At 42.9% G+C, this 123,464-nt stretch overlaps 2 protein-coding genes across 2 annotated transcripts; one reads left to right on the forward strand and one right to left on the reverse strand.

Moving 5' to 3' along the window:
• The first annotated feature begins 6,923 nt into the window (after window positions 1-6,923).
• Window positions 6,924-80,144, forward strand: EEPD1 (endonuclease/exonuclease/phosphatase family domain containing 1). Its single transcript, XM_068935890.1, has 8 exons — window positions 6,924-6,947; window positions 7,181-8,168; window positions 45,965-46,016; window positions 68,423-68,533; window positions 72,302-72,436; window positions 73,699-73,831; window positions 79,228-79,422; window positions 79,644-80,144. Exons 2-8 carry the CDS (start codon window positions 7,315-7,317, stop codon window positions 79,841-79,843), a joined length of 1,680 nt encoding a protein of 559 aa, XP_068791991.1. The 5' UTR covers window positions 6,924-6,947; window positions 7,181-7,314; the 3' UTR covers window positions 79,844-80,144.
• A 7,555-nt stretch (window positions 80,145-87,699) lies between these two features.
• On the reverse strand, window positions 87,700-121,332 carry MATCAP2 (microtubule associated tyrosine carboxypeptidase 2). Its single transcript, XM_068935891.1, has 7 exons — window positions 121,155-121,332; window positions 110,874-111,556; window positions 99,029-99,172; window positions 96,734-96,866; window positions 95,284-95,589; window positions 94,771-94,868; window positions 87,700-90,646 (listed from the first exon to the last, which is right to left on the reverse strand). The coding sequence occupies exons 1-7, from the start codon at window positions 121,177-121,179 to the stop codon at window positions 90,485-90,487; spliced, it is 1,551 nt and encodes a 516-aa protein (XP_068791992.1). The 5' UTR covers window positions 121,180-121,332; the 3' UTR covers window positions 87,700-90,484.
• Between the last annotated feature and the right edge of the window lie 2,132 nt (window positions 121,333-123,464).

Genomic DNA, 123,464 nt, shown 5'->3' on the forward strand with positions numbered 1-123,464 from the left:
TTAACTCTCAAGCCCCTTGCCCTGACAAAGGAAAAAAAAAAAAAGTTAGTTTGATAAAGCCATGCTAGTGTTTTTTGAACTTTTAATTATCTTCCAAGTACTTGCAGAATGATTATTTGTGCCAGGATCTTTCCAGGGATCAAAGCTAGGTTCAATGGTTCCCTCATTTTTTGTCCATCTCCAGGTCCTTAGGAACTTCTGTGTCCTCCAGGGGTTCAGCAATTGTTCAGACTAGCTCTACAGGTGCTCTCCTGCAAACTTCATCAGCTGATGATGATCTGAGCACATCTGTCTTCTCTAAGCAGTCTTTAAGCTATCCTATAGGAGCTGGTTCTCTAGGAAGGCCTCCATAGTGTTCTGCTTTCCTGTCTCCTTTATGTTTTCCTTTGAGCAAAAGCTGACTGTCACACACAGAACCATGCAAGTTAATTATATCAGCAGTGCAGGTCCATTTGCTCACATAAATCAGCGTAGCTCCATTTTGAATGAATAAAATCCATTTTGAATCTTCTGGGCATCCTTCCACAGGCTTTATGGCAATTAGACCAAATCTTTGGAGAAGGTGTTGTAATGACTACACAGCTAGGTGTCTCTTATCAGGGAGGTTCCCCACGTTCGTTTAAAGTCTCCTGGGAGCTGCTGAGGTCATGAAACAATTTATATGCTTGGTGCCAAACTTGAAATGTGGGAGACACAGGTTTTCTTAAGAGAGTAGTGGAGAGAATGAAGATGATTCTCATGTAAGCAAGATGCTCTGTTTTATGTGAAAAGTTTTAAACAAAACATTTATTGTTTCTTAAACTAATGACCTAAACATAAACATAAACAGAGCTATGAATTTATATTTTCTGATAATCTGTCTCCTAAAGATCTCTTTTGAGAATACGGGACTTGGATACCTGACCTCTCCTGACATATAAGAAAATAAGAAAAACTAAGAGTCCAAATTTCATTTCTGTGAATAATTTCAGGGCCTGAAGCACAATTATTCATGTGAATGAGAGATACAGACAGAGCTCTGAAGTTTTTATACCATGAAAGCCCAAAAGCAAAATGCCCAAATGGAAGAAGTTACAGATAATATGTAGGGTAGGACAGTCCTCCAACAACCACAGAATCACTTTGAGTTAAAAAGATGTGTGTATGGGTAAATTTAAAAGTTCATAAAACACTTTGAAAAGTCAGAAGTAAACATGAGATGTTCTAGAACTGTTCTTTAATTTGTTAACAAGAAAACTGATAGTTATTTTTTATCTCTTTCTTTAGTAGAAGGTAAACCAGTAACTACCAGTAAAGTGTAAATGATAAATAACATAAAAGTGTAGGGGGGATAATAACTTATTCAGAGAAACAACAGAATGAGCAGGAGATAAGCCTCACAATATTTATCATTATTTTTGGCATTAAACATTAACAAGTTATATTGCTTTTGAAATTCTAATGTTTAGAAAGGACTAAGGAATGCTTACACTGCCTGTAAAGTCCATGGTTCAGTGTAAATTAGTAAACTAATCTGCTTGCACTTTAAATCCCTATCTAGTGCTGAGGAGCATCACCTAAAGTCATTGGAAGGCTAAGAAGCCTATTTAATGAAAGGGAACTTTTGAGAGGCTTGTTCGACCGGGGATAAGCAAAGAGCTGTGTGAACTGAAGTGCTTAACACCTACTATATTGGATATCTATTTTCACAGTGTTGGCTTACCCTCCCTCTCAACTTGCTTGACTCTCAGGGTGCCTAAAACCTTGTTGCCCACTTTTTCTTTTTTCACAAAAATTCCTTTGACTCTGGCTTCTAGGTAGAATCGCCCAAACCTTGCCCAGGGTGAATACTTGTCTAACCTAGCTCATAATACGCAGGCGCTGACCATCTCCCCTTCAGTAGTGATTTATGGCCATTCTCACGAGAGGCCTGCCAAACTGGACCTCAGAGAAAATCTTAGGCCTGCTGTCTCCCACGTGTCTTGTTTGGGAAGGTTCAAGGAGATTCCATCACTGGTGGCCTCTAAGCGCATCTGCAAGTCTGACCTTGTTGATTCTGCCTGGGGTGAAGGAAGGACTAGGTTTTTAAATTCCTTTTTGGCCCTTTTTGGGATATCTGAGTGATTTAACTGTGTCACCTAGGAACCGTGTCATCTGGGGAAACCTGACACCACACCCCAAACTGTATGAGGATGTCCAGGTTTCTCTCATTTCCCTCCAGCATGAGCTGTTCCACCCTGCACTGATGAGAAAAAATGGTGGGCCAGTGGTTAGGACCTCAGGAGGGAGGGAGAGATCTGGGTTTCAGACCCAACGCTAACCAAAACTAAGTCTTACTCCAGGTGTAAGGATAAGTCACTTCTGCTTACCCTTGTGGCTGTAGTACATCTCTATAGGATGTGACACTTGCAACTTGGCAGCCCAGAACCAGTGACATCACTCAATCTTCTTGCCATAAGTTTGGCAGCCATCTAAAACGTCTTACAGGAAAAACAGCTCATGCCATTGGCATTGGATTCCTAAGATACGAAAACTCATGTGATTGTATTCTCTGCTGCCTGTCATTCCCTACCCAGGGACTTCTGGGTATGTGAGCTACTTTTAAGCAAACTTGATAGAGAGGTTAAACGTCTCAAAAATACCTAGTTCCTACAAGTGTCACAAAAATTGATGGCCAAGCAGAACAGAGACATCCAAATTGGTGACACTGCTGAGAGACTAAGGTATGCTCAATGATATTATTATACACCAGAAAATCAACACAGGAAAGAGCCATCGGAAATCAGACTTTGTAAGTTCCACTGCTCATGAAACTGCTAACTCCTCCTTGTTATCACTTGTCTTAATAAAAACACTCGCTGTCAGCTGCCTCAGGCATCTGTTACAAGTGTTACTGAAGATGTCCTCTCAGAAGGAGAACAATTATTTTAATAACTCCTTTTAATAAAAATACAAACATTCCGGTTAATCAGTTTCCTTTTCAAGTCTTTGCTATATTAAGAGCCCAGTGTAGTAGGTCTGAAAACATACCTGCAAACATACTCAGATTCATCTTCCTTGAAGTCACAAGGATTTTTGCCAGCGGCTGGATGGAGCCCAGCCTCTGTGGTATCCGCCTAGTCAGTGGGATTGTGTGATTTACAAGAATTCCAGCACAGGAGTTTGCAGCAGGAAAAAGTCCCCAGTTCCAACTGTCAGTCTTCTTGAGCACCTTATCTTTCACTGGAAAGGAAATCTATTAAAAAGGTGAGACACGCAAGCGATTTCTGCTTGGAACAGCCTAGCGACAACCGCCCGTATGCAAATCTCATTTGAGGCGTGTGAAGTATGACTGCTCTGCAGTGCCAAACCAGGAATTCCCAAAGGCCATGTAAGCACGAGCTGGAAAAAGCACTGCTATCACATGGCAGGCTGGCAGGAATTTCAGTCGGTGACTGAGGGCAAAGGCAAGACTTAACGCTGTGGTATTTTGTTGAGCAACACCTTCTGGCTCCCTCTAGCCCTCATCATGAAACAGAGAGTTTGTTTGTTTAGAGTCTCTGCGATGTACGTGCTGCATTTTGGAAAATTTGAAAATAGATTCATAGATTTTAAGCTCATCTTAAAATCTTGAAAAAAAATGCTTTAAAATGTAACGCCAGCTAGTCTGATTCTTTGCATGACTTAAGACAAAAGACAGTGCTCAGCAGTACCTGCATCCACTCCATCCTCCCGGATTAAGCAATTGCACACCTTTCTTAAACTTTCATTTAAAGACTTCAGGTGCTGGAGAACTACTTTCCAATGGAAAAAGCTTGGTTTTCCTTCATTCTGAATTGAACATGTCCTGCAGGGAAGAGGATTTTGGGAAATCCAGAGCCAGCAAGCAGGAGACGCTGCCATACCCCTGGGTCTCCCACGTGGCACACTGCCTATCCCTGTACCACTCAACTGCCTGGGAACCTCTTCTACCTCCGGGAGAGCCGCGGGGGGAGATGGTGCAGGCTGTTCAGCCTCAGCAGGCAGCAGGGCTCTAGACAGTGGCAAAGTGAGCCCAAGGTCAGCGCACGGCTGCTGGGCAGTGATAAAATAGCTGCTCCCTCGCTGCCTACTTTGCTATGCCGTAGAGTGACATATGAAAGCGCTGTATGTGTGACAAGTGATGGCAGCTACTGAGGGCCTTTTTTGAAGCATCCTTCCCCCTCCCCTCGCTGTGGAAGCCAGCCTGGACCTTCAAGGCTCTCCCTAGATCTACACCCTCAGAGTGGCAAAATTCAGTTTTGCCTACGCTGAGAAGTTTTTTAGCCAGCTCTGGCAGCCAGCCAGCTGCCTGGTAGGCAAGGAGCTGTGGATCCTGCTGAATAAGCCACCCACAAAGCCTTGGAGCCCTCTAACCTGTTTGGGCTGACGGAGATCCAGGAATCCCAGATTTGCGGCCTCTCGCCACGTTTCGTACTGGGCAGCCTCGGGAGCCTGCTTGCCAGCTAGGAGGTACTTGCACACCATGATCAGTCATTTCTCGGACAAATTTAAGTACACTGAGCTTGTGATTGGAGTGAAGCTAAAATGTAGCATCCACCTTCATTTCACAAGATTTATTTTTTGTTGCCTACGCTGGTTGTCAATAATTATGCCATTGTCTTTTCAATCATTTCAATCATTTACTGACTGTACCTCATTGTTAGCTTTCTCATGCTAATAGATTGCCTAAGAATGATGTCAGGCCAGTTAACTCATCCCTTTTTTTTTAACCTTTTTAAATATAGACCAAATCTGTATTTTTTCACATCGTTTGGCAGTGCTGAGAAATACCAAGATGTGTTAAAAGTTGACTCAGAGCTCAGTAAACTCCCCATACTCATTCTTTTCATAGTCTTGACCAAAAAATTAGTATACGGGGTTAATGAAGCGGCATTCTCTCTTCTCTCCTCCGCAGCCCACCATTAACATTGCTTAGCATGGCTCATATTCTGAATTAGGTGGTGGGACACTGACTGCCCCCCTCTGAGCTCTTCTTCCTCATGAACGCTGCAGCTGCGTCCAGCCTTGCAAGCTATCTTTGTCCTGCATTTAAAAATGTCGAGCAGTTGCTGACACCAGAAAGTGCTGGATGAGAGTGACATCTGTTTTTCCCTTTCTGGAGTTGCTCCTGCATTCTCTTTGAAATACAGACAACCTAGTTCTGCCTGCAGGCACAGAGGCACAGCTCAAATGGGTTTTTGTGCTTTTCAGCTTCAAAACTTATTTAATGAGCCTGAATCAATTCTAAACAACCTGTTGTGCAAAACAGAAGAGTATGTGCTGCATTGAGATAATAGCTTGTGGAGCTATTATTGTAATAATATTGCCTCGCAAAGAATACTCATTTGAGTGGTTAATTGTTTCCAGCTCTGTGCTAGTATCATCCCAGCAGAATTAGGCCCAGCACGACTTCTGCTGCATTGGCCACTGTTATCGCAGTGCACAGAGCACTTTCCAGTAGACGTGGAAGCATTTAATCACCTAAGTGAGCCCTTGCTCCGCTCCAGCAGGCAGCGAAGAGCCAACTGCCTAATGCCGAAGTACCCATTCCCATAATGACAATGCGCTAACTCTATTGCTCGGGCAAACAGAAGAGAAATATGTGATCCAGAGCAGAGCGTCTAGTGCCAATGGCAAAGCAGCGGTGCCCGTGCGCAGTCGGAAAGCCCGCCGCAGCCTGCGATCCCTTACACACATTACATTCTCTTTCCCCTCAGCCAAGAGGCTGAAGCTGAATAAATCCAGCCTTTTACTTTACATGAATCAAAACAATTTCCATTATCTAACCGTGGAAAATGCATGTATAAGCCATTATTGTAAAGCTGTTTGATTCTGATTAGAGGGCCAGTCAAGACTCTTGATGTTCAGAGTATACAGGTACTTGTAGCATATTCTGTCTGGATGAAAGAAGTACAGGTATCCTGTCAGCATCAGACAGCGTCAACGCGCGTAGCTGGCATCTGTAAGCGCACGTTGGCTCTTTCTTTCCGTTTTCCTCCCCCTCCCTTAACAGTTGCACCCCTCGGTTGCACTTAGGGTTCACTGCCATCGCAGCCGCGCTGCTGCGGGCGCAGCCCAGCTGGCACTAAACGCGCTCGCTTGGCTGCAGATCGCTCTGCAGGCAGCCGCGTGCGACTCAGTGCCGCAGCAGCGGCGGCGGCGGCGGCGGTGGCCAAGCGAGTCCTTTGGTGGCTTCGCTAGTCACCCCGACTGCGGCGCTGCCGTGGCTCTCCGGGCACCAGCTCACTACTTTGCGGCCCAGGGGTGTCACACGGCCACGACTGAGTACTATAGGCCCTACTAGGGGCATCCAGGGCGCCCGGAAGCGTGCTGCGGGGAGGCGGACTTCAGCCCGTCAAAGGCCCTCGCCGCGGTCAGCTTGAGGTGTGCCTACAACCGAAATGGAGGGGAGGGGGGAAAACAAAGTAGACTTTGCACCGACGTAGGACAGCACGATGCCCACAACAGCAAAAACAAAGAAAAAAACCAAAAAAACCCAAACAAACAAACCCCAACGGAGACGACTGACGAGGCTTTTCATTAGGTTTTTTTTTTTTGGGGGGGGGGCAAATAAAACCCGGCCCAAGCGGGCACACGACCCGCCGGCCAGCCGCCGCCCGAGCACGACGAAAGCCGGGGAGGCCCCGGGGAGGCCCCGCCGAGCCGCTCCCAGCCCCGCGGGCCGCCGCCATGTCGCGGCGGAGCACCCCCCCCCCCCCCCTCCGCCGCCGGCCGGCGGGCAGCGCGGCCCCGTCCTCCTGGCGGGAAGGGGCAGGGGCGCGGGCACCCAGCCGCGAAGCGGGGGCGGGGGCCGGGCGGCCCCTCGGTGCCGCCCTGGGAGGAGGCGGCGGCGGCGGCGGCGCCGGGCCCCGCCTCGCCCGGCTGAGGGGCGGGAGCTCCCGCCGAGCTACTACTAGCGCCGGCGGGGCGCGGGGCAGCGGCAGGAGCCGCGGCGCGGGGCCGGAGCGGTGCGGGGGCCGGGGCCGGGGCCGGGGGGCAGCGTGGCGGCGGGGCTGCCTGCCCTGCTGGCAGAGCCGCCGGGCGGGCGCGGAGGCGGCGGCGGCGGCGTCACCTCTCGCCGCTGTCCGGCGCGAAGTAAACAGGCGGCTGGGAAGCGCGGGGAGCCCTCGGAGGAGGAGGAGGGCGGGGAGGAAGGGCGCCCCTCTGTGGCGTCTGACGGCGCTTGTCCCTCCGTCCCCAGGGTACCTGTGGCCGCCCCTGCTGACGCAGCCCCGCGGCGTCCATGAGGCCCGGGCGCCGGGCCCCGAAGCCACCCCGCGCCCGGTGCTGGCCCAGCGCCCGCTCGGCGGCAGCGCAGCCCTGAGGTGAGGTGAGATGGGGGGCAACCTCGGCTGCCACCGCTCCATCCCCCGGGACCCCGCCGACCTGTGCCACAGCCGCAAGTTCAGCGCGGCCTGCAACTTCAGCAACATCCTCGTCAACCAGGAGCGGCTCAACATCAACACGGCCACGGAGGAGGAGCTGATGACCCTCCCCGGCGTCACCCGGATGGTGGCCCAGAACATCGTGGAGTATCGGGAGTACATCGGCGGCTTCAAGAAGGTGGAGGACTTGGCGCTGGTGAGTGGGGTGGGGGCGGCCAAGCTGGAGCAGGTGAAGTTCGAGATCTGCGTGAGCAGCAAGGGCAGCTCCGCGCAGCACTCGCCCAGCTCCCTGCGGAAGGACCCCACCTCCGAGCACCACCTCTCCGCCACCAAGATCAACATCAACACGGCCACTCCAGCCCAGCTCATGAGCATCCGCGGCATCACGGAGAAGATCGCCAACAGCATCGTAGACTACCGCAAAGAGCACGGGCCCTTCAAAAGTATCGAGGACCTGGTGAGGATGAACTGCATTAATTCCTCCTTTCTGGACAAAATCAGGCATCAGATTTTTGCAGAGCGGTCCCGACCCCCTTCAACGAACACCAATGGCGGCCTCAACTTCATGGCCAAGCCTCATCCCAGCCCCACGTCTTTGAGTCTCCAGAGCGAGGACTTGGATTTTCCACCTGGGGGCCCAACCCAGATCATATCCACTCGCCCCTCCGTGGAGATGTTTGGCGGCATGAGAGATGGCCGACCTGTGCTGAGGATCGCCACCTGGAACCTGCAGAGCTGCTCCGTCGAAAAAGCCAACAACCCAGGCGTGCGGGAAGTCGTGTGCATGACGCTGCTGGAGAACAGGTAAGAGGCGATACTTGACGTGTAGGCCCAGCTGAGTGAGGGGTCTTAGCTGTTTGAATCTTGTTGGTTTTTCTGTAGGATTTAGCACTGTAAAGTCCTGTTGTAGCCCTAGTACCTCGTGTGTCTAAAGTGGAGGTTTCAAGTCTCGTAATTCCTTCCGAGGATTATGCAGCGTTACCCACATCTTGCAGTGGTACCTTGGCCGAGCCTTAGCACCGGGGCTGTAATGACTGTCCCTGAATAAAGCCATTATCGTTCTTAAAAGGTGGTGGACCTCACGCAGAAGTACATACGCACTTATGCAACATCTGTGCTGGGAAGACTGAACTGTTACAGTCAGTCACGTTGTGCCTATTAATGGTTAGCAATTATTGCTGTGGTCAAGGATCAATTCTCTGTCAAGGCAAGAGCCTCTTAAACAAATCACAAACTACTTTCCTGCCAGAAGCTTGGGTGGCATAGCAGGAGAAGGATTGCTCTGTGTATGCCGTGTTTCTTACAGTGTTTCCCTAAGCATCTTATTGCTGCTCTCAGAGGCAGGATCCTGAGCTACGTTTACGTTTCTCAGAGCCAGTACAGCAGCTACTTATGTACTTATTGTCAAGTTGAGACCTTCCATTGTCTTTTCTCTGGAAAGTTTTGTTTGTCTGGTTATCTTCTTAACCTCAGTGTTAGGGCTGTCGTCCACTCTTTCCTTTGCCTCCTCCACTCGTGGGAAAAATGGGAAAAAAAAAAGGGGGGTGGGGAAGAAATCCCAAAAGCAACCCCCCACCAACCCCCAAGGAAAAAAAAGAAGTAAAAAAATGTGGACCTACCTCCCCCCGCCCCAACAAACTTCACAGCGTATTGAAAATGGTTTGTGCTGTTTAACAAGTGAGGAATGCCATAGCTCATCTGATGCGGCTGACACAAGCCCTGACAAACAGTCACCAGTGTTTGCTAAACTGGAGGAGCTGTTACCTGCAGGTGTGCCAGGTGTGGGGCAGCTACCTGGGAGACCTGGCTGGTCTCCGTGTCACCGCATCTCCTCTCTGTGCTGGTGGCAGGGCGTCCCTGGGGGAAAGCTGTGCCTCTAAAACCCAGCTCCGGGCAGTCAGCCAGCCCCTGATTTCAGCGAGTTTATGGGCACAGAGCAAGATCTGTTCGTCTGGTCAGTGACTGGACTGACCTTTAGTAATAAAGTGGGATGGTGCTTCTGTTGTTAGTGGGGGAAAAGCTGCGACCTATTTTTCATAAGGTGATAGTGCAACAGTGCTGGGAACTCTCTAAAACACTTGGTTGCTAAACTTCTTACTTTATACAGAAACATAAGAGTGCAATAAGGATTTAGAAATAACTTGTGCCCTTTCCTATCCACTCGTTCGTTCTGTCCCAGCTGATCTGTTTGTTGTTGTTGTTGTTTATGGCATTGAGAAGCTAACTCTTCTCCCTGTCTTCTCTTCAGACTTCCAGCTGGAAATTAATATAAGTAGGTGACCCTCAGACCTCTGAAAGTGGGATGTTTTAGGAAGAGGAAGTGCTGACAGCCTTCTGCCTTTGGTACCTCCTGCTGAGGGTTCTGTCCTTTGTCAGTGCTGTAATATCATGCTGAATAATAGTGATTAGAAAGATAGCAACAGTACTCTGGCATCCTGTGAAAACTCTATGCTGTTTTCCTCCTGTTTCGCTGTATATTGTTCAAGAAGCCTGATGCTTCAACACAGGAAAAATCTGCTGTCTTACGGCTGTGACTGTGTTCGATAGCCAAAATGCAGATGATAGCCCAACTTGGAGTATTCAGAAGTCATGCCGACTCTTTCAGCCTACTATCTTTCAGTATTCCTTGACTTGTTCCCCTTGTTTCAGATATCTTTATGCTTCCCTCTTCACCATGGTTATTCTTTCATTAAATAAAATCATAACTAGTTGCTGGAGTGGGTCTTAAGAGGAGGTCTTGCGGAGCTGGGCGTGGGCGAAGTCAGCAGCAGCTAGAATTGTTGAGGAAAGAAACATCTCTGATTCTCCTAAATCTCAGCATTATTAGATTCTGAAAGAAAAGCGACTATTGATTTTAGGACTCAATCTTGTAAAGTGCTAACTACCTACAACTTTTGCATCTTCATCATTTGGACAGAAGGCGTAGGGGGGAGAAAACAGGCTACCTATTAAAACCGATAGGCACATAAGATGATTTAGGCCTGCATTAGCCCACGTTGGCCACTGTATATGCAGAGCATGACCCTAACAGTTTATTTTTTTCTCTGCATGGTACTTTGTCTCTCTCCAACTTACCAAATAGGTACTCAGCTACACTGGGTAGTGTAAACAGTCTCTTTGAAACTTTGAAGTTTTAGGTAAGGCTGATATAAATACTTTTTCCTGTTCCATTTTTGTTGCACAAATGTGTGCTGTCACTCACGGAGGGACAGTACAGTGCAATTGCTTTCTGTGCTTGACCATATGTGTAGTAATGTGAGGAGCTGGAAAGAAATGAGAGAGTAACTCACATCGACAGACAAGTCTACAAAAGTTTCCTGGGAAAGTAAATGTGGGAACAGAAAGATCAACACAATGCAGGAAAAAAGTATACGTTGGGAAAAGTCTTACTCGGCACCTCAGGGAGCGGTGGAAAGGAATTTCCTCTTGCTTGCGCTAGTATTGCTGAAGTCGGTGGAGTTTTGCAGCTATAAAATGAACTTAGCTGAGGTCAGAATCTAGTTTTTTTGTGTGTGTGAAATGTACAGGCTCCCTCCCTCCCTTTTCCAGTCATGCACTCTAGAAACTGATTAAAATGATTTGCAAACTAATGCTTGCTCAAGTAAATTAACTTCCGTTGATAGTCAGTTGGAGAAATCCAACTTTTGCTTCTTCAGTCAAGACTATACCACCACACAGGTGCTTCCCCGCACTTCAGCCTAAGAAAGTCAGCAAGGTGCAACAGGTGAATCTTTAAGGTGCTCTGCATGCTCAATGGATGGCCCACATTTGTTGCTTAAATTTCCAAGCTATGAGCAAAGCTGTTGCCCAGTGGATTTGAAGGCTGTTTAGCCTCACCATCACGTAGCTTGTGAGACTGCATGCCTCCTGTGGATGCCTGAGAGCTAATTTATTTTGTGCGCAGCCATGTTCGCACAAAAAATCGTGTACAACAGTCCCTTGTAGTCCTATGTTGTCTCAGAAGCTGGAGAACACCAATTTGTCACAGAATTGTTCTTGTTTCAGGGCTTGCCTCGCACAGCTTTTTAAGCCCAGGAATAAAGCCAAGCTAAATCAAGAAGACAGAATTTGGAAAAGGGTAGAGAGCAGTAAAGAATCTTAATCTGTACTGGGATTTTCATGCCAGTGGAAAGGCAGCTTTTATCATGACCTGTCTGCATCAAATAGGGTTGAGACCACTTGGGCTTGTCCTTTCAGGCACTAACAACAGTGAAAATTGCTGTTCATTTCCAGGTGAGGCTGTAAGATGAAAGTGTTCCTTTCTTCAAGCCCTAGATAGCCTCTGCACTGAGAACAGCTGTGCAGGAAGGAAAAGGGACAGTGCCTTCATTTACAGAAAAAACAAGAAAAAGTCAAACTTCACATTACTTAGAGTAATCTGCAGAAAGAAAAAAAAATCCTCCGGGCTCGTTCCCAAAAGTGCTAAGGTTTCTTAAGAATAGCAGCAAAGGGAACGTACTCTGGTTGCTCTAGCATCCCTTATACTAAATCAGTAAGTATGACTGCTATTGCTAAGCTATTTTGAAATCCATCACTGCAGTACAAAAATAATAAAATACAGCAAGGTCCTCACTCTCTTTCTTACATTACAAAGATCTATGTTTATCACAGTGTTTGGAGTGTAAGAATGAGATATTTTCATTCACAGGATGAGAGAGTAATTTTAGAAGAGATTAACACGGTGAACATGGAGGTGAACGTGACATGGAATTGGATTAAAGATTCTAACGTGGAGTGAATTTGCCCAAACCTGCGACACTTCTGCAGACGGAGTTCAGCAAATCTGGGATTTGTTTAAAGCTTGTTAGAGCTGGCCTTCCTCTCGGAGTGCGGTTTGCCCCCTCCAGCTGCCCTCTACCCTCTATAAATGCTGGTAACCTAAAGCAGTTTGCTTGTGGCTTGAAAGATTTAAAGTGACAGCTTGTGGTTTTGAGACCCGACAGCATAGCTGATAAATTAGTTGGTGAGGGGGTAGTGCAACAGTTTCATGAAACAAAAAGCCAAGTGGTAGGCATGAAGCAGGGGGAGGACAAAATCAACAGTTTATTCTCACAAAAAATGTGGTGTTAGGGTGACACGACAAAAGGATTAGCAAGTTCAGATCAAATACAACAAACAGTTTTGGGGGCGAGGTGGGGAGGAGGAGAAGCTGAAACGGAGACATTTCCTCTGGCTGAGGTGGGCAGAGTTGCAGTGGTCCATCAGAATTTTCTCGTGCCCCACGTCATAGGGAAGGGTACTCTTCCCTCTCTTCATCCGTACCTGCCTAAAACCTGCCCCTCCTGGCCATGCACTGAGTTTCTGAGTTCCACTATAGCATGTGATTGCTCTCTCAATCTTTATTATGTGGCAGGAGCACATGCTTTATGATTGCATCAAGAAATGTGACATAGATACAGGCATGTGTAACACTGACTGATGCACAGAATATGCTAAAGATGCATCCTCTGGCTTAATTGCTTCCTCGGAAGTTTGCTAGTACCCAAGGGCAACAATTAGTTGTATGTGCTTCCCAGCAGATTTTGAGGGGGAGGTTTTCCAACTGTTTTTATTATTATTACTATTATTATTATGTATAATACTGACCAGTAACTTTGTGAAGACCTCATTTTTTTCTTTTTCTTATAAATATATTTTGTAATTGAGAAAATGAAAGCTGACACAGGGTCTGAAAGCCAAAACTCACACTCTCAAAAAGGAAGAGAAGTACCAAGGCTGCGGCTCAAGTTCCATGGAGCAGCGCTGTGACCGCGGACCGAGGGGGTCCTTCCGGCTGTCAGGCAACGCCGCCTGATCTTTCACTCTGCTTACTTTAGTCAGCTTCTTGGAGAACTTCTCTCTTTTAGATGCAAAAAGTATACGGAACAAAGCTTCAACACCTGTTGCAAAAACTTCTATAGAATAACAGAGACAAGTACCAATATAAGGTTTCTACTTGGCACTGATTTTATTCTATCCTTGGCTTAGTTTCTCTGAGAATAAGGCCGCTGTGTGAGTAATCTCTTTCAGAGCATGTCAGCCTCTCTTCCTCCCTCCAGCTTTGTAACTGGTTTACCGTTTCTGCTTAGGTTTGATAGAAGTCTCTCAAAGATACTAATTTCCTGTGCTTTGCCTCAATTTCTGTGGCTCAGAGACCCAAATCAGTGTTCCTGCTGAGGGAAAGATAGGTGGAATTCAGCCCCAAACTGCCTCCTGAGGCAACGGCTGGGCAGTCAGTCCCTATATAACACTCGCTGTGCCACCGTTCTTGCTGCCTCTTGCCCAGCAGACTGGGAGGGGAGTGCAGGAGGGACGGCAGATACTGGAGGAGAAGGGGCAGGGAAGAGGAGAAATCCACTGCTTCGCCTGACTGAAAATGTGCGTTTGTGGAAGCGCTATAGCAAGTGGCTTAGCCATGCTTGGGAAGGAGCTCTTTGTTGTGGAGGACGGTCATACCTCCTCCAGGGAGGTGTGCCCCAGTGAGCAGTCACCCTAAGTGCGTCCTCTCATCCTCTGAGAAAGACAGGCTCCCAAATCACCCTCTGGAGGAGCCTCTTTCTCTGCGCAAGAAGATGAGCTAAGCTGCCTTGTTCAGGTGCCTCAGTTAGATGTGGAAGACACCCGTCCTTCCCCTACATTAACCAGGGTGGGGTTTTTGTTTTTCTCTCAGATCTCTTACCCTGGACAGAGAGATGGCACAGTTATGCAAGGGGCAGTTGTTTGCTGCTCCAGTTTGCTGCTTTGTTTTTGGAAGGGGCGAGGTGTGGTACCTTGCAAGTTTGTGTGCCGCTCTGTAGTGGTGTTTCCCAGCAGAACAATGGAAGGGGGTTACACACCCCAGAATGGACTGTGTAGCTCTTTTCTCACGTTCCCCTCACTGGTGTTTAGTAGTAGCAGTAATAGTTGTACTTGTATGCTTCAGAGGCTCAGCACCAGGTTGTATTTGCTATTTCTGTTCCCTCACTGCAACTCGCGGTGACCCTGTGGTATGTCTGTTTTATGTCTCTCTTCTTTAACTGTCTGTTTGTTTTTTCTCAAACTAATAGTACATTGGAGCATTGCCAAGAATAATTCTCTTGCAATAAAAGATCAGGAAGGAGGCCTGGCCCGAGTAACTTGTCTGTGCTAATAAGTCTTAAACTGCAGAGGAACAAATACACCCTCTTCTCCTTATGTAATATTTAGGAAATCCTGCCTCCTGCGGCTTCAGGAAAAACTTGAGAGAAAAAAGGATTTTTTAGATTGCATCTTCTGTTTATGTGCACTTCATGAAAAGATTTTTTTTTTGAACAATATAAATACAGACACAAGTAAAACCATCATTACTGTGGGATTTTTTTTAATGTCTCTAGAGACAAAAAGGTTGGGGTGACTGAAGAACTATGTGTGGATTTGTTTCTTTCTTTTCTTTCTTTTTTTTTTTTTGTTTTGTCCCCTGCCTTTATGAGATCAAAAATATTTTACTTGCTGGGAGCCTGAAACTGCCTTCTGAATATTATCTGACGGGGGAGAGCAACAAGATATTCTTGGGTGAGACCCTGTGTTGCACTGTTTTCCAGTGAAATTCTACTGATTTATTCTAGTTCAGCATTTGGCCCATTCTTTTTATACGTCAAATCCTATGAAGGCTATAGAGGAGGTCAGTGCTACAAAGCAGAAATGTGGTATGACTTCCCTGCAGTACTGCTGCCGAATTGGGTAGGAATCACAGACCCTTTCAGAACTGGTTCCAGAAAGGTAGATGATGAGAAGTAATAATGTAGATTCCCCTTTCAAAACCCATGCATGCTTTGTATGGATGTGATACTGAGGCCCTCTATATGGCTCTATCACGGCTTCTTATGTGGGAAGTGGACCGCTTACTCAAGGTGCTGTGCAGCTCAAGTCTTTGCAGGGGAAGATTGAACAAGAGTGGGTGGACTTAGACTGAGATGGTGCAAGGCATACACCACCCCTTAGTCCAGCCTTGTGGCAAGGGCTGTTATCAGAGCAGGTCATCTGGGCCATGAGGTTGGGAAGTCTTAAGAGGAGGACGCACTGAGCTGTAGAGCTGTCTGAGCCTGCTGGTTGTCTGCTGATCTTGGTCAATCTGGCAGGTTTGATACAGGTCCCGCAACTTTTCTAACTGGGACGTAAATACCAAAATACAGGCCAGGCCTTGAAATCTCCCCCGAGTGACCTTTCTTGGGGATTTCCTCTCGTAAAAAGTGATCTTGGCATCTTGTTTACTTTAATGATCAACTGTATCAGTGTATCTTTTGAACAACTGAGAGGTGCTATTTAAGTAGCCATCTTAATCTGTGTATTGGCTTTAAAGGTGAGAACACTGCTCGAGAAACTGTTTAATAGTTAAAGGTCAATTTATCCATTATAAAATAACTTTTTTCTTTTTTTTCTTAATCTTACTCTATCACTGCTACTTGTGTCATAAAACCTGACTGAAATGAGACATCGATGGGGAAATCTTTTGTTCATATTTTTTCCGATCATGTATACTTGGTTCATCTGGCACTTACTGTCTGGATAGTTTCAGTCTGTACCTTGTGAACTCCTCCACGGGTTTATTTACTGCCACTGGATTCACCTTGCAGGTATTCTGGTAAAGTGGAGCTGCCAAATTACTTCTGCAGATTCGGCAGAGTTTGCTATCTTCTGCACAGCAAATATAAAATGGATTGGCTAAATTATGCTATAAATTGGCAAATTAGTAATCAATGTTTCACTGCCTGCTTCTGGATCATAAGCAAAGGCCACAAGGCTATAACCTCATCCTGCTAGACTTCTCAGAAAAACCTATGCCACACAATTGTAGAAAACAGACTACATAGGACTGCATCCTGTAAGAAGAATCTTTAACGCTCTGTGGTTCTTTTGCAGTTTTGGAGATCACAGTACAGGTACAGGAACAGCAGTTTTCTAGCTTTGGCTTAAAAACAGTAATCAGAACATCTAATCTTAAAGGCAAAAGATGCTGCTTTGTTCTTACCAGGAAGGGGGTGGGGGGGGGAGGAAAACCAAGGGACTGTATACATGAGAACTAAATTCTGCAATTTCTGAGCATGTGTGAGTGTAAACTCAGTCCCTCTTAGCTAAAGGAAAATACTGTCTCTGCAACCAAATGCTAATCTGGTTCACTGGTAACACTGACCTCCAGTCATTTAAAACGGGGACGTGTAAGAGAGAGTCTATTTTTACACATTTCACTGCACCCTTCTTACTGTGTAGGAATCTGGATTCCATGTTTTTCTTACAATTACATTGTAACTAGGGCCCTGATCCTTCAGTCTTCTTTTTTTTTTTTTGTGAAATCACTGGGAGTCTTGCCCTAATAATGACTTCAAGATTGGGCCAGATAAGCAGAGACAAGCTGATAGGACAGAGATTATAGCGTGCGTATAGCTTATTTTTAAATTGTATTGTTCTTCATTACGGTGCAGGTGTAAGCTCGCACACAGAGGCAGAATGTCCTTACTGAAATAATTACAACATGCTGCAGTAATTTCTCGACACTATTGTGTGGTGTGGTGATGGAGACAAGAACTGTGGCACGTTATTAACAACGGTGGCAAAAATAGGAATGCAGTAGCTTTTTCATTTTCAGATTTTTCTACCTCAGAGACTTTCCTTTGTTTGAATAAAAGCTAGCAATCTCTGCTGGTCTATTGGAAAAGAACGCTGTTATGAGTGCAGATGTTCGAGCGCTCGGTTGCTTTGCTGGCGTGAGGGTGACCTATAGCGTACCTCGTCTTACTCCAGTATTAAAAGTGGATATACTTTCCACTTTGCTTAAATCTTATCCTTTCCTTCCTTTCCCTCATCTTGGGCTTTGGTGATTCACAGCGGGAACTGAAGTACCATATGCGGCGCTGAGGACAACTTGGGCATTGTGTCAACAGCCCGTGAACAGTGAAGGGAATATGTAGCTGTGGTGAAAAAGATGTTGAGAAACTGTTTCCTTTCACCCTTGGCATTTGCAGCATATCCACTTCACGTTCAAGTCCTGTGTCATTTTCAAACGTTACAAGTAATTTAAACGGCTCAATCAGCAGCGAGGAAGATCAGCGCTGCTGACCTCATTTCCATGCTCACGTCTGGGAGGTTTTTAAAAGCAGGAGCCAAGGCTCAGCACTGAGCTGTTATTTGTCAGTGCCTGCGGTAAAATTATTAAGGGGCAGTGATTAAAGTGTTACTTGAGAAATACATTTACCCTGATTGTGCCCCATACACGTGCAGATGTTCCAGAAGTGGAACTGTATAAAAAAGGTTAATTCATATGGAAAAATACATTAGAGAATATATTGTCATATATGCTAACAGCGATTGGGAAGATTACCGTTACTAAACATGCTCCGTCTGCACTGGAATAATTCCAGTAGTCGGTCTCCCATGACCTATATGTTGATTTTTTAACATGTATTTATGTATACTGTATTTAGGTATTTTATGTATTTATGTATACTGTATTTCTTAATGAACCCTATTCTAGGGCTTGTCGGTTCTTTGAAGCGGGTGTCTATACGCCCTGAGACACCTGAGTTGTTCTGATGTGCAGAATTATTCAGAATGAAAGATGATGTCAGTGCTCTAGCCAAGCTAATTAACCTTATTTCCAAACACGGCTAATTAGCCTGGGAGCACAGTGCTAAGACATCTGGGCTGCTTCCAGTGTCCCAGCCAGCTTGTACAGAGGGAGCCTGTAGAGTTCCTCTCTCTGGCACTGTCTTACGCACCGTAGACATGTCTTGGTTGCGAGGGAAGTTCGCTGCTATACAGGCTGTCTCTTCTGTCTCTGTCTGAGGCTGGGAGTCTGCTGTCCTGGGGAGAAGTGCAGTAATGCCTCCCTGCTCTTATGGAGGAAAGACCCACAAGATAAAGCTATTGCTGGGAGCAGTTTTTGCCTTAGATTCATGAGGGTGGAGATGACGACGTGGAGAAGAATTGGAAATTTTCCTTTACCTTGTGCTTGCCTCTTTTTATATATATATATTTTTATTCCTCCTTTTTAACATTTGTTTCAGGTAAATTTCTCTAGCTGCTGTACGAATTTAGCTACAACAGCTATCCAAACTGTTCATAGCTGAACTAGTTTTTCATGGGTTAGTGAATAGCTAATTGATCAACAAGGATTTTGCTTTGAGGTGTTAGGGCAGGTTTCCTGCGCTAAATCCCTTATGCTTACAATACCTTATTAGTCATGCAAAAATAACATGATCCTTCTGTGCTTCTGTGCTTTTTTAAGAGAAAAAGTGTAAGCATCTCCTGGGTACAGTATAAATGGGTTTAAAATTTTGTTTTGGAGACGTCCTTTGACTCTTCTGTATTTATAGTTTAGTTTTTCCTCTTCTTCCTTGTTTTTCGATACATCATACGCCTGTGGTTGCAGAATGCACATGCGTTCTCTCTTGCTCTTCGTTTGATGGTTTATTCCAGCATTACTCACAGTAATTGCCGGTCAGTGACCTCTCTGCGGTTTGGATCACGTAAAGCTCAGTGAGTTTTCTGCTGAACTGGAAGTGGCATGCTGTTGTGTACACAGTAGATGCTAACTTAGAACTTCTGTTTGTTTTTTTTTTTTCATATATTTAATTTTTAGACCAAATACAACCAAGTTTATCTCTATCATAGTGCCATTGAATTTCAGGATATTATGCCAGAAATGATTCTAAATTGGTATTGAAAGATTAGCCGTAAAATCTTCAAGCTTGGTACTTTTCTGCATACAAATTCCACAGGTTTGCTATCAGACCTACTGGCTGTAGTGTATAAAATGACTACCTTATTTTTTTTCTCCTTTTCAGCAGATAAGAATGTGGAAAAACACAAACCCCTGCAAGGGGGAGAGTCTTAGCTGGGAAAGACACACATCATTTGGTTTAAAACAGTTTGCGTTTTAAACAGGGCAGCAATTTTCCGGTGGTGGCAGTGTCTGGAGCAGGGGTGGCGCTTCCACAGGGGGCAGTGATGGGGTCCATGTGCGCAAGGGTCACCTTGGTGAAGTCTTGAGATGTTTTCCTCTTGCGGTGCTTGGCTTGGTGCTGGCCTGTGCCTTACCCCCATCCACACTCACCACAGCACATGCAAGAAGTAGTACACTGTGCTTGCCTGCTGAGATCCCCACGATGGATAAAACATGAGAGCCACTTTGAATGTAAGCATGACAATAAATGTTATCAAAGAACAGGAAAATGCTGCAATGGTACCCGACTAGCTTTTGTAACCTTTATACTGACCAGCCCAAGTTTACCTATGATTTTGGCAGTAATGGTAGTGCTGTTTTTGACTATCTGCTTGTCTGTCTTCCTGCTATTGCTTTGTACAGCTCCTCCCTTATCTCTAGCTGCGTTTATATACCCATTTCATAATCAATCCCAACAGAGCTACAAGCATTAACAACTGTCCTCTGCACTGGCCTCCCTAAAGGAAAACATACTATTGAGCAATGAGCAGGATGGCATCATACCTTCATTTTCTGCAGGAACACAGGCTCAGTGAGGTTTAAGTGCAAGAACTGAAGGTCAGAGCAGTGTGGAAAGGCAGGGATCCAGCTAATGGAAATTTAGGGGTTAGACTAGAACTGTGACCTGGACAGGGGTGAATAGGTTGGTACTACTGACAGACAGCTCATCTTTAGTTCCAGTATGTTTCAGAGGGACCTCCTGATAAAGATATCTGTTGGTTAGCCAAAATAATTTGTTATTTTAATTATTTCTGATTTCTTTTATTCAAAGTAGCACCATGGAAAAGGAAAGCGCAGCTTAAAGGCCAAAACAGAAGTTCAGGGTTTGATCAGTAAGCAGTTCATGGATTTAATAGATACATGGACAGTTCCCTCACAGAGCACCTGACAGTAAAAATTCTGTCAACGTTGTGTAGGCAAAGGTTGTAATGCACAAGCAATAGCTACCCCCAAGTGTGTTTCCTGTCTCTTTTTTTGAACCAAGAGTATTTGAACTTTACTGTGGTTTGACTCACTTCACCTTCTGTTGCAAGAAGCTCCCAGTTCCATCTGGGATTTTTTTTGCTTAAAGTAAAGAGGCTTTTTTAAGCAGCTGTGTGCAGGAATGATGGTGGATCTTTAAATTACATATTTGTGCACCCAAATTCAGCAAAATGGAATTGAACAGAAGATGATGGGCTGTAACGTGCAGATTACTGTGTATTGGTTATCCATAAGTTGAAAGGAAATTATCTTGCCAAAAATCACCTCTATCTTGAACTGGAACTTGGAAGCTTGATCTTTTAAGCTGAATGTGACCCCTTTCCTCATCCTCTCTCCAGTCCTACTGAAGCAGAGTCTTTTCACTGGCTTCATGTGGCTTTTGAACAAGCTATCCTAGTTATTGGTCTTGCTGCACCTTTAGCATTTCCGATTATTAAAAGTGTGTTTCCATCAAGCTTTTGGTTTCAAGCCATTAGGGTTGAATTGTATCACTTCCCACCTTCCTACCAGGGCAAGGGCTTCAGTTTCCTTTGGTCATCCATGATCCTCTCTCCAAAAATCATCCTAACATTGTCTTTTGCTTCCAAGATGTGCTGCAGCATTTCTTTCTGCTCTGCTGAAGCCTCTGCCAGGCACTTTGAAAACCAGTCCCTTTTAAGATATCTCATGTTTCAGGCAAAATCTGCTTAAAGACGGCAGCTTTGCCTTTTAGTTCGGAGGGTGTAAAGGAGGCTCCTGTGCCACTGCTTTAGGAGAGCCTAAAGGAAAAATGTCCTTATATTTTTGATTTGTTTCTCAAATGTCCTTAAAGCTTCACAGAAAGATACAGTGTTAACTTCCTGATGTGTTGGACTTTGAACTTTTTTAACTTTCAAGAGTGGTTGTTTAAAAAGTATTTGTACGAACACTAGGAGTTTAGCAGTACTCAGCATTTTCTGCTTTCTTCAGTTGGGCCTCTATAGTTACGTTGTACTGGAGTACGCATGCTGGAGTGACAGTTTACAATTCCTGTTCCATGTAAATCTTATTTTCCTAAAGATAATATTTTGAGACATCATCTTTATGAGGAAAAATTGTTGAATTTATAACAAGAAAATTGTTTTATCTAGCAGTTCTGCAACATAGAATACTATTAAGAATATCTCTTCAAAAATAGAAAGTTCTGAACGAATATCAACTTTGCCATAGTGGTATGTTGTGCTTTTAGTATGCAGGCCAAATCCTGTTATTTGTAGGAGAAATCCTGAGTTGTCCATGCAACACTGTTTGTGCCCTGGTTTTAAAAACACTGAATGGTACGTTTTAGGGGACTGTTTGGCGTCTCTAGTCAGATTGGCACTAAATGTGAGTATTGTCTTAGTTGATATGCAAGAGTGATTTTTTTTTTTTTTTGTTAAGAATATGACAGTCTATGAGATTTTATTTCTTCTGGAGGAGAGATTTGCCAGAGGTTTTTATTATCATTCTGTTTTTTTAGGGGATATTTTTCATGCTCGTGAGATCTTCACGGGATCATTATAGTCTAAAGACTTGCTCAAGTGTTGTCCATAAACTTTGCGCATAAAGTTTAACTGCTGCCTGGCAATTTCATGTTACCCAAGAACACAGGGTTTTTTAGTGGCTTGAATCCACTCTGCAGAGAAAGCGTAGCGCTTTTTTGCTTGTTTTTATTATTCCCAGCGCGTGGCTAAAGTTGTACCTTCCAGATCTGCTCCTCAGAGCTGAGGTGCTCTTGGAAATGTTGCCAAATCCAGACGTCGCAGGACAGACGTACCTACTGAGGAAGTTTCACCGCATGCTTTGACATGTTAGTGCTCGTCCCTCATGTTCTACTGCTATAGGTTGTGAAATAAATATCACTTTGAGTAATTTGAAAACTTTCAAATAATGAAACTTGAGCCTGTTGCTAGCTGGGAGTCACGGTATTACAGTGAGGTGTATTAAGAAGTAGTTTGGGGTCTGTGAAGAGGCCAGCATAAAGCATGAGAATCACTTGTTTGCCAAGACATCTCTTTTCACTGGTTTAGTGTGCATTCCTCCTCCTATTTCATGTGCGACTTTCTTTGCCTTTCTCCATGCACTTATCCCCTTCTTTCTGTGCACACACTGAGCCTAGATGAATTTCTTTCCCTTAATCTTGGAGCTTGCAGAGGAGAGGGCTTTTTCACAGGCTTTGGTTGGAGTGATTTTTCTACCTTAAATCTTTTCTGACCCATTAAAATGCATTGCAAGACAAGACTTCCATGAGGCTGCATCAGTTCCTGAACTTGCTCCCACTAAGCTGGTAGTTAAACTCCTGTTGATGCCAAGCAAGACTAGATCCAGGGAATTTTTTCTTAAATCTTCCCTGAGTATATGCCATGCTCTTCTCTGGGGACATTGTTAGAGCTAGTAGATCTTTCTCAGCTGCTATAATTTTTTTGTCCCCTTCTGAGCTGAGCTATGCTGCTTTATGCCAGCTGAGACTCTGGCTTCCCTGCCTAGGTAAGGAGTGAGGATGGGAGGGAAATGGCTGGCCATATGCTTTCTCAGGCAGCTTAGAAAAGCATGGTCCGACCACTGCTGGCACTTTGAGGTCTCCTATCAAAGAGGCCAGGTCTGATGGCAGCAACCGTCCTTCACGGCCCCAAATAAAAATAATTTGCATCTAAGTGTATGTTGCTGGGCCTGAGTCCCATCAAGATTTCCAGTGAGGTCATGAATTAATAGAATAAAGCAAGAATCATGGAACCTTTCCTGCTGTTATTGCCACCTGAACTCCAGCAGAGAAATGCATTTAGATTTGGAAAGATACTGTTTAAAAGGCATCTTTGGACATGTTGCTTATTCCCTGTTTCCATCCTTCTGAGTGCTGCGTCCAGTCAATCATTTCTGCATATTTCCTTTTCCTTGTCGCCTTAATTTTACATCCAGTTTTCCATACAGTCATTTCTTCTTATAGATAAGAGGATATGCTTGGTATTTTACTACTGTTCTGTTGTCTCTAGGTATTAAATCATTAGTCTGATTGCTTTTACAGAATACTTTTATGGCTCAACTTTAGGAAGCAGTCATGCTACTAAAACTTGTACGAATCACACATCTTAAATGATCTGAAATGCTTTCCATAGAGCAATGATTAGATTATCCTCAGAATAGCCAAGAAATGGGAATGAGAACAGTGCTGTAAAAGGGTTATAATTTCTGCTTCATATACTTCATAGGGCTGCAGGTGCGTAAGTACCACTGAGAAGAATCACCAGAGCCTTGTTTGTATTGCTTTCTGCTACCAATATAGCTTGGAAGGTAGAGGAGTTAAAATCCAATATCGAATCTAATAAAATAGTTACCAGGACTTAGTATGCAATGTTCTCGGCTTGTGCTCATTAGGGGTGTCCGTGTGGCCTTGTTCACCATTTTGTCGCCTGTTTTTTTGTGGGGTTGTCACCTGTTCAGTCTGGAGAAGAATGTGATCTGGGGCACAGCTGAGCTGGGTCAGGCATGGTATCTCTGTGGCTGGCAGGAGAGCGGGTAAAGCTACAGGGGACATCTTCATAAGCATCCACGCGATTCTGTTTCGTCATGCACATAGTTTGCTAAGAGCTACTTTATCCGCTGTGGACCTCTTCACAAAACATGGAAAGCATGTACAAAACTGCATGAGGCATAATTTTGCACTGCTGTGCAGAGCACAGCACAGCTCATAAAACACTATATCCTCCTCTTGACCCTTTCTAAAATATGATTGCACTTCAGCTTTAATATTTGGAGAGCTCTGGTTCTGGCCAAGCAGGCTTTCTCATTCCCACAAAAGACCTGTGTTTCTAAGATGGTGTTATATTGAAGCCTCTGACCTAAATAAGGTTAAGAATCTGGATGACACAATTAGCTCTAAATGCCAGAAAAAAGCTAAGCTCAGGCCCCTGTTCTTTACATTCGCAGGGACTGTCTGTGTGCAGGGCACTGCACTACTCTTACATCCTTATGCTTTAAAAGCCAGTCTTATGTCCAGACATCTCCAAGCCTGGCACACAGGGGTACTGTTTGACTGGGAAGCTTTCAAAACTTCTTCCTGTGTGTCATTGTAAAGTTTGAAGCTGGGATTGCTTCCAGCTCACTGAAGACACTCTGACATTGTTTCTTCCTAATCCCTTCCCCCTTCCAGAATATGGTTTTTATGGAGGCTAGCGTGTTGTGTTGTTTGCTTTCTGTGCTGAAACACAAGCAGCAGTTCATGGGAATAATGTAACCCTGAATTAGCTATGAGCCAAGGCAGAGCGCGGTTTTATGGTGTGATGGTGGTATGAGTGGTTGGCTCTCGCATATTCCAGCAGTGAGGCTTAGCTACCAGGGCTGGCTCATGGCACTGCTCAATTTATCTCCTTGCTGGCCTACTATCAAGAAGCACAAATGTTTAGCTCTGCAGGCTTTCCGGGTTTCAGCATGGAGAAGTGACACTTCCCCCTTGACCCTGCTGTAATCACTTGTGGCTGATTTGCTGCTGGTTTGCTATTCCTTTTTGTCTATGTGTAGGTAGTCAGAGGAAATAAAGCAGGTTGCTAGAACGGGGAGAGGAGCGCTTGGTATTGAACCAACCCTTTCTTTCCCAAACCCAGGTGCAACGAGAGAGAAAGAACAAGGTAATAAATTTATATCCGTGCCAATGTCTTTAAACATACATTGTTTAGTGCAGGAGTTTGGCCTTGGAAGTTTGGAATATGTAATTTATAAGACAGTGGCCCTGAGATCAACCCACCCAAACCCAGAGATTGAAGGTACTGCGCAGAACAATTTGTACAGTTCTTGCAACGTTCACAGGCTTAAGGAGACAAAACAAACACAGGATGAAGAGGGAGTTTATCTTGGGTAAATTATTTCATCTTTTCCTGCCTTCAGCAGGTCATCAGGAACTGAGGTGAAGTTAAAATTTCTCCTAGTATGCCAGATGGTGCTTCTGCTCACTCTCTTTCCCGTGTTCCCCCTTCTGGTATTATTAGCTGTGGGTGTTTGCAGTGCTGAAAGAAGTGATTTGAGGAGAGAGAAGGTTGGGGTAGGGTTAAAGCTGTGGTCTGCAGTGCACAGAGAGGTGACAGAGGAGCTAATATGCACAGGTGGATAGTTTATCTCTTCTTCAGGGTATCCCCTTCTAATTACTAGAACCTATAAACAGCTTTACCCATGAATACTGACTGGCTTGAATGGGATTGCTGAGTAGGTGGCATATAGATGTAGAAGTCCTCTTTGCAGGGCCTAATTTTCAAGTATTGCCAGTTCTAAAAGTTCAAAAATCATTAAGGTAGACTCTAAAAATAACAGGACTAACTTAGAGATATGTTCAGAAGTCCTGCAGACTTCTGTGATCCATAAACAGAAATCTTTTGAGTTTATCCTTCATGGCCGTGCTCTCTGGAATGGAAAATGCTGCGTTCTGCCTGAAGTCAGGAAAGCCAAAATGGGTGCGTGTAGGATCTTTTGCAGCCAGAGCCTCTTAAGTTAATGGAAGATTTACCGTTGCCTGCCACGAGCTTTGGCCTGCACCCTGCTATGACTTCAAGGACGTGGCAGTCAGAGAGGTATGTTAGTGCACATCCTCTGGTTAACCCACAGGATGGGTGTTTCCCTCCTTGAAAGAGTGCTTCAGAGCATGATTTTGTCTTGGGATGGTGGGGGGAAGCAACCGCCCAACAACCTTGCTCTTTTTGCTTAGGAAGTCATACGGTTTGCATGTCACGTGAGAGATTTCCTCAGTGCAGAGCTGGCAGTGGTTGGTTGTGGCAATGTTGACTAATGCTTCGTAGCAGTGTTTTCCTGTATGTGGGGTTTTCATCCCAACAAAGTATTGATTCATCTCATGCTCACCTCATTGGCTCACCAAACTCCCGTTGCACATTGTCTTCAGAGTTGCACGCACACATCACCGCTGCTTACTCATTGTAAGAGTTGGTCTCCTCCGCTCTGACTTTCTTGCTGTGTGGCAGGACCCCGTGGATTTGAGTGCTTTATGACTGAGCACAAATTCCACCAAAACTGTGTATGCACGTGGATAATGGCTTCTTACAAGGCTGGAGACAAGCTGAGTTGTCTCTATTGTTCGCAAAGTACCTCTCGTATCAAATAACGCACGTTTCTCTGCATAGGCCGAAGGTATGCAATTTATCAACAACTCTGCGTGTGGGTCTGCTGTTCCTGCGTGGTCTGCCATACTTCGGTCGATGGGAGGGCAGGAGGTTTCGCAGTGGTTCTCATTGTGTTGTTTGGGGCTCTGGGGAAAGAGAGGACTGTGCCACCCGACCCAGAGCTGGCAGTTTGTAACAAAGGAAGAAGCATGCAGGCTGAGGATATGCTCCAATGACTGCTTATCCTCTTTTTCCTTGCATTGTTTCATCTGTTCATCCGGGCTATTAACTTGTGCTTCACTCCTAAAGTAAAAGTTTTTGCCTGACCTATTTTTGCTCTTCTCCTGTAAGAGCAAAAGGAAAATCTGAAATGCTCTTCTCTGAGGCATTTAACCCTGCTTTTATGGTAAGGCTGTCCTTAGCACTTTTCCATTGTGATTTTTGTTGTGAGTTGTCATGTATTTTGTCATCCTCATGTTCCCCTAAAAGAAGGGAACTACTGCCTCTTCTCTTGGTAGCCTTCCCTCCCAAAGTGTACTGCTTTCCTTGTTCTCCCATGGCACTACACATGCATTTGAATGAGCGACACTGTCTCGGGCCATACCGCTGAGGCTCACATGTGACTGAGGAGCTTACCTTCCTTGTCTCACTGTGAACCCTACAGACTAGATCATAGACTGGCTTTGCCCTCCGGTGGCATCCAGGAACCGATCATATCTCTGCACTCCTTCAGGACTCCCTCTTTCTTTTTTCTGAGCTCCTTTCCCTGAGGATGGTGCTGCTTTGCAGTGACCTTCTTCAGAATAAGATGTCAAATTGCAATCTTGCCCTCAGCTTTTTGCCTTCAGTGAGGTAACATGTGCTTGTGACCACTGGCATTTTTGCTTTTTTCAGGACCCCTGACACGGCTGGTCTTTTACCCGTTAATCTGGGGCTTGAGGCCTTTGAGGAGGGGAGGATGCACAGATGCCAGAGCAGTGTTGCCACTGGAAAACATTTAGTCATGTAAACTGGTGAAAGATTGGTGAGCGTCCAAATGGTCAGAGCCCAGTCTGTTGTACGACAGAGTTGTCACTGTATTCTCCAAGGACCATCCCCTTAGGCCTTCCCTCTCCTTCCTCCTCCTCACTTACAGCCTGCATCAAGGCACTGTTGCCACCATAAGGTCCCAGACACCTCGGCTCAGTGGTCACTGCACTTGGCCAGCCACCAGCCTAGCCTGAGCAAGGGTGCCACCTGAGACCCTGCTCTGGGGACTCATCCTCCCCAGGATAAGGCAGGGAGGTTTTGTTTCTCTCCGGATGTTCTGGTCGCAGAAGCAGTCCCATCACAATGCTCCTGCAGAGCTTAAGTGTAGCCACCCCTTTATGGTCTTCCATGGAGTAAAGCTGGATGTTGCCGATGTAAAGCCTAGGGCATTTTTTGGAAGGGCTCCAGGAGTCTGGAACTGGCTTTCCCAACAACTGGCTTTCCTGAAATAGCCCAGATGGGGAGCGACTGTGGAGCACCTGGAAAGGGATGCTCAATTCTGGAGATGGCTAAGACTGTGTTTTCAGCAATGGCGAAGAGGCAGAAGGCAGTTTAGGAAACCCTGTTAACATGCTTCATTTTAAAGCTGTGGAGACTTTTGTTGGTTTGTGGAATTAATGCGTTAGAGTGTCGGAAGGCTTCAGGCCCCTTACAAGCGCTGCACACCTGCATGAAAACCTTCTGCTTTGTCAAAGTCAATGGTGAGGAGCATTGTTAATTGGATCGTGGATTTGGAGGCAGAAGCCTTAAATTCAGGCATGAGGAATAAATAAGAAAGCAAACGAAATGCGTTTAATGCGAACAGGCTGTGGAAAAATGCTATACTGATCTCCCATTAGAAGTCCAGTAAACTCTGTCAACCTTTCTTACTGCTTGCATAATGTCAGGCAAGTGACATTTTTTTTCTTTTTTTTCCTCTCTTGCTTACTAGAGGTTGTATGGTGGGAGCTATTTTTGTCTCTTCTCTGTAAAGCTGAAAGACGTATATGCGTGTTTGCTTTTTTTTTTGCCTAACTGAAGGAGATAAGAGAACTTCCTCTTATTAAATCCTGTGGCAATGCAATCCTGACCACGTAATATCCTACTGAATTTAAGCATGCTGAGACATCTGCCTTTGGCAATTTTTATTTTTATTAAAAAGACACAGTATTTCTCTTCTTTAAACATGAATCCTAGTAACCCCTAAGATGTCTGGCTGGATCAGTGCCTGCTCGGGGTTACTTCAGTTCAGCAAGTTCACTGTGCCCAGAGTTCATGGCAGGCTGAATCCTCAGAGGCAAAGCCCCTTAAATATCTGTGATATGCAGCATGAGTAGTGCAAAGAGGAAGATGACAAGAATCTTGTATTTAATAAAAAATTTCCTTTTTATAGCTCTTTGAAGGGCTTTACAAAGATTTTTTTTCCCACCCCCCTTCCCCAAAGCTTTTTTAATTAGAGGGATTTTTGGCTTTGTTTTTAAGTTCAGCTGTCTCTGCTAAAAGAAAACCTTCGGTGACAGAGCTGGCATGGCACAATCATATTTTTCGTCCCTTATTACACTCCTGGTGAAGCAGAGATGATGAGTTCTCCTTGCTTTAGAGCCTGAACCATCCGCTAAAACTGGTTAAAGAAATTTCTCCCGTAGACACCTTCCTGCTTAATATCTGTAATGATCATTTTTATAATTCGTTCTGCAGGAACTGGTTAGGTACCTGTATGCTGAGACAGGACGCTGCATGAGTTTGCTCCCCTGTGACACTTCGCAGGCACCTTGTCTTGCTGAGAGGGAGACGTTTCCTGTTGCTTCCCTGGGCTTCTAACCCAGCTCTGTTTATCCATGTGCTGAATGTTACCCAAACCTATACGAGAAAATAAACCTGCTTCTGCTAGACTTACTTATTTTGCAAAGTAATGAACAACGATGGCTAGATCTGCAAAGGAAATTTAATTTTATCTCCGTTTCCCTTTTTCTAACAACTTTAAGTTTTCGGTTCCATATGCCCCATTTCTGAGTACTGATAAAGACACTGTAGGCTTCTGATTGATTGATTGATTGATTGATTTATTCCTCCCTGCCCCCACCATCCCAGGTAATCTTCCACCAGCCATCATTTGTATCCCCAAACTCTAATCAAAGTTATAGCTAGGAACTACTTGGCCATGTCAAAAAAGGCGGGGAGGGAAGGGGAGGGACTGTTATAAAAGTCAGAGCAATCAAATCCGAACAGGAAAAAGTAAATGCTAAAGCAATAAATAATGCATTAAGGTTTTCCTTAAATCTGAAGTGGGAGCCAGTTATGCTATAATTAGCACTTACATAATGCTTGTGCTTTCATGCACTGTAAAATCTTTAAATGAAGCATTAAAAAGGGAGGTGGTCTCAGAAGACGAGGCTTCGGCCTGGGATTGTAGCCGCCACGGCTCTGCCCCATCTCCGTCTCAAACGTGATATTGGATGAGTGACTTCCGTTCCCTGCAACTTCAGGCATATTTTCAGCATCGCTTAAGAACTAGATACTCCCTCTAGGTGTTTGTTACTCTGCCTCAGCACCCTGAGCTGATCCGGGTTAAGCTGGGTGCTTTGTGTCTATGAAGTGACTTGGCTTGGTTTAAGCAGCTGCTGCATGTGGTTTACGGAGTGGGAGTGGTGACAGCTTAAACCATTTTATTTACACTCGCAAGAGAAAGTCTGATTATGCCCTGGCTATCCATTTGTACACGTTAGGGAAAATACCGCTTGTCTTCTTTGTAAAGCACGTGGAGATCTACAAATGATAGTTAGGGCATTGTTATAACTATTAATATTGCCATGAAGACTCCAACTTTAAAACGTCCTGGTAGAAAAGCTGCTTCTGTGGCAGGAAAGTGGCTCAGGGAGAGGTCTGTGAGATGTCTGCCTTTGGTGTCTGATTCGGCCACTTTCTAATCTAATTCTTCTGCCTGCCTCGGGAGATGGATCTCTTGTCAGTGCGCTTATTCTAGGCGAGGGGAAGTCGACGGCAAGGTTGCGATCCTGGTTTTGGGAATCAGTTGTGCGGACAGTGTTGTGTTTCGTTCTGTTGCTAGGCTGCTCTGCCAAACTCTTCTGATAAAGTCCAGCCACGCTGCATGATTCCTTCTGCAGCGCGATAGCTTATCAGCTCAGATCACTTGGAGACTGACACTGTAAAGCATTTAGATTTTTATTACTGGGACAAATGTGGCGGTTGTGTTTGTCATAAAGAAGTGGGAAAGTCATGACTGATGCCCTTGAACTAGCGTAAATTGTTCTAGAAGCTACGTGCCAGTACTGGTTTCATTGCTCTTCTGGCCATTGCCCTCTAGGCTTAGGAGAAGTTGGTTTGATGGCAGTCTATTTGAACTTGGGTAGAGAACAACTTTTCATTTTGACTAAGGCAAAATGGTCAGTGAGGTGCTTTGCTCCTGTGTACGGTCCTCAGCAGCAGGAAAGCCTTTGCTACATGTGCTGTCACCTGTGGTGGTTTTTGCAGTTGTTGATGGAACGACATTTAATCACCTTGCATAATGGGACCCATTATTGCTATCTACCTAAACTGGTCATGGATCCATATGACACTTTTGAATGAAACTTATTATTCCACGTAAAAATATTGCACAATTTAAAACTGTCCATTATATCTTCCATGACATAAACTTTTGTTTTGGATCAGTACTGTAGAAGTGAGAAACAGATCTTTTTTAATGAGGTTCTTTAACTGAGGTGCATTCTGATTTCAAAGTCATAACCTACTAGAACATAAAAGACTGCTGTGATAAGTGAATGTGAATTAAGTTGACTGTGATATTTTTAAGTGTACGTTAGGACGAGGGAAAAAGCCTCCGTGGCGCCTGTTTCAAGAGAGAATTTTTAACATTGCACATTAATAAGCCCATATCACAAAATATCATACTGGTTAAGAGCTAAGCAGAAGGTCAGGTAAGGGATTACATCTCTTATTCCTGAAATGTGACTCATGTTACTGTGATTTCAGGGTATGTGAGACATCCTTTCTGTAGTATTTTCAGTCAAAAGTTTCACAAGGGTGCATAATCTTCCGTGGAAAACATTTTCAATCTTGGCAGCAGTTAGCAGTCCAGAAAGCTTGGGAACCACTAGGAGCAGTGGTAACATCCAGTTATGAGAGATGAGGGGCAAAAACGCAGAGAAGCTGCTTGACCCTTCCAACTATGTATCTCGCTTTGTCCTCCAAAGAATCTGGCACAGGCCATGAAATCATACATTACTTGACCCATCTCTCTGGTCAGATAAATCTATTTCTGTATTCAGCAAAGATCACTGTTGCAGTGTTTAATTGCTACACAGAGTAATATAAATTATCCTTTAAGGTGGATAATGCATTATTATGCATTGCTACACTAGTGTGTAATTTGGGGGAGCAGCTGCCGTGACGGATGGTAGCCCTTCAGGCCAGAGCAACGTGGAGAAACTTGGCTGGGCCAACGGGAGCCTCATAAAAGAAGTGCAGAGCTCTGCAGCGCAGGTGAAATAGCGCCATGCTTCAGTACAGGTGGGCAATCAGCTGGCTCGAGAGCTTCAGACCAGACAAGCGAAAAAACTGCTTTAGAAGTCAGTGTAGCGCTGGAATAGGTTATCTGGAGAGGCTTTATAGTCTCTCCACTTCTGGAAGTTGTCAAGAGTCAGCTAGGTAAAGCCACAGCTGACCTTATGATAGTCCCGTGTTGCATAAGCTGCTGGACTAGATCATTTCCAAAGGGCCCTTCTGACCAACGCTTCTGTGTTTGTGATTCTGTGGCACTCCTGAGCACCGATGGCCAGGATTCTGTTCGTAACGGCTTCTACCACGCGTAGTTTCTAGGAAATTCCTGGGATGCAGTAGAAAAAAAGTGAACGGCAGAACTCTCTGAAATCGGCCGCAGTCTGCCCTGCTGCACGTTTATGTTGCAAACTTTATTTTTAAGCAGCCCTCCCCTTCTGCTCAGTATAGCTCAGCTAGAAAATTCTGCCAACCTGGTGAGCAGGCTCGGCTTCTAAGATAGCAGTTGGCTGAGAGAGTGCCGATTCAGCCACTTTTCCTGACTATGAGAATTGAGGAAGGATTACATTCTCTGCTGGATTAGAGTTACAGATATGTGATGCATCCTCTGAAGGTTTAAATCAAAACCTTTGAATGTTATTCTGGTACTGAGAGCAAAGGCTATAGAAGGTTGTGACTTTTGGCTAACCTGAGGCTTCAGTTTCATGTAACCCCTATCACACTTCAAAGTCATTATTACAGTAAAAACAGCTGGATTGATAGCAAGACCATCTGTTTTACTACTTGGATTAATGTTATAAATGGCACTCCAAATGCCCGTAAGCTAAATTCCTTACTCTGACTAATGCAGTATCATGAGATGTTGTAGATAAAGCTGGTAGGATACTTTTGTAATTAAGTTTTGGGAAGAAAGCTTTCGGCTTTCACTCGTATGTGGTAGTTGGGTTTCTTATTTGATTTGAGTTTTCTGTAGGCTCTTGCAGACGTGACTTCAGCAGGAGCAGGCGATGCATGTTCAAGGAAGTATTGAGAGACTGATATTTATTTTCTGACTACAATATTGTTTGCGTTTCTGGTTACCTAAGAGTGTAGTATGTGGAGTGCAGTGTGTAAATAAACTTCTTGAGGACTTGATGCCAGCTCCACTTGTGGGTCATCTTATTAGTTGTCTTCAGTGGCATTTCTCAAACTGGAAGGCTTGGATGTATGCAAAAGGGAAGAGTGTCATATTTATTGACATGTGAAACTCATTTTTTCTGCCTTTGCTCACTCTGGCCGTCTTCTTTTTTCTTTTTTTTTTTTTATTTTAAATTTCTTTACTTCACACTTTGCAATGTGCAGCTGACCTCAATTTTAGGAGGTTGTGTCTGTTTGTATTTCTTCAAAGCCTGTGTACCAAATTATTTTGTTTTTTTTTTTTTTTAGTTTAAGGAAAAAAAAAGTGGCATAGCCAAGTGACAGTTTGAGGAAAGCTTTTATCTGTAGTGTCCTTTTTTCATCGTATGGTATAGATCTTATATAGAGAACAATCCAGTGTGTGATGCCTTATTTAGCAGTTGATCCTGCCACCGTTCTTGTTTGTTGTGCAATAGATAGATGTGCTGACTGATACATTCAGCCCCCTTAAAGTGGAAACTTTATATTGTTAGGCTAGGTCTGCACTGGAAACATTTGCCAGAGCAGTAATGCAGGAGAGTTACTTTGTCAGGAGACTCTGTAGAGCTATACTGCACATCTTTTTTCCAGTGGTAACAAGGCCTCAGTCAACTTGGCAAAGACTTTTCTTTATCCTTTTGCACGCATATGGTAGATATGTTACTGCCTGAGGCCGATAAGCATCAAGGAAGTATGTGCAGCTTGTGGCCCATGTGCGTTTGTATGCAAATGTGGCGAATTCTGCACCCTTGCCTCTGTTAGCCCAAGCTGTGTGAGGCAGTTTTAAGCTTGCACGAGTCAGATCCGTATGTATCTGCCTTAATCGAATCTGACATAAGTTATGAATGAGACCCTTACTGGTCAGATCTGTATCCTGTGTGGTTGGTGACTGTGCTGAAAACAGGAGCTATCACATTAATCAAGACTGAGAAATACTTCAATTTATATTTGTATTTCTTTTTTGTTTTAAATGTCTGCTAGATGCCAGCAGTAGCAAACGATAGTGGTCATCTTGCGATCTTCAGGCATATAGACACCCACATATTTTTTAGAGTACCTCCTGAATGAACACTTTTATTATCACTTATTCCTTTATCATATTGTTCTCTTCCTTAAAGTGTCTGAAGCAGCTAAAATGGCTTCCAGTGTAACATATACATTTGAGATGGAGGGAAAAAATTGCTGGGGTAGAGGAAGACTTCTGAGTCCTGGACACCTGCCCCTTGCTCTTGCAGGGCACTGCAGCACTGAGCTCTTCCTGAGCTCCATGCTAAATGGAGGCTGGCTTTTAGCCATCCAGTGGGAAGTCCTTAAAATGTACAGCCCATCTCCTAACACATTTTCCACTTTATTCTCTATCTGCTGTAGCGATTCACTTTATTTAGTCCTTTCTGTAGACATCTCTTTAGTGAATTGATAAGACAATAGAAGCTGCTCATGAAAAAGCAGTAAAGTACACTTGACCAAAGTGCTGCTCTTGATTTCTCTCCTGCTTCTTTACCCTTGTCGCAAAGCCTCTCCTCAACAATTTTGTAGCATCTCTCTGAGCACCTCTTGTGCGTGTTCTTCTGCTTTGAGCCCTCTGTTTGGCCTTCTCCACCATTTAAATAATTCTGCTTTGGCATAAAGTCTTGTGAATAAGATGCTCATATGAAACAGGCAGTTGCTGTGGAGTTCTGCCAGCCTCTTAAAGGTAAGAGCCAATTTTTGACGGTCAGTCTCTTTGTTAAAAGCATATAATAAAGGACCTTGAGGTTCTGTATTCAGATTCAACCAGACAACTTCAATACTCTTTTTACAACACCAGATTAATTTTTACTGGCATGCTGATACCACCAAACTACAGCATTGTACTTGGGTCCATATTTAACAAAAAGAACAGGCTTCTAGTGTATTCTCTTGTAAGATTTCAAGTGGACAGGCACCTTCCTCTGAGATGAGGACATGCATGTATGAGAAGGTAATGGTGCATTAAGTTTCTGAGAGTGAATAAGGAGACTAGTAGGAGTTTTAACATAGGTGTTTAAAGCATAGGGTTCACATACCTTGGGGAATAAGGGAAGCAAATTATGTTGATTCACATTTTATTGCTTCCCAAGTTTAAGTTTATTTTGCAAGGACACAAAGGTAAATTCTTCGAAGAGAGTCCATGTTAATTGCTTTGCCTCCCAAACCCCCGTAATTTTATTAATAGCTTTGTTCTTCATGGCAGAATGATAGTGTAGTGTTGTGCCCTTTTCTAAACATGCCAATTTGATTTAATTAAGGAGTAGTCAGTTCTTCCGTTGCTGCAGTAAGGCAGGATTGGATTGGAAAAGGTGCCAGTTCTGGAGCTATGAAGCACTACCCGAGCAGGGAATGATTCAGAAAATCCAGAAAAAGAGCCAAATGCCAGAAACCGCTTACAATGTAATATAATGCCTATATTTGGAAACTCTAAGACACCTTTGATTTTATGAGCTTCAAATTTTTTTCATCTAAATCTTGATCTTCTCGCTTGGTGGACAAATTTGAATAATTCAGTACCAGCTAAATAACTTGTGCATGTCCAATTTAAATGTCTCAGAAGAAATTAATGTTGCTGCAAATGCAACACCCTTTGTAAGCCTCCATCTTTCTGCAGAATTCTGTGGAAATGGACTTGTTTTGGAAAAAATAGAAAAAAAATCCTAGGACCATGAGCATTACACAGAGTATTTTCCCTAATTGCAAAACCATTGGGCCTGTGGTGAATCAGTTTGAAGGGAGATGCTGCTGTTCTTGGCTAAATATAATAAGTTCAATAAGAGGTAGGGAAATATCTTTTGTTGCAGTACAAACAAAACTAAAAGCCTCCCCCCCCCCACCGTTTTTAATGCAGGTGACTCGTTTGGTGGGTTGTCTGAGAAATGAGTTGGAAAAAAGGTTTTGAAACAACTTTTGAGTATTTTTTGTGAGTGAATGTGATTGTTATCAGTTCCTTCCGCTTGCAGTAGTATTATTTTATGCTACCTGAACTGTAGTGAACTCTTTGGCAAAAGAATAGTCAGTGAAGCAGCAGGTGGAAGCAATGCTGGAGAAGCTGGCTTCCTGGACTCTGCCCGTCCCAGAGTTTTGAATGATGTTGGAAGTTAACCTGCAATGTCAGTATCTGTATCTGATCCCTGCTAGAAGATGTATGTAGACAAGATTGCTGGATTCAGTATAATTTAATATATGTATTTGACTGCTTATTCTTTGTTTGTTAGGCTACTACTCTTTAGTCGTTATATTACCAGCAATCTTAGGCTTTCGGTGCTTTGATCTCATGCGTTTGTGAATTTGGGGCTGGCTAGTCTATTATAAACTCTATTTTAGAATTTAAAAAAATCAACAAAGAATGAGTTAAGACAGATTGATCCTCCTGAGCCATTTGTGTGATACCTTTCCATCTCGGGAATCAGTTTTGGTTCTGTTCAATCAAGCGCGATGGCTCTCAGCCCTTAATACCAGCAGTTCTTCGGAAGTCCTTGGAAGTCTGCCACAACATTTACTCACATAACAGGTGCTGTTGTCTTGGCGTCGCACCAGCTTGCAGAGGGAGAGAAAGAAGACGAAAAGAATAGGAGGCTGAGAAAAGAAAGGCCCATAGGATGGCCTATAACTTAGCAAACAAAAGTGTTTCTAGGAAGTGCTCTTAGCACTGGCCTCAGGTCTTCAGTGCTCTTCATCCCAAATTGAGGTGGGATAGCAAATCTGTGCAAACATGGTGATGAATGGAAGCAGAGATTTACATGCACGCACACACACGTGCGCACACTGCGTGCACCCAAAATGTCGCTCCTGCTGTAACTTCCTCTGATGTAAATGTTGAAGGAAATCTTCAGAAAGAGAGATCTTATGCAAGAGGAAATGAATAAAGGTTGTCCAGTCTCCTTCCCTATTTCCTGAAAAAGGAAATAATTATTTCTGAGACGTGATCCTGTATGTGGAGAAGGAGGTGGATATGACATTTCCTTGCTGCCATCTGATAGAAAAGCCCAGAGCTTATCTAAGTGCCCTGTGGAGCACCAATGCCTCACAACTCAGAAGATGCCTCTCTGAGTAGATGGACAGAAAACGAATCTTGTTCTTACAAAAATTAGCATTCTTTAAATCACGGGGAGCCTGGGAGTTCTGAGCAGCTCCTTTCTTAATTTCACCCTGAACTCTAGTGACGCACTTGCCTTTAAATCCTGTCTTTATTGTACATCACACTACAGGGAATCGTAATTTATTTTCTGTCCTCCATTGTTATCACTAGAAATAGAGTTGGACTTCTGGGCATACAAGTTCTTCTTTGGTAGCTTGGATCATGAATTGGCCATCCTACCGTGGTGTTAATGCACCTGGAGCTCCTTTTTCCTCTCCCTGTAAGGTGCGACATATTCTGCTTACTGGCCTAAGTGTCCATAGGCAGAGGAGCATGAATATTGCCCTCTGGAAAGAACTTGGGACATGCTCACAAGGGGAGGTAGAAGAAGACGTCTAAGTCCCTATTTGGGCATTCATGCTTTCTATCGGCTGTTGTGTTATAAGTCATTTTGTGAGCATGTCTAACCCCCTTCCAGAGTTCTTGGAAGGAATTTGCTGTACTCTCAACCTCACTTTTTGATTTCAGGCTCAGGCAGTGGGAATACGCACAGCTGACAGTTTATGAATCATCATTCTGCTACTGCAGTGATCTAGCTGTGCTGAAACCACAGCCTCAGTTAAGCATAAATGAGACCTGGATATCAAATTCCTAGGTCCTGCAAAATGAAGGTCCTCCTCTGCTTTACCACAGGTGTAGGAAAGAGCATTGCAAGGAGGGACCTGCATGCTGTGCCTCTTAGAAGGGAGGGAGGGTCGAGAGAGCAGCACTGGACCCAGTGAACCTCTGAAATAGAAAAAGAAAGAAGTAAACTATTTCGTTTGCCCCCTGTCTGTTAGCTTGGGTAATGTTGCTGTTTCCCCCTTTAACGCTCAGTACTAGCCATCTATAATTCATGTTTTTTCCCCTCTTAGTTCCATTACAGTTTCCTTTCTCTCCATAATGAATGCTCTTGTCACTCACATAATGTCATAGGATCCGTGAACGCAAACATCGAGGGAACAGTATTTGTCCAGCCTGTGTTACACCAGCAATTTGCTTTTTCAACTTCTCTGCATTTCCATTTACTCCTGGTTCAGTTCCCAGCTGCAGAGCCTTGATGTGTTTTTTGTCTTTAAACCTTTGTGTGTCCCAACACATCACTGATGACTAGACCCTGAAGAACAGCAGCTTTCATCCAAACGAAGAAACTGCAAAGAGTAGCTTTAAATAAACTGCAATATACTTTTTTCCCTTTAAGCAAACATGGTTCCCCTGTTTTATCCTAATTTCTACTTATTATAGATAGACTTTTCCTGAGAGTCTTCCAAATCGTTTTGTTGTGTCATTAACTGGCAGCTAATCTCAAAGCAATATGGCATGGTACTCCCTTCCAAGCCTGTTAGCTTATTTCCTAAGCTCTCTGGTGGATTCTAGCAGCAGTTAGATGTGGCGGCAGACACGTTTTTTCCCTTCCTTTTAAGGAGTGATTGAGAAGACACAGATGCTGTTAGTGGAAAAGGCAAAACTGATTTTATTTCCTTGTCAGACTTCATATGGGTAGATGCAGGCAAATTTAGGAGGATGAAAGTCATCGTAAGCATGCTTTTTTCTTTCTTCTGTCTGCTTTTGTTTCTGCTGTTTCTGACTGAACTGAATCTCGTGGAGGAAAAGAAAACTTTTTAAGTTGGACATGCTAGCAAAAATAATTAATAGAGGGTTTTTCACAGTGAGTGTATTGATGTACATGTTAATGGTAACTATTTTACCATAGTCTAGAAGCACCATGTTTAAGTTGGCTGTTGCCTAGATTGGCGTTGTCAGCCCTGAGGAAGGAGCGGCACGGATTCCTGAGGCCACAGCTGGAGCTGGTATTCAGATGCTTGTTCCTTGGTCGTCTCACTACAGTAAGCAAAACTGCTCTTTCTCATGCGCATTGTGGGTTCGGGCGGCAGCCCTCTCCTCAAGCCTGATTTCTCCCAAGCAGTATTTGCATCACAGTTCTTTCACTTGCCTTTGTGTATGATAACCATCACCAGAACAGCCAGAGCTGACGACTGAGCCTCAGATTTCAGTAGACATTAGCAGCAGGAGACAAGTCCAAATATGTTAGCAGCAGCTTTTAATAAAAAAAAAAAAAAAAGAAAGAAAGAAAGAAAAAAAAAAGGCTTAAGAAGCAGGATACATGTTTTTCTGTGTATGTCATTTCTCGGCTGTTATCTTTTCCCACCCTCCGTTTATTTACCAAAGAAGCTTGTGCCTGGTGCCTAAGTTTCTGTCTGCATTTCAAACAATTAAAAAACGGTTAATCACAGTTCTTCCCTCATACTGTCAACAGCTGGCTGCAGTGGGGGACGTGCCTTCGTTTTACAGCCCTTGCAGTAGACACGTAACTGTGACAGCCGCTTCTGCAGCCTGTAACCAGTGATCATCCTTAACATTATTCACCCTGACACGTGGCAAACACTGAAGAAAAAATTTGGGCTGTGGACTGTGCTCTGCATGGTGATGAAGCTGAGCTGTGCTGTTCAGCTGGGGAGCTGGGGACCGAAGTCAGGCCTAGGGACGGCAGGCAGGAGTGGGTCAGCTGAGCTGGAGTGCTTCAGGAGTCAGTGTCCTGGGGGTATGGAGGGCTGTGTTAGCACAGCTGAGCTGGATTTTTCACCTTTTTTTTTTTTTTTTTTAAACTCTGTAATGTTTCATGCGCATCTCTTAGAGCGGAACTGATGAATGAGTGAGGTCAGTTTGTGTAGATCTGTGAAAGCAACTTTACCATATGGATTTGAGCAAATGGATCTGAGCATATGGATTTGACAAAGACCCAAGAGGTCTTTGTCCTATTATTTAATGTTAATTAACCCCAACAGAAGTCTGTCATCAAACACTTCCATTATCAACACCTATAACCTACTCCTGGATATGTAAGTCATCCTTAAAACCTCACCATGGACCATAACATGATAATGGAATTTTATTTCATGAGCAGAGGGGAAAAGTTAATGGACCCCAAGGGAAGGAGGAGGGAATGCTTTAATAACCCTTAAAAGAAGTCTTTGTTTGTGGGCGAGTGCTTTTTGCCTGGGCTATTTATGATAACGTCTGTAATTCTAGATGGAGTGTGATTTGGTACAGCTGTATGCTGAGAAAGGAGCCAGAAAACGAAGAGAAATCAAATGAAATGGCGTTTCTTCGTGTTGTTAACTTCAGTCAGGCTTACGTACTGACTAATAAGAAGCCTGAAGTTTCTGGAAAAAGTCAGGCTCTGAGCAAAGGCTTATAAGCTTGCCAAGTGAATTGAGATCAATTCTTGGTTCACGTTGCTGCCGGATGACAAACTGAACGGGCTGGAGCTGAAAGCTGAAATGACTGCCCGTGATCATCGCTGGGTGCGAGCGGCGTGCTGTAATAGCTCCACAAACCGGAGGCAGTCAGCACTGGCTGCGCAGTAGGCGCTGCCGTTCCAAGCCGATTATGGAGGCTGGCGGCGGAAAAGGAAAAGCAAAGCAAAGCTGTAGTGAATCTGGCTGCACGGGCATGCCCGGAGACTCCCCACGCACTGACTGTGTGCGGTGCGGAGAGCTGAGGCCCGGGCCCCGGGAAGGGCATCTTCCTGCCAGCACCCTGCTGCTTTTCCTTCCCAGCCGCAGCCGTCCTGTGTCACAGCAGCCGGCTGCTTCTGCAGAGCCCTGCAGTGAGTGCAAGGGTTTGTTTAAACACTTCTCCGACTCCCTGCTCACCAAGCTTATCCTTCATGTTTTTCTCACTTTTTCCTGAAATTACTGGGTTTTGCACTGAGCTGGATCTTCAGCCTCTCTCTGCACTCAGCTCAGCGGATGCAGGTCACTGCTCGCAGTACAGGGCTCTGCTCTGGCGACTGGCTCCCTTCACAGTAGCAGCCCAATGATGTGTCTGTACTGGCTGCCGTTCCAGTGCCCTGCGGGGACGGTCCAGAAATTGGGCTGGAATCCTAAATCCTCAGTACTCCTACGCTAGAGCACTCTTCAAGCTGGTTCTGGGAGAAGCAGCTTCTCTTCCTCAGATGAAAGCCTAAAGTGTACTCTGCATTTCTGTGCTCTATGGACCTGCCTTGCTCCGCAGCTTCCATCTATCCTGTCTGCCTTGCTGCAGAGCCGTAGGTTCACTGTTTGGCAGGCAGAAGAGCCTGAGCCATCACCTTTTGCCAGAGTAAATGGGATTTGTAGGCAGCACAAACTTAAGCTAGGAAGTGAAGTTCAATGAGAATACCACAAAATGATGACTTGTGGTCCCCAACCAGCAAGGGGTCTAATCCTCAATCCGCAAGTTTGCGGTGTTGTGAAAGAAAGCTAAGAAGCCTTTAATTACTCCTGCAGTGGGATGTATGGGACCAGAGAGAGGAACCCAGTGTTACCTGCTCTTAAGTAGAAGATTTTTAGGAAGGATTGTAAAGCTAACCTAAGAAGTAGAAGTGGTCTGTAGCTGTAGCTCAGCACTGTGACTACTCTTCTGCAAACTCAAAGTGATTCCCTTGGAGAGAGAGCTCCATGCATCACCCACAGGCATGTATTTCCTTGGCAGCACTTCATGGTTGCATATTTTTACTGCTGTAGGAGAGTTCTTCATCCTAATCAATGCATACTTTAAATTATCTGGAGTGTGCTTAGGGTGGAAGGATATTAATTTCAGTAGCTTTGCTTAAATATACCAAGGAAGTGATGGAGTTGGTAAGTATTTTTAACATAGTTTCAGATACAACCAGGGTAGTTTTCACCATGCAGGCATGGTTACATGCAGTACAGGTTTATTAACAGCATACTTCAATGCTAGTGAATTAGCGCAGCGCAGGTGCTCCTGTAACCAGAAGGATTCTTCAGTAAATATTTTACTCCAACTTTATTCATGAGCTAGTGTTCGCATGCACCGGGGGAGGATAAAATAAAGGACAACAGGGTGTATAAACAGTGTACATAAACATAGTATTGTACAGACAACAAGAGTTTAGACTTCAGCTTAGGTTTTTGATAACTGTCCTTGAAGATCTCTGCTTTATCAGAGCTTTTTTCCTACCTCTCAGCTACCAAGTAACTATATTGCCTTCTATTCTGAAATCCTTGGCTTACATGTAAACCACAAACAGCATATGGAAAGGTATACGCTGCTTTAAGCGTGTTTGTAGACTTGCTGATGTAGCGCCTAAATAAACAGCCTGATTTCTTCAGTGTTAAACCCCAAAGCAGCAGCCTGGAAATAAGCTGCATTTCGAAGTCAACATTGCATAAAGTAGCACATATAAACTTTACTTGGAATTCCTAAAAGGCATAGCGGTAAAGGTCTGGCTATAAAGAAGAATTTTCTGAGTAGTGGATTGAAATCCAGTGAGCAGAGACAGGATGGTTGATAGTGCTTCAAGGAATGAAGCATCTTGTGGCTGGTTGTATGAAGACCATCATTTGCATTTGCCGATTCCTTTTGACACAGAAAGAATACCGGGTACCACCTGAGTGGAAAACAAAGAGGAGCCTTTAGTAAATACTAGGAATGCATAAGTCTAAAATAGTAGAGGGGAATCTTTTTCTTACTGAGTGTCAAATAAATGGACCACAAAAAATCTTGTTGCAAATTATATAACAGTGTTGAATTCAAATTTGCTTCTGGCCCTGCACAGGCAGTACCTTTGCAGAACCTAAACATTTTTTGTAGGTTCTTTACCTCTGAACAAGAGTTCAGCATCCATGTATAAAGAATGGGATAAAATAAAATTATTCCTGCTGCCTGTTTTGTTACCTTTTTTGGTCTAACTCAGTATGCTCAATTTTAAATAAAAGTATAGCAGTTGAAGGCATTTTTGTGAGCTTTATAGTGTACATGGGAACAAGGGCAGGTTTGTACAATAAGACGATGAGCTCTAATGAAAGCAAGATTTGCGTTATGGCAGTCTACTTCATCTTTCTTCTGCAGCTATTGAGGGTCGGATAATCCACAACTGATGTTCTAGAAATAAACCAGCAAATTGGCAGAAGCATCAGCAGCCTTAATTGTTACACTTTACCTTTTGATGATAAAGTGCTCTAAAAGTCTCAGGCAGCTACTGACTTCGAAAGGAGAACAGCAAAAGTAATTTACATAATAAATACCATATTATTGTGCAGCTTATGAAAGGGCATGGCAAAATGTTTGCTCTTGCTCGGTACAGTGTGGGCTTGAGGCTGGCTTTACAGAATCCGCCTGGGCTTGAGAGCATCCTGAACACCTCCACACGCGTATTGGTGTACCTCGCTCTCACCTGCCCTGCGTTTCTCCAAAGTGTGCTGCAATAGAGGCCGGCCATCCAAAACTGAAGAGGTGAGCCCTGAATTCAGAGATGGACCTTGATCATGGCTGTATTGCTACTTCCTACGTTGTTTGAAGGACTTCATTCTCTAAAGCGTATCAACTGGATTCTTTCTAAAGTTTAGGGTTGCGCACAGTGTCATGGTATTTTTAAATGGAGGTGTCTTCTTTGCTCAGTTCCAGCCCCCCTTCTTTTTATGTTTTGCTTTCTGAGGGAATTGCAAGCAAAACTCAAGCAAAATACCTTGTACTGGCATTGTACTTTCCCTAAGTACCTTCCAGTTCTGCTGGAATGCTTATCTGCAGTGTATTCACTGAATCATCGCCGAAGTCATGTGCCCCCTGCTACTGTAATGGTTGTACTTTGATGGAATACTTTTTTCTCCCTTGACTTCTCTGTCATTTTCTGATCCATCTCTGCCCTCTCCATCTGAACAATAGTAGGCCCTGTGGACTGAAAATGTATGGTGTGCAACTACTTTATAATTCGTTGGATATAGCGTTTTAATGATGTTTTGAAGGCATCTGAAAATTAGAAGTACATTAAAGTGAAAGCACATTAGTGTTTAGAGGTTAGGTTGGGAGTAGTCTTAATGGAGAGCATTGTAATGCAGTAGAAGGACATGACTAAAGCTATGTTTTGCCAGCTTCTGTTACAGGATGGACATGCATAATTAATGCGTAAGACATCAGTGGACATTCAAGAATTGTGCAACATTGCTCTGAGGTTTTGAAAGGCTAGTAAAACTTCTTGTAGTGCAAGGCAAATTTTATCCTTCAGCAGACTTCCACATCAGCTACTCATACGGTGTTGAACTTGAGTATCTTACTATACTGGCTCTTTGCTGTGTCTGTCTACAGTCGTCAGATTCATTTAAACAATATTTATGTGCATCATTTGATCCTCCACTGCAATGTAAATGTTTGTGTATCCCTGGGCAAAGGAAGTTATCTTCAGGAGTCCAGAGATAACATGTTAAGTGACTGGTTTTAAGACTAGCTAAGGAAGGTCGGCAATGTGAGTTGCAATATCAGTCTACTCCATGGGTAAAAAGCCATGTTGAAGCACCCTGTGGCACTGGGGTCCCGCTTTCTCTTTCCTTTGCCCATACAGCAAACCTAAACATGAGCTTCGATTAGGTACCGAAGTTGTAGAGAGCTAAAGCTGGGGTGAGCTGAGTGCTCGCTGTGCCAGCCTGCCGGAGCTGCTTGGCTCTGTAAGCAGGCTTGTGGACTCCCTGCGCTCTCCAGCCAAGGCAGCTGCGATGAGATATTGACTGCGAGTCCCCCAAGGGTGGGGAGCATGTGCAAACTGTGCTTTTCCACGGCTTCAGCAAAGGGCACATTCTTACTAAATAGTGTCTGTCAAGCCCTGTATGCAAAAAGCCAGCGTTGTTTTGTGGCTACAAAAGACTGAAGAGGTGAGTTTGGCATAGAATTGATTTGGCATAGAATAGATTTTGAAATCTGCAATAACAGAAGAAAAGAGGAGGAACTGGTACTAGGTTCCCCCCACTCTTACGCTTATGTTTTTAATTGGTAAAGGTCTGGAAATTGTTAGACCTTTGTCTCCATTCGGGCTTCTACCTGTCCTGTGAGAGCTGCAGTTTGGTGGGGACAGAGCAAGATCTTTCCCTGAAATGCCTTAGTGTGGAGAGCACTGGGCTTTGTGCTACATGTGCATACCAATAACTGAATGAAGTTACAAGAGAATGGACAACTTCTAATTTCTCAATAAACTGATTATGACAGCATAGATATGGTACAAGGTTCTCAGTGTGTATCTTGGCTAAGCAATGATTTTAGCCGAGTTACCTGTCTTACAAGGTCAAATCCTCCTTGGGCCTTATTGAAACTGAATGACATGCAGTGAGGAGGATTTAGCTCCTGGAGGTAAACTTAGAAAAGATTTAATAAGAAAACAGAACACATCTGTTTTTGATTAGAAAATGGCAGTACAAGAACAGTGTTTATTAGTGTTTCTTCACCCTACTTTCAAACAGTTATGCATATTGCTTTCTTATCTCCCTCAAACCTCTTGAGCTCTCTTGTGTCGTAGTTACTGTAACTCACCTACAATATTGTAAACAGTCGGGAATGACTATTGTGAAACTGATGAAAATCAGCTGGTATTGAAGAACAAAACTGACTTAAGAAATTATTTCAGGGATGAAAATATTTAGATTCTTTCTCTATGTTTGAGGGTCAGAAGATCTTTCAGTGCTAATCTAAGGTACGTAAACATAATGGTTGATGCAATTTCTCCTGTAAGGTGAGTTTGGATGTACTTGTAACTCAGAAACTACAAAATCTATTTAGGACAGCTATATCCAAGCAAATAAAGTAGCACTTGCTCTCTCTTGCTTTAGTTTATATCCTGAACACTTTTTGTATTGGTGTATCTATAGACTTTTTGTAAAGTGGGAAAATATACCGGAACTGAAGTTCTCTTTTTCTGCTTCTGTTTCTGAAATGCTTGCAATGGAATAATTCTTTTTTTTTTTTTTTGATGTGTTTTTTCTGACAGTATCAAGCTTTTGGCTGTGCAGGAGCTGGTCGATAGAGAAGCGCTGGAAAAGGTATTTAAAATATATATCTAATACAAAAGTGATAATATATTAAAGCTCTTAAAGTCCTCTGTGTCAGTAGGGCTTCCTAACTTTATGGGAAATCCTGTAACATAAAATGGGACCTCTTTTTAGCTTTATAGTGCATCAAGTCAGAGGCAATATTTTTTCCAAGCTGAATGCATACTCTTGGTGTTTTCTGATTTTATAATGGGTTTGGAATAAGCTATGTCTCCAGATGGTCCATATTAGCTTTCCCAAAATGCATCCGTTGATAGCAGCAAGGAGAAGTAGATGATTTGAAATGACAAAGATGAATGTCTGAAGAGGAAAGAGTGTCTAAAGTGCCCTTTTAAACGTTTAGCTCAGGAGAATGGCAGGAGGTGCCTTGGAAGGAAATGTGATTTAATTTAGTGATGAAGGGATTGAAGCAGCTAGCTACTCAAAATAGGTCCTAACAACATCAGGTGAGCATATAGCGTATGTTAGTCTGAGCTCTCCTCAGGTCTGTACTGCGGAGATACAGGCCTATATTATACATAGGTTTTTCAGAGAGCTGAGAGGTATGTGGGGAGAGAAATTTTGGCTTCATCTTATCCTCTTGTCCAAGCTGAGTGCAGATAGGGCTTGACCAAAAGCTGTTACTGTAGTCCATCCTTTGCAGCAATGACCCAGCAATGACCCACAGTCTACATTGTGTTCACATGTAGATCAGGAGCTCCTGCAGACACGGTCAGCGACTGTCCACAGGACAGCTGGGATTGCAGACAGCCTATGCTCAGCTGCGCATGGAGCACGGGCAAGGAGCTGTACTGAGCCCTCGGCCTCCTGCTTCTAGGTAGATGGGAGAGCCCTGCTCAGGGAGCACATCTGGTCCAGTGCCTAAGACCTGATCGGCTTAGCCAAGATGCCAGCATCTCAGCAGCCTGAGGTCCCATCTTTGGAGCTGTGCTAGTAGCAAGAAAAGGCTGGAGACAAGGCCCTGGGTGAAGTAGCAGGAGGCCAGGCTGTTTCTAATTAAAGCTATTGAAGCAACTATATGCCTTTTGTTTTTAAGTTACAAAACCCACTGACTCTCTGCAACCAAGGGTATTTCAAACACAGCAGTACCCTACAGATCATTTTCCTTTGTATGAAGAAACAAATATATTTTTATTGTTTTATGATTTTACTGTACTGGAGGGTAGGGCTAGATTCCCTATGCTCACACTGGAAATAGTGGATTCCCTTCATGTTCTGCACAAGCTGCTTTGTCTAGGGGGTCAAAGAGCCAGCTGAGAAGCAGCATGGGAATATAAAAAGCTCAATAGGATTCAAAGAAAACAATTGGGTTCATAGCCCTACTGGGAAAACTTCTGCCTCTGTGAGTTTTGTGGCAGGCATTGAGCTGGAACTGACCCAAACAGCCCCTCTGTACCTGACAGTGCCCTGACAGGACTTGATGAGAAAGGGAGGAAAAGCTCTCCTACCTACAACATATCCTATCACTCACAAGGAGTAGGTCCTGCAGTATTTTAGTTAAAGCCAGCTCTTCCTTTGCTGCATTTACTAGATAGTCCAGAAATACTGGAAGAGATGGAGCAAACAGGGTGAGTTTGCTGAGCGGTGTGGAGATGCAAGCATTATCCCTGGTGAAATGAAATCTAGCTCCAGTGGACGCTTCATCCTTGTGCTGTGTCACTGAGTAGGGATGCATTTCGCTGAGGTCTTGTGTAAGATCTAGCTCATTCACAGGAGTGAGGGGCCTTCGGTGAACTCTGATTCTGGACCTAAGGGGTGGATTTTGTTAAAAAGCAGTGATAGAGGACGAGGAAGGTAATGCTATAATTTCTGTATACAAAGAAGATTAGGTTCTCAACTGCTCATTTTGCAAAACAGATTAATATGAACAAATTGTGGTTATTTGTAGTAGTGCTTCTGATTGATAGAATCTCAGTTTCTGTGGCATCTCACATGCACTGCAAATTTCTCACCTTTTTGTCAGGCCTGTGCCTCCCTTTGGCTCAAGGCCTCCTAAAACAAGGCTTGGCAAGAAACAGTGACCTCAGCCTGGTAGGAATTGCCGTTCGAGCCATTGTTTGTAGCTTTGCAGGAAGCTCTTCAGAAAGGCTCCGCATCAGAAAAATGATCTTTCTAAATTGAGCCATCTGAATATTTGATATCTGCTTTCATACAATGCCAAGCTTAAAGAATGTAAAAGGCCAGTTTAGCCCTCTGGAAAATAACAGCGCTAAATTATATAAGTTCAAAGAAACTTGCTGTCTTTATTTTTCAAATACAGAAGGGGAAAAACAGTAGGCCGAAAGAGATTGATTGTCATGTCTGCTTGCAGAATCAGGTTTTGAGAACGTGCTGGGTTTTGTCTTCGTAAATCATTATTTACCTGCTTTATATTGTAGGAATACAGAATATTATTAAACAATAAGATTTTAATATTCATTGCAACATGGATTTTATATTTTTGAAGAGAAGGTTTCTTTAAAGGTAGCTATGGGCATAGTGACCTAAAGGTATCTTCCTATAATACACTTTCTAGTCTATCATATTTCTTTGCATAAAGTAATATGTGATGTTTTTTGAACTTCCAAAGCCTTTTCATTTCTAAAATTCAGTGCTGAGCTTTGAAAGTGTTATAGGTTTCTGATACTTGCGTAAAAACTCAGAATGAATAAAATTGCTTTGGTGAACAGCAGTGTCTGTCCCCTTGAAAAGATTTATGGGCACAGATCAGTGTTCATGCCTGCGGACTAGCTCCATTAATTCAAATCACATTGAAGTGAAGCATATGTGTAGTAAGTCTTTTCAGAATCACGGCTTTGAGACAGTAAAGAAAAATGATCTGGCACTGCAAAGCACAATTTACTGTTACCTTTTGGAAATGTTATTATGGGCTTGGAAGTGAGCGTGTGAAGCAGCAGCATGTCGGAGCCTTCTGCAGCTTGCAGGCAGGCTGGGAGTTGCCACTGTTGGGCTCCTGAGAAGATGGTAGGTGCCTGAGGTATGTCGCAGAAGGCTTTGCGCTAGGGAGAGGGGCTGCTAGCAAGTTCAAATGCTATACCTCAGTTATTTACTGATTACTTAGAGCAAATTGTTTTTTAATTCTATCTTTATTATCTTGTGTAGTTTAGTATCTTTTTTTTTCACCTTGACCATTGAAAATAAATTGATCAAACAGTGAGAAGGCTTGTGCTGTGCAAAGACTCTGTTTCATTTTCTAAATCCTAATACTTGTGGGGGGAAATTTGGCCAGATAGCCCTTTAAGTGAAAAAGTTCTGCCACAGCTGGCTGCATTTACATCTGGGGTAACCGAGACAGAAGGAATGATTGACTGGGTTTAATTATAGACCCTGCTTCTGGACGAGGTTGTCTGACCCTTTGATGCTGATCACCAATTATTTTGTTTATCTCTGGGATGCCTTTGGCACCTGTAAACACTACTAAATGAGGATGATGGTTGTGGGACTGGCCCCCAGCACCCCACTTGCTGTCATTAAGATGAACAGGAAAATAACCATTGAGCTCAGTGGAGCAGGACTAGGTCACACGAGAAGTGCAAGAGTTGTCTTTACCTGGAGAAAATTCAGAGTTAAAGATGGGCTTATTTGTGTTTATTTTGACCTTAATCCATCAAAATAGTCAAGCAGGTACTCCACTTGAAGCAGAAGAGAGGTCTCATTGGTCGCTTAAAATTAAGCATGTGCTTACATAAAAATAAGCATGTGCTTACATGCATTTTGTTTTACCCTCAGCCTTCAAATCTATCTGTTTACTTCCATTGGCTTGCTTATTCGGCTTGGCCCGGCTGTCAGGGAGGGTGTTGCTGACATGCGAGCAGTGCTGCGGTATTGCCATTCCTTTGTGTCACCAGAGCTGCTCGCTTCTGCCTGGGGCAGTAACAAACACAGGCTGCGAGATGCCAAGGGATGGCTTGTATTTGTGGTAGCCTCATTCCCATGAGGGTTCAAGACCACTCAGCGACTTTAGAAAGAAGTATCTAGGGGAATACAGGTTTGTTTGTGCTGCATCCTATGGAAGGCGCCATTTCCTCTTCTAGAAGCACAGCTCTGGACTTCCAGGGCCAATTTTCCCACAAGGTGTTTTTGAGTACTTTACACAATCTAATTTTACCCAGTCCTTAATTGCAAATGAGCACGTCTAGTGTACTTTGCAAGTGTTAATCACATTTATTTGGGGAAGGGGAAAAAATAATTCCCCTGAGGAACATGCTGTCTTTATAGTTGAGATAATTAGCAGATTATACTGCCTAGCCAGCTGATGTTTCACATTGGTTTCTGATTTTGTGTTTAAATCCATAGTGCTTCTCCAGATGCAACACGTGTGCAAAACTAATTTATCATTTGGTGCTTTGGTGCCAGTGGGATGTTTAGGAAGAGCCCTCCTCCGAATACTTTTGTCGTTTTTTTATTACAAACTCAGCATGTTCCCATCACAAAAAGAATAAACTATTTAGTCAAGGACAAAGGTAACGCTAACAAAAATGAGGTGATATGTTCTCAGCTGGACTAAATTAGTTCAACTTTGTTTAATTTCAGTGGAGATACTTCAGCTTGTGTTAGTCGAGCCTCTGTCCTGCATGTTTAAAATGAAGTTGTGGTGGCACTCGCTGTCTCTGCATTCATGTCCCAGTTCTCTGTTCTTCTGCGTGTTTTGTGTGCTCAGTGCAGGGGAGGCCTATTTCATGTTTTTGTTTAGGATGCAGAAAAGCCCAGCAGGCCTAGTATATGGCCTGCATGGGATTTTAAAAGGTGAGCAGAGGCCTTCACCTTACTTATTCCTGTAAAATTTAGGGCACGTGTATGGTCAGGGACCAAACTGAAGCTGGTGGAAAAATTGCTCTTGGCTGCAGGCAGCCCTGGATCAGTCTTTCCATGAAATTAAATAGGGGTGTCAGTGTTATCTTTGACATTAGTGATTATTTTGTTTTAGTAGTGCTTAAGTAGCTCATTTGAATCTAGTTGTATTGCTGTGGAACTTTTAATGTTGGTAAAATCACAAAATGAATAGAACAAATACTATTCTTTGCATTGTGTCAAATGTTTCCCACCGTACCTTTTGAAGCATTAACTCTGATCCTTGAGTTCATTTCTCCTTGAGTGTTAGGTTATTGAGGAAAGTTAAGTAATCTATATAACAATTATGTCACTGAACGTCAGCATCAGTAAACCACTACCAACTCTTACAAAGTAAACCTGCTCTGGGAACAAGCAACAGTAAGCCATTGTTTTCCAGTTTGTGTATTAATAAGCAAGTGTCTGCTGTTCCTCTGGATGATGATGGACTGTGCAATTTACTCCACAGATACAACAGTTTGCTAGTTTCTCATCTGGGAAATCCAAATCATGTAATTCTGTCCGCTCGGCAGTCTTTGAAAGTGTGAAATATATCTACAAAGTGATGATTGCTCTGCTTGAAGGTAGAAGTGATTTATCTAGACTGCCATTAGGGATATGCTAGGTGGGCTGAAGCAAGACAGGAGTTGAAGTGAGAACTGGGTTTTGTTCAGGCATGAGGTTCCTGAAGTTGATAACCTGCAGCTTGAACATCAGGATAAGTTTCACTGTCAAAGTATGTCTATGCCAGTGGTTTTATATTTATACACTGTGTGCTACGTCCAAGAAGTCAGTGAGAAGAAAGTAAGAGCAAATTAATTATCAGTAGACTTAGGTTTTCTGTATGGGATTTTTCACCTTCAGTTGAAAAGTGTTGATGGTCACAGATCAAAAGGGGTTGAAAATCTTTCACCTAATGTTTGGAAGTCAGGGCACTGTAGCTCTGAAGCACAGGACATGAGCTGGGCACTAGGCTGCTGTAGCTACGGAGCTTCTAGCTGGCTTCCTGCAGGACGAGGTGTCCTCTCGTGGCTGGCCAAAGAGCACATGCTTATTCTCTGCACATTTGTGCTGGTGTGCACATGAGAAGTTGGGATGGTATGAGAAAAGTCTAATCAGCCTTCTCTTCCAGATACCTTTTTTTTTCCTTCATGTGAAATGTTATATCTCTTTCCTGAAAGAGAACATCTTTGCCCTGTTGAATAATTTGGAAAGCTTAACAAGTAGCTCCCAAAGCAGGCAATTCTAGGATCGATCCTCCTTTTTTTTTTTTTTTTCTTGCCATCTTCTTCAGTGGTAAGACTAAATACTAATGGTTACTTTTTCCACCTGTGCTTGCCTGTTGTGACCTGGAATTGTCTGCTGTGATGTGGAATCTGTTTTGTGTGTTTGTTTGCCCATAGGTAAGACTGGATGTTGATGTTGGGATATGTTCACTAGCTGCCACCCAGTCTCATGATGCAGAATTTTCATATCATGCTTAAGAAATCAGTGAACTGAGGTGACACTGAGGAGGTGGCATGATTTAGTAAAAGAAGATTTGCTTGCCTGTCAAAGATCAGAAGTAGGTTTTGTTTGAGGGAGAATGCCTTTGAGTGTTCAAAGCAATGAGTTGCATTGCCCACTATTATAGGGAGAGATCCAGGAGATGAGGACAAAAGGGGGTGCTTGTTTCTTTCTAATTGCATCACTGTAATAGTGGAACTTCTGCTACTTTCAAAAGCAGATTTTTAAAATGCTGAGCTGCACACTGCCATAGTGTTGTTTTTTCTGCACAGCACACAGAGAATTTCAACTAGAAATTTGCTTTTGTTTTCTTCATCCAGTGCACTGTTTCCTCCAGATATTATCTGAACATAAAAAGTGTGACGTCAATTGAGGTTCCAGAATTTCCAGTCTGAAATGCATCTGCTGAAGGTTTTTATTTATCTTTTGTCTGCTTTTGAGTAGATTGAGCCAGATCAGTGTTTAATCATGATTAAGCCCATTATAATCACTCTTCTTTCTACAATCTCTTTCAGAGCAGAGCGGGTTGTTTATTTGTGAAAGGTTATCCCTAGGAGTTTTTTGGTGTTTGAAAGAGAAGTTCCTTTTTCTATTTGCATGTGTGAGAATGGGCATATCAGTGCTGGTATGCAGGGGTATAAGTATGCTTGTGTATGCGCGCATGCTAGGGCAATTGAAACTGAACTATAATGTGCCTTGCCATGGAGCAGCTGGTCACCTGGGGACATTTATTTGTCCCATCACCTTTTCCTTGGTAAAAGCATTGACTGTCATGCATTAAATGCTGCCCTTGCAAGTAAACCTTATCTCCATGTATGGGCCAGCACAGGCCTAGGAGCTACCCGCGGTGCCTCACTGAGGATGAAGAGGGACGGGCTAGCAGCATCCCTCCTCCCTCGTCTGGCTTTGGCCCCACACAGGGTCGGGAGCTGTGTCGCACCAGGATCCACGACTGCTGTCTGAGCTCTGCAGCTCCTGAGCTTGGGCCACGTAGAATCTATCTGTTGCCCTTGCAGCCAAAATACCCTGCACCATTACTTGTTGGGGAGTGTGATTTTGCAGCAGTCCCTGAAAGGTAGGGAAGAATTGCTGTTATCCTTGATTTATACAGGAACACTGGCGTTGCAAGGAAATCAAATGATTTTGGTAGAGTCACCCAAGACGACTGACTCCTGGCAGAGTTGGGAAGTGAACCTGGGTCTGAGTCCCAGGCACTTTTAACAGGACAGTCCTTCCTCTTTGATAACGAATTCTTTTGACTGCAGCAGGCGTGTACCTACCCTTTAGGATCAGAAAAGCAGTTAGTTCAGTACTGAGTCTGCGTGTGTACTTTTAAAAGCTGCAGTCCTCGTGTGAGCCCTGTCCTGTGATCTCACTTCACTTTGAAACTATTGATTAAAAAACTATTATAAAGCAATTGACCATTAATTAGTTGCTGTAAATGAGTTATATATATTACCAGTTCTTAAAACTCTCCTTCCCAGAAGGATGGCCCCTTCGAAACTTAAGTGCATTTACGTGTTCTGTATAGTCACATGTGGAGATAAATCTCACGTTCAGAGAACAGGAGAAGAAGGTGTAGACTTTACCACTGACTCACGAGGCATTTTTAATCGATCTCTTCCAGCTCTTTTGCTACCTCAGTTTTCTGTTCTCCATTCCTAGAGAGGAGAGCTGCTGTGTAGCCCCTGAGCGTGTCCCTTGACTAAGTTCAGCCATGGGACAGACTTCTGTATAATTCATCTGCTGTAGGAAGTTTTCCTTCCTTGCTCATTAAAAGCCACCATGGAATCAATGACTGACTGTTCAGAGTAGGAGAACGAGATTATTCAAATAGAGGGCCAAGTCATCCACATGCAGTTATTTTCATCTGTTTTTCGTCTTATTCCCTATTACTTACCCTTTTTCTCTCTCACCCTTTTCCTATGTTTTTCCCTGTGTCTCTTTTTTCCTTCCCTTTTGCAAAATGTTCTTTCCCTTGTCTTGCTTGTTTATATGAGTGCAGGTAATGCTCAGAGGTGCAAAGTCCTTTTTTAGAACCCCTTGGAATCAAGAAATCTCAGGGCAAAGGGAAACAGCTACATGTTGTGAAGCCACAGTTTTGGCTGTGAGTGGAGAAGTGATGGTTTCTATCAATGTGAGTGACAGTGAAGGTGCAGGTTCGACTCAGACTTCACCTGCACGCAACTGAAGTGTGTAAAAGGTGAAGTGTAATTGCAGTGCGTGGAATAGGTGTGAACAACAGCTTTGCTTTTCCAGGAGTGTCTCATTCAGAAATGACACGCCAGGTGGCAAGCAGCAGGAATGAGTGTCCTGCTACTGAATTGTCTGCACCATTTCTTACAAACCAGGAGGTTTCTTTGGGGGCATTCCATCCATTAAATGGACTTAGAAACCCTGTGGGAATACAATATTTGCCTCCTGCTTCTTTTCCTTTTTTCTGTTTTTTCCCCTTTTTTTCCCTTTCTTCGCTTTTTTCCCTTTTTTTCCTTTTCCTTTGTCCCTTTTTCCCTTCTGTCTTCTAGGGGGGATCTTGATGACTAGGTGTTTAAGGAGTCTTGTTAGTGGGCCTTATGGCTCTGGCCAGCTCCATGGTGATTTCAGTAGCTCTTTTGCTACTTTGACTTTCCAGGCGTCTTTGCTGAAAAGTCTTTTCAAGTGGTCAGCAATGCAGGAAGCTCAGGCCCATGTCTATTTGTATCTCTGGCTTCTTTAGTCTTGGTTGGACTTTTCTTCTCTTTAGTTGCATTTCCTGTGTCTTCTTCTGATGATCAGTGGACTTCAAACAAACAAAAAGTGGGAAGCAATGCTAGAGCTGACACTGGGAGCCGTGGAGAGCACAGGTTGTTCTTAAAATGCTGTTGTTTAGGGGTTGCCCTGTTGTTCTCCTTCCCCAGAGCACAGCTGTGGGTCTATGAGAAGATTGTATGGAGATGGCACTTTGTATTAGGTTGCCTTTCTTTTGTGAGGCATCTAGTCTCATCCTAGGACAGAAGCCAAATGTATCCATTGGTGAAATCAATCTCTGCACTTCCAGAGCAAGGAGGAACAGAAATTGTGAGTTACAAATGCAGGCATGTATGTAAGTTTTGTTTGTAGGTGGTAAAAATAATATGAGGAGTTTGTGATCTGTCCTTTTCTTCCCTTCTTCTAGAAGATGGCAGAAGACAAAGCAAAATTCATAAAACAAGATAAGTTTTAATAATCAGCAATTTGGGGGAAGGTGTTCTTTTTTTTTTTTTTTAATTGACATAGCATCAAGAGTGGTGTAATGTTAGCCTAAATCTTTTTTTAGTTGTTGTTGTGGATTAAGTAATGTGTTTGTTCTCTGTGGGGAGCTGGTATCCGGTACGTGTGTTAAAGCAGAACTGCGTACAGGGTTAAGAGGTGGTCCGTACACAGAATCTGTGGAGGGGGGTGCTCATGGGGGAAGGCAGAATACTATCTCTTTTTATTATTATTATTTTTCCTCATGCAACCTTATAAATAATTTCTGTGGAAAAAAATATAGAGAAAAGTTGTTTGGAACAAAAAAAAAAAAAGAATTGAAATGGTCTAATTCTAGCAGACTGAAGAGATCCTCCTGATAATAAGCATCCAAAAAAGAAGTAATGGAATAGGATACAAGACTATTGTAAATAACTTTGCAGAAGGTGGCACAGTGTTCTGTAAGGTGATATAATCAATGCCTGAGGGAAGAATAAATATTTGAAAGTGGCAATGGTTGTGAGTCATATACTTTTCTTTGTATGTGCGTTCTTATCACGGGAAAGAATGCTTGCTCTAGACAGAAATGTAGATCAGTTGGGGAAAAACAGTAATAATAGCAGTAGGAAAGAAATGAATGGAAATAAAATGCCCTGTGAATTGCTAACTACTTTTGATGCAAGGCTCTTTGGTGGAGGTGGCCCACCTGTAGCCTTGAAATAATGAGGGCTATTCTGTTTTCCTTTGTATCGCAGCAGTTAGCACGCTGCTTTTATTCATTCTTGTACTGCGCGTCAGCACACTCCAGTCCTTCTTTACCTCCACATATATTTCAGAAGTGTATGGTTAAAAAAAAAAAAAGTTACTTGTTAACACCTCTAGAAAAGGGTAAATTTTTGTCGTGGGGGTAGGGAGAGTTCTAGTTGCCTTATGAGCTTAAGCAGCTTTTATTTGATTAATAATATCCAAAACAGTGTGATTGTCCTCTTCCCTTTCAGTTTTATTTAGTCTTCTTCTGTTATTAGCACATTTTTTTCATTGTCCTCTTTTCTTTTGGGTCAAGGCATTGTGCAGATAAGTAGATTCAGATCATGGCAAATCAATACAGTTCACGCAGTTTTTATAACTGGTGAACAAGAAACTCGTTCTTATCACTTTTGGTCTCCTGTTTCATAGGATGGTTTTCTATTTGCCTTTCAAATGAAGGGCTAGGTTCTGATAAACTGATGTCACCTCAGGTAATTCCAGTGATGACTAGGTGAGTAAAGTAGTAGTCATAGTGGTACAGCTTTACACCACACCACGGAAGTCGATAGGAGCTTCCCCGTTTCATATAAAAAGGATTGGCTCGGGGTAAAGAGTCACGGCAGTCACGGACTCCTGGTTGCCTAGTGCCTTACATCTAGCCCAAACACACACACAGATTAGCTCTCCAAATGTTTGCTGCACCGTCTATGGCCATAGAGAGCTGCAGCTGTAACAGTGCAAAGTGGAGGACATGTGTTTTGACTACATAGTTCATTCATATCTGTCATTACTTGAAGCATTATCCATAGTGATCCATAATCTGATGCCTTATTGCTCTAATAATCTCAATAATACCTTCCCTGAGCATATATACATATTCCTAGGGAGGTATTCTGTGTTCTTTCTGATGGTTGAAGTGGCAGAAAAACAAAACTTGTCCTCTTCCTTTGGAAATAGTTAATTGGGGGGGAAAAAAGTTGAAAATAGCAGCTGAGTATTTATACCAGACAATAATAGTTCAACTGTGGTGGTGGCTATGATTTTAGCCCAGCTAACTAATTGAGCAGACTGTTTTATAGCAATGTAGGAAAAGCGTTTGAACACAACTACTTTTTTTCTTGTAAAAGCAGCTTGATAAAAAGATCATAACCATAAAGCCGTCTTCTTTCCTCTTTACATCCTATAAGTTCCCTTAGCATGCCATTATTACCGATAATGGTTATACTGCCTATTTATGCAGAATAAAACACTCACTTGAAAAGACCGAAGAATAAATTGCAAGGCTTCATCATTGTCCTCACAACCTCCTGAGTCCAAATTCCTGTATTATGTTTAAAAAAAATTCTTAAGGGTAACAAAAGCAGTATGCAGATAATATGTGTCTTTTGCGAAGTGTGTGTCGCATGAAGTACAAGGAAAAACCTCAGCTTATAATGGAAACATGAGAAATTAAGAACTCACGTGAGTTTGTTATCCTTAGTATGTATTCTTTCCGTTACACAGTCCAAGTGTTTGACAACAGTAGATGAAATAAGAAACTTGGATCTTACAAACACGCACAAAACACTGTAGTTATAAATTTCTAGCTCTCATGGGACAAAAAAAATTAAATTTAGGCAACTTAAGGTTCTAGTAGAAGGCAGCAAATAATATATTTTTGCCGCCTTCAAAAACAAAGAAGAAAAAAGAAAAAGTGCTATCTTCTTCAGCTTCAAACAAGTGTTAAATATATGTTAGCATATGGCATGAAGTAATGCCTCTGAAAGTGGAAATCACAGGTAAAATGGCCTGTATAAATCTCAGGATCCAGTGTAAAGGAGAATTCTCCTTCTCACAACCTACCTTAACCTTTTTTTTTTCTTTTTCCCAAGTCATTATGTTCTTTGAAAGCCGTCCTAATTCAGGTCTTAAGCAATTATTTCTTGTAGTTGCCTATTCTTAACATAGCATATGTAGATTTTAATTCATTTTAGTACATACCAATAGACTGCAGTACTTGCCTTATAGATGAAAACCCCATGTCTTTGACATGGTCAGGACAAGTGTCTGGCCTCTAAAAATACTTAAATTATCTAGCATATTTAAAGACTATATCAGCTCACGGTCTTGCAACACCATCTAGATAGAGCCAGTTGCAATATGCAGCTCTTCTCTTTTTCGTTGCTTTTAGACATCACATGAGACCTGTTCCTTAAAAACAGGGGAAGAAAAAAAGTATATTAAGCTCTTAATATTTATCTTTTCCAAGCACAATGTATTACTATCCAAATGAAGCTAAATCAATTCCAGGTAGAGTAAACTTCTAGAGAAGACTGTATAATTTTATGTAGCAGGTATAAACCTCTCTTACAATGAAAGACGGAAGTCAAGAGAGAATCCTCATTACAAGGACTCAAGGCTGAGAGAAAGGATATGATTTAAACAGTGTAGTAAGTGTAAAAACATGAAGAAGCAAAATTTTGATATTTTGCCTTTTGTATCTGTGTAGAGAATGTGTGAAAACCTGCTCTCGGATGGCTGCTCTTACCTCCCTCCGTGCCTTTCCTGTAGAAGTGTTACCTGCTTCACAAGGTGTTTGCTAGAAAATGGAGGCACGCATATTTTCACAGACAGTTCTTCATATGCTCAAAAAAGGATTTTGAAAGAACCTTTAGGCTGCAAATACATACTTGAGGAAACTTAAGTGGTTCCTAGGTGGGGAATTGAACAACGCTAGTAATGATATTATTTTAAATTGGTGTTTCTTTACCCAGCCCAAGGACCCAGTGGGACCCAGACTGCTCTGCTGTTGTTGTATGCACACTAACAAACTCGCACATCCTGTCCAGAGATCTTGCAGTGTAAAAGAAACATAATTCACTATGTCTTTATCATCTCTTTTTTTAACTTGATGTGTGTGGTGCCTTGTGACCCTAGTTAGTCTGCTGAGGAGAGGAGTTTGTTGCTGTGCCTAGGCCACTGTCATCAATGGCTTCAGCCTGAAGTACCACTCTTCTTTCAGCTTTCTGCTGCACAAAATGATGGAGCTCACCGAGGACTATACCATTGTCTCATTCTTCATCACAGTCAGTTCAGATTTCATGCTGGGCCTTATCCTGTCTGTGCCCCTGAAATCTTAACTGTGGGAGCTTCAATAGGCAGGGTTACACTCATCTAAAAGCTTCTCATACATATATGTTTGCAAATACTGGTGTCCTCTTTCATAGCAAAACGGCAGCATAGATTTCCGCTAAGCATATCTGAAGACAGCTTCTCATTAAATAGCAAACTGGCTGAAAAATGGTACAAACCCCATTTTGACAGTAGGTAGTTGAGCATCCTATAGTTCTTTTAATAGTGGCCCCCTATGTGTTAGGATAGTTTATTGCACGGCCTCTTTTAGTTGTTGTTTCACTGTTCTGCACCAAAGGTTTCTATGTCTTCCTTTTGATGAGCTATAAAAAGACATTGTTTATGTAAATAATAACTTTGTTTAGAGTGAAGCTAGAAGAACGTACCAGTGAATGATTTGAACTGTTGTCCCAGGACTGCTATGATTAAAAGACAAACATAGAACTGTTTTCATGGGCTACAATCTCTCTTTTTAATCAATTGTTCAAAGATAAAAAATGTAATTTCCTCTCAGATATTACAAAGGATTAAGCTGTTAGGGGACTGTGGTTAGCTGTGATTCATCTGGGAGGATAGTGTAGAAAGTCGTTGTTGACGTTTTCCAAAATAAGTACTCAAGAAGGAAAGCAAATAATTGGGGAGTGAAAACTTCCGGTCCTCCCACTCCTCAACTAAAATTTTACTAAAAAAAAAATCTAACTGATTTGATTCAAACAGATTCATATATGGAAACAAATCATTACACACTTTTGATAACTGAGATAGTGTTAAGTTTATCAGCGAGCATAATTATTTCCTGCGCGTTCATACAAGTACAATGGGTGAGTAACACAGCAGCTGCAGGAGAGACTTGTGCTCTTGCCTGGTTCATTTTTAATTCAAGTCCATGGTCTGCTTCAAAAAAAAGGGCCAAGTTCATAAAGGGGCTTAGACACCTGGCATGAGTATGGCATGGAAAGTATATGCTTAATTTGAAAAACTTTACACTCCTGATGGGCATTCTCTAGCTGCTCCTTTACCTTAAGAGTGCCTAAATTAGAGAGTCTGTAATGCTTTGCCTTAATGGTCCTTGGGTAACCAGAGTTATGCCTCTCTGCATACCCACAACGACCTCAGTCTGTAGCAGGCAGAGTGGTCTTGAACAACTTCATTTCTGGCCTAAAACTACACGTGTCTGGGCTTCAGAAATGATCCTTCCTCATCCTATCTCCTCAGAGGGACTCAGGAGGGTTCCTTTTTTAAGTATGCAGGACAGAAGTGGACAATTAGACGAAGGCATCTCCTTGTCAGCGGGGGCTAGATGTCCGGCTCTAGTGAAGGACAGGGTATAAGCGATGCCTCTGTAGGCAGCTTCTCCCCTCGGCTTGCCGCTGCCGAGCTCATTGTGAAGGGAAATCCTGAGTGCCGATTCCACCGTAGGGGCCCAGTGCTGAAGTTTTAGGGAGCCAACATTTGTACTGGCTCGCATTTAGCTCTGGCCTGAAGGAGCTCTCAGATATGCTGATGAATACAAGCGTGTGTGCACACGCATATGTGTTATGAGGATGGGTGAGCTTTGCGTTTCCACAGTGTGCAAATACATAGATGATGATTGTGCCTCTAGGTCTAGTTTTACTTGTGAAGAAAGCTCTTGGTTTGAGGCTTAGCTGAATTTTAAGTACTGAAATACTGTGCCCCGGTTCCAGTGCCCATGAAGAGTTTGTCAAGTTGTTTGAAGGAGGCAATAGATAATGTTTAGGAAGAATGTGGAGGAGGCAAGATTTATGTAGCCAGCCATCTCAGTATTTTGTTTTAGATGTAGAAGGAGCAGAGCAGCAGGCAGAGAATCCGAAGGTATCGCCCCAGGTCTGGATGGCATAATGCACACAGGAGAGCTAACATGGCAAAACAGGCAGATAAACCTTCCAGAAGTCAGTCTGCGGCTGTGGCCCTTTCAGTATATTTGTTCCTTTTCTTTCATCTTTCATCTTTTTTCTCCTAAACTTTATAATTTGGCTTCTATATGCTACACTTTTTAATTATTTTTTCAGCTCTGATTTCATTGTACAATTATGTCCAAGAGGGAGAAGTAAAAAGCTTTTCCCAAAACAAAGGCAGTGAGGTGCCCGAGACCTGAAATTGATTCCCTGTGGGACTTTGTGCTCCTCTGCAAACACTAATAATTAGCTCTCTATCTAGCGGACCTCTGCTCGCCTCCCAAGCTTTATTAGCCTTTATGTAATATCTACTCTTGAACAACACAAGCAATAACCATGAAAGTATCTTTAATGAAGTCTCCCCGGAAGGGGCTAACACTGAGCATGTATAAAACATATCTTAACACAAGGCCACTCCCCTTCCCCTGTGTTGTTTGTATGGTTTCTCTTGAGCAGAGTCTTCGTGCACATCCCCAGCATCAGCGCGCGTTACCTCCCTGGTATGCGTGTGCTCCGGGGTATTTTTTGGCTACTTTTACAAACAGGAAATAGATGCACTTGCGGGAAAGGCAAACAAGCAGTGATGGCCTGAGATTATGCTATTGTCAATAGGAAGTAGGATCCAGTGTTGCGTCTCTGTTTTAGACTTTAGCCATAATAATGCTTCCTTCTCCCCTGCAGTTATGTTTGGTTATACAGGAATCCAGATGCAATTGAAAGGCGTGATGCGTCTCGATGTCCCGTTGCTTAGTTGATCCTGCCTTTGGCAGTGTGGACGCCAAGTGTTACTAGCCTTCAAAACTATGCTGGAAACCCTGGCCCAACAGTGTCTTGTACCCCTTCGGTACTGGCTTTGCACTGGCATGCATGGCTGCCCCAGGACAGGAGAGACACAGTCCTGAAGCGCCTGACCTTTTCTTATCCCTGCCTCAGTAGCTGGTTCAGTAGAATACAGCAGCCGCAAATCTCTTCACCCCCTAGCTCTGCCTCTTCCTCATCGCAAACATGACCTGACAAAATGCCCTTTTTCCTCAAGAAAATGGATGTCAAATCAGGACACTTCATGTGAAAACTGAAGTTGTTAAAAATATTTCTGAGTACTTGAAATTAACTTTTCTAGGTCAGGCTCAATTAGGGGGCACCAGCCCTTGCTGTGTCCTGCATTTAGTAGAGTGAATTCGGATTACAAGTTTTTGATTCTGCTTTTTTGGTTGTAAATAAAGGATAAAGGTGTGCTCCACTCTTGGATGAGTTAAAAAAAAAAAAAAAGAAAGAAAGGACAATGTGCATTTACTCCTAGGAACATGATTTTTAGCTTAGAGAATCCCCAGTGATGGAGCAGAGGAAACATTAGAAGATAGGGGTTGTAGAGGAACAGTAGAAGGAAAGAGATCTGGAGAAATATAAATTAAAGGTTGGATTAAATGAAAGTAGCTCCAGATGGCCTTGTGAAGCCACTGTCAGTCTTCTTGTACCTTCTGCCTTGTTTCAGGATGGCAATTTTATTGTCAGAGGAATCAGGTTTGGAGAGGTTTGGGGTGGTTTTCTTCAAATGCAGCTGCACAATTCCCAGGGTATATCTTAGGTCTCGTCTCTTTACTTTTTCCTGAAGCACAAAGTCCGTCACTGGGAGATGCTCTCTAGCATGAAATATTCTTTGCCCTTACTATGGTGTTTTCCAGCCCCCGACCTGCAAATTCCTGGGATCCATGAACTACTACTAAGAGATCCCTGGACAGTAACAGGAAAGTGAAGCCAGTATCAGAAGACTTGAATTTATTTTTTATGTACAGGTGCCGGTTTCCACATTAAGATTTTTTCAGCACCTGCAAGTTGAAAAAGTTGGAGAATTTTGACCTGATATAGCTAAGCATCTTTTATTTTTGCTGGTCAAGCTCTTCTTTCAACTATTGGCAGCTCCTGCAGTCTTCACAACTCGTGAACTTCAAGTCTCTCTCGTCATGAGGATGTCAAGTCTTTACTGATGTGGCATCTCTTAATAGATCTGAAATGATTAGGAATTGACAGAAGTTTCATATACGTCTCCTGTACTCATTAAAGCTGCTCCCTCTAGCGCTCTGTTAATAAAGGAACTGTGCGCATAAGACATTTAAAAAAAAAAAAGGAATATTTTTTCCCTTGCTCTTATCCCTCCTCTTTGGTAATTGGAGCTAAAATTATCTCTGCTTTAATGAAGTAAGTTGCTGTGTACGCTTACTGCAGTGCCCTTTTGGCCTGAAAGCATCTGTGGTAATTAAACAGAACGGACAGTTAATTGCTTTGAGCGCCCTTCTGAAGTTCACGCAGTGATTACTGCACAGAAGCGTGCTGTGCCGTACTAACAGGCTCACGCGGGAAGCTCCTTTCGAAGGTTCCTGCTCTCCCTCCCCTTTTTGCTGTCTGCACTCTGACTCCAGCTCTGAGGCTGAAGTATCCTCCAAAGAGGAATTGCCAGCTAATAAGAAATGCATAATTACAAGTGGTTTTATTAAGCTCTAAGGCTTAATTGTTTTCTTGGCCACATGGGGTTTCCTCTGGGTTTAGGAGTAGTACACCATCTTTTCAGGCAAAAGATGCTCCCCCCAGAGGAAGCCACTGGCTCAGGGTGGTCCCCAGGCCTTGTATTACAAGAGCAACGCTTGGCAGGCAAGCTGTTCAGCACAGAGCAGTGTTCTTTTTTGGAAAAGATGACCCTATTGTGCCTACTTGGAGCAGCCCAAATGGTTTTACCCAGGGCACCCTGAACAACAGGTTCGGAGATCTGCCCGTGGGTCACTGCTCGTGCTTATTGGCAGTTCTCTTAGTAAGCAGAGTTACTGCATTGGCAAATATTTAATTGAAGACATAAATCAGCTACTCTTGCTGGCAGTGCTTAATGTGTCCTGGGGGGGGAAAAAACACATTAGGGAGTCTGTCCTCAACGTGATCGCCAGCACATGCCAGCCCCGCATACAGTGTTTCCTGCTCCCCAATTAGTCCTAGCCCCCTTGCCTTCCTTTCTCCAATCCCTACTTAACTGTATGTTTCCTCCACTTTTTCCAGATGCCCCTCTGTTCTTTTCCAGTATTAGCTGTAACCTCATTCACATCCCTGTCTCCACTTCTGGAATAGCTGGAAGTGATAGGCATGGGCTCCTTGTCAGGGTGGAAAGAGAACGATATGTCCTTGGATCCTCGCTTCCTGGGAGACTGATGTCGTGCTGCTGACGAGCGAGGGTAACGGTGCTTGTCCCAGTTCCTGCGCTGGCCCTTGTTGGCTCCTTGCTCATCAAAAGGTTGGCAGCAGGCAGGTAGCTGTCACGAGGGATTCACCATTTAAGAGCACAGACTGCTTTTTATGTAGAGTATTTCTTGAGTCTGTCTGCTGCCGCATTCCAGCACCCTAGCACCACTGCTTTCCAACAAAAACTAGCACTCAACTGAAAGGGAGACCCTGAAAACGTAGATGTCGTACAGGGAATCTTTGCAAATGAGCCCTTGTGCTGCTAATGTTACGGTATATGTTTGAGCTTTGGCTCAGTACGCATAGGATTTAATAAAACACATCTTAGCAACACCTAATTGTAAAAGAAGCTGAACAATTCTATTTTTTTTAATTTAACCACATGATTTCAGGAAATTTGCAGTCTGAAACGCTCTAGAGAAAGACAAAATCAGGAATTATTTTTCCTTATGAGGACTTTGAACAAAAAAGTCATTCTGATTGAGATACTCATTTTGATTTTTCTTTACCAGTTGGAGAACTGCTCCTGAAATGGATTGACACATATCTAATGTAACTTTGCAAAGGCAGAAAAGATTTTTTCTTCTTTGCCAGTGTAGGCCAGGAGCTTGTCTGCATATTTATACTGTACAAGGGAAAGTTTAATGTTGTTCGATACTGAGTTTTGTGTGCAGAACGATGTGATTTCAGACATGCCCTTCTCACCTGAGCAAAAAATATCACCTAAGCAAGTATGCTGTCAGAGCTTCAAAATCTGTATGCCCATAAGCACTGGAAAATAGGCATAAATTAAAGTCAGCTGCTTTAGACCAAGTTCTCTGTTGCCGAAATTGTACCCAGAATGGACTGATGCCTCCTTCCGAACAAACCATATAATCTCACTTGTCAGCTTCTTGTTTGAACAAAGTTAAATCAGGGCCTCTGGAGGAAACAAATATTCAGCTGGTTGACTTCAGATGCTCTTTTTAATAACGTGGTGGTTTCTGTAGTATTTATTCAGCCCTGTCATATACTTTGTGCTGGCTGGACTTTCGAGGCAGCTGCAGCCCAAAGGTAAGTTAACTCTTTTGACAGTTTACAGTGGAACTTCTAGCTCCAACCCTTTTTGTTGCGTGTTTGCTCATTTAAGTTATTTAAGTGTTAGAGAACTCGTTCACCAAATTCATGCTGTTGTAAAGTCAGCAGAACTACACGAGAAATGACAGTTGCTATTTCCGTGATTTATTGGGTTTATTACGGTACCACCTAGCAATCGGCTCAGAGCAGAGCTCTGTCCTCAGGCACAGCAAGCTCCATACATGCCTCCTTGTTCAGTAGCTTGGCGCTCCGTAGCACTGCTTCCACTTAGATAACGGACTTGTACGGGCACAGTATGTTTATACATCTTGAAAAAGAAGCCCCAGCAAACCTCTGCATTCCAGAAAACTCTTTAAAGGATGTGTCAAATATTTTCGCTTTGAGTGAGGCACTAAAATGACTCAGCCTTCTGAGAGAAAAAGGCTGTTGAGTTACATATTTCTTGGAAATAAATGCTTACAGCTGTAGACTCCAGGATGCTGAACTTACAGACAAGGCAGTTATTAAAAGAGCAAGTTTTGGATTTATTTTTAAAACAAAAGATAAAATAGGCATAAGAATAACAGCTACTCAGAACTGCCGTCCCATCCTTTTGCTGATACCCATAAAGGAAACGTCTCTGTCTGTACAGTTATCACTGTAGCTGTTGAAACTGTATTTGGCCAGAAACGTGTCCCACTGTGGAGAATCAGTGTGTACAAAAGGTCATCGTTTGCCTTGAAAATCATTCTTTGTGATGTTGCTGCATATTTTCCAATGGTATTCTGGATACAAGATCCCCTCTGAAGACGTCCTTTCCCTGTGAAAACCTCTGTGTTTCAGTACAGTGTCGGATGTAACACAGTGACGCACAGTGAGAGCCCCTGTTGCTCTCTCACAGTGATTACTTCTGAATAGCTTCTTTCCCCCTAGGCCACTGCTGCCGTGCGTGCTGATGCCTGGTCTCCCTGCCAGAGTCCAGCTGGAGTCTAGCCTCGGACACCTTGCCTTGACATTAACTTTGCAAAGGGCCGCGGCTCCTTCTGCTGGGCTCTATTTTGAAACTCCTGGCAAAAAGTATTAAATATCAATCAAAAGGGTTTTCCAGGGCATAGCTTCTTTTTTTTTTTTTTTCTTTTCAGTCTCAAGATCCTGTCCAGGTGGACTCGAATGCTTTCCAGGTTGATCACAGTTCTAGCATCCCTGATCTGCTGGATGTTACTGTGCAGTCTCTGTGACTGTGTGCTTGGAAATCTAAATGTGTCCCCACTGCTGTGGCCGTATTGCTGTGTCCAGGAAGACTGATGCCTCTGGACGGTATCAGAAAGATCTGCTGTGTGTACAGCTGATCCATTTATGCACAGGAAGGCTTAAGCATCCAGAAAGCACCTGTCTTACTGTGCATATACCACATAAGCCTATGTTGTATGTATGGCTGCAAAATGCCAGGCCAAAATATGGCAGCTGACATCCTGCGGGGTCTATTGACAGCATCTCCAAAAAGGCTGGAAACTTTGGACAGAATTTGCACGGCAGTTTATGGGGTTTGTCTCTGGAAGACATTTTATGGTTGTAGTTGATTACTTGCCCGTTACAATGCAGATGTTGAAACATACCCTGCAGTAATAAGATCCTCCTCTGATTTATAATCTCTTGCAGTACCCACAGCATTCTCTTGGGCATGTTAATTTGTTTGAGGTTTCTTAGCCTAAACTTTCTGTTTCCTTGCCTTCGAGGTACTGACTCGTTATTTCTTTTGAAACTGCATTTGAGTTATCAGAAGTGTTTGCAGAGCGCAGACTTTGTGACGGTCTCAGCCCTCAGCTCACCCCAGACCCAAAATGCGGCGAGAAGAAAGTTCTTCCTCTCCTCTGGACACTGCCAGAGGCCTGGGGTGTCCCTGGCACAAAGTCAGAGGAGTCTTGAACCAAAGAATCGTTTTGTCAGCTGGGTACCAGCCACTGAGCTGGGACTACACCCTTCCTCCTGTTTTGTCCCTGCAGCTGAGGGACAGGGTCAGTGTTGGAGTGAAGCCAGCACTGTTACACAGGGATTTCCAGCCCTCTGGGAAGATTCAGCTGCTTGGTTGTGAAATCTCTCTGCCTCTGCAGTAGGACCATGATGGTGCAGGAGGTGGTGGAAGAGTGCATAATATAACGGCCGAGGGATTACAGTGCAGTTATGTGTTTCTAGGCAATATAGAAGAACTACCTTTCCAGTCAAATAAGTAGCTACCGAGTTTTACCGATGATGCTGTTTGTGGCTTTCAAAGGCCCTAGTTCATTATAATTATGCTGAAAGGACCGGTGCTTTGAGGGACGGAAAAAAAGTCTGAAGAACAAACATATGTATATTTAAAACAAGTTCTACTTGTAGCATCTGCGCGGAGCTATTTTAACATAATCTCCAAATAATGTCAAGTCAGGGGTCAGCCCACATGGAATCTGGCCCGGACCTCCTCCTGAACAAACTTTCTCAGAGGGCAGAGTTTTTGCATTCCTCGTAAGTGCTGAGGACATACATACTTTTTGTTCTTTCTCTATTAACAAACTTCCTTTTACGAGGGCCAGCTTAGGCTGTTGCTGTGTTAAAGACTGGAGCTCAAATTTTGTAGCTGACTGCTGACTGCTGTTTCCTTGACCTCAGTGACAGAAACTGCCTCAGATTTGAAGGTGGCTTTTGTTTAATAATTCAGTAGAGTATAGACAGTGTTCCTTGGCAGGTCTTATCAATGCCTCTTTGCAGGCTTATTGCTGGTTTTTTTAACCCTACAAAGCTGATCTTTTTTTTTTCTCTCTGCAGTTTTGCATGGAGCTGAACCAGCCGACGTTGCCAAACATCCGCAAGTGGAAGGGCCCTAGAGGATGTTGGAAGGGTGTTGTTTCCGAAAAACCCTCAGGCCAGCTACATAAGGTAAATTAATCCCTAAGTTTGAACTTTGCTTCACTTTATTCTTTTAATCTCTCTCTCTCTAACCAAGGACATATTTTTCATTTGTTTAAGTCAAAGCATTTTGCAAAGCTTTTATGATGAGGTTTGTAACTCTTCTCTTTTAACCTGACTTTTCACATCATTGTAAATTTGGTTGTGTTATTGATTTTTTCAAAGAATCATCTTCCTCAGTCTGTGCCATCGAGGAGGAAGGTGTCTGTGTGTTTGGGGGATGTGCGGTGGATAAAAACAGTGCAGAAGTATACAGGAAAGGCTACACATTAGGACAAGGAGATAGTTCTTCCTTTTGCCTCTGACATGCTGAAGTATGTCTGAATCTTTTTCTGCTAGTCAGCTGTGCCTGTTCTGTAATACAGCACTGGATGGAATTTGGAACAGCTTCCATTTTCTTAGTTTGCAAACAAAGATGCCACAGAGGGGCTACTCAGCACACTGTCCTCATCTGGAAGAGGAGCTTATCTTGTGCATTCCCTAAAGTGCTCTGCACAGTGCTCTGCACACATATTTAAAATATGCTGTGGGTTCTATTTAAAATCAGCATTGTGCTGCAGTATGCCTTCCCCTTCAGCATCTTCTGTCATGGGAATATATATACATATATATACTGCAGTGAGGTACCAGCCTATAAGGCAGTGACAGTTGCATCTGCTACCCTTTCCAATATTCAAGGTGTAGCAGCATTGGACTAGACTCTGCTAACTGTGCCCAAAGGTGATCTCACCCAAGGGTAACCTCACTTTTTTCCTTTAAGAACCCCAATGAGACCTTGGAGCAAGGTCTTCCTCAGACTTAAGCCTCTTGCTACTGAGCAAGATAATTCTTATAATGCAGTTGCAACGCTCAATGTTGTTGTGTAATGGAAACAAGAACCGGCATCTATAATGAAATGAAGGGTGCCTAGTAGTACATAAGGCTGTTTTCATCTATTCTGAATATTGTCATTATTAAATAAGTGGCTGTGGTTGTATCCTATAGGGAAGCTCATCACTGTGCTTAGAATCTGTGTTTTCTAATCTGGCTTTTCCAAGTCAAGTTGCATCACCACCTGCGTTGTGACATTTTTTGGACTGTGGTGTTTTGCAGGGTGCAGCTGCTTTTGTTGCCTTCCTGAGTAAAACCCAAGAGTGGGAACGAACAGTAGAAAAAGAAGAAGAAAAAAAAGAAGTGACCACCACTAGAGGTGGACTCTAGCACCCCTTAAAAAGACACTAAGGGTCTGAACGCACTCGAGGTTTTACAGAATTCAGGGCAACACTTTTCATTTCAAGGTAGAGGGCTAATCCCTTTCAGGACATTTTTATTCTCTGGCTGGAAGTTTTCATTTGGGATCTCTTGTTATGCCAGATCATTAGAACACTGAATTTAAAAAATTGTCCAAAGTTGTCAAAGTTGTTCCCCCCTACCATTTCTTTTTTCCAAGAATTAGTCGTAATTCTCTGTATTTTTTCAGAGGTCCTATCTTAAATCTAAAGTCTTTAGTCCATTCTTTCTCAAGCCATATTTCTAAAGATAACAGTGGATGCTTTGACTGTGGACTGAATGATTAAAAATCATTGTCTGCTTTGTTTTGCTGGTAGGGATGTGAGGAGGAATGATTCCCCAAATTGTTGGAGAAGTCTATGGAGAAACTCAGAATGGAAATGTTATCCACTGACTTTTTCTTTTACATGCTCTAACAGAAGGGAAATCTGGCTGTGCTACAGAACCCTTAACTAAGCCAAAAAAAATCTATTCTACCCTTTAGTTTAGTTAACAGGTTTGTCAGATTTGAAATTCTGTACACCAATACAGGAAAGTAATGCAGTGTTACTCTGAATATGTAGCATCTTTGGCACAAACTGATCCCAGGACACTCTGCAGTGCTAAATAATGCAAAATAGTGGATGGTGTATTAGGCTTATGCTTCCACACATCCTTATCATTTGGCAGAAGTGCGCTCCTTTGCATTTGGCTTCCTTGCTCCCTCCCTTCCATCCCTTCTACCAAATACTGATTTTTGGCAACCAAGTTAATGCAAAAGGTTGAGCCCAGGAATGGAGGGGGACTGTTGAGAGATGTTTTATTCTTCCATGCCTTTGTGGCCTACTCAGTTTTTAAACATGAGACTTCTCAGTGGTGGAATAATCTTGTCAGTATTTTGAAGGTGAGTTATCTAAAGGAGCTACCAAAGAATTTTAGCCAACGTTACTGTTTTTTTCAAGGCTCATAGGAAGGCAGCAGAGCAGATACTGCTTTTTTATTGCAGCTGGAATGGAAAACTTTTCCTTGAAATGGATTTAATTACGATTCACTAAGAGAAACAGATTTAAATGATACTAGGTAAAATGGTGTTTACGCGATGAGAGAAGAAGAAGCTGATAGGCTTTGAATTGGTTACCGCTGCTAGCGTAGCTGGAGCAGATAGTTTTCTGAAAATGCCAATTCCACGTTCCAAAGTAGTCAGAAAGGCACCTAGGATGATAGAAACTGGAAAGAAAGGAGTGGAGACCTGAATATGAAACACTCCAGCTGGAAAAAAGACAGCGAAAATTGACAGGGCTGAGATGTCTGGGCCAGTTTTCATGCCAAGAGACTGAGTGAGCCTAGATATTTTTAGCTTGCACATGAGAGAAATTTGTAAGATCATGTGTGGCATGGAGAAAATGAAGGAGAAACAACTGTTTGCTGTGTCTTGTAGCACAAAATCTAGCCACCCAGTGAAATTATGAGACATCAACTTTCAAACAAACCAAAGGAAGTACATGCAGCATGTACTTGAATTGTGCAACTCATTGTCAAGTGGATTCAAACAAAGATTAGAAAAATTCATGGAGAGCACGTCCATCAGCAGCTCTTAAACATGGTAGTTTGGGTGCTTTCACCCTTAGGAAGTCTAACCAGCAGAGTTTCAGTCCTTGGAACAGCCAGTCAGGGCAACGATCAAGCTCTGTATACCCTTATTTCTCTAATGCTCTTCCCTTAAAAATCTGCTGCTGGCTGCTGGCAGAGACAAAATGCTGGGGACATGAACTCCCACAAAGGGTTAGGCAGAAAAAAACTTGTTTTCTTATGAGTAATAAAGTACTTATTATTGACCACACTAGCAGGAATCAGATTCCTTGTCTGAAAAAGCAGGAAATGAGGGCCATATCAGCCCAAAGCACACACATAAAAGGCTGCACCTTTATCTTTCACCACTGCAACAGCCCCGAATATGTTCTAACTGTATATGTTAAAACAGCTTATTAAATTGTTGACTGGACTGAACAGTGCTAAAATTACCTGGCTGTCTGATAGCCAGCATACAGGTGCAACTGGCTGTGAGTAGCAAAGCAATATGTGTTTCAGCTCAGTACGTTCAGTTGTCAGTGAAGTCGATGGGACGGCCTGTGGAGTGATCCTCCCACGTCTAGTGGCAAGTGAGTTTTGGCCCAGGAGTGAAGTAAAGAAGCTTTTCCACCTGTGCTCTTCACCTCCTACTCATAGTCTAGGATGCTGTTTCTCCCTTATGCTTGTGCGCAACAAGTTAGACTTCCTGCCTTCAGCAGATGCCAGGGCAGGACATAAATCTCTATCAGCTTCTACCACCACTACATATTTTGTGAGGGATGTACACCACTGCCAATACCAACAGTGATGCTGATTTGACTAAACATTCGGATGAAAGTTGCATCCAGGGGACCACATTTGGGCAGAATGTTTCAGTTTTACCTTCTTTTTATTATTAGTTTTTCTCTTTTTTAATTCCAGGGGGTTGAATATTCTGGCTTCCTCTGGGATGCAACAGCTGGCATTGAACTGAAAGATGCTTCTTCTCAGGAGAATGTACAAACTAACGGCAATGGGAAGCACTCGTATCCTCACCCATATCTTGCACATTTCAAGGTAACTGCAGTTGTGTCAACTGACCCTTGTAGAGTGGAGCTTCTGTTAAAATATTTTCTGTAAGAAGTTTGAAAGAGGTAGAGGCTTCTAACAGATAAAATTTGCGTGAGGCTAATACACGTCATCAATGTAGCATTCTCCTGTGTCTTGTATAGCAAGGTGCCTAGGGGGTCTTAATAGGTGAGACAGATCAGCTGAATAAGTCCTTTCCCCAGCTCCTTTGGGAGGAAGCCCTACTGCAAGGAAGTGTTTGGGCATGCGAGGGTCAGTGGATCTTTGGCAGTGTCTTCAAGTCAGTGAGAGAGTGACGGAAGTCACCCTTCACCTTGTTCTGCCTTCACCAAATTAACCAAGCAAGAAAGGGATGAGCATCCGGTAGAAGAAAGCCACAGGTCTGTGAGTCTTGCCAGTATCAAATATTGTGAATGGAGAGGGCTAAACGCAGGCAGGATGGACATACACGGGGGATGCAGCGCTCCTAAGAGACTCAGGCTGATTTCTCTTATATTGTGAGGCTACTGCAGAGTTTCCATCCTAAAGTTTTTTCACTGGTCCAAACCCATCTAAGAACATTACACGTTTTGGAAAGCGGCACTCTCCACGTTGTTCTTGGGCATATGCTTGTATGGACATACAGCCCCCCCCCACACACATAGGCTCTGATGGAGGGGTCCTATCTGGGGAGTTTGACATCTCTGGTAATGGTTTGGGAGAAGTTCCTAACCAGTACAGGGCAAACAGGTCAAAATTAGGAGTAAGTATTACTTGTGCCAGATGATGAAGTAAGCAAAAGGTAAGCACCAGATCGCAGGGAGGTGACAGCTTGTTTCAACGTACATTAAGTTTCGTGGTTATTCTCTGTGACAAGTCAAGGCTGATCACAAGAGAGTAGTAATTAGTCCATGTAATGACCATGACATTATTTGTAGCTTATTAACAACTGGTGTTGCATAAACTGATTTTCATGAGCAGTCAGCTTCTTTCTGCAGCTGCTGCAGAAGGAAGCTGTTTGCTTATGAAAATCAGTTTTCCCCAGAACTGAAAAGGTAGCAGGTTGTTGCTGCAAAATGTGTTCCTTGTGTTCTTAAAAAAAAAAAAAAAAAGGAAAAAAAAAAGAACAGAAAACCACACACACAGAGCAAAGTGAGTTCTAGAAACCAGGACTGACTAGTGAAAGTACATGAAATAGGTATAGGCTTTTGCTTTCGTGACCTTCCTTGTCCTGTCTTTATCACATTGATTTCCCCTCCTTCCTCCCCCAGGTTGGAATGAATGATCTAACGCTGGTTAACCTTCATCTGGCCTTATCACCCTCAGCAGGAGAGAATACAGGGAAGAACCATGACAGCCACAAACTAGCAACTTTTGCACAGACTCTGCAGGAGACTCTGAAAGGTATGGCACTGTTTTCATGCCAGCTCTCATGTGCGCGCTGCTCATCTTATCTAATCAAAAGCAATTTAGAAGGAGAACCTATCTCTGTGCAGGTTCACAGATATCTTCATCAGCTTCACACTCTCTTGACCAGTTTTTATACTTGAATGCTCCATAGCACGTAAATATATTTTTCCTCTGCTCGTTCTCTTATAGTCTATCCTAATTAACACAATTAGCACAGGGGACCCTACTGGCTTTCACACTATTTTGCCAGTGATCTTGAAATCCCTCATGATTTTATGCTAGGATGAGACCTAACTTCAGCAAAAAGAAAATAGGGACGCTAAGGTTAGGCCTATCTTATAATGCTTTGTGGAAATGAGACCTAGCTGAGATCAGAACAAAGCGTAATGGCTTTTTTTTCCAAAAGAAATGGGTTCTATATGTTTGCTTTTGGATATTTGGAAGTACTTTGGAAAACCCAGTGCAAGTCAGGAGATGCATGCTAATGAGACAAGAGACCGGAAACCAAATCCTGCTGTTACATGGGTGCAATATGCAGAATAATTCTGTTGATTCCAAATGATTTGTTCTGGTTTTATGCCAGGATGAGTAACATTCAGTTTCCCATGGAGCAAAACAGCACATTTCGGGTTCAGAGTGGTGTTGGTGGTCTTTTTATAGGAATAGAAAAATCTAGCCCTTCGTTTACTACTAAACAAAGGCACAAAAGGATTACCGGGTTGCATGCATGGTGATTTTCAACTCAGCCCAGTTTTGCAAGGTTAGTCACTTGGAAGCATCAATACCTATCTTCTGTAGCACAAGCGGGGTCTGCAGTTTTTATGCATGTTGTGTTGTTTTTCCTTTTGAGCTGCAAGAAGTCAGTCAGAGCTATTTTTAAGTGCTGCTGATTTAAGTTTTTGTCCACATACCTTGAAATTGAAAAGGATGAAGGTAAACAAAAGGATCATTTGCTTATTCCCAGAAGGCTGAAGTGAGACAGATAATGTGTAGCTCTTCCGAAGTCAACAGAGTTTCATTTCCGTTGAATCTAAATTTAGATTGACAACACCAGGGCTTCTTTTTAATTCATGTTTTTCCTTTCATATGGTGCGCACATTACTGGTGTGTGCTTGCTCTTGGCACAGGCTGTCACGTAAGAAGGGATTCAAATTTCTCCTAGCTTGTAGGGTGCAGGCCTCGTTTCAGAAACAAATGGCAGTACACGTACTACTTTGAATTACCCTGCCAAAATCAATTTCATGAGTAAAATTACTGCAATCCTTCAATTTCTTCCAAATAAGTCCATAAGATATGGGTAATTAAGACTGATTTTGCTGTGGATACTCCAGTAAGTTTATGACTTTCTGATCCCATTTTGCTAAGACACCTACCTTGTTATCTTTCATTCTTATGAAGAGGCACCTGAGCATCTGAGGAAATTCAGGCATCAGGCAATGCCTGCATCCTCCACAGCAGTAGTATCCATGTATTGCTCCCATCAGACCAGTGGGTCCTGGTTTCCTCGTTCCTCGTTCTTTCTCTTCAGCAGTGCCAGAGATGCTCAGTGGCCGTTCCCTGCTAACAGCTAACCCTTGGTGGCAACGTTTCTGCCTTCTCTCCATCACCTCATCTATCCAGCTTCAGTGTAGTGACCGTATGTGCACTAGTCTGGATGTGCCAAGTAGCTGCTGTGATCCGTGGACCAGGTTGTTGGCTTAGTAATTTTCTCCCATCCAGCTTGGCTATATTCCACAGATTTTCTGTGCATCGGAGATGAGGCTTAGAAGACCTTTGAAAGGCGTTAGGAAGCTTCTTACCAGCCTTCCTACTGCCCCATCCTTCTGATGATCTGGTCATCCCTCTCTTTGGGAAGGTTTTGGGGGTTTAGTGGTCTCTCTAATTTATCAGGGGACTGATTCAGGGCATAGGGAAGTCAGAGGAGAGCCTCCTGCTGAGGTCTCTTTGGACTGCCAGAAAGAAAAGGAGGGTTTCACAATTCCCTGCAGGAAAGTGAAATTCAACATTGCAGACTGCCCGCAGGCAATTGCCTTTGTCTCAGTGCACTAAAAGTCCCTCTGCAGATCACACTGGCAGACCATGGATCAGATGAACAGACTACAGCCCCAGTGGAAGCGCTCATCCACTGCAGCAAAAGAGACTGCGTGAAAGCAGTGCTCTTCTTTGCTAACACAGAGCTGGGCACAGAAACTGTTCTGGTAGTAGCTGGTGCTTTGTGAATTGGCAGATGAATTTGAAAACACAACTGCCTTTTTGCTCACCTAAGGAGTTTTCTGTCACCAGACACAAGGTCATTTTGAGCTCGATGGGTCCGTCTGTGATAGGTTGGGAGCACCCCGAGCAGGAACAGGCCGCATGCGCCTGTCTGCTGAAAGCTATGTTCCACCGCATCCCTCCGGACGGAGGCTCTGGGGCTGTATGGGACAATAGAATCTGGCCTGTGAGAGGGACTTGTGTTGCAAAGACTGGCTTGGTGAGGCAACACTTGCAGGTTATTGATCCCTCCTGTGGGAGGAGAAGCAGCACCAGATTCTGTCACATGAGGAGTCGTTTGCTCAGGCCAAGTCCTGAGGGAGAATAGTAGTTCTGCCAGGCTCAAACCTGACTTTCTGCAAGAGAGGAAAGTCATGACAGGGTACCACGAACACTATCTCGATTGTCGTCACGTACCCAGGAGGATCCCGGCAGGCTCGCTTGCTTTGCTTCTGCTGCTTAATGTCCGTGGAGGGCTGTGGGAAGTGGGTGAGACATGAAACCGCAGGGCCGGCTGCATGCGGTATTGCTGTTGCAGGAACTGGCAGAGGTAGGAGTACGGCTGAAAGCTGTCTGCTGGAAAGTGAACCAGGATAAGAGAAAATACAATTGGTGGTTATCTAGAAAATTGCTGGTGTTGTCTCCTCTTTCTGCTTAGTGCGGGTGGGCTGCCCAGTCTTTTTCAGAGTGGTTTGCAGTTCTGTGAAACCCCACAAGCTTCTGCAAGAGGAGACCAGAAGCAATCCTTTCCCTCAGTGATGTGCTGGCAAAATGGGGTTTGACTTCTTTAATGTTTACTGTGCCCCAGCCTATTCCATCTCTGTGACCTTTATGTTGAATTAGGATTTTATATTCAGTTATTCTGCAGGTGGAAGTTTAAAATAGCGAAGAGTATAGTGACTCACTTCCTGTGGGTGCACCAGACTGACTTCTTACCTGCTTCCGAGAACACGTCTAGGTGTTGGTTGTTTTAGCCTCTGTTTTTTTCTAAACGGTTCAGAACTGAGTAGTCAGTTTTCACTTGTGATTTTAGTTTTTAATAGATTTTTCATGTAAGGGAAGGAGGCGTGAGGATTTGCTAAAAGAAGTGTGAATATTTGTGCAGGATTGCAATACTGCGATTATTGCCTCTGTCATTTCTGACCCCCTTAAGGATGTGCTCCAAAGCTTTCTCGAATAGCCTTCCCTACTCACATCGCTGAGCTGAAAACATGGAAGGAAGCAAGTGCTGCCGGAGTGGTTCTGTCCCTGACCGTTAAGCACCCGTTACTCCTGAAAGACTGAGACAGAGCAGTTGTGTTTCAGCACCTTTTTAAGGTTTCTCTGGGATGCTGCACTGCAGTCGCACGACACCCAGACGTAATATGATCAGGTTCATTTTCCTGTTCTTGTCAAGCAAGAGATCTTGTTCTTTTTGTGGGGAGACATGCAAAACTGTGAGCTTACAGCAAGCACGCTACTCGGTATTGTGCAGGAGGAGAATGCCTGTCTGGCAAACGTGTGAGCTGCAAAGGCAGAAGCCTGTATTTCAGAGGCGCTGTTGAAACCTTTTGTTATAGACCTTTAAGATACCACTTGTATCCTGGAGTTGGAATCATGATAGTAAACCAATTCCTTCCAGAGTGATGATTCTGGTCTTCCCCATTAGGCGGACACTGATTTTCTTTTTGATTCTAATAGATCTGAAAATAGCTTATTTTGGGGGGGGTTTTTTGTTTGCTTTTTTTAAGGTGGCAGGGCCACTGCCACTAACACTTCATAGAATAATATTTAAATATCAGGTAATTTCCAATATGATTTGTGGCTCGGAAAGGGTAGAGAAACAACAGTTTCATTACTTTTAATCTCCCCTCTGCATCTGAGCAAGCATCAGGGTTCTGTTGTGAAGTATTCACTTCTGTAAGTCACAGACGTATACTGCTAGTCTGTCTCTGCCCCCCCACCCTGTCCCAATCCTTGTTTCAAGCGCCGCTGGCAGAGAAGAGTGGAATAGGTTTTGCTGTTTAACTTGTGCTCCCTCTCCTGGCTAGCTGCTTCTACAGCAACAGCACAAAACGAGTAGGTTTGTCCAGGAGCTAGAAAACAAAGGGCTTACAGAGTTTAATAGTCCTCTTCTCAGATGTCAGCTTTGTAATAATTTTTGGTGCATTTGTGTCTCCTTTTAGCAGCTTCCTCCTTTTCCAATACCAAATTGTAATGCAGCAATTTCTTTGGTCAGCTGTCAGGAGTCCGCGTATCACATGTTTTTGGCCGGGGTTTGAGATGGGCGCCAGGGCATGCACATTCCCCTCTTACCCTAGTACACAGCTGGGATACCTCTATCTACAGCTGTGCAGCTGTGGAGAGCACACCTTTGTGCATATGAAATTAGGGTCCAAAGTTTCCTTTCTCACATCGTTACGGTTGTAAATACAATGTAACCAGAATTGAGGTAATTTTTATCCACAGGAAGATAGGGTTTTTGGATGAGCATTTCAAGTAATCCCCTTAGTTTCTTTGAAAATAGAGCCGTAAACAAATTCTAAGACATCCTGAGTTTCACAGTATCTCTTCAGTGAGCCAAGCAAATGAAAGCTTCTGTAGACACTGAGTGTGCACAGGGTTTCTGAACTACTCCTCTGCCATCAGGCTTGCAGGCTGCTACTCATGGTTTTCTCTGAGATTTCTTAAATGCAGAGGTTTAGAACGAGTGCTGCACTTTTGGGACTCTGGTATATACTAGTGTAAGGCTGTGTCTTCCTGGGATTCTTGCAAAAGTGTCCGTGACTCTCCCAGCAAAGCTATAAAAGGACAATGTCAGGACAGGTTGGAAACAAGATGTATATCTTGCTGAAGGAAAAAATAAGCTTCTAAAGTCATAGGTTTCTCAAAACCTCTAAGATCATAACTGCTAGTCTTGGAGTCTGTCACTACCTGTATAGTTGAGGTGAGATTTAAAAACAAGCATGAAATATGTACTGGATTTTTGTTTAATTGTCATGATCCAAAAGGCCCAGGATCAGAAAGTAGCTAATGAAAAAAATAAGTAAGCTAATGAAAAAAGACTTTAAAGAGTATAACTTCCTTTTGTATTTAAGCAGTGTGTGTTTTTTTGCTTCACTCATTTCTTTTTTCTTTCTGATTTTCCTGTTTTCTAGGAGAAAAAGACGTCATCATCCTAGGGGATTTTAACCAGGCCCCAGACAGCAGTGACCATGACATACTGAGGAAAGAAAAATTCCATCACTTGGTCCCTTCAAATACTTTTACCAATATCAGCACAAAGAACCCTCAAGGGTCTAAGTCGCTGGATAACATCTGGATCAGTCGGAGCTTGAAGAAAGTTTTCACAGGTAGAACTTCTTTTCAGTTGGATTTTATAACCTTCATGAGATTGGTGTTCTGTGTCACATGTGGGTATCGTTACTCTACGTGCCGTGACTTTCCGTAGGTGCTGGTGAGGCTGCCTTGAATTATTCAGTAGGCTGAAGGGTTTGCAAGCTTGTGGAAGTGGTTTTAAATCTAAACATCCTTTTCGTACTAATCTTGTTGTCCGCAATTCTTTCTCACGCAGGTCACTGGGCTGTTGTAAGAGAAGGTCTTACAAATCCATGGATCCCTGATAACTGGTCCTGGGGTGGTGTTGCTTCAGACCACTGCCCTGTGCTAGCTGAATTTTACATGGAAAAGGACTGCAACAGGAAAGAGGTGACGCGGAATGGAAACGGGGTGACCGTTGAACGCAATGACTCAAACACTAAACACGAACGATGACGTGAACTTGAGCGCATCTCTTCTGTTCCCCAGGGAACAGGCAACAGCTCCATGCGCTTGAGGCTCAACTGTGAAGCAGAACTGCCTCCCCCTCTCCCTACTTCCTGTTGTCCTCCCTGACATTTAGAAAGCATCAGCACTTGATCTTGACGGCCCTCGCCTTGTGCCCCTCATGGATAGTTATGGGGTGTCTCGTGGCAACAGAGTCATCTGTAACTTTTTATGGGGACACAATGGACATTTCCATGCCTGGAGATTTGGATGAAAATTGTACAGAAAATAAAACATACTTTTAATACTGTGTAGGACCTTGTTAAAAAGCAGCTAAGAAGGCTTTGTTGTGATGGTGGGCATGTGTGCGGTGGTTATTTTTTCTTTGCTGCCTTGTAAGTTGAGGGAATAATGGAGGCCATAAAAAGAGAGAGAATGTAGAAATTCTTGACAGTCAGCAAGTGCAGTTCAGTGCTTGCAAAAGCTGCTGAACCATGGTTGGGGCGGGGAGGGTATTCTTGGTCCCTGTGACCTGAAATGAGGCCTGAATGGGCCCTCTGGCTCAGCTCAGAGAAGCGCAGTTCCTCCTCAGTCATGCGTGGATGTGGACGCCTCTCATCCTTCCCTTCCTTTCTCTCTTTACACTCCTGGGCAGGGTGTATTTTATCTGTGAAGGGCTTCCTCGAGCTCAGCTTTGTCTTTCAGTTTTGTGCACAGCCTGTTTTAGGCGTTGTAATGGGCAGTCAGAGCGCAGCGTGTAATCATCATACATACAGCAGGGATGACATCTGCTTGTAACGTGCGGCCCTGCTAAGGAAGCTGGTTTCTGTACATGTCCAGGGCGGGGAGGACTTCAGTCAGCAAGCAGCCCCGACTGCATCTGGGGCATGAGCATTACATTTGCCACACACAAAAAAATTTTTCAAGTAACAATTCATAAAAAGTGACCTAGACAGGAGACTTACAAGAAGTGGAAAAAGCAATTCAGCATTTACAAAAGAAATACGTTGGGTGTGAAAGGAGCTGAGCTGCTGACTAGCCCAGTGGGTCCTGCTCCAGGCTCAAAATGACCACACAGCACATTTTAATGCTGAATGAAAAGGAAAGCTCTCTGGCACGACCCTTTGTACTATAAAGGGAAAAATACTCCTGACTGCAGTGCCAAACCAAAGGAGATGTTATAACTGGGGGTTTTATGGCAAAACAATATAATATTCTTGTAGCATTTTCATTACTTTAACTTCCAGAAATACTGACTTGCTTCAGATAGCAACAACTGAGTAAGTTCACATGCAAACACACACATGGTTGAATAATTTAAACAGTTTTTCTTCCTTTATAAGCTAAACTAAAACTGGAGGAAGGTAAAACAGCAAGGCCATTACTGTCCTCTCAAACTGCTGAGAATTGTGAGCTAGCCATAAAAGCCTGAAAGCCATCAAATTCTCATTTGGATACACACAAGGAGAACAAAGCTCTTTCTTTGTCATGAGAACTGGCAGCAGGATTCTTCTGACCTTGTCTGAGTAGAGTCTTTTGTCCTCGCTGGTATTCTTTACTTTCTCAGCATTCCCCCTCCAAAAAGGAGGATGCCCAGGTCATTACAGAAACCATCAGGGGAGCTTGGTTCCAGCTTTACTTCCAGTTTCTTACTGCTGTTTTGTGTTTTTCCAGTAGGCATGATTTTGTTGCCTCTGCTTATTTTGAGTGGTACCAAATCCTGCAGGTAACTCACGCTGGATAACCACAAAATATAGTTTAGGACACAATGGAATTAGCATGGCCAAATGAATATCACATGAGATGAGCAGCAGCAAAATCCCCACAAACACGCTCTCTCTCCTGTACCTTGAAGCTGTTATCCTTGAGCTCCCGTCTGCCACAGGCTGTGAGAGCACAGCTTGGCTAACTTAGCATCTCATTAAGCTGGAGTAGCTGAGTAGCCTGCCTGCTACTCACCGTAAGCAAAGGCAACTTTTGGACTTACCTACATGTAATTCAGTTTGAGGAAAACTTCATATTATGTTTGTTGCTGCCCATGAGACCCATGCTAGTATTTTCCTACTGGAAACTTGTTTGGAGGCTGAAATGCCTTTACAGCTATTGCAATAAAACCTAAATGGGCCAGATCAGATTTAATCTGCAGCAGGTGTAAATAAACACAGATGTACTGATGCCTAGAGAAGGAGCTGCATTTGAGCCAGCTGGGGGTCAGCCCAGCAGTGGGCTGCTGGTGGAGAAGGGGCTGCTGCTTCTGCAGTGCAGTGAGGGGCTGTTTATTGGCACAGGCTGCTGGCAAAGAAAATGAGCTCAGCCACTTTCTTCCCCTACATGTGTGCTGTGGGAAGATCAATGAGGCTGGTGTGTAAGCTGGAGGCCTCTTGGACTGACTCCTGGGAGGGAGCAGGCAGCTTCAGCAAGACAAGTTGTTTGATGAGTAGAAAGATGCTTTTGAAGGAGCCTACAGGGCAGAGGGAGCAGGGTGGAGGGTGTTGTAGCAGCTAGTGGAGCTCCCCTTTGCATGAAGGGTCAGCACAAGGTATGTGACTGGTTATTTCACACTGGGAATAAGCAGTGCCTGACTGTCAGTGGTGTCCTGTCCCAAGCATTGTTTCACTGGTTTAAAAAACTTGCTGTGCTTTTCATACATGATGTCTGTAGGGGATGATGAGGTCACTGTGAGATCTGATTCTTTACCCGATAGATTTTGGACTTCCCCAAGAACATCTTTGTCATGTTTTGTCAGTCTGAAGCTGAAGCGGTAGCTGGTAGTTCCTCTTGTATCTACCTCCACGTGTAACCAGAACTAGGAGAGCAAGCTTATTTTAAGATACTTATAGCAGAAGTGAAGTTCTCTCTTTTTTTTTTTTTTTTGTGTCTTTATCCACTCCACAGCGCCAAGCAGAGCAGCAATGATGGGAGACAGCACAGAGCAGAACAGTGAGTTGGGCCCTTCTTGCAGAAGGGCGGTTGCAGCTGGGGCCTGATACTTGCTCTATGTCTTGCATGTTTCTGGCTTCTCTCAGCAGATGTTTCTTGTGGCTAAATCCTGTCTTAAGGAGTTATCACCAGTGACTGTAAACTGATTAGGTCCAGCTTTATTTCTGTTAAGTATAGACACCTCTGGAAGGCAGTTAAGCTCACTTGGGCACTACAAAGGGCTCACTTGGGCACTACAAAGGGTGTCTTAGCTTGTCCTCCACTGGCCTGACTACATCGTGCTACCTGGGTGTGAGTAAAGGGAACACAAACCCTCCTGCACCCCTTGGGGCTGTGATGCCCTTTGAGGGAGCCTGTGCTTAGTGTGGGTGGACTGACCTTAATGGCTTCTGCATAAGGTTCCCCAGCAGCATCTGAGAGGAGAGACATCTCCTAGGGGGATGGCTGTTTTTTCACACTGAGTTTCTGCCCTCCAGGACCTCCTGGTGGAAAAGCTTAAGGTAGAACCTGCTCGCTGAGGCTGTGAGTGGTCGTCTTGTCTTTTGCTCCTCTCCTGTTTGTTCTGTCTTGTTTACCTCAGGACAAAGCCTCTGCTTTGTCCTCCTGCCTTATCCCTTTAGAAGCATGTCTTTGTTTAAGTGTCAGTTGGTTGCTTAGCTTCACAGCAGTGTTAAACCAAACAGTGTTGCAAACAGTCTTAAAAAAAAGTAGTTTTTGGTATGGGAGGAACATTTCAGAGAGTTGTAACAACCTCTAAGGAGCAACTGCAAGTAATTAACTATCCTAGAGATGAATTTCCAAGAACCTGATTGTGGAAGCAGTGGGCTGAATGAATCCAGCTCAGCAAAGACATAAGCTTGATCACCCATGGTTAATAGAGTGCTGAGAGCAATGCTTAAGTCCTCTCAGAAATCAGTGCTCAACATCCCTTTAAGAGGACAGAAAAGGGTCAGCTAAGGGAGTTTCAAGGTTTTTCTAGACACTGAAAGGCTTTCTTTAGAGAAGGAATTGATTTTGGTTTTAAAACTGGTGTTTCAAAGGAGCACAACGGCCAAGGATAGGAGATGGATGGTCGCTGTGCCGCGAATGGGAAGTGTCCCTGGAGCTTTGTGAGCTGCCCTGCAGTGCTGCAGAGATTTCCTGTGATGATGGCTTTTGTTCGGTGGCAGCCCCCTGTGTCCCTCTGCACCCCTTCCCATCCCACCCTGAAGTCAGCCTCTACTGAGGGAACCTCTAAGGCGGTAAACTCAAGAGCTCATAAAGCAGATGAAGATGGCACATATTTAGGTTATGCATTTGTTTACAGCTAAGGGAAGCAAATGAAAGCCACACAGGCATTTCCTGGCATTAGATTTGCAAAATTTCACATTTCCATATAGAGTTTGTACATGAGTAAAACTTCTTTGGAGACTTTTGTTCGCTTTTCAGAAGCAAAGCGTACAGTCCTAAGAAGCCATATTAACTATCAAGTGGGACACTAGCAGGAGATGTAACTTTCTGCAGCAGGTTTTTTTAAAATTCCAAATAGGTGCAGGAGCTACTCCATGTGAATCTGCCGCTCTCATGGTGTGAACGAAACCCTTGGCCAGCATGTTTTGCAGCTCTTGCCGTTGTCACTTGGCAATTTTGGGCACTGTCCCACATCCTGCAGAGGATATGGCCACAGCTGTAGGCAGACCCATCTGGCTTTGCCTCTTAGCCTGCGCTGCTCCCCAGGTCTCTGCTCTTGGTTGTGATGCCTGGCAGATGGGTGGGGAGGTCTGCAGCCAGAGATTAAAGCTGAGGAGGAGGGTTAACAAACCTGCAGTGGGTTCCTACCAGAGAGGCAGAAAGGCCTGTCTGACTCCCTGCCATGGGCTGTGTCCTCGCACCACCCCTTGGAGCCCATGCCATTCATAAGAATTGAAGAAGCCAGAGAAGTCTGTCACTTAAATGTTTTTTTTTTCTGCTGAATTCTCTTGGAGAAGATCAGTCTTAGTAGCTTATAGGTTTTCAGTTGCTGCAAAGTTATGTTGCAACGGGGAACGCCAGGTACCGATACAGAGACATTGCTGCAAACTGCCCTTGTTGCAATCCCGGCATGTGCTGGCTGGACCAGCTACTGCTTTGATTACAGGTAGTGTTGAGAGGCTGCAGCTCTGGGATCATGTATCTGTTATGTCTGTTATGTACACCTGTAGCCTCTCATATGATAGTATATAATATCAAGAGACATGCACATTCAAACAGGCCCCTGTCTCATCAGGTTATAATGTAAGAGGAGACTCCTGGGATTTTAAACAGTTTGAGCTTTATTTAAGCTGCTTTTATCTCCATTTACCTGGAAGTAAAAGGCTCCAGTGTAAAATCACGACAACTAAGAGGACTTATTCCAGAGTAGCCATGGGTTAAATGTACCTATAGGATAAACATGGCTTGGCCCCTCTGCTTTGATGCCTCATCCCTCTGGTCATCTTGTAACCCAGCATGCTCAGATGTTTCCAAACTGAGTGATGTCCAGAGATGTCTCTTTATCAGCTGTATGGGAGTGTAGGCCTTCTTTAAAAAGAAATAAAAATGGAATGTGCACAGACCTGCCTTGCAACATTGCACAAGTCTTGTGTGAAGAGATAATACAAGGAACACCTGTGCTGAGCTCTCAGAGCACTTTCCCACCAATTTTTAGGCAGTGGCCTTCAAGGGAGCTCTTCCTTCTCCAGCCTTTTCCTTCAGACCTCCTTCTCCCCTTTGCACACTGGCAGACAACAGGGGCTTCCTTATGGCTAGGTGGCTACTATTTTACTTACCTCTTCTCTCACTGTCAAGGATATAGCTGCAACATGGAGGGCCCTAAGGTGAAGGGTGGGGAAATACCTGAGCAAGAACATGGGAGATACAGAGGTGTGGGGCCAAGAGAGGGGCTGGGAAAGGAGGAAGGATGGAGACCGGAGCACAGCTGGGTGCTTCTCTTCATGATTATTGCCCCATGCTTCTGGTGATGAATCTTGCCCAAGCATGGAAACACTTCTTTTCTGAAAGGTGCAAAGGAAGAACCAAAATCAAGGAGACCTCAGCTTAAAAATACTGCCCATTTTTGTTCAGAAATTTCTCATAGGTTGAGTCTGCATTTTTTTTTGGGGGGGTGGGGGGAGCAGGTGGGAGTGGATCTCAATTTCTAGGTTCGGGGATTAGTGATGTGGGTAGACCCAGTTAGTGAACACAGTCTATGATAGAAGGGAAAGCAAAGGACTGGGATTAAATAAATGCAGCCTATAGGACAGACACCAGGATAAAATTCAAGCAGGGGAAATGGGCAAGAAAACCAGAAGAGAGAGCCTGGCCAGTCTCTTGTTTGGGATATGGTGTGAGACAGAAATTGGGCCCTAATATAGATAAATTAGTATGGTTCAAGTACAGTTTTCAAGGGGCTGCTCAGATAGGACCTGAATGTTTTGTGCCCACCTTTGCTATCGGACAACCTATGTGAGGGGGCCTGATGTTTTGTCGTGCCACCTCTTTCTCCTCTGAACCCCTGATGTGTTGCACTGGCCAGCAGGGAGGGCCCAGCTCCGGGGCTGGTGCTCCTGGTTACCTGTGAGCCCCTGCCAAAAGGCATCTCCTCTACAGGATCCCCTTGTGCCCTGCTCATACACTGCGGAATGACAGAAGTAACATGACTTGGAGCCGCTCCTGGATCACCAGCCGCGTTTCTTCCACAACTGAGTTTCCTTAGGATTTTTTTCCTTCAAAACAAGGTTTATCCAACTTAATCCTGCTCACCAGTGTGAGCCCTTGCCCTATTCTTTATCGGTGTCCTTTCCTGCTGTGTATGAAGCTGATGTGGCTATAATTTCAACCATGGTTTTCTGCCTTATTGTCTGAGTTAAAATAGTGCTGTACTTTCCTCCTGCCTGTCTGGACAGCCTGTGTGTCCACTAGCCACTTTGGAAAAAGGATCTCAAAGAGTCTTGGAGGCGATATGACTTGAGAAGATATGAAATATTTCAGCAGCACCATGAGAGATGAACTTAGACAACTTTAAAGAAAAGTGTATGGCTGTCCCTTGAAATGTAATCCTGATGACATCTTTTTGTTATTGAATCAATATAAATGAATGGTTTTTAAATTCAACATTCAAATTTCCCACTGAATTTAATCTAATATGGCCTATTTTCAGTTGTGAAAAGTCCACAATTACATTAGATATAATTGTTCAGTGAACCTAAAATAGATTTTTCCCTTTGTATAGTAAAGATACACAATCTCAGCTTAAACTACATATTGAAAAGAGCTCCTTAATTTGATACTAATACCATACTATTAAAATGATTAAGTCACTTTAAAATGAAAACTTCTTGTGAGAAGGGATAAGGAGCCCTGAAATGAGCAGCAGGGGGAGAGGGAAATGCATCAATCATTTAGAGCAGAGCATTTAGAGTTGCCATTTCCCATATGGATGGTGCTGGGAAAGGAAGCACCGTCAAGCGGCTCCAGTGACACCTCAGACTGTATCTTAGCAAAGGGCAGTATGTTGAATCCCTCCTTGTAAGCAGTCAGGGCTCCTGACTGATAGAGAACAGAGGGGTCCTGACCTGCCGTACAGCTTTCACAGATCCACGTGGCAGACCTTTGGTGACTCCAACAACTGTTCTCTCACACAGTTCTGAGAAACCTTCAATCTTTCTTTCACAACTTAGATTTCCAGCTAGCTGTGCAGCCAACTTTGTCGCGTGAAAAGCAACACTGGCATCTGAAAGTAACACTTCTGTAGTCTAGTTTCTGTTCTTCTCTTTTGTTTATTTGCAAATGTTGTATAAAATGTCCTTTAAAATTGGCTGGGTGAAATGGGGCAGCTATTCTAATGTTGACAAAGTTTCTGTGTATGAATGACATAAAAGTAGTGAGACACGGATATGTAACAAAGCAACTGAACCAGACTACCAGGAAAGGCTGTCAGTGCACTGACATTATTAAACTCTGTAGTAACTTGAGCTTATGTGCACTGCTGTCCAAAACCTTTATTACAGAACTTCAGTACCATGACTTAGTAACCAGGCTCATCACAGTTTAAAAAAAAAATCAGAAAGGTTACAAAAGCTGCACTTCCAAATTTAAAACACTTTTACAAAGGAGGAAGGACAAATCTGATGCTGAAAATGGAAGCTGACAGTTGAATCTACTGCTACAGTATTTTTTGTTTATGCTGACCAATTTAAGACTCAAACCTTGTATTAGTTGCACCTATTCTTAGAATAATGAAAAAAATATAAGAAGTTAAATGGCACCAACTGCTTTGGGGAAAATGAGATGCAGGTCTTCAACCAAAGCAAGAAGGCCTGTAGCGTTTTGGGCGGGAGGGCAGGAATACAGTCAACAGGCAGGTGGAGAAAAGGCTGTGACCATGGTAATCTGTGGCAAAGCAAGGTGACTAGCAAAGCTTCCTGGTTTCAGAGAGACAGTACAGTAAATACCCTCAGACTGTAACACAGCTATTACTGGAGGAGGAGGACAAAGCGCTTTGTTAACAGAGAAGCAACCGGAGGAAGGCTGGGAATGCTCTCTGATAAGAAAGTTCAAGATTGTAGCCCTTTCATAAAGGACTGAACTTTCCCATACCCCTAGATAGCAAAGTGAGCCCAGTTCTTCTACTCTGTAGCTCAGACAATCTCTGTCTCATTTACTCCAAAGACAGTTTTTTAACTGGAGTCTTTGACGTGCATGGATTTCTTGCTGCTTGTGGCAAAATCTCTCCAAAATCTGGAGTGAGCATGTGACTGTAAGCCATTCCCATCAGGCTGCTGCAACGTCTGCTGAGCTCAGAGGTAAAGCAAAGTTGGGCAGGCGGTTGCAAGTGATCCAGCTACGAGCACCGCAAGGGGAAGGAGAGGAAAAGGGCTTTTTTGTTAAACATACAGAGGCTGGCAAGCTTTCAGGTCAAAAACACTATGAACAATATACACTTAAGGCTGTGAGGAGTCCTTGGTCCATGTCTTAAAAATGACTGAATTTAGTAAATTTGTACAGATTGAGTACATTTTCTTTTTTGAAGCAGTCAGCCAGCCTCTACAGCACGCTTGCAATACTATCTAAAAGGCAGCTAGTTTCTTGGTATTATTCAAAAACCTCAGACCACTTAGCTAACTGAGAGCTCTTCCCCATGCATTTCTTCCTATGGATCACGAAATGTGTTATCCAGGCTCCAAAGCTGGAATGGCTGCTACCAGCATTGGGTGTAAAATCAGACTGTGGAGGATGGGGGGGGTTATTCCATCCTTTGGATTAAGGAGAAGGATAAGATGGGAGAAAGAGATAGTGGGGTTCAGGCATGTGTAAGAGTGGCATGGAGGGAACCTTGTTCCTCTCCAGCCTCTGCCAGAGCGACACCGGTACCGTGGCTTCTTCCCAGGAGTTGAGCACAGTCCTGGTAAAATGTTATCTACCAAAACAAAACCCTTTCTCACAGTACTTCCAGGTGCAAAACTCACTTGGCCTCAGTTCTTCCGTAATACTCTGGATTCAGAAAATGTAGTTCTCTGCAAGTCCTCCTGCATCATGCAAGCTGTTTACCATTTGACTGGCTGTGCCATACAATAATTTGCTTTCTCTGCTTAGTTCCAGATCTAGTACCAACATTTAAAATGGAGGTAAACTTGCTTCAAAAGTGACACAGCAGTTCCATTGCTTTGAACATGACAGTAGGGCACTTGTGAGTCTTTTGTCTCTCCTCACCAACATCTCAGTCCTGACATGAGCTCTGCAAGCGCAAGCTTGCTGTAGCCAGAGCCTTTGACTGCTCAAAAAGTGATCTGATTCTCTCTTTGCTCTGGTGACCTAGTGAAGAAGTGGGGGAATGCTTGCTGCACTGAATTATGTCCCTGCATATCTGAATTTATTTAAAATGTTAGTCACAGTTCTGCCCAGTCTTTCTTCCAAAACACTGACATGTTAAACTTCCTAGACATGCTATACTTGTCCTCAAAGGTGGGAAACCCTTTCCAGAATTCACCCTCCTGAAACATGTACTATACAGAAAAAGATGTGGAACAACTTTTGGGAGATAACCTGTTCACAGTCATTAAACCAGCAATACTTTTTTTTTTTATTCTAAGTCTCCTAGTTTAAAAAAAAAAAACAACTCTCTACAGTGTGACAGAGCTTTGCTCCTATTGCACAAGGACATGTTTCTATGTACTGTGACCTTTTTTTTTGGACTTTTTTGTTGCTATGATGAGCAACGGGAAAGACTTAAGCAGACAGTGATGGAGCATAATCTGTAGCAGTTCTGTTGCTGTGAGTTGTGAAAGCTATGACCAAAGACAAGGCATATATGAGTGAGCTCCTTTCCCCCCACCCCCTTCAAAACTGGATGGTAAAAGACAGTGTATTAAAAAGGAAAGTGTCAAACAATTTGTGTAGCATAAAAAACATAGAGAAGATGATTGGACACATCACCGCAAAGGAATTCCTAAGCCAAATTAGAAAAACACAAAGCCTCTTTAAAAAAATAATCAGTATATAATGACAATGCAAAAGGAGCTTGAAGGAACTTTTTTTAAAAGCAAGATTTTGGAGTTCATAATTTCATGATTTGCATTTTCAAAAACTTAATTCACAGAACTATGTATTCTGGCCACCTCTCCCTTGTGTAGAAAAGTCCATTTCTGTAAGTTGTGAGAAGTCCAGTTTTATGGTCTCAGTTGCACAGCACGAACAAACGGTTAGCTAATGCTGTTAATTTATGAGATCCTGGAGCTCCTCATCAGTTAGCTCATTGACTTCCATGATCTTTTCCAAGTGCTCCATGTACCGTGCGTGATCTTGCAAAAAGTGCGGTACCCTCATGTTCTCAATCACAGCTAATTCCTTCAGGCGGTCCACGTCCTCATACGAGATCTGCAAGGAAGGAGATGGGTTAATATTGAGCTATACTTCTGTTACATCTGTAACTTCTCTGCTGTGGCTCTGCACTCCCTTTTGCAGACGGTAAAAGATTTTGGAGCAGGGGGATTTAAAAGCTTGTCAGAGTCCTTTGAAAGCAATCCTCGAGCATAAGTTATTGTGTGCCTCAATGGAAGAAAAATGTAACCCTAGCAAATGCCTACATAGTTCCCGCTTCTACTTTTGATTAAATTGGTGAACAGACTCTAGGGACCTGAATGCGAACGAGATTGACCTACGACAGCTACAGCAACAGGGAGGAAAAGGATGGAGCACATGTCATTCTTGGAGTTCTCAAGGAGGTGGGAAGACTGACATGGGACTGGAAAAGACTCTGGGCCAAGGATCAGGGAACTATAAATGGAGCGCAAGACAGATATGGAACAGGAAACAGGCAGGCTTGGGCTTTGGGAAGGTCCAGAAAGTCCAGCAGTGCCAGCTACCTGAACTCCTATGGTTTCATTTTCACCAGCAATAACTTCTTGGTGCTTATGCAAAGCTAAATTAAAATGTGCCTCTTTAGTAACAAACTAACTACAGCATGGGCAACCGTAAGAACCCCAAAATGGGCGGGTGGAGATTAGGTTTGCCTCTTGGCATCAGAGGCTTCTGGGAATAGCTATGATGTCTTCAATCTTCTTTCAGCTACTACAGGGCCTACTATCTTTTTTCTAATTAAAGCTGAGATTTTTCTCACAGTTAGCTCAAGGTGTTGTAAACGATACTCCAGAAAGGATGATTTCTTTGGCTGTGCAAGGCTACATAAGCTGTCCTGCAAGCACAGAACAAGTCTCCTTGGGCAGCTATTCACTGTGATGAAATTTATGTGGTCACCACTTTGTCTACAAACTGCATGTGCTGGGCACCCTACAGGCAGAAGCATATGTCCAGGCAAAAACACAGGCCTAGCTGTGCTTACTAGCTGGCACATCCTATTTCCGCAGGGCATGGTGGTGCCAGGTGGCTTGAGAGTGGAGCCTGCTCCTTTGAATCTCTTTACCCTCTGTTTCTTCTAAGGAGCTGAGCACAGTGCTGTCAGGAGTCCCTGGAAACAGCCTGCCCTCTTAGCAGGTGATGGTTCCTACTCAGAAAAGACGAAAGCAAGCACTGTTGACCCACTTATGCATGATGCACATTAAGGGCTCTTCGGAAAAAGAGTCTAGTCCAGATTACTAGACCTGATCTGCAGGAGCAGTCAAACGTGGGGTGCTTATCTAACTGATAATGGGAACAAACTCCAGGAAGAGAATGAATTTGCATCTGAGCACATGAATGTTTTCTGGGCTGCAATGACAAGATGCATTCTGATTTAAAAATGAACATGCACCCATGCCCAGGCAGTAAGCCAATATGAAGCCAAGTCAATACGAAGTATTGCTGTTTGAACAGAATGTGACATTACACCCTGATTAATGTATTTAGAAGCAGACAGACAGGACCTATATGCAATCAGACCATTTCCTCTCAGTCTGGAGACACAGCACCAAATGAGATTAAATATTGACTTTCTCTCCTGTCCTGTCCTTAAATCTACCTGTGTTCCTCAAAAAAGGAGAAAGAAAAGGATCCTTTCCCATCTCGTATTTACATTCAGGAGTTTCTGTTACTGCTGCAACCAAGAATTAAGCACTTGTGATCAAAGGTACGGTCTGAATGGGATCCACTCCACTGGTCATGGCAATTGCTAAAAATGACTAAAGTTGACATTTTGAGGAGAACATAACAACATAATCTCATCCTACTATGGTTAACAGGTTGTCTTCCTTACAACATATAATTAAAATTATTGTAATAGGTAACAGACTAGGCTAAAACTGGCTCATTTAGGCTTTTCTAATGTGTTCATGTTCTTAGAAAAACAAAACAGCCGGTGAATTTTTACTGCCTTTGCCTTTTAAAACACTTGTAGTTATGCAATACTGAGACGCATCCAGTTTCTGCGTTCTATTTCTCTTCTTTAATATTACTTGCATGTGAGTATTACATGAAGGTTTTGCAAGGCTTCTCGTACTTGATTCTTTAACTACTGCAAAACTTTAAAACTGCTCCTTCTCAAAAGCACCTTTTCTCAGGCTTCAGCCTCTCTCATTTGTCACTCTCCAGGTATGCAGAACAGCTTGCAAGAGTGCATAAGCCATGTTCTAGTTCCACATATTGCTCTCTTCAACATTGTAAGTAACGCCAGAAGCAGCAGGAAGGCATGACTGCTTCGGTCAGCCAAATCTCTAGCACTAGAATGAGAACAGAGGACACACAAACTTCAGGATGGCTCTCTCTTAAATGCGTTCATATGAGAAACCAGCGCTCTGATTTTATAGCTGTGTTAACTACCTATTAAAGTGCAAAAAGTAATTTCTCATCAGCAGTATAGCTGATTGCTTTTGTTTCCTATTACATTCATTCCCAGGTTCTATTTAGAGTAAAATAGGCCTAAGGTAAACATGCTGAGAAAGATGAACTCACTTGTTACAACCCAACAACACTAAGAATCTTTGAAAAGCAATGAACATTTTCCCACTAATTCCTGGGCTTCCTCATGTTTGGATTCAGTACTCTTTCTTGTAAGCTGGAAGACATGCCAGCCTAGCTTCCCTTTGGAACACCCCAATCCTTCTTTTCTGCCTTAAACAAAGAAACAAAAACACCTTTAAAATCGTGAGGAACTCGTAATAACCACAGGCTAAATCTCAGTGAAAGCTTAATATTCCTCTATGAACACAGAACCTGTTTTTCTTGGGAGAAGGCACTCTTCTTACACACACATCTTCAGTTGCATTGTAGATGCGTGCAGTAAAAACATTCAAAGCAGAGTTCCCTGGATTTAGAAGCAGTAAAGTCAAGCACTTAAAAATAAATTATCATACTGTTACAATGAAATTGCTCGAAAACCCTTAATTTGGACACATTGCATTTGGATTATGATTAATCTGTAATTTTACAAGATACAACTTAAATGATGTTTTTGAATAGGGTTGACAATATTGCAGTCCCTCCGAAGGGAGAAACGGATAAAGCGGTGCAGGAATGGACTGTGTGCTCAGCACAGTCTAGCAGGTTGAAGCTGTGTGGAGTTAAGCATGCCTAAAGCAGAAGGCATTTTCAGAGAATAAAGATCCAGATTTATCTGAAACAGTATAATTTTTTTTTTCCTTCAGAGCTTTCCAACTCGGTTCAGTTACTTAAACAGCTCTGCTGACCCATACGGATGTTTCTGACACTAAGAGGTAAAACTTCTTAAGCAGGGACCAAAAGCCTATATCATAATATGCTACTTCTCTTCATCACGCAATGTCAGTAGCAAGCAGGAAGCAGTGCTGATATACCAGCTCTCAAAATACGAACTTGACTCTCATTTTATGTGAGTTTGAAATGTGCTTTATGAAATGTGGAACCCTAGCAATTTAAGGATTCAGTTCAGGAAGTCTCTGGCAACCCTGCACTACTTAGTATGGATTTGAGAAGAAAACTTGTCCCACCTTCGATTTAAAATTGAGGATGGTAGTCAGGCAGAGAATACCAAGAAGTGATAGGCCGAATGGACGGAAAACATATTCTGTGAGTTTAGAAATACCATGTGTTTTGGAAAAAGAGACCCTGATTTTCATCAGAGATGACATCAGAGAGAGGAAACAGGGATGGAAAACCCAGTATCAGCTCTCCATTTCTGGAGGAAGGAGATGTCTTAAGATCAAACTGTGAATCTGACTTTCTACTAAAACCATCACCTTGTCTAGCACCTGTCCTGCTTGCCTGAGGAAGTCCATTGTACTGCAATGCAGGTAGTACCCTGATAAACCTTCCTAAAGAGTAATTAGATGCTATCAAAAGCAGAAAAGGAAAGCCTGAGAAATACGACTGTACAATCATAATATGATAAGTGAGGAATGAGAAAAAAACGGCAGGAATTTTTAGGACCTCAAAATATTTGTAACTCGTGCTGTGTGTACACCATGTGTGTACAGAACACAGAGATTTCTAGATCGAAGTAAAGCAAAGGGCAATGACTCACGTAACTCTTTACAGGCAACCCTACTAAAATGATGCAGCTGCATCTTTCAGGTAAGACTGAGTCCACTCACCTTTCCAAGGGCTGTCAGAAGATGGAAATCAATGGACTCCCTGTATCTCAGGATTCGGAGGATGCCATCCAAGTATACCTGATCCTTATTGAAACAGCCTAAAAGGAATAAGATTTATTCTACCGCATCAGTTTGTTCAACTTTCCCAAAACTAACTAGAAGGCTAAAGTCACTAGCCAGGAAAGAAAATAAATACAAAAGACGGTATTTGTGAATATCTGCAGCAATACTTCTTGTAAATAACATGAAAGGAGGTCAGACTGTGAGTCTGAACTTCATACTTTTACAATTGCACTTTTAACAAAAAAAAAAAAAATCCTTTATTTACTCAATTTGACAGTCTTAAGGACGTGTATTTTCAGCCTTGTTTTCAACAGCATAAATCCTGTTGCCTCACTTTAGAAAGTGAAGGGTCCCATTTCTCCCTTTCAAGAAACTTTTGCTGTGTGACAGATGCTGTGCATACTCTGGCCACATCTGTGAGGAATGATGATAGATAAAACAGAGACCCACCTGGCTGTGATGTGTCAGTCCACCCCCTCTTGGCTCGTACGCAGTAATCCCACCTAGTGTTGGGGTCCTTGACAAATTTCCCCACGTCCTGGAAAAGCTGACTGAAGGACATTTGGCTAGCCTGATACACTGTGTAGTAGAGCAGGGCAGCCCTCCAAAGAAAAGGGTCCTTGCGGAACAGCACGCTGTGAATGCTTGCTAGCCCCTCTTCTGTAGGGTTGATTGGTTTTAACCCATGTTTTCTACGTCCGTTCCAGTTGCACCAAGGCTGGCTGTTGTTGTTAATACCCCGAAAATAATGAGTTCCTGAAAAGAAAGGAATATAGGACTTAGAACAGTAACATCCACTGATTCCAAAAGTGATAAAATACTGGAGGAGATGCCAATTTCAGGACTCAACTGGCAGCACTAGGCACTGGGAAAAGTGCCAACTTTGGCCACTGCTGACTGCAAGTGAGACTTCCAAAGATGCCTAAGGAATACAAATGTTAGCAGGACTTGAGTTCCCAAATCCAGGAACAGGAGTTTTTGAGTGCCTTACATGCTGAATGCCTCTAGGGTAGACTAGGCTTTGTGGAGAACAGAAGTAACAAGAGGTAATGAAGGGAGGGAGGCAGCAACATTGCCTCTTGAGGCGGATTAGAGAGCCCCACCGCAGCCTTAGAAGAGGTTGCTGTCCACTTATAAAAGTAAGTAACGCTGGCTCAAGGCAATCACAGTGCTTACTTCTCAAGTGAAATTCAGCACCTAGCCAAGTTTATCTGGTTTTGTTGTACTTAATTAGAACAAAAATCACTGAAAAGTTTATAGAAATTTTCCATAGGGTCGGGACAACAATGTGTAATGCAAAATGGAGACAATCTTGCCCAGGTTTAGGGGTTGCTCTGTAAGCATGTAAAGCATGCCTACATTAGCAAGCAGTACCGCATAGTAGAAGGGACTGGTAAAGTGAAATGGCTGGTGCTGAGGCTGAGCAATCCCACTACTTGTATTTCAGGCTCTTTACTCCAGACTAGCTCAGGGTTGGTTCCATGCACAGGATGCCCCTGAGCAGTGACAGCACTGTAGGTATGACGTGGAGCATAGCTGCCACGTAAGCATCATCTGCAAGGATTATATTTCGCCTGTTCCAAGACTGCTTTGGGATGTGAACCTCAGCGCAGTAAGTGAGGATGGTCAGGAGACTTGTTTCGAAAGCTGGCTCCTGATCTGACCTAAATTGTTAATACAGATACATCCTAGGAATGTTAAAGTGGATGTCTTCCTTCTACTACATAGTGCAGTTATAAATAGGTTTCTCCTTCTCTTTAGCACATGTATAATATAGGTTACTTAGGCAGGGACATTCCCTCCTTTTGTCTATGTATAGCACCCAGCCCATTATTGCAAAACAAGTAAGAACGCATGCATGTACTCCCCTTTGTCTGTAGAACTGCTGTCATGCTCATACCAATTTCATGTCTCAGCATCCCTTCCAGCCAGTGCTCTCGTGCAGTGGAGATATTGATAGTAAGAGTGGGACGGCCATTCACCACTGTCATTGAGGCTCGAGAAAGCAGGTCCTCCGTGAGATGGACCACAATCTAAAGATGAGAGAGTTCAGGTATCAAACAGCCCTCTTCTTCTTCTTGTTCATGCCTTATGTCTTCCTTTGGCCCTTCCAAAATTTCATTTATGCTTGGTCCCTCGCCCTTTACAAATCTTCTGAGCTATTGGCAGATTATCCATGTGAGACATTTCTAACTCCACTGAGATGTTCTAGCCACGTGTACTTTGGATAAAACCTCGGAGACCTTAGTGGGACTTAGCATGATGGTTAAGACAGGCAGATAGAAGATGGTAAAATGTGAATATGGTAACACTGGCCAGACTTGGGGGAAGAGGAATTAAATGCAGAAAGTAAACTAGAGAAAATTACCTTTTTTAAAGTGTGTCTAATAACCTTGGTAGTATCGAGAATTTAAAAATATTAGATAAACACATAAATTACCTGCACACTTGACAGTCTCTTAACCTTTTTTAATAGCAACTCTAAAGTCACATGAAGGAGAGAGGTAAGCACTGTGCTTTGTTTCCTCATATATAATGCAGACTTGAAATGCTATTTGAATATTGTTATTGTTTTGTTTTATATAGGAATTGAGCTCTCTTTCTCTCGTTTTTCTGGGAAAATTAGTAACCAAAAAAAAGACACAGAAGGAAACTAATGCGTACTGATATGTTTTGGTATTTGAGTTTCAAAAAGGATTTTTAAACAAGTGGCTGGGAAAGGCAAAGGAAACTCTCTCTTTTGAAGATTAAGCACCTTTCCCTCCTCAAGAGATGCCTAAAGAAGGTCTCCAGAGCACTGCTCAGATGAGTACAGGAGAGCATACCTACAAGAGAGACCATTTTCATTATCAAAGTTAACAAGAAAGGACCCTAGGATCAGAGGCATTAACATGACCCTACTGGTGTAGAGTTGTCTGTATTCAAAACCCTCAATTCAGCTCCAAGTTGAACAACAAACAGTCACCATAAAAAATCTTACTAAAATGCAGGAAAGGAAGGAAAATCGTAAAACATTTAGAGTCTAAACTACTAGTTACTTAACCTTATCAACACCTGATGTCTCCTTCTTTTCAACTACAGAGTACTTACAGCATATTTTAGACCATACTGAGCATGATGTATTAACTGTACTTTTGCAAAAGGAGAAGAACGCTTGATTAAGAAAGACATGGGATGTTTTATGAGGATCCTGCTTCTATAAAGACAAAGACAAACATGACTGCAAAGGGAGATAAAAGCACAGCAAAGACTAAAAACGTAAATTTTTTGCTGCTCGCTCTAAACTGCAGCCTTGGAACCCTACTGTTAGAGAAATAGGTAAGCTTTGGCACCAGTGTCAAACTGTAGTCTCTCAAAAGAGAGTGATGAGTGTAATAGTCTCTCCTAACATAATTACGTTCACTAATTAAACCTAATTCCCTATAAACTAATTTTTGTCTACTGAACTTCCACTCCAGACTCCTTTTGTTCATTCCCATGATCTCATACGCGTCTTGGACTACGTCAGCTGGTGTTTTTGTCTGCAATAATTCTGTTTTTCTACATTCAACTTCAGCTGACTCTTCCAAACAATTCTACGTAACTCAGTCAAATTGGATTTTTTTTAATCCTGAAAAACTGAGAAATAAGTTTTCTTTGCACATACCTCTAGAAAATAAGAAGGTTAAAGTGAGGAAAAGACAAAACACAGCACTTAAACCAAATTAACAAGCCAGCATCTTTCAGAAATTTTTATTTCTTTATGTCACCTTCATTCGCGCAACTTCTCATAAGTCAGTCTCTTGGGCTGCTGATTATTTTCCTTGGCCTTCTCTTACCTTTGGTGTAAATAACGTGATACAAGAGAAAGGATGGCAGAACTGAGAAATAAATGGAAATGTGCTATCCCAAATAGCTGAAAAAAGAGAGAAGGAAGGGTGTTGCTCTTGGGTACTCCCAAAAGAGATGCAATTAAGAATGAGCATATAGGAGTCAGGAAACAGGCTCAAAGAGGTGGCTGAAGCGTTCACAAGGAACTTGCATCATTTGGATTGTTTAGAAATTCAATTAGGCACAGCCATTAGAAAAATATGATGTAAGGAATATTCTCAGAACTATGGAGGAAAGGCCTCCCAAACGGTCTCTTAGTTCCCTTCCCTGTGTAACTTTTAACATCTAAACAAATGCTTCTTTCCTGAACCAGCGCATGACTCACCTCACCAAGACAGCCTTCTTTCACCATGTATTTCCTGACATGATTCCAGATGCGACTTTTGGTCAGCAAGCTGCCTCCAGTGGCCTGTTCAAATTTTTCGTAGCTTCCGTATTTCTGCAGTGTCCGTTCCATAATGTTAATGGACTATAAAACATAAAGGTATAGCAAATATGAATGCAGTAAGACCCCTGTGTAAGCCTGGCATTTGTTCACTCTCTTTCTGTCTCTTCCTCCTCTCTTTCTCTCTCCTTTTCTTTTAACGCACTGAGGGTCACCGTTGAACTGTAGTCATTAGATAGAGGGTGACATACTCTGTAAGCAATTTATATCATGTCCAGACATATATTTATGTCAAAGTACTGAAAAAAGATTCTGATTAACTCTTTTTGGACCCACATACATCAGCACGACACAGGGGATTTTCAGCTTAGTGAAATGGCACCCATTTTCTCTATAATTTGGGGAAAATTGCACACCTGGCTTGTAAATCAGACATAATAGGCCACAAGGATGTTTGAAGGTTAAGTTGCTAACATGTTTCTTTTATGGTTTTCCAACAAACTTTATAAATATCATCTATTATCATCATCTCATTTCATTTCTTGGTATCTTATAATTTAGAAATGCTGAACCATGATTGAACAGATGTATAACTACAATTTTAACAAGACTATTTCTACCTAAACATCTCCTTATGATTAAATCCTCTGTACCACGGATGTCTGTGTTTCAGAAAGGAACAGAGCTAATGAAAACTTTATTCGCAGAACTTTCATTTAAGCCAAAATACCTCTTTATAACCCAAACAATGAAGGAAGGAAGTTCCATTGGGCAAATAAAGCAGTACCAACTTCAATTTGCTTATGTATTGCTCGCTTGTGTGTGGAGCATGGAGCACAATGTCTGTCTGATAGAATGAGATCTGAACTCTGTGTGTTGATGTTACTCGAGGGGTGTGAAATAGTCATCCCTAATGAGCTATTTCCCAACCTGTCACTTCACACCCTTAAAAGAAAATACAGTAGAGAATAAGTTCTTATCCAGCAGTAGCCCAGCTAAAGAAACTGCTTTATTCTCAGATAGAACAACAGAAGCTCCTAAGAACCCCACACAGAAAAATATTACTGATATTACCTTACAAAACAAATACTATTGCTAAGAAAATACCACTAACGATGATGGTGGAAATCTTGCAGACTGAATCTCTTTCTACACTGTACAGTCAGTGTATCTATGCACAAAGCTGATAACATGGTTATGCTTTTTGTTTACAGCTATGTAGTTCTGACGTTGTCAGATTGGCTTATTGTCCACAAAAACGGGATTCATTTTGAATCTCTCGCAGTTACTAACAATCCTATTCCATTTCATTTTTTCAAGTTGAAACTAAGCAACCCTGAGTAATTGCCAGTAAAGCCAAAATGGCTAGTCATGATGTAGTCTTAAAGTCCTGTAGCTCTTTGTTGAAAGAAATATAAATTACCTGAATGCCAAATGAATACTACACTTAATTTTTGGTATTTCTTTTTCTGCCTGTCATGCTTCATATTAAATTTGAAAGATCTCCTGGTAACATCTGAGAAATTGATTCAAAAGTGAAGGAAGTACCATAATTTACTACCTTAGCACAGGAAAAAGATGGTTAAATTAAAGAAGCCAGTCACTGTTGGAGGTCACATAACCTGGAAGCAAAGAAGCTATCTGCCCTCCGTCAATGCTGTGATCCTTCTCCCCACTGCACCTGAATTTCCACATCAAGTTTTTCTTTACAGAACTCTCGTAAATCATGTGGGCAGAGGGCATAAGCTGGAGAGCAGTAACAGTGAATCCGAAAAAGGGCATAAGCGGAAATCTGCTGCAAAGACTACTCTTGGTTACTCCGGGAGTTCTTCAGGTACAGCGTAGCAACACTATGATACAATACTACCGCAACTCGTCCAAAAAGCCAGAGTATGTGGCCTCAAGAGAATGACTCCAGCACAAACAGGCTCATTATAAAGCCAACCAGCAATCTTATACGAACCCTATCTCCTCGCGCCGTCTCCTGTGGGGGCAAAACACCCTATTCACCATACTAATTCCAGCAATAGTTTCAGGCCTGTCAGGAACTTACCAGCAGTTACGCACTAGACCCACCTGAGCTACTGCAAGATAGTCCTGTTCTCCCCAAGATGCAGGATTGCCAGGAGGAACTGTATGTCACCACTCGGCCTTGTGACATTTGGCTAGTCCCCAGGACCCAGCCCATTTCCGGCAGCCGAGGCCCTGCACCTGCTGAAGTCAGCAGGAGTAACAGTTGGGTATTACAAAGAAAGGCAGCAATGAGGAACAGGTCAACTCTTCTAAGTTTTCTTTACGAGATCAGGCATCTGGATGTCTGAACAGAGGTACGGTAAAGAGAGGAATGCAGTGCTATCGTAAAGCCTGAGACGCTGAAAACCGTTTGGCTTTGCCTCTCCCTGTTACAGCACGGAGATGACCACGTGCAGCAGCACAGCACAACGTCATGTTCCACAGCCCCACAGAGCACAGACACAGCTAACTCCCGCATACATCAACAGGCACTTGAAACACATTTAGTTTGGCTGTTTGCAAAGGAAGCAAACCCTACTGCTACTAAAGAGGCTATGGAACTGCCATAGTGAAAGCTACCAAGGGTTTCTGCAACTTGGAAACAAATGATATTTTTTCAAGAGGAACAGATCAGAAACAGAGGTTGCATCTTCAACTCCTGCAAACTGGGTAGCTCTAGCAACTACAGCTGAAAGGTATCATTTCACCTTCCCACTATTTTAGACATTTAAAAGAAGTTCAGTGCTGTTAATTTTACTATTAATCCCATGGATTTATTGTACAGAAATATGAGTAAGGAGAACAGTATATCTGTATCGTAGACCTACCCGACACCTACGATGTAAATGGGATTTTGTTTCCAAGTAACTTCCCCAGGTTTTACACTAGGTTCTCTAGGAATGCATGACTGTGATTGGGACTAATACATAAATAAAGGTTAGAGAGGTTTTTGCATGTTAGTAAATAACCAATTTTTCTTGTGAACAGGCATGTCTAAATACTGAACGTTATTTAAAAATGATCTCAGGCAAATGAAGCAAACTTAGTGCCTAATCTACCTATTAAAAGGAGTAATACATGACTCCCTCATGCAGTGCCTAATTTTTCTGGAGTCTAGTAGCAACTGCTGTAGCAATTTGTTTTTAGCAAATTCCAGGATCAAGGGCTAGATGTAAAGAAGAAATCAAAGCGAAATCTAGTTCTTGGTTCTTAATCTGACAGGGAGCGCACATTTTTTCCTAAAGGATATTTTTTTCTCTTTCTTTTTTAACCAAATTACTATATATTAACTTGTTCTAACAAGCTTTGGCTATTTTGTATGTTTTTCAGCGTCTCTGCAAATGCCGAGGTATTTTCCTGCCTTACACAAAATCCCTGGTTAAAGAAGCAAATCAAAAATGCCTGCTCTCTGTCCCAGGAATAGTTTATTCTCAGCAGGCAACCTGAATAATTCAATACAACAATGCTTCGGTTTCCTTTGCAAGGTGCCATATCCTTAAGATATTAATGTCACCTACAAGTTGTTTGGTATATCTGGTTTCACTGAACAATTAATTGCTGTCATTTGCTCACTTTGAAAGAAGAAGCTTCTGAATTAATCTTGTAGCATGCAATTTGTCTTCGCTACTGTTGGCATGAAATTTCAATGAAGTCTATAATAGACCTGAAGCTAAGCACCTACTTACATTCTTTGATGCTTAAATCCCTTTGAATGTTCATCAATAATCTCCATTCTTAAAGAAATCTGATGCCCAACAACACTATATTTTATCTCCCAAACTTCTTTTTTTCTTCTCTCTTTCCCTGGTAAATTGTCTCTCTCAGTAATAAATTCTGGAAAGGTCTTCAAGTATATCGAGATGCTGGAAGTGAAGTTTTGAATGCGATTTATTAGGTGGCTCTGTCAGGTGAAATTACCTACTGGTTATTAAGGGACTAATTCTGTCACCATTAATAACTTCTTATGGATCAGAGTACTCAGCAACAAGGAATTGAATTTCACTCTACGTGATCAAATCGGCTCCCCCAGAGGCACATGGGAGCCTGTCTACTAGGAGATGCTTCAAAGCCTAAAGCAACTGTGTCAGCTTTGCAGTAATAATTATGTGTTGTTATAATTAATAGCATTACACAAAAATCGCAGGGAGATGAAGAAGCAAGATGTAATAGGGCTGCTTCAGGCTGAGTTACTGTCAAAGCCTGAGTGAACTGCCCTCATGAGGCCAAATCCAGAGAACTACAGTTCCCCGAGTGGCTGCAATATGCTGTGTCAACCGAACCCGTACTTTCAGAGACAGGTCTTTCTAAGTTTTTAATTGTACTTTGTATAATTGCATAGCATGGCATTGCCCCTCAAAAGTTGTCAATAAGGTGATTTAAAACACACTATTTTCTGTGGGGGGAAAAAAGGTTGGTTTTAAATTCTCTGAAAGTTATTTAGTGAAAGAACTGATGCAGGGAAGGACAGCATTTTCAAATGTGGGCAGGATTTGGTCCTTTCCATTTTAAGGGATCTTAAGCTGTCTTTCAGAAAGTATCCAACACTTGGCTATAGCAATAGTAGTAAATCAGTCAAGGCCAGGGCACTGTCTCAAGTGCTGGAATAGGATCATCCACAGAGCTTAACTATTAGCATGACCCCGGACACGGTTTTGTCTTGGGCTAACTAGCACGCTCTCAGGCAATGCCTGACCATGGCTGAAGGGTAGTACAGGCCACTGTGCTCCCAACAGAAGTGGGGAAAAAGGCCACCACGTTTTGGATGAGGAGAGTTCAGCCATAAGGACATGGGCCATGTCTTGGCACTTGCCCTCAGGACCAGAAAGCAGGTCTTGGCTCTTTTTATTTATTAGTATGGGCGCAGCTTTGCAGTTCCACTGACTTTACTGGCTCTATCTCATTCAAGCAGTAGGTAATATGGAAACTGAAATATTCAAGAGCACCAGCTAAATTCTAGCTGTTTTTGAGCAGTGACCAGTTAAGAAATCATGGAGCAAGTCAACAAACAACTTGGAAATCGTGACTACCGTACTCCACTTAAATTGCCTGAGTTCAGTTCAAATTAAAAGCTAGAGATGCAGACTCTTCATTGTCCTTCTTTTCTTCTGGAATTGGTCTTTTAAATGTATTTGTACTGCAGGAAGCAGGAGCAATTTATGGCACCAGAATAATTGCTAGAGGGAGAGTGCAGGAATAGCAGTTTGGCTTCGTTCATGTCAAATACTGCTGAGAAAAATTACTGCTGTAGTAATTTCATAACATGTCCTCTCCCTGTCAGGACTGCTCTCAGCGTGGCTTCAGAGAGATGCCACAAACACAGAGCTCAGCCTGCCTCTGCGCAAACCAAACTCTGGGTCCAGTTCAGCTTCATCACAACCTGCACGAAAAAGCTTTTCCTATATTGTGATGACAAAGCTTTGCATGGAGAGGAGACCAACAGGGAGAAAGGGAGTGAGATTCTGAGACTGAAAGAAGCCAAGAAAAACAGTGAAAAAGAGAAGTATTAGGCTTAAAGAATAGAAAAGATACTCTATATACTGTTATAAAGAGTAGGAAAAATCTGGAGTGCTGATCGAAGCAGAGCAGGGACGGATGAGTTCAGGCTGATGAAGCAGAGGGCAGTCGATGCAGAGCACTACTGAAACCATTTGAGAACAAAGGGACAGTTTCTTCTCAACGTAAAAGCTCATAAAAATAAGGGTGCTTAAGAAGGGCACATAATCTGCTCTGTTTTGATGCTGTTTATAAGGACATGTTATTACCATGAGAGTCACAGCTTTATGTAGGTTTGGGGGTGTTATCCCAGAGGACCCTCCTGCCGTAGTCAGAACGCAGATATTTTCTAAAACCACTTCATCACAACAAACAGTGAGAAAACGAACACTGAATGCACGCTAAATTTCCTCTTTGGCCCTCAGTGACAAGAAACCTTCTGGCACTGACACCCACACAAACCAACAGAGGCAACATCAGCTTGGGAGTCGGGAGTCCCGAGTTCTCGCCCCTTCTATCTGCCTTCATGTATGTTGCTGAACTCCTTCCAATCCATTTAAGGCTTTTCTAAAATGCTGTGAGACACCTGAATCAACAACACAAGGTGAATAGCAGGTTCTCAGAGGTACATTCCCGTGAAAAAGCATCTGAAAGTCCACAGACCCACACTGCCCCCTTGCACCTCAACCGGTGCACTGACGCAGCTTCAGCAAGAGGACTAGGCAGCCAAAGGGCGCTTCCTCTACCCCATACCCCACGCTGGGTAACCTATATCCTGATGGTTCTGCCACCTCAGAACAGATGATGCAAGTTTGAACCCCTGCAGATGGAGAAAGTCAGTAAGCCTGGTCTCCTCCTACTCAGCCGAGCATTCTCATTGTCAGGAATTTAGCGAGTGCCGCTATCACCTTTTCCCATGGCTCTGTTTCAAAGAAAACAGAAGGAGTCCTGGTAACTCCTTCCAAGAGCGCCAGACGCTAGCTCTCCAGTGAGTGGAAGTGTTACTCTGCATCCCCCAATATGCACTGAAACAACCATGAGAGCCATCATACACACACACACACACTCTCCTACTGTCATACACGTCTCTGGAAGTGGCAGATGGACCCAGCGCTGAGGTGGGAACTGTCCTCAACAATGCTGCTGCTTTTGACACTTGCACAACCACCCCAGCTGAGGGGAAAAGGATAGAGATTTTTTTGGATCCCAAGCACTGAATATGACATAGAGACCCCTCGCTCAAGGTTCTCTACCCATCTCTGAGGTGAGATGACTGAACTCAGATGTTGCAAGAACTTGCTAGGAAAGGCCAAAATCCAGAACAGCCTATCAGCTCTTGTCTGTCTCAGCATCCAACAGTGAACTTATTTTCCAGCCTCGGGGCCAGTGGGAAGCAAGTTACTGATCTTGTCACAATTCCTAAAAACAGAACTACAAACTTTTCAGCAATTGCAAACAAATAAACAAAAATATACTTAAAGAAAAAGGAGGACTATTTGCCTGTACCAGGTTACTAGTGGGGAGCAATAATTCCTGTTCTTTGGTATCCAAAAAATCTAGTTGAATCCCTCTTATGGCTACAGAAGAGTGCAAAAGAAGCAGTCCCAAGACGGGTCCCATTACACAGCAAACTCCATAGACACTCAAGAAAGTAATGACACAGAAGCATTAAGAAGAGCAGATCTGCATTCAGTTCTGCTTAATTACCAGGTGTTAGGTTTTTTTTTTTTTTTAAAAAACAAACTGTTTTCAGTAAATAGCTCTCTGAATCCCAAGTCATCAATGTGCAGCAATACCGGATCATTTCTTTTTGTGAGCATGTCCTAGCAGTATTTGTATCTACGGTATCTCTCAAGCAACCAAGCTGTACTGCTGCACATAGGTGACTTGGGATGAGGCAGCTGAGCTAGAAAATGGACTCAGTGATCTAAAAGATAGTTCCTATCTTCAGTTCCTATGTTCAGAGGCAGCTCTGCTACAAAAGGTTTGCAGGCTCAGTTGAGATCTGTGATGTAGACAAGGCTTGCAGGCAACAGTGCTTTCCTCCCTGCACAGCTTATCTGTGCTCAAGTGAGGGGAAAAACTTCCCAGCTGTATGCTTCAGTACCAACAAGCTGTACCAGATGGAGTTTGTTAGACTGATCAACAGCCATAAAATGGTGGCTGCCCTCTTTTCTAGATACAGCTGGAAAAGAGAGAGAGGTAAGTGTAGGCTTCTGAGGAGTGCCAATTTTGGCTGAACTATCCTTAGTTTTATTTAAAGTTTACTTTTTCTTTTTGTTTATTTGTGCCCTGTGTGATAAAGAGCATATTTCAATAATTCAGACAGAGTGGAAATATTTTCAATGAAAAATATCTTTTGTATTTTATGAGGAGTTAAAAATTAACGCTTATTTTGGTTTTGTTCATAACTGGGTTATGAAATAAGCCCATGCCCCTACTGCAGTATTACCAGAAGCACTCTATAAACACTTCCAGTGGAAAAAGAGAAGTCTAAGCAGTGTTTTCAGAACTATGCTATCCAGACACACCTGGCAGCTCTGGGTTACACATCAACACATGCTTATCTGTAAAGTTTAGCTTCGGAGTGTGTTTAGTTTATGTTGCTAATAAATAGTGAGGTGTTTTACGATCACAAGTCCTTTACAGCCAGTGGCACTTCCATGGATCTTCAACACATCCAATTTGTAATATCAGCAGAATGCTGCAAGAGATTACTCTGCGTTAAATATCTCGTCATTTAGTCTTCCCTGATCATCAGATTATTTTTTTCTATCATCTGAGACGTGCTAATTGTAGGCTAGTTGTATTAACCTACTGCTTGCGATGACTTAAATGTATGTAATACAAATGGCTTACAATGTGGCATAACTAATTTCTTTTCCTTTCAATTTAACTTAAAACTCTATTTTTTTCGGATGAGTATAAAGGAGAAAAAAGTACTAGTCTTTCTCAAGAGGGATTATGTATTTAACAAAATAATCATTAAAAAATATGGGTTTACTGCCTTCACCTATAGTGTTGCTCAGAGGCAGATTACTTGAAGCTGCAACTTCCTTACTAGTTTTAGTTCAGAAAATAGCAACTGATAAGTCAGCTGCTCTACAAATAATAAGGGCAATTACTTCCACCTAAATATTACCACCCAAAGCATCAATACAAAAATCACGAATGCTTTAAGTGTTGATTAAAAACTAACAACTAAAGACAACTAGTTTGAGCCAGGAGGAGTGCAGATAAGCAAACTTGCATAGAACCGAAAACACAGGGCTGCTGCGCTGACCTTGAAATATAGCAGCAGAGAATTATTTCTGTAGCCTTAGAGGTATCAACCGAAGTGAACAGCTAGAAGTCTGATATGCTATGTACTATTTCTTTATTTTCAAGTTTTCTTCCTTAAGAGCACATACCGCATGACTCGTGGAAGAAAGAGCCATCCTACATAGAAAACGAGATACAGTAGGATGAAAGAAACAAAACGAGTATGAGAAAAGAGATGTTGGAAGCATAACTGAAGTGTATTAATAACGCAAAAACACTTACCGTATGGCTGTGAAAAGTCAAAGGAAAAGAATGGGATATGCCTGAGGCTGAAAAATCTTATCTGTCTAGAAGCACGGGGGAGAAGGGGCTGCTCATAAGTCTGCACTTTCCCAGTTGCTGTATTGTTGTGCTGACCATTGGCAAATTCATACTGTTCTTTGCCTGTTTTTGTTTAAAGGGTGAGAGGGGGGTGTTGTCTCCAAAAATGTTGCCACAATGCTGCATTAACTGATTCCACTGATAATGCACCAAGGCAAGAAGGACAATAAGAGAATGCAACCTGCTTTCATGCCTCAGCAGGCTAGCCTCATAGGTGGGTAAAAACACTTTAAAAGTGATTATAAAGCCTTCAATTTCTAAAATGTCTGGTCTTGATCTCATTTTGCTCATATATCCTAGAAGCCCCCTGTGAAGTCAGACTTCTGTCAGTGCAAAGCTACTTCTACAGAGATTTTAGTCACAGAAGAGCAAGCAAACAAGTGTAAGTCACTGTAAGCACCTTTCATAGATGGGTTGAGAATAATTTAATTTCTGTTCACAGAATGAAAAGCTTCCAAAAAAACCTACAACCACCAATGAAAGCCTAAAATATTGGGGGGGGGGGGGGGAAGAGAACTTGGTGCCTTTTTACAGGGGACAAAGGAAGGCTACCTGCAGTTGTGTTTGACTACAGGCTACTTGACGTTGCAAGTACTTTCTTCATAGTGGCAATTTAAGTTGTCTTTTCAGGATTTAACGCTTCTCATTAAATATATATATGTTTCTCCTCAAAGGTATAATGTGAATGGAAAAAAATAGCATTGACTAAAACTGCTCATACAACATTATGGAATAAAATTTTGGGTAATGATGCTTTTTCTGAATAATAAATTTGCACTAAATCAAATTTGAATTTGGGTAGAAATGAGAATTTCTAAAGCTAGTTGCAGATTTTAAAAAAGTGCCATCTGCTGGACATGCACTTACTTGTGTTAAAGTGGCTGTTTTGTTCACTTGCATGAAGTTCAGGATGTCTGCTCAATATTTTTTAGGAGGTGAACTTTGAAGAAATGTTTTTATTGCTATGAATTTGTCACTTAAATCTTATGAAACAATTTATGACTTCCTCTTGAGAGGTTTCATAAATATCATACTTCATTGAGTATTAAATACCTAACTGCTTTTATAAGGTCATTTATAAAACCCTTATTTGACAAGGTTACAGTTACAAATCAGAATAATGCTAAGGTATTATTCACTACTAAAAAGGTGAATACTCATTATGAAAGTGTGGACTTCTTCCTCAGAAGGAGGTTAAATTACCAACAGGCTTGCTCCATAAAACTGTCATGCATAATATCATTTTTAAGGCCCTGCTATCGCATCCCAAAAGGGATCATTTGCATTAAATTCCATTTGACAAATTAGCTAGTGTTGATTTACAGTCATCTGACTAATGTTGCTAACACTACTGTAAAAATAAAGGAAACTCTGCTAAATGCTCTAGTTAAGGAGTAATTTTATTTGGTGTCAGTATGATTTATTTGGTTGTTTAGAAGAATGGGAGCTAAATCTAAGAACAGAACATGTGCTCTGGCTTCATAAAGAAAACATTTTTTTGTAATGAAAATCCAGTAACTGAGTTACTTAAAATATATATTTGGCTTTTCCCAATGTAAAAATGCAGAATCACCCTTATGATACAATGACTTAATTAATAGTTAAGAATGCCTGCACGCTGCTTTGGATTTGAAAACAAATGGTAGATTCTTCACAAGTCAGAAGCCAGTCATGAGAACCCATAGTAACTTAATTCAGGACATCTTTGCATCAGGCATTTTGGGGTTTTTGAAGTGAAATAGCCATACCACAAAGAAGTGAAATCTGCGGAATGCAGGACTTGTTCCCAGGTTAAGTATCACTTGAAGCATGAGATTCTCTGTTTAAAAAAGCCTGTCAGACCTAATGGATTAGAAAGACCTTATTAAGAAAATGTGGGAAGAGAACTGTTTCTCGTGCTATATAGATAGCACTATTCTGTTAAGTCAAATTTGAAAGCAAAAATTTTTTTGACTTGGACAGGTAGGAAGCCAAACTGATTACAGAGAATGGGAACTATGCTATGATACCACATTAGTATTTAAAAAATATTTATTTTTTGTACAGTTTTAATGATCTCCAGAATGGGATTTTGGTCAGGATCAGGGCATAGCACTGATTTGTTGCTTGACTGAGCTTAATGCTACGTAAATATTCTTCCAAAGTTGTTTAAACCAAGTAAAAGCAACATATGCTTATCCAATAACGGTGGCTTCAAGGCAATCAATTGCTCCCCCCCCCCCCCCCCCCCGCCCCAATCCCTGTGTCACCAAGAGGATTGGCAGGATTTCTATACTGCTTTGCTGCCTATTTATGCATTGTATTTTTCCTATATTGGACTCTGCTTCATTGCATCAGAAGTGTTCTTGCATTAAACTATGTTTCAGGTAAACCCAGTTATGACAAACTACGCCTTTATCCTCTAGAAAACTGTAACTATTAGGAAAGTTTTCACTGTTTTAAATCAAAATTCTTTCATTTCTGCTGTTGCCTTATCATTGATACACTTTTTTCAAATAGTATATGAGAAAGATAAGAAGGAATAGTTTTGTACCTGCTACAAACAAAGGCAAATATCTCTATAAGCTTGGAGAAAATACTAAAGTAATTGGTTGGGAGGGAGGGGGGAGAAAAAAAAAAAAAGACCCAGGAACTGTACCTGCTTAAGAAATCTGTCAGACGCTTGGCTATGCTTAGCTAATACATTTGGCAGGGCAGGGTTTGCATATTCAAATTGAGGATTGTATGTGAAATCTGACTTGAAGAATTTCATCTTCTCTTTCTCCACATTGGAAGGCTTGATGGCAGTTAGTAAACAGAGTTTTCGGCCGGAGATGTCTCCCTCTTTTCCGTGGCTTTTTGATAACTGGGATTGCTTTGGCTTTGTTAGATTAAAATGCCTCTTAGTTCTACTTCTGGGTCGAGGAGGCAGTCCTAAGCTGTTCCCTGCAACAGAAATACCGTTTGTAAACTTCATGCTGCTAGCCACCGGGCTAGTGATGAAGATGGAGGGCTGTCGGTTTGTGCAGTACCATCCACTGCTGAGCAAAGGCAGTGGGACTTTGATTTTGCGATGCTCACTGCTTCGCAAGGTGGCAGAACACTTTATGGCTTTTCTGTGTTTCTTATGGTGAGCAGATGACTGCTTTTGAGCATGGTGTTTTTTCTCTTCTTTGCTCTGCAGAAGGACATTGTAGCTACTGGTTCCTGTTGTGAAAATGTCCTTAAGAATCCCAGTAGGCAAGTGCTGGAGACTGTTTTCATTATTAATGTTCAGCTTATGTTCTTCTGGACTCAGGACTGATTTCTTAGAGAGCTCTTGCTTAGGCCAGTGAAGTTTTTCTGCATTAAAAAAATAAAAAAACAAATTTGGTGTTCCATACAGCAACATAAACCTTAAAACTCCCAAAATGGCAACATAAACGAAACACAGAACTTGACTAGAAATAACTTGGCATGACTGCAGTTAGCACAGTCCTGATGTTTAGACATATGGAAGAAGAGTGTGTGTGTACATCAGCTTTAGGCAAATTAGACTGGGCTTGTAAGATCTAGCTAAACAAGTATTCCGTGTCTGCAGCTCCACGTGTAGATGCACAGCCTGCAGGAGCACACTCAGCTTGCAGCTAAGAACTAACTGGTTTAAAGGAGATTCCTATGCGTGGCTTTACAAATATGTACTGCCACACTGATATCTTAAACTTTTAAGCAAGACCTGATCCATCTTTATCATGCAAGGAAGGCCTCTGCACAGATAAAGGATAACTTAAACTAGGAAACAGCGTAGCAATACATGGGCTGTGCTGGCTATGAAGTTCCACAGGGATTTGTGCTAGGAGACAGGCAGTCTGGTGTGGTCTCATCTGTAAAATCTGATTCACAGGACTCCTCGAGAAGGATGAGGGTGTTTAGAAGGGCCCAGCCACTGAACTATTTGCAACTATTTGTAGAAATAGTAGAGTAAGTTTAAAGGATTTCAGTGTTTGTTCCTTCCTTAATACAGAGAGAAAACTATATTTAAAAAAGGGGGGGGGAGAGAAAAAGAGAGAGTCAGAAGAGATCAGTTAGTTACAAATACATCTTTAAACTCTTAGCCACGCTGGCAATGCATTTACTCAAGGCTCTATGCTAACAGCTAGGTTAAGAACCTGCTCGAGAAGAAACCCCATAAACTAAACTGAATGCAAGAAGCAAATAAGCTTCCTTTAGTGAAGGAACCCTCCTCTCTTGCTCTGATCCCAGGGATAGCCTTCTGGGGAGACAGGTCCATGGTGCAGAGTGGCTGCACGTGAAAGTCACTGAGGATTAAAATTGTGTTCAATACTTGTGATGACTTGTCAGAGAGAACTGACCTCTACTCATTGGTCCTAACCTCCCCCTTCTCCTGCAAACTAGTTGCTGAAACTCTAGGTGACCTGAAAGTAACGGCATAAATAAAATCTCTGCCACAGAGAAATGCTTCCTACTTCTGCATCTAAAATGAAGGAATTCACAGAACAGAAGACATGGCCAGAGGTCGATTAAGAGCCCCCAAAGGGGATTCTAGCTTCAGCCCACGGCTAGATATAGCTGAGCTGTAATTACTTTACATGTAGTAATTACACCCTGAATGCAACATTAATAAAAAGTTCATTAAAAGCCTCCAAGGAAAATAAATCAATTGTAGTTTAATTTCAGATTTATTTTCACAGTAAAATTAGGTTTTGCTCCCAAATTAAGCACCGTAACAAAGCATTTCATGTCTCCAAAACTGTCAGTTCCATGTAAATTTGTTTTCTTCAAATCTCCTGAAGATGTTGTTCAAACAACAAAAAGACTGGTGTCCTGTCTGCAGGAATGTACAATGAGAAGCAATGCACTAGAAAGATGGAAGCACTAGCTTGCTCTCCTTCACTAAAACAAGCATACCTGATAAAAGATCACTTTTGTTGCACAGTTAAGTTTGAGACTCTTTTTTTCTGTGCCCGGAGGAGGAATGAGCTCCTTGGCTTTCCTGTCCAAATTCCACTGGATCGCTTTATCAGGTACATGACAGCCTGCTTAGCTGGCTTATCTTGCTTTAGCATGTACTGCAGTGGTGAGAAACCACAGCTCTCATCACAAGGAAAAGGCATTCATCTATGCGTGCACTCATCTACAAACAGCTGCTACATAATGGAAGGTGGGTTTTGGACAGAACAGGATGACTGCTCCCACATCTTTCTTGGCAGGTGTTTAAGACTGGTTTTACGCCTGCACCAAATACGACAGTGCAAGAATCCTTCCCTTTAGGAAAGGTAAACAAAAAGTAATTTTTTTTAGACTAAGCAGGGAAACATGCAAAATAGCATATGATTTTGCTTGTGTAGACAAAATACAGTGTAAGTTTAGGTGCCACTTAAAATTTGGAAGCTGGAAAACAATCTAATTCTAATGGTGGCAATGCTTCACCTTCTTTAACCAATTCTCAACAACCACAGAGAGCAGAAAAGTCTTAAGTTGCCACTGCATAGGGACTAAAGCGAACTAATAGCACAAGTGTATTTAAGAAATGATAAATAAGAAGAAAACAAATAAAATTTGAAGAAAAAACTCAAAATGACCTTAAACAACCCCCTAAACCCTCCTGTCAATCCAGTACAAAAGAACTCATGCCAATAAGCTCTCAGAGCAAAGCAGTACTAGCAGTACTGTTAGCCAATAACAAACACATCATCCGTTTCTGAATCTGTACCTGCTTCTGAACACCACACACACACACACACACACAACGGTTTAGGTTGGAAGGGACCTCTGGAGATCATCTAGTCCAACCTCCTTGCTCAAGCAGGGTCCTCTAGAGCATATTGCCCAGGATCGCACCCAGGCGGGTTTTGAATATCTCCAGGGAAGGAGACTCCACCACCTCTCTGGGCAACCTGTTCCAGTGCTCTGTCACCCCCACAGTGAAGAAGTTTTTCCTCAGGTTTAGATGGAAATTCCAGGTCAGAACCCTCCTGCAAGTATCATGAGCAGTTGAGTACTGCACACTCAGCTGTAGGTTTTTTACATGCATGTGGTCCATATACAAAAAAAATTGTCCCCAAATCTGCAGTTACCTTTATACTTGCAGTCTAGTAGCAAACTATTTATCAGCTGCCAAACAAAGCATGGCTGTTTTTAATCTTCTCCCAACTAAACATGTTTGAAGTACATTTGTGCTGGAAGCCTAGAATCAACAGATGATATAGTAGATTTGAAAGATTATATCAGATTATATTTGGCATAGTTGCCACAAAGATCATGTAACTGCTGTTCTAAATCCTCTGATTAGTAATGTGAACTTCACTATTTTACAAAAAGAACTATAAAACAAAATATCTGAGGCAATGTCAAAGCCATCTTGCAAAGCAACACCAAACTCTTAAAGTTATTGTTCTGTTTGTTGTGGTGACTAATACTGATTAAAAATATTTTACTTATTCTGTGTTACAGAAAGCTATGTATCTCACCCCTGACCATAGCATGGATCATATCTTGAAGGATGTATCATGTCCAACAACTCGTCGTTTTGAACACTCTCGCGGTTGGAAGTTGCAAAAAACAATGTGTGATCTGCCTGTCGCCTTGGTGAGAGACAGGGAAAGATCACTTGATTTCTCCTCTTTTCCCATGGAGTTCTCCATACAGATGAAAAAGAAAAAATACTTAGCTGTTTATTCCCAAGCCAACTGAAGAGCTGCTTGTTGTTAAGAATTTATTCAGTCTTATTCAGAACTTATTCAGTCTGAAATTGCTGTAGGCTTGTTCAAAACATAGCTACCCTTCCCCTTCTAAAACTGAATGTGGAAGTAGGATTATATTTGTCTTAGGCTGTCAAACACAATTCTTGCTGGGTCTAAAAGCCTCCAAGGAGTTGCTCCCAAATCCATGTAATGCCCTTGAGTGCTACTGTTTGCAGCCAAACATCTGTCAAAGGAAAGTTTTAGTGCACAAACGGCAAGTTTGCGCCTCCTCTCTTGTGCTAGTGGAAGTGCCAGACGTCCCGTATCAGCAGTGCCTCTAGTGAACTGAGACAAGATCCAACACAGTAATCTTTTGCCTTGCTGTCTGTGGAGGGTGGTACAGTTCAATCGCTGCTTCTGAGGGGCACAGTATACGGCATTTGTGCCTCAAACGCGCATCACTTCTGCAAATATTAAGATCAGTATTATCTGTAGCTGTTAACAGGGGAAGCACTGTAAGAACAATATATTTTGGGGACAAAAGACTCTGTGTTACAGATCTTTTACAGACCGGTTGCTGGCTCAACTTGCGTGTGATTAAAACCATTAGAGGACAAGCACAAGATGTATAAAATACATAAACTGCCCGCACTGTATTGCTTCTAACTTAAGTACAATAGACTTGTGAGCTGCTTAAAAACGGCATAAATTGGCGCTGTGGCTGGCAGGCATTCCCACACTTTCCCATCTGACTGCTAGGTTTGCTCTTGTCCCACTCCTCTGTGAGAGCACCAAATATTTGTGCAGCCATGGGTTCAGCGGTGAACCAGACTGGGAAGCAGATCTAACCTGAAACTAACCCAGCCCAAGGTGGCAATCAGTGGCCAAGCACAAGCGGGACCACTTCTGTTTTCAGCAATTTCAGTTTAAACTGCTCACAGAACTAGATGTTTTCCTTTTCTTTCCCTTCTGTAGTCTTAATTCCCCCATGCTTTTTATTAATTTTAGTGAAGTTGATTAGCTGTTATTCCCTTAGGATATTTAGAGTGACATGTCTCCCTCTACAATTATTCTCCTCTTTACCGCCTATCCTCTTCCTCCTCTTTTGCTGAAGAAGGTGTTTCCCCAGCAATTTCCCCTCTTCTGATGCTGTCTACTTTGTTCCGTAATTTTCCCACTAGTACAGCCATATCACTAGCTATGGAGTCTTTACTAGCCCTACTTTCCATTCATTCATTCTTTCCCTCCGCTTTGCTCATTCCAACCGTCAATGGATTAGATGGGATGACTAACAAACTTTGTCAGGCTATCTAATAAGGAATAGCCCTTGCACACTCTTCACCCTTTCCAACAGAAAATAAGCACAGGAAATTTCTGATGCATTTGGAATTTCAATGTACCTACTCTTTCAGTTGCTGAGTTGCAAACTATGGGCCCTTTCCTGCATTCCCACTATGAATCCACTGATCATTATGATCAGTGTCAATGTTAGTAGGGGCTTAAATAACTAAAGTGCCAAGCAATCACAAAAATCTCTGTAAGCTCTAGTGCTGTTTAAATACTACATAATTATTCAAAGTTAAACCGAAGAGGACCATAAGTGGTATACAGACCTAAAGTGCTATATGAGGATGGATCTCCTGCTACATATAACGGATCTGCATGAAGAAATGACAAATCCAAGGCACCAAGCCTGAATAAATGGCAAAGCTAATCTTAATCCTCATTTAAACATCCTTAGCTTTATCTCCTGCAGAAAGAATGCTGAAAATGCAAATCAATCAACTGCTGGCTGTGGTAAGCTTCTTTTGAGTGTCCCTTTTTTTTTTTTTTTTTAATTTGGCATCTCCTGCCCAGGGAATACTTATGCCTTAGAGGGCTTGGGTTTCTGTCTTAAGTTTTGCATTCACTTAGAACCTGCGTTTGAATTAACAAAATTAAATCATGAGTGAGAAGTCACTGTTTTGTTTGCAGTGCTTAATTTCCAATTGCAAAAATGTCTCTCTTTCCAAAATAAGAGCCAAGGAATGATGTCTGCTGAGGTATGCAGTATGTGGATGTACATGGCAGAAAAGTTTACCTTAAGTCACTTTAGATCCACTCACAGACTATAGTCATAGAGCATTACCCAAACTACAAGTATGTTGTCTTATAGGAAACTCAGTTTACTAAACAGTATCCAAGAATTTCTTGAGATTAGTAATGCTTGCTGACTGAAATGGAGGGTTAGTAGTCCTGATGTAAAAACCTATTCGTCCAACAGCCAATGTTTTGAAAACATACGCTTGTGTTCTAAAAAGTGCCGATGTATCATACTACTGCGCGCTAGACAATCAGCCAACAGAAAATCAGTCCACATTAATTACACAGATTGGGTGGAAGTAATTTCCAGCTTGTAAACCACGGTAATAGGTGAGCTGTCAATAGATTAGTTCTAAAAGGTCTTCAAAAGGCAAGTTGAAAATCACTATACTAAGACATAGACCTATCTTGTATTATCACACTATCATATAGGTTTTATCTTTCATGTCTCATCCATGTGTGGAGGGAAAGAGTACAGCCGTTCAGAGAAGTCTAATCTGCATGACTTTACATATTTCAGTCTTTACAGCAGAAAACAACAGTCAGAGAACATCGGCCCCAGCCTCCTGTTGCCTTTGAGAATCTCTCTAAAAAAATATGTAATTTATTCCGAAAAACAGATTCTCTCTGTCCAAACACTTGGAAGTCACAAAGCTGTAAGTCCTTCAACAACAGAAACTATCCTAGTCTCTCCTAGGAGACTGCCCCAGCGTGTTTACTTCCATTTATTTACATCTTGCTCTTCTCTGCAACAGCACAATAAAAACATCGGTCCCAGAGATGCTGATAGATTATGACACCAAGTGATCTGCCAGATTTAGCAGTGGGAGGTGATGATGTAGAAACAATCAGGAAGAGGCAGAAGAGCTGCCTGCCCCCATTTTGACACCAATGCGGTATCGAAGGGGAGAGAGATCCTTTTCTTTCTCACCCTCCTGTTCTGTGGCAACGTGGTCCTAGTGTCTTGGGCCAGTGCAGAGCTCTGGCCCTCTTTCGAGCAGCTGCGTTTGGTTTCTGCTATCCCATGAGGCAGGTTAGCGGGGCAGACAGCCAGTCAGTGGCAATTCCCCTCCTGTCTGCCTAAAAGATCTCACATCAGAACAAGAGTAGCTCCAGCCAAAATGTCATCGCTTTCAAAAAATCTGCTGGAGTTGATAATACTCAGCTTACTCCATTCTGTAGACAGAATTACACTGCACATCATAGAATTATACAAAATACCACAAGCTTGATTTTGTTGTTACCACGGGGAGTTTTACCCCGGGCAGCTTCACTTATGTACATGCAGCTACTTCAGTGTCACTGCAGTACTGGAGAAGGAATGTCCCAAGATAGCTAGAAAGGATATGTGAGGACTGCAAATTTCATCATAATTCTCCATTAACAAAATATTTTGCATGTCTGAGTTGCACTCTCCTTACCCAGTTGCTAGTTTTGGATCTTGCAGCACCACAGAAAGTACGAAATCTTGTCAGAGGTTATCAGTTATCAGAGAGTGTACCTGTTAAATTTCCTGTTAAGTTCAGGAACATACAGGTTCCTATCTTTCAGAAACTGGGCTCTTACTAAACATATTACTAACAATAAAATTACTTCAATACATCAATCTTAGAATTTTCCACTGATTTCAGTGAATGTTGTGGAAAATTTTTCTTTTTCTAGGCAACTTGTGGGTAGGTACTATCCAAGCAGCTTCTTGAATGCTTCTTCCACCGGTGGCATAAGGTGAATAGATGACAGATATTTGTGTGCATGGATCTCCCTCTGCCCAACTAGCCCTGCTCTAAAAACGTAGAGAGCTCTTGTGGTTTCTGACCAGCTGTCACTCAGGTGATATGACCTTTTCTGCATAATGGATAAATCCTTTCCAAACGGCAGATATGATTCTTACAGCACCTAGCAAAGATTTCTTGGAGAATTTCTTCCTACCCTAGGAATATAATGATCTGAGCCACTGCTTTTGTTTTTCATTTTTGTGTTAGCATTTTAGAATATACTTGACCTTTTTTCTATTCAAAATCAGGAAAAAAAACCTTCCAATAGCATGATTTGGATTTTCAAATCTGCAGAAATGCAAATAATTTAATGTCATCTGTCTACAAGTAAGAAGATAGTGAAGTCTGAAACTGAAAGATGAAAAGAAAATACAAGGATGTGTCAAAATTCTTCCATTTATATATTTATCTTCAATATTCAGGTAACATGAATGGATTAACAACTATGTGTAGTTGTTCACTAGCTCCAGACTGTACGATTAGTGGGTGCAGAGGACCACAGAAACAGCATTTTGCAACAAAACTGGCTAGAGAGAGGGTGCTGTATGAATTGTTTCTCAAGTAATACAGGCTTATGTTTGTGGAGTAACATAAGCTGACCAGCTGATCTCGTGGTATATTACCTTACCTTTATAAATACTTGTAACGTTTGCAAACACTCGTGAGTTTTGAATAGAAAGTGCCAGGCAACCTGAATTGGACAGCTCTGTCTATAATGACTGAAAATGGTTTAGTTGTTGTAGAACTAGCCAGTGAGCCCCTGTAAAAACACTAGCACTGAGCTATTTCCTGTGGTTCACAGTAAGAATATTCATTGAATTGAGCCCTATCATACTAAAAACTTTGAAATGTAAATTAATTTTGTTGTTCTTTTCCAAAAGGCCTACCTCTTTTTCTTCCTGTAACAAAACCTGTCATTTAACTTTAATTCTGAGCTCCAAAATCTAGAGCAAGTTTCAACTATGAGAAAACTTGCCTGATTCATAAACTGCCAGTGTTTGCATACAATTCTCTGATAAACCCAGCAATTACAGGACTGATTATTTAAAACGCTGGCACTTTATAATTACATTATTTGGCATGATTTTACTGTGTAGTTTGTTTTTTCTTTGAAATCCGAATGATATCCGAGATGTACGCTTCCTACTGGATTGCAAGCAGTTTCTTCCATGCATCCTTCTGCACTGAAATATGACATAGTTATTTCAAAATTCAGGGTCTGCAAATTAAATGATATAAGAGCATAGTAATAATTAGTAGAAGTGAAGTCTTGGCCCTAATGAAATCAAGTAACAAACTCCCATTGATATTGCAGACTCAGGATATAAGCACATAACAGCAGTCGTGCAGACGGCACAGGCTGAAACTTCCACCCAAGCAGAACTGCAGCTTGCTCTACTGCAGCACAGGTTCGTTCAGGAATATCTGACTGCGCAGTCTGGACCCAAAACAAATACCCTTCCTTTTAGTAAGTCTTAGTCCTTTAAGATTACAGTTCCTGCTGTACATCTCTAGGGAAGGCTTCACCTAGTTCCATGAACTTTATTTCTACTCCCCTTACCATACACCAGAACTAACACCTAATAACATCTGCAGACACACGGAATAGCATATAAATTACCCAGGAAGAGAGAATCTATTAAGAAATGTTAAGGAGGATGGTAGCAATGTCTCGTGAGAGTACACTAACTCATCTCCATCGCATCTCTTCTGGGCAGATTTCACCAGGGCAAAACAACATTGGCTAGAAGCAGCTGAAGCCATGATACATCAAATGGCTATTTTAAACAAGGAAAAAAAATGTTACATTTTGTAACAAATTAAGTTTTGCAGCAGCAGTTTTATATGCCAAATGCATGTATTCCCGACAGCACATACGCAGGACATGTAAGAATTTTTGAAATCACACAAAATTATGCTGCACTATGCTTATACAGTTACATGCAATATAGAATACAAAATAAATACAGTTACACATAATGCAAAAAGGTTTGTACAGCTCTTTCAAAACACGGCAAAGAGGTGGGGAAAACACTAGCTGTTATTACTAACGTTTTTAATTAGCATTCCCGTCTGCATCTTAAATCACCCCCCTTTCAGCATTTCCATTAAAACGCTGTTAACCCCTTGCACTCACCCCCCTCCCCCGGCGCAGCTTCGCCGCCAAAGGGACCCGGCCGGCGGGCACGAACAGCAAGGCCGCTGCGCGGGGATCCGCCTCGCCCCCCGCCCGCCTCGCAGTCCTCCCTCCAGCCGCGGTGGTGGGGGGGAACGGCCTCCCTGCGGCCGCCAGGGCCGGACGGCCTCGCTCATCGGCAGGTGGAAGGGGCCAACGGGCCGGCGGCGGGGGCTGGGCGAGCCGGGGGCAGGCCGCGGCCGTTGGCACACGGCGGTACTCACCGGTGACGCGGATGGATTCCAGCATTATCGCCGCGCCGCGCCGGCTCTGCCCCGCTCCACCCGCCGCCGGCAGAAGCCGCGGGCTGCAGCCGGCTCACCGCGGCCCCGCCGGCCCGGCTGACCCCGCCGGCCCGGCCCCGCCGCGGAGAGAAACGCCGGCAGGCGGGAGACGTGCGCGCAGCCCCCGCCCTCCTCGGCCCCGCCCTGGGGACTACACGTCCCAGCGTGCCGCGCGCCGGCCCAGCCCCCGCGCGGCGGGCGCGGGCGGGGCCAGCTGCATGCTGGGAGTTGTAGTGTAGAGGGAAAGGGCGGGAGCGGGGCGCCCGCCCAGGCGATAGGTGCAGCGCTGGGAGACCAAGCCCGGGAGCAGAGCTGCTGCTTGCTAAAAGCAACGGGAGAGTTGCGTGAGAGCAACGATTCGGGGCAATAATTTAGTAATCAGGAAGGCGAGCAGAAATGGGGAAGTGGGGCGTAGAATTTTAAGCAGGAGATGGGCTTTACGTGACATTCCTCAGTTGCTTTTCTTAACTGTGACACCTGTCACCCCCTGCAATGTAATCCACATACAAATACCTACCAGACATCAAACAGCAGTAAGTTATTCTACCTCAGTACTTGCAGTTGTGCAACCAGGTAACGCAGATATAGTCGAGGAAGGTTTTGCTACTTTAATGCAAATTTAAGGGCATTACTTAAGTCAGACTTTACTGGAAAACCTTTTAGTGGATTAATGCATTTTGCTTTTCTAAGTGGTCAACACTTAATTGAAAAAGCAACTTAACTGCTAGCAACTGAACAGCATAGTAATACTGAACATGCATTATTTGAATGAACTGATCTGCCAGGGAGAGGAAAGCTGGGAAGTTGTGCCCTACAGCTTAAATGCCTGCAATTTCCCCCTCCCATCAATGAATTCACACATAGATCCTGCCCATACCATCATCCTACAAGGTCATAGCTCACAGGGAGATCTTACCACATCACCATGTCTCAGGGATTGAAAGTCCACAGATGCCAGCTCTTCAGCAGTTCAGAGAACCCCTCAAGAGTAGTTCTTACGTCCTACCCAAAAAGGTTTTATTGAACTTCCTGAAACCGTCTTACAAATATCTGCAAATATGCAATCATACCAATGAGTGGCTGGACTTGCCCTACAGAATGCCGATGACATACTTCTTTCATATCACTCTTCATAGGCCATAGTTAAAAAAAAAAAAACACCTTTAAAGCACATATTTCAATTGTACTTACTATTGCCTCTTACACGGTCAAAGACAGGGACTCTTAAGATGAGGTGTGAAGATGGAGATATTGTTTTCTCAAGAGTCTGCTAATGCAAAAGCTAATGCTGAAACATGGTTATACTTAGCTGACAAACTGGATGTCCTTTCTAACTGGAATTCTTTGAGGAGCAGAAAAGATACATGCTCTGTCAGCACATCTAAGTTTAACCTAAAAAAACCCCTCTGAAGTACTTTGCTAACACTGTAGTATCTGGAACTCGCAGGCGTGTCTCCAAATCTCAAATTGCAGGAACTGAATAAACAGTTCTTAAATAGAGATAGACAGAGCTATCACTGACAGGTTCGAGTTTGCTCATGCTAGATGGCAATTATAGAAAAAAACAGTGAATCAGTTCAAGCAGTGTGAATAATCAGCATAGCAGATGAAGAAATGATAGGTGGTTGCTACAAGGTGAAGTTAGTATGCCATTTTAGCATAACTCCTCAATAGTTTTTGCTGAGTAGACACTAAATTCTCATCTGAGAGATAAGATTTTATTCGTGCTTGGAAACTATAGCAATGAAGTTGATAGCTCCAGCTTTTAAAAAACACACAGTTGAATTTCATCCATACACTTTCAGCCCCTCCCCTCACTCCTTCCAGAGGATGCTGTCCCCATATTTTCTCTTATCCACTTCTCCCTGGCGTCTGTGAGTCCTTTTCTACTGTGTTCAATCACCTCTGAATCCACTCTTTTTTTCCCCCCTTTATTTCTTTCCCTGATGGCCCTTGTCCTTCCCAGGATGGCTGGGAGGTTTTTGCTAAGGCCGTGCTAGCACCTGGCCGTAGCAGGAAGGCGACAAGAGCCGTAGCAGAAGGCACAAAGGAGGCGTGCTGAAAGGCCAACTGCCCCCACTTTCTGCCTTGGCTCAAAGCGAGCTTTGCCATGTTTGCTGATTAAAACTGTAGAAGAGAGGAGCTCAGTAAAGAAAAAGTTCTACTGAATATGAAAAGAATGCTATATAGATATTTAACGTCCTTCTAACAGTTCTGACCTCAAAGGTACTTTAGTTTGAAAGACTGTCC

This window comes from Struthio camelus, chromosome 2, assembly GCF_040807025.1.
Source record: "Struthio camelus isolate bStrCam1 chromosome 2, bStrCam1.hap1, whole genome shotgun sequence".
Classification (NCBI taxonomy): Eukaryota; Metazoa; Chordata; class Aves; order Struthioniformes; family Struthionidae; genus Struthio; species Struthio camelus.

Coding starts and splice junctions, on each gene's coding strand:
- EEPD1 (XM_068935890.1), top strand. CDS start 7,315: ATGGGGGGCAACCTCGGCTGCCACCGCTCCATCCCCCGGGACCCCGCC. Junction 46,017..68,422: donor ATAGAGAAGCGCTGGAAAAG/GTATTTAAAATA, acceptor TTCTCTCTGCAG/TTTTGCATGGAGCTGAACCA. Junction 79,423..79,643: donor CTTGAAGAAAGTTTTCACAG/GTAGAACTTCTT, acceptor TTTCTCACGCAG/GTCACTGGGCTGTTGTAAGA.
- MATCAP2 (XM_068935891.1), bottom strand. CDS start 121,179: ATGCTGGAATCCATCCGCGTCACCG. Junction 94,869..95,283: donor GACTGACACATCACAGCCAG/GTGGGTCTCTGT, acceptor TATTCCTTTTAG/GCTGTTTCAATAAGGATCAG. Junction 90,647..94,770: donor TTCTGACAGCCCTTGGAAAG/GTGAGTGGACTC, acceptor CCTTCCTTGCAG/ATCTCGTATGAGGACGTGGA.